The sequence below is a fragment of the Barbatula barbatula genome, assembly GCF_947034865.1.
Source record: "Barbatula barbatula genome assembly, chromosome: 1".
NCBI lineage: Eukaryota > Metazoa > Chordata > Actinopteri > Cypriniformes > Nemacheilidae > Barbatula > Barbatula barbatula.
Window position 1 is genome coordinate 24,306,321 of NC_136766.1, and position 142,819 is coordinate 24,449,139.

Here is a 142,819-nt window from a genome sequence, read left to right on the forward strand (position 1 = left end):
TCATCTTTAAGTTGTTCAAGACCTGTATTAATTTCTTAGATGTTAAACGCAATGAAAAATATTTGGATGAATGTTAGCAAATGAGATGTCTGGGGCACCATTGTCTACTAAAGTAGAAAAAATATTGTATGTTTTGTTCTGTTAAACACGAAAGAAGATATTTTTAAGAATTTAGGAAAGTAAACAGTTCCCCGCAGTCAGTCTCTAGACGTTGAGTTGACAGACAAACTGGTGTTTGATCTTGAGAACCTATCATCTCCGAGAGGAATTTAAAACGGCAATGTGCTTTAAACTTCATCCCTGAGTCATGTTGAACATTTCTTCAATGTTCTGCGTGTTCAGAATTGGAGAGAGGCCAGTCAAAGTAAAATCTTGAAGTTTATTGATCAGAAGATTCAAAAATACAACAGCTGCTGGGTGGGTTGCCTCAGACGCACACGTCTCACACAAAGAACCGACGTCTTACAAAGGACCCACACAGAAGAACAATTTTACATGGTATTTATAATCCTTCTGGTGTCTTTTATTAGCTGGGGGTTGGGGAAGCCTGGGCACACGTCCAATCCGCTTTCTCTCCTTAGTTCTGCTCAGCCAACTAGCTCACACTGCTTTTCCTGACCATTTGTGGAGCATCACACGAAACCCCACACCTTCACCAAATTCCGACGAGCTCTGCGTAATCTGATCTTCACACACACACACACATATTATTCTGGTACAGAAAGTTCACTCAAAATCAGCCCTTAACTCAACTCACACACTGGTTATATTTTCAACATATTATGCACAGTTAGTGATCAATAATGAAATCATAAAGCATATTAAATGTAAAAGCACGTTTAAACCACAATAAAAATCACAATAAAAATCCTTCAGTCACACGGGCACGACACCTGTATCACATGCTTAGGGCTCCGAGGATACACTGTTTGGCGACACAGAGGAGGACGTGTCACAACAGTTCTCTGCGGTGCAGAAGCAGGCCGAGGTGATCAAACAGATCCTGCCGCGCCACGACCTGGCCACCTTGGCACGGTGAAGCAGATCGTCGCTCTAGTCCCGCTGTCAAGGTTCTTGTGTGCTAGGCACGAGCGCACCAGCCAGTCATGTGTGCTGGAGAGGATGATCCGTAAGATTGGTTCTTGGCAATCGACCTGAACCACACCAGCCGTTCCTAAGGTTCACGTTCGAGGGACGAGCGTACCAGTACAAGGTCCTGCCCTTCGGTCTGGCCCTGTCTCCCCAGGTTTTTACCAAACTCGTGGAGGCTGCCTTAGCTCCCCTCAGGGAGCAAGGCGTGTGGATACTCAACTATCTCAATGACTGGCTTATCTTGGCTCATTCGCGAGATGTGTTGTGTAGCACAGGGACCTCGTGCTCCAGCACCTAGACCGACTGGGCCTTCACAGCAACCAAGAAAAGAGCAAGCTCTCCCGAGCGTATCTCGGTATGGAACTCGACTCTGTCCGGATGTCAATGCGTCTCACCAGTGAGCATGCACAGTCGGCGCTGAACTGTCTGATACACTTCCTGAAACACTTTCAGAGGTTCCTGAAGCACATTGCGTACTCGACAGGGGTCATCCCTCTCAGGTTGATGCACATGCGACTGCTTCAGCACTAGCTTCAGAGTCGTTTTCCTTGGAGGGGGTGGCAGACTGGCACCAGGCGCATTATGGTGACGTCTCAGTGCCCTCTCTCCCTCACCCCGTGGTCAGACCTGGCCTTTCTCAGAGTGGGAGGTTCCAAGCCCTCGTGCAGGACAAACACGTGCTGGTCCGGTCAGAGACATGTTGGTGTCTCCACATGTATCCTCCCCTTGTGGCAGGATGTGGCCTCCGTAGCACAGTACTGATCCCACTGGAAGGTTACCTCTCGCGGTAGCGCTCACTTGTGACTCGCTAATCTAGTTAGTGTCGCTCCGCTTGAGGTTGTAATGCGGTTCAGCGCCGTGGCATATTAGGATAGGTCCCCAGTCTGTCTGTCAGCACAACGTTGAGATACTGACTGAAGGGGAACTTCTGTGTCTTCATGACACAACGCTGCGCCCATGTCACTCAGGATCCTCAGCCCAAAAGATGAGTGAATGGCCGCCGCCATCTCCCTTTTATACCCATATGTACGGGTCAGGGACTGGCATGCCGTTTGCTGGCATTTAAATTAATCTCTGAGATGATAGGTTCTCAAGATCAAACCCCAGTCTGTCTCTCAACACAACGTCTCGTTCCCTCCATGAGGTAACGGCGGTTACAATGGTAACCGAGACATTCTAGTGCTTTGACTACCATTTTTTACAACCACAGGAAATGTCCGTTACTAACATTCTTCTAAATATCTTTCTTTTTATGTTCAACAGTACAAATACATTTATACAGGTTTGGAACTACTTGAGGGTGAGTATTTTATGACAGAATTTTTGGGTTGAGTTTCCAGATGCACATTTCACGAGTTCACCTGCGCAGATAACAGTGATGTTAATAAGGATAATAAAGCAAGAGCTTGGTTATGTAGGTTATGCGTATTTGGCTTGCTGTCCAGGAAGCGGGCTCCGGTTTGAGCCCAGAGCACACCCCCCGGGGCTCTTGCAAGAAAATGAGTTTGGGAGAGGAGCCAGGGGGGAGGAGGGATGCTTAATCTTAGGAGATCGAGCAGGTAAAATGGTTTCATATTTATGAGGAATTATATTCCTGATTATATGCTACGAACTTTGTTAATTAAACATCATTTAGGTGGACATGTCTTACAAGCACTGCATCAAGACCTAAAGACTCTAAATTCATTCAGATCCAACAAACAAAAACATCCTAAAGACACACTCATCTCACAAATGCCAACAGGAGTTTCAGGCTGATATACCAAACATGTTGGTTGGAGTTCATTGGATAACTACGGATTAACTTTAAAGATTAATGCTAATCCCCCTTTTGTTGTGAACTTGATCAGAGAGACATTTCTACCAAATCACCTCTCTAGTGACCCAGTTGGGCTTTACATTCTTTCCCTCACCTTATTGGTCCTGAACATCTGAACAGAAATAAAACACCTCTCTGATTTCTCTTCTCACTCTCTGCCTCGAAAGGCTATAAAAATTGACAGGATACTAAGAGCAGCTCAAGGCTAAGAACCGTCGTGACTATTTCATCACCAATTTGACAGCCCTCCATTGTTTTCTCTGTACCTGATATGAAATCATTTATTTTATTGGCAAAAGCCGCCAATAAAAGTGTTCTCCTCTTTAGCTTAAAAGTCTAAACTAGATCCAACCATAATGTTGCAGTAGGAGACAGAACACAGATGGAGCAGTGGAAAATATTGTGCAAAGATATTACAGTATGCTTGCTGGAATAGTTCAACCATAGAGAAAAAAATTCTTAACTCTGATCTGTTAATACGTTGCTTGTTTGGCCTCAAAAAGCTTGAAGCACAAGACATGTGGACTATCTTTTGAATATTTTGGTCATTTTGGAAATTACCCTTTAGAAAATATTTCTAAAAGAATTTGTTCTGTTGAAAAGTAATGATTTTTAAATTTCACTGTGGTACGTAATAATCACATATTTTCATGTTTCCTTATTTGTTAGCTCAAAAATAGCTATTAGAAATTATAATAGGCTTCTATTGAACAAATTATCTCTGACCCATTAATTGTTGCTGTAGGAAGAACAGGGAGGTAAAAGTTTCTCAAAGCTTATTAGAGTGACAATATTTAACAGGGGAGCTTATGCGCATCCATCAGTGCCCCAAAAGTAAATCCATACTGGAGATTATGGAGAATTCCATAATCAAGTAAAGGCCACTGTTCATTTTATGACTGTTTAGGTTTATCTGAAATTCATCTTAGTATAAAAGTCTAAAGTTCAATTATGTTCTCAATAATGCATACTTTTGAATCATTTGCTAGTTTCTTGTGTTATTCACCTTTTTTTACTTCTCGTACTGCCAATTCACCAGTACCATGTGTGTCTCTCTCTTGCTCGGATGCAGAATAAATGGCTATAATAAGGAGAAACACTTCACAGTCACATAGTAAAATTTAACTAACCACAGGGAGGAAGGGGATGTCAGAAATCATGGAATATGTTATGGAGGTCAAACATTTTAGTGATCAGGAATACATTGGAAATGAAAAGAAGAAAGAAAGAGTGAGGAAAAGAGGACTGTGGGATACAGTAAGAGACATCAGCCTGAAAAGATTCTTCAAGGCAACATCAGAGATTTCATCACCAGGAGTGACAGCAAGCTAAAACAGACTTCGACAAGATTCCCCTGACTCCTGCTCTAACAGTGTCGATAGACATCACCCTCTTCCAAATTTCTGAGATGTCTCAAGTCTTATATTATATTAAATAAATTATTTTGAAATGAACAGCCAGTCCCAGATCAGTTCAAATGAGTCACCTGTGGCGAGCAGGGCGGGACGAGAGCCGTGAGGGAAAGGCGCAAGGCCGGCTCAGCTGTGCGTGCACCGGTCTTGCTTCTCTCACGGAGGAGCTCTGGAAGCATAAGAGATGAGCGACAACAGTGAAGTGTGAGAGAGGACCAGGCCTGGACTTTATGTTTTGTTTTATAATGTTTGTATGGCCGGCAGTCGACCGTGAGGGACATTTTATGGTTTGTTTGTTTAATTAAATGTTGTGTTACGTTCGCCAGTTCCGGCTTCCTTCCTTTTACTGAATCTTGTTACATTGGTGCCGAAACCCGGGAGGAAGGAGAGACATGCTGTCGGAGAGCCCTCGCTGCCGAGGGTGATCGCGGTGCTGAGGAGTACAAGTCTGCGAGTGGCTGCCCGTAGCGGTGGTGCTGGATCCAGTATTCGGATGGGACGGAGACCTCATTGCCGTGCTCCTGGGGGGACGAGAGCCGCGAGGGAAAGGTCACGTGAGTGATTATGAGCGTCAGCTGTGGATGCACTGGTTTCGCATCTCTCACGGAGGAGCTCCGGAAGCATAAGAGACGAGCGATAGCAGTGAAGTGAGAGAGAGGACAAAGGCCTGGACTTTATGTTGTGGTGAGGGAGCTGCCGGCATATTAAGTTTGTTTTATTGTTTGTTTGTTTAACTAAATGTTGTGTTATGTACGCCGGTTCCCGCCTCCTTCCTTCCTTCCTTTTATTGAACCTTGTTACACCACCCAAACTCGGTGCTACAAGGTGACAACATCTCTTTTTTCCTTATAAAAGTTAATACCTAAATGCGTTAAATGAAATGAATGTTTCAAGAAACCATGAAATCCATCAATGGCCATAGTTTTATTTCCTGTGTTAATGACTTTCCCATTAAAAGAAGAATCTGAGGCGGAACACGTCAAAAAGCTTGTGCACTTGCTGTTATTGATGTTCTGATCAAAAAGAGAAATTTATTTGATACAATTTTGAAATGCCTTGAAAAGCAAGGCCAATTTTCCTAGAAGAGAAAGACCACTTAAATGGTGAATACTTCTATAAACAATATGGTTGCAAAACCGAGACTTAAAGTAACATTTGTTTTTTTAGGGAGACGTACAAATGAGAAATTGATTGTTCAAAGAAATACAAACTATAATTAATAGATTTTTTTTAACCATAAGTGTATTAACAGGATTTAGTCATGTTTTCTCAGAAGAGCTACGTCTTTAGATGCTATTTGAAAGTTGTGAGTTGTCTTCTGTTCAGGTAGGGTTAGAAAGGGTTTTTGTGCCAGTCTATGATGGTATAAGACATCTCTCTCTTACATACAAAAAGGCAGAGATGTCTAATTTCATTTTGTGAAGTCTTTGAAACACATTTTTAGCATCTACGTCCTCAATTGGTGCTTTTAAAAACAGACCATAGACCGTCATGCTAGCAGCTCTGCACCTTCCAGCAGACACAATAACAGATGGCATCCATGCGCGTATGACAAGCCTTAAGGATCTCTAAGCATTTACGTGTGGGGAAACAAATGAGCAGTGATGCAATCGTGAGACAAGCACATGGTGTGTGATGTGAAAAGAGAATATGATTGACGGATTAAGAGAAGAAACTTACATCATGATCTGGAAAGAAAGCCAGAGAAGGATCAGACTCTACAAGTCTAACAGAAAATACGTAAGAATCAGGAAAGTTTTTGTTTCATTTGTCGCTGCTTACTGTCATTACAAATAATGTTCGATTTCTTTAGTAGTTTTATCCTCCCATTTCAGAGTGGCGATGGGGGACGAAATACATACAGGGGAAAACATTTATTATTCCTTATCTCAATGATGTTTTAGGGAAATAAACAACATACTGCTAGAAGACATTGTGTACCTTCTGCCGTATTGAAAAAGGCTGTATTGAGCAGGTGCCTCATTGTTTAGTTTCCATAAAGTAGAATGTGATATACAACTAAAACTTTAGTGGCTGGACTTCCTCCACCTTGTAAAATAAAACATTTTCGTAGTTCAATTTACATTTGGCTCCCTTCACATCAGAGAGAGAAAGAAAGAGAGGTGTACTGATTACTAGTCACCCTGAATGCGCCACTCGCAGTCTGCCAAGTAATCAGTTTTAGACGAATCCAGTATGACACCTGCAGCAAGCAAACATCGCCCTAAGGTTAAACCCAATTTAAACACTAATGCATGCATTATAAACATGTAATAACACAGCTAACTGTAAAACTCATGTTATTGTTCTGTAATCCGAACAGTCTAATGTTATTGTTCATTTTAATACAAAAAAGCAGAAAGATAGATCAGCTTTCAATATGACCTTTGTTTTGTTTTTTCCAGATGAACTGTGTATGTCCAGTGTTCACTGAAGCAGAGCTCCTGTCACAGATGAATGCAGAGGTTAATCTCAGCTCTCATCTCAATCCTCTTAATCTCTAAAGCCTGCGGCAGAGCAGAAACACTCTCCTCTCACATATCACACACAGTTAAGGAAATTCTGAAAATCAGAGAAAGGAAGAAAATGCTACTCGAACAGATATGCACCACATACACACTCAAAAAGAATACAATAACTTGACATTTTATGGTGGCCTTGTTACACGCTACATGCATATACGCATATACGTATTACAATAATAAAAACCACACCTTAACCCTGTGACCCTATAGCAAGTACATGTAGTTAATTATTATTAGTCAGTATTTAAATGTAACATTACATTCTATAAAAGAAAAGAAAATCACACTATTCTTTGCTGAATAAAACATAACTACTGTGTACATATATATTGTAACATTGTACTAATATTTAATATATCTGTGTGTAATTACACTTTTGACCTTATGACTTCAACGTACCCAGGAGAAAGATAACAGACAAATGAGATATTTCAAATGCCGGAAATTATACATCATTGAGATATTGAAGATTTCAATATGCTAACATTTCTCATCAAATGAACCCAAATTAGTTTAACTATAATTTAAATACATTTTAGAGTTTCATACTGTAAATTGGTCTATTCAGATAGTGGGGTTCTAAGAAAAAAAAAAAGGAGAACTTTATTCAACCAAAAACACCGTCAACTACAAAATCAGGAATTCCGTCTTCAATACTGTGAGGCATTGAGACAATATAATGCCACTCTCTGACATAAAAATGTTCAATGTATGCAGGACCAGATTGAAGAAATTGAAAAATCATTAAACTCAAACTAATTCTTGAATACATGGAAATTATTACACAAACCAAACCAAGAAGATCTGGCAATCTAAGACGGAGAGATATGGAAAAATAATTTCCAAGAATTATATAGCTCAATTGAGATTGAAAATAACAATCAAAACAAAATCATAAAAATATTTGACTATTTGGAAAGATCCATTAAAGCAAATCAAAACCCTTAAGGATTCCCCATAACAATGAAGGAATTACAAGAACGATTGAGAGCACCCTCTTTAACATCTACATCAATGAATTGGCCAATATATTCGAGCAATCTCCCCATCCTGGTCTCAATCTATATGACACAGAAATAAAGTGTCTCCTTTATGCAGATGATCGCCCACTAAAGAAGGCCTTCAGGAGAGGCTGAATCTGCTGGAGGATTACTGTCATTCCTGTGCATTGAAAATAAACCTCCAAAAATCTAAAATAATGACTTATCAAAAACAATCTCAAAGACAAACACACACATTCACACAGAACCATCCAAACCACTAAAGCATACACTTACCTCGGCCTAAAAATCCCGATGACATCTAACTTTACAATGGCTGTGAATGAACTCAAAGAGAAAGCACTTAGGGCCTTCTATGCCATAAAAAGATATATTAAAATGGACATCCCAATCCAAATTTGGCTAAAAGAAATATAACCAATAATTTAACCAATTATTTTATATGGCAGTTAAGTGTGGAGTCCATCTATAAAATGTGATTTTAAAGTGGGATTGAATCTTTAAGATAATACTTAAAGACCAACACCCAACAACGGATGCAGGGCTGAATTAAGCCAATACCCTCTCCTGGCTTCTCTCAGTGCTATGGGTGTCTCTGGAATGGCGTTGCAATGGTTTGAGTCCTACCTCTCGGGTAGGTCATTCAGAGTATCCTGGAGAGATGAGGTCTCCGCGTCCCAGCAGCTCAACACGGGGGTGCCACAGGGCTCAGTGCTTGGACCGCTACTCTTCTCCATTTACATGACATCCCTCGGCTCAGTCATTCAGAAGCATGGCTTCTCCTATCACTGCTATGCCGACGACACACAACTCTACTTGTCATTTCAACCGGACAATCCGACGGTCGCTGCTCGCAATGCGGCATGCCTGAGTGACATCTCGCTTTGGATGAAGGATCATCACCTGCAGCTAAACCTTGCAAAAACGGAACTGCTTGTGATCCCGGCCAACCCAAAGATTCACCACAACCTTGCCATTCAACTAGGCTCATCAACGATTACTCCGTCCAGCACAGCCAGAAACCTGGGAGTGGTAATCGATGATCGGCTTAACCTCACAAGTCATGTTGCCAGCACCGCCCGGTCCTGTAGATTCATCCTCTACAACATTAGGAAAATTAGACCTTTCCTATCGGAGCACTCTACGCAAGTCCTAGTCCAGGCTCTTGTCCTGTCCAAACTGGATTATTGCAATGCGCTTCTGGCTGGACTTCCTGCTTGCACAATCAAACCTCTCCAGATGATCCAGAATGCGGCGGCAAGAGTGGTCTTCAATGAACCGAAGAGAGCGCATGTAACTCCGCTCTTCATCAGGTTACACTGGCTCCCTGTTGCTGCTCGCATTAAAGTTCAAAGCTATGCTCCTGGCCTACAAGACCAACACCGGGTCTGCACCATCGTATCTCCACTCGCTAATGCAGATCTATGTTCCTGCCAGATCACTGCGGTCTGCAAAGGAACAACGACTAGTGGTACCATCCCAAAAAGGAAAAAAGTCACTCTCCCGTACCTTCTCTGGATCTGTTCCACATTGGTGGAATGATCTACCAGCTGCTACAAGATCAGCAGACTCGGTTGCCATCTTTAAAAAATGCCTAAAAACGCATCTCTTCCGTCAACACGTCGCTGATTGATTTTTTCCTAATTCTCTTCCCTTTCCTTCTTTTAAAAAAAAAACAAAATAAAAAAAATAATTACCTCACTATTCTTAGCTTTTTATACTGTGCTAGGCTTTATTGGACTAGTTTGATGCACTTATGTATTTTGTTGCCTATGTTGTTATAATTTCTTCCAATGTTTCCTCATCTGTAAGTCGCTTTGGATAAAAGCGTCTGCTAAATGACTAAATGTAAATGTAAATGTGAGGAAGAAGGGACGAGAGCCTTGAGATATGCCGGACCGGTGCGCGCACACCTGATTCCAACTATCTCTCACGCCACCGGCCCCGCCTCACGGATCTCATCACCCCTTCCTCACCACATTAAACTTCTAAACATTCAAAAAATATCCATTAAGTTCTGGAAACACGTGAAGTCAAGTGAGCCAAACACATACCATTGTAAAGCCCTAAAAAAGCCCTAGAGCTACGATAAGCAAAGAGTCCTCTGTGTCAGCTGATACTGAGACTGACTGACCTCACAGAAACAGACAACACACAACAACACACACACACCCACTCACAAACATACGACCCAACCAGATTATAAACACACAAAAAGACAATTTCATCACACACTGGAAAAACACCATTCAAAACCAACACAAACTTGAATGTTATCCATAACTAAATCGAGATTTTATCTTTGCAAACTACCTGATAACAGTGACCGATGTGACGCTGAGAAAATCGCTGACAAAGTACAGACTCTGTGATCATAGTTTTGCAATCGAGACGGGCCGGAGGAGACAAATATGGATCGCTTGTGAGGAGAGATTCTGTTCTTACTGCAGTCTGAGATTGATAGTAACAGACCTGCACTTCCTCACTGAATGCCCAACATATCAAAACATCAGAAATCAATACTATCCCAAAATTAACAACATATTTCCCCATTTTACAAACTGCACCCCAAATGAAAAACTTCCCTTTATTCTTGGAGAGAAAACTGAGTGCAAATATAGCTGTTACAAATCTATATTACATTTACACAAGATTCCCTTATTGAATGTAGATATTGTTAAATAGTAATTATTTAGTTTTTTGGTTAAAAGTAAAAGTGATTTCTGTATTACTTGTGTTTCTCTTTACTTAATGTTATTATTTTTTATATATTGTTTGTTTGATCAGGTATAGATAATTTGTGTCACATTTTTATGCTTTGGCAATGCAAAAATGTACTTTTGTCATGTCAATAAATCTATTTTTAATATGAGGAATTTGAGAGAGAAAGTGAGAGAGGATACACATGTAAATCTATTATGGGCTGATGCATTGCTGTAACGTTTTCCACTTGCTCTGGTAATTATCGTCATGGAGACAGATGTGCAGGGCAGATGATGTTGGATACACATCAATGACCTTCTTTCATATTTACAAGTGAGTCCATTAGACAGATGCATGCACAAATAATACATCCATTGGTAAGCAGTACAGCAAGTCACATTGCGATCATGCTCTCAATGTGATCCTTTTCCCCTCTTGCTAACACGTCTGCTGTTATACAGTTGCCATGTTTATGTGTCCCATAAGAGCGGCATGTTCACGCCTACATCCTGCTATCATAACTTGACTGTAATGAATTTCCAAATGCAGTAGCTAGCTAAGGTAAACGTGTGTCTCTTTGAGGCAATTTGCTATCCGAAGCGTTTGTTTCCCGGGATCTGCTTCTGCGCTTTATGCGCTCCTGCATTTGTTTTGGCCGTAACGATTGTGGATATGAGTCAACTGGCTTGGGAGCGCCATAGAAATTTACTGAAAATGTTATTAGGAAAATGATATTTAAATATCGCAGCCCTGCTTTTGCAGAGATAAAGCTGAGGTTTGGTACAGAATGCGTATGAGAGTACAACTAATGCCCCATACAAGAGTCATCGGTTCAAAACAATACACTAATGAGCTCAAGGTCATGTATCATTTCACAATTATTTGATATAGCACTGCTTTAGCAACCGGCATCGCACAGAATACATTTGATTCTCTCAAAATGGAATTCATTTTTAAACGGCCATAACACTGGTAGGATTAGATCAATTATTTAACAAACATCTCCGTACTCCCTCAGCTTGATGTGTTGGCCTTTTTATCTCAATTAATGGTGTAACCACAGACATTTATCCACACATGTTCAAAAACACAAGATGCTTTGCTGATTATAAATGCATTTAGCAGTAAACAAAAGCAATGCCACTTCTGATAAGATTTGCATGTGGATTTCACAGTCAGACTGACCAAATGATCAGTTTGGGTTTCAAAAGCATGGACAACGCCCAGGAACCAATCCACCAGTGATCAAAGGATCTGTCTGCTCACAGCATTGTGCATGGAAAGCACGCTTAATGGAAACCACGGACAAACATGAATGAGCGGAATGTAATAATGAGGATTAAAAACAACAGCCTTTAAAGTCATTCCGCCTTCTCAATATGCACCACGATCACTGTTATTTCACAGGAGACAGAGCCGTTACACTGTTTTAGGCTCGTCCAAAACTGTGCCTGCCATTTCACACCTTAATCTTAACTGGAGAAATAGAGATAATATTGAATGCTCTCGGATCACATGAAAAAGCAAATCCCAGCGGAGGCTCGGAGATGTTTGTTGTTCGCTGTTGGCCGTGATGGATTGGACCAGCTCGAAGCTGCATCCAAAACGACCAACGTCAGTCAGACGTTTAAATCTAGTTAAATAAAGAGTGGCTTTCCTACGTTCAGAGATCACTGAGATTGTGGTAGTTGTTTATTTATTTTCTGTATATTCAAAGATTGAGGGTGGTTGAAGAGACATCCAAAGAATGTGGTTAAATGCAGTCTCACATTATTGATACTGTGAAAGTCGACTTGGGAGCATGTTGCCTCCTACTGGTCGATCTGCAAAACTGTATTATTACACTTATGTAATATTTCATCAATAAAAATGTGTTTACTTTAAAAGGGATGAAACAAATCTTCAACACAAGTTTTTTTATGGTCCACACTGTCAAAGTGATTTTATGACAAACAAAACCATCTCACCAACTACAATGATGTAGAACACCAATGAAATGAACCACAACAATTAAATGAACCAATATTTGTACATAGTGAAAAATTAACATTGCGGTTGAAGTAACAGCACTTACAATGAACATATATATGTTTTATACTTCATCTCTTTTCGGGACCTTTAAAGGTCACTAGTTCCTGTTCTGGTCAAATGATTTTTTACATTTACAGGCAGAATAGCATGGTTTGTATTAAAAGACATGAAAAAGTGTATATACATTGTGGTCATGTACACACATAACAATATTTGAAAAGCTTAAAATACAACATTAAATATAATTATTTACACTATTTGAAACATTATATATAAACTCCTCAGGTTACAACAAAAACCCTTCCAGCTTCTCCAGACTCACTGTTGGGATTAACGCAACTTCAAAGAAAACCCTGAAACAAAGATCATTAAGATTAAGAAAGATGTAAATAACTAAAACATGTAAATATAAACAAACTTCTTCATTAGTTAAACACTTATGAACCCTGGACATCTGCTGTAGGAAGCAGGAACTTTAGATATGTACAGAATAGATGCCAGTATGGCATCAGGTTTGACAAAAAAATTACATTATCAAGTAACCAAACTAAGTCCTAAGTGTGTACAAAAATAACATTAAAGTTAATTATCGTAAACCACAAAAATGTTAAATTTGCTGTAAGATTGACGAAATTGTTTGTGAAATAGCCCTCTCTCTAAATACATTTGTTTCAATAAACAGACCAGAAATGCACAAAGCATAAGCAATCCTTCAAAAAACATGGTAAAAGACTATTCAAGTTTAATGTCTTTATAGAGAAGTCTACAGGCTTAAGGGATTTGTGTTTGTGAGGGGTTTAGCAGTGGCTCAGTTCCACATTAATGGTTTACTGACCACTTCTAGTATTAAAATGCATTGATACTTGAATTGAAAATGAATTAAGAGTCTAAAACTTGGGACTTACTTGTGTGCATACTTGCTTCTGATGATGGCCAGTTTACTGTCCGGTGGACTGGTGAGCATTTGATGGAGGTTCCTGACCACAGGTGCGATATCCTCCACATTGTATCCTGAGTGAAACTGTAGACATGGTGTCTACAAACAAGGTGGGACATGAGTCAAAATCTTCACAAGCAATTAAGCATCTATCCGAGAAATCAGTGAAGCTCTGTGTTATGCGTGTTAAGTATGTAATTTTACTACGCCTGCCAAATATTTCACGGAGCGAGAAGAAAATACCCTTAAGCTGTGAATTTGGAAACTTAGAAAAATGTGCAAATAGAATGCTTTAAAACCTTGACTTCACTATTGAGAAAGTTGCACTTGCAACCAACCAAGAAAATGACGGTTAATGGCTGTGTGTAGCTACAGCCCAATATAATTTTTCTGAAGGGAGTGATTCCAAGAAGTCTGGTTAAATGCTAACACGTGAAAAAAACCTTAGGTAACATGCAGTATTGCCAGGGTCGCGTCTCGGTTTTCACGCACAATTGGGCAATTTCGAAAAATGATGGAGCCGCAGGTTGCAGGTTTTTTGGGCTACTTTCATAATGTACTGTGGCCGCCAAAATGTGTATTCATACTCAGAATGAATACCTGCCAACTCAAGGACCGATCCCCTTCTCAAAAGTGTTGGGAACGAGCGTACAGGGAGGGACGTAGGAGCATAGCTCAACCAAAGTGGGAACATATAGCGGTGGAATGAGACAATGCATCTGAATTATGTTTGAACAAATGTTTCGTTCTAAGGTGCATGTCACGTTGCACAATGAAAGAAATCTCGAGTGACTGTCCAATAGTTAATGATTCTGGCTGTCAAATATCACCTAACAACTAAATCATTGAGGTGCATTGTACAATTTCTCAAATACACATTGAGAAAACATGATCAGAGTTCAGCCCTTAAGATCTTTTTTAAAGGGACACTCCACCCAAACATTCTGGGGCATTATTGACTACCATAGTAAAACATTTTACTTTTTTTTTCTTAATCCTTCAAAACATCTTTTGTGTTCAACATAAAAAATACAATACCTAGGGAACCTCATAAGTAAAATATTACTTCACGTAAGTATATATAGGGGTCTTACACCTTTTTAAAAGTCTAATTCCAGCACTTTTCCAGTAATTTCGATGTTTGTTTTCATGCTTTTCGAGTATTCATACGTAATCACAAAAAGTGAAGATATTGTGCTAAAAAGATCCTAATATTACATTCCCAACTTAAATTGTTAACTGTCAGACAAATTTAATAGGCCTACATGTTACATGCTTCCCAAAAATAGACTATAATTTGCAAGAGGCCTGAATGTTATGTTTTTTGCCAGTTTTAGTCCAACGCAGGTATCATTTTCACTAGTTTAAAGAAGGTTGTCCCTATTCACTTGATGAGTCGTGGGTGCGTTTTGGGCAAAACGTGGAGTAAACCAATCAGAGCCTCATCTCCCATTCCCTTATTTAATAAAAAGACATTCTCCCTTACGAATATTCACCATGGTAAAATGACAAAACTTAAATTCAATGAAAAACAATACGTTAATAACGAAAATATTTAATATAAAAACAACTCGCTGGGAGTTGGCTATTTAGCACAGTGGGTGAGCGTGCCCTTCGGGTACATCCTACTGGGCTGCGATTTTCAACTACAGGGTTCCATAGCTGTAAATGTTTGCAAAGAATACGGAATGCCTTTGACTCACAGAAGGTGTTAAAACATTTGAAAGCATACTTCAATATAAATGTAATCAATTTTAATAATGGCAATTACAATATCACGGGAAATATATAAACAATAATGATTGCCATAATTGTGCAGCCCTACAAGGTATATTATTATTGCAATAAAACGTGGGGAACGAATGTGTCGTGATTATGCCTCATCATGTCATGTCTTTCTTTGTCTTGTGGCAGAGTCATGGCAGGGCCTCATGGTTTGTGTGGAGAGAGGCATGTTATTGTTGGTTCTGATATAACATGCGCTCTCTCCGGTCTGGTCTTTGGCACCGCCCCTCTCGTTTCCCCACTAGCTTCCCACCTGTGTCTCATTACCCACACCTGCCTATAGTTATCCCTCTTGTTAGTCTCCCTTAGATGCCCTCGTGTCTATTGTCCTGTGAGAGTTCGTTTTGTGATGTTTGCTAGTGTCCTTGCCATGTGCCTTGCTCTGTTTGATGTACATTGCCCCATGTCTTTTAATTGCGTGTAGATTATCCTTGTCGCGTTTGTCTATTAAGTGAGTTTAGTTATCCTGTTTCTTTTACTTTTGCCCCCTTGTGGGAAGTCTTTTGTTTCCGTTTAGTTTTCCGTTCTGGATTTGTTTCGGTTATATTCGGTTTTATATTGAATAAAGGTTGTGTTTTCTGTACCACCGCTGCCTGCACTTGGGTTCTTCTCCTGCCAAATCCTGACAGAATGTGTTTGTTTTCAAGTATGTGTGTTTTTCCCTGTGTAAAAAATGTGTGTGTGTGTGTTTGTGTGTGTGTTTGTGTGTGTGTGTCCTGGTAAACCCCACAGCGTGAGGACCAACTATATTAATACCAGTAATGTTTTACCCTGAGAAGACATCTATAAGAAAACAGCTGATAAATTTAACTAAACATTGTTTATTTGCCACTGCTGAATACACTGGAAAGTTTGTGTAGGTAAAAAATAATCAAGACACAGCTGAATATTGGGCAAATAAACTGGATAATTCATGTGATCATGATTGTGTAAACATAAAGGTGTACACATACCCATCCTCCTAAGTCCTTGGTAACCAGAGCGATGAGTAGACAGGCAGAGGCGAGCAGAGATGCTCTCACAGGAACAAACTGCATCTCCATCAAACTCAGCTCACAGATAAACCGCGCCAGGGTCAGTGTATCCATACCTGCATTCACACACTGCAGGGAGGAGAGAGAAGGTCAATCATGTCACTCACAAACACCATGAGCCAAAATCAGTATCCATACACCCAGGAAGAAAGATCAAACTTTACTCAGACACACAAAAAACCCACTGGTTAGTATCAAAGGCTGTGTGTTTAGTAGTGTACGGGGGCCATAGCAGCAGAATATAACCGATATAAAATAAATATACATTTGAAGTTCTATTCTTCAATTAGAATACCCTACTGCCTTATGGGATACTTCTCGAAGGCATGGGTCTTCAACCGGGGGTCCACGGCCTCTACTGGGCCCACGGTGGAACTGCAAGGGGTCCGCTTATTACTGTTTACTCACAGGCAACTTTTTGTAAAAAAATTGTAAACCATGGGACTCAGAGCCATCAAAATTTAGTAAAAATGTTAGAAAACGCTGGCTCTGGCTGGCAACTTTTTTTTAAAGGCTGAAAATAGTACTCATGTATAACATAATGGTTTCTTAAGTTTCTATTTAAATAGCTGTTTACACATTTAGTATAAAGGTGTCCCTGCATCATGCCTCTATCTTGTAAGGGGTCTATACCCCGAGAAACATTGAAGACCCCTGCTCTAAGGTTTTAATTCATTTTGTGTTGAAAAAAACTTTTGTTTTAATTCAATCTGAACAATTTAAAAGTCAAGACACACAACCTAGAATGTTTAATTGGTAACCCAGGTTCAGAGGTTGTGTTGAAATGTTTTTCTTTATTTATTGCCATTATGAGTTGTAGCAAAATGTCCATTATGGTCTATTTATATCAATCATGTTCCTTTTAGCATATACACACACATTCCAAGTACAGTCATTATTTTGCAAAAAAAACTGAACATTGAACATTTGAATGAATGGTTTTTGCCCAATCCACTGCTGTCCCCTTACTACACCCTGCAACTAACTAGCCAGCAGCCAATCACAATTCATGGCCTTGACACACAAACAAGAATAAATTAAGAATAAATCTGTACTCATCAAGTGATTTAATTGAGTCCTTAACATACTTGTAATTAACTGTAATGCTATTGCTTGTTAATGCACATTATAAACTGTTTTCTTTCAAAAAATAACTACTTGTAAAACCAGCCATTTAGTTGGGAAAAGTTCATTCAAGGAGCCTTGATTAAAGCTTGATTAATTCAGCTGCAAACAAGTAGAATCATTCTCACAGCAACCAGTTTCAGTGTGTGTGTGTGTGCGTGTGTGTTCATTGCTACCTTGGCGTAACGCCTGAGGAAACGGTATGGAACTGGAATATTGATGTCAAAGTTCAGCGCCTGCAGGATGCAGATCTCCATGGCGTTGAGCTGGGAGCGCTTGTAGGCATCGTCGCAAATATAAAGGAAATCATCTAGGCAAGGTGGAGCCCGCTCCTGTCAGGACACACCAGAGATGATGGGTTTTCCATATGCAGGGAATATATAAATATATAAATCCTGAGCAAATTGCATGAGATACTAAATGCCATAATTCAATGGAAGATCTTTAATGCTGCAGTATGCAATACGGTAGTAATGAATTTTGAGCACACGTCGAATACAAATGAATATATTTCATTTAAAAATGTAAAACAAAGTATGTGTAGATTTGTTAACAAATGAATGTTTCTGCGATATTTTAGGAGTGAGTTAAAGGCGGGGTGTCCCATTTCTCTTAGCCGTTGTTGATGTTCAAATTACCAAAACAAACGTCAGCGCTCGGCTCGACTAATGTCCGTCCTGCACACTGTCCACCTTACTTCTGATTCGTTACAAGGTTGTTTTGGTACTCGGCCCGACTTTGTCTAAACAAGCGTAATTCAGAAATCAGACACCCCGCCTTTAACACGAGTATGATAACTGCAATTACATGCGAGCCTATAAAAGCAACTTAAGGGAAAGACACTATCACAAGAGAGCATGTGCCTTACCTCAAATTTAGAGGCAATGAGCATGGCAGTCGAACCAATGAGCTGTAAAGCCTCCCGTTTGGTCTGACTCACGGCCAGATAATGATCGGTGATTTTCACAGCCAGATACAGAGTCTCATGATTCAACTCAAAATTCTCCTACGGAAATCAGAACAGGAACAGTCACATCGGTGGCCACCACCGAACCATGACACCAGAACATTTCACCTGAGTCACTAACATTTAAGAATATAACTTGTACAAGGTCAAACCGGCAAATCACTCACCTGAACTTCAACCAGCCAGTCAACTAGAATGGCTCTCATATTGCTGTTCAGATTTGGTTGATCAGCCATAAAGTCAAGCAAGATAAACTTGTCCTAAAATTTAAGAAATGAACAGCAGTAGCTTTATATCTTGGTTTCATTTACCTGTAAGATACCAAATACTACACCAACCTCTCTACTCTTGAGGTAGTCAAAGATCTCTTTGGCATACTCTGGTGCGTGATTGGCATCGCTGATGTGCTCAGAATCGATGTCAAACTCTGGAGGGATCTGAGAGACAGAGGATAACATTTTATTAGAATGCAAATAAAGATGCTTGGGTGTTGTGTAAACAAGAATAAAATGTATTCTACCTAAAAACTCAAAATTCCTCAAGAATGAGCCCTGGCAGGAAGGATTTGAAGAGCGATCCCTAATTAAATAAGCATTTTATATTGAAATTCAGATTTAAGATTTTCGGTGGGGTGTAATGAGCCTGTGGGACTTTTTCAAAGCCCTGCAGACAACCTCAATTTGTTTTTCAAAGAACAGTGCAGGACTCTGGAACAACTGAATATTTACTGATGGATGGTTCTGCCACTAACGACTATTTTTATAAATGAAAGAAAAAAACTGACGTTAAAATTACAAAGATAGCAGTTTAAAAGAAAAATATACTTTTTATTTGCAATGTATTGATAAATGCAGAACGACAAGCAGCAATGGTATGCAATAGCCATTTTAAGCCAAATATAATTTGTCAAAAGAAAATAAGTAAAAGATGACTGTTTGAGCTGTCTAATAAATGAAGCCTCAATACAAATAACAACGGACCACAGCGGCGTCTAAATGAAATATAATTCACAAGTATATTTGTATGCAACAAATGCAACATAAACCACTGGATATTAGGCTAAGATATGGCATTTTCAAAACCCGTCGGATGTCGCACAGGGCGGTTTTCAGGAATATTCAAAAACAAAAATTAGGTAAAAATTTGGTTTTTCGTTAAATTATGATTTTGTCTGTTATCTCTGAAAACCCCTTGGCAAAATGTACTTATTTAAAGTTGAAAAATAGAGATTTATAGTGCCAAGTTGATGTTTAGGAAATGCCGGCGGAGGTGAAATCCATAGTCCACATCTTTCCCGCCACAAAATACACTACAACGACAGTTCACATTAAAGTAAGCAAATAATCTGTAGAATGAAGGTGTATCACTGCACACTTCCCACTTGTCCTGTGTAAACTACAGCAAAAGTTTGTTTACGCGTGATATGGCAGAGCTTGCCGCCTGAAGCTGTGGGAGTTTACCACGGTGGGCTACTGCTCATATAAGCCTTCTCTGGATATTCAAAAGTTCAGAGATACGCACATCATAAACAATGGAAACTTACTAGTTTTTAACTAAGTTGCCGTTTTCTTCAGTATAATGTTAACTAGTCTCCTTGTGTAGTGATGACAGAGCTCTCATTCGTTCAAGTGTGCCTGTCTAGCACCATTTTCATATTAACACTGCATGACTTTCACTTTATTACAGGCTTCTTTTTTATCGAGTTAAATTAACCGCTTTATATTTCTGTGATGAATATTTTATTTAAGTATTTTTTTTACATTAAAACAGCATTTAGAGGCAGCCATACGACGCTGTTTCTATGTGGGTACTCTTGGAATTATGCATTAAAATAAAGATAAATAGTTTCATCTGGAATAATTTACAAATAACAATAACTTCTTTACCTCTCAACTCTTATTTTCATTACCTAAATATTTTAAATATTTATATGCCTGCCCATCCATATCAGTAAACAGATCACCAGACTTGAAGGTTCAGCAGAATATTCAGTCATGACTGTAAATGTGTGATATAGTGGTCTGGCGCAGTGATTATGTGCATGTGCTCCTTTCTGACGGAGAAAAACAGGAATTGGCTCAGAAATTTAGAAGGTAAAATAATATAAAACAACCAGACGATCAAAAATATTGATGTTGAGTGATTATCAGCATTATATCGACCAATCGCTACAGCCCTACTGATGGATATTAGCTTTAACATTATTCATGGAAATCTGTCAGAAGTGCAGCACACCAGAGACTTACCTGTGGTGGCAGAAGGTGTTTGGGAAGTGAAGGTTCAGAACAAGGTTCTTCCTGTTTCTCAACGGGTGACTCCACATTCTTCAGTTCCTCAGACTGCTGCTCTGAACTGACTTCGGCTTGTCTGAGGGTGAGAATTTGGTGAGGAATCTGCGAACTGTGCTCAAAATACTGACCACGTCCCATATTATCAAGATTCTTGATCAATCGATGAACTGAAAAAATGAGCAATTTGTCAATTACTTTTTTAAATTGGCAAAATTCTTTGCAAGCACTGAAGTCTTCTTCTGAATCTTCTTGATGGGATCTTTCATCTTGAGAGGGTTGCTTATCTCAATCTTGTGCGCCTTAAAAAGAAGTGCATTTTTTAATAAGCATAATTGATCTTAAAGGATCAAATCAATGTTTTAACGTTAAACGTGTTTTGCTACTACAATCTTTTGCAAGAACCTTTTTTTTTAAACCAAAGGATTAGATCCTACAGTCAAGATGTCTTCACTCAAAAATCAATATTCTGTAATCATTTACTCACCCGCAAGTAGTTCCAAAGTAAAAATTACTTTGTTTTGCTGAACACAAAGGAAGATGTTTCGAAGAATGTTATCAATTTGTTTGTGTTCAGCAAAACAAAGTAATATATTGCGGTTTGGAACAACTTGCGGGTCAGTAAGTGATTACAGAATTTTCATTTTTGGGTGAACTATCACTTTAAGGTAAAAACAATCTAGTGAAACACTCAATCTGATAGGTTTGATCTGGTGCAAAGGTTATCGGTGTTAAACAACTGTTAAAGGAGCTATCATTACAATTTACATATGAGAGCACCTCACCTGGAAACCCAGACCCACCAAGGGAGTGCCTGTCTGAGTTAATCTCCTGCTATTGTGTATACTTTATATCTAGACCTGCATTTTACACATGCAAAATATGCGCCCATTCGCAGAAGATCTGCATTATTTAAGTAAACCAATTTGTGTTAGTGGGTTATGACACAAATACATTTCAGACGTATGACTGAAACACACTACAATCCGAACTGATTTTTTAAAACTAGACATCATACACTTGCAGACTTTTTGAAAGCGCAGATAGAAGCACGCAAACTCAAATCTGCAGACTGGCACAGACGTAAGACTGAAGATCTGGGCAAAAGTCTTGTAGTGTGTTTTAGCCTTTACTGGATTAACATCAGTAACAAACTGAGGGGTCAAAAAACACTGACAACCAGGCTTATACATCAAAATGAAAACATTGAAGCGAATGCGGGACACACAAATATGTAAAAAAACCTGAATGGCAGCCTCACATTGGTAATATCCACAAAAGCTGTCCTTTTCTTAGGAGCCCCGTTAGGAGAAGAGGAAGAGCGCTTGGTCTGGTGGCCATCCAGCTAAAAACATCAACAGTAACACATTTGCGTTTTAATTTCAGATCGCCAAAGCTGTCATTCATTCACATCACTGATATACTCCGGTGGCATATACCTGGTTCTCCAATCCTTGGGTGTTCAGTTTGGGGATCTTGCTGGCGGTGGGCTTCTTTCCTCTTGAGAATGGCATTTTATAGCTGGTACAAAACATATAACGATGATCTGTTACATGTAACGACACATACAGACACACAGCTCGTAATAATGTAACAAGAACACAAGAACCCCAAAAGCGCGCGATTTTTGACAAGGCTGCGTAAAGTCACGCTCATGATCTGCAAAAGCTTTCTATAACAACAGGTATCGCTACGATTCGTGTAAATACTTCAAAATGGTCACGGAACTTGCAGAAGCCTGACTGTAGTGGTTCTTAGGAAGCAAATACGAAAGTACAGAACTGTATTATATCGATCTTACCTTGTTCCAATAATGCGTTTAACAACTTCGATCAAAACAGCGGCGTTTTAATATTTCGGTACATTCACAAACACACCTCCTGTTATCCCGATACAAAGTGTGAAACACACCGCGTTACTGACAGTCCGCGACTCTGCGTCCGAAAACTGCACGCAAAGACGCTATTGGCTAACTGCGCTGTCGTCTGGGCCAATGGGCATCGAGGTATGATGCCGTTGTTAAGGGGCGTAACAATAGAATTTTCAAACCCACTCTGGCAACCAATAGGATGCGGGTTGGCGTTGTTTTGTCTGAGCGAGTGAACGCGGGTGGGAAGCGTGGTGGAGATGACGTTTGGGATATCATCATCGACCCATCAGCTCTCTTGCCTTTATAAAATAACACGTTTCTAACAGTTTAACACACATTTAATGGGAATTCCCTTAATTCCTCCATACTGCTGTTATTGTCATGGACATTAAGCCACGCCCACCGCCCACACAAGCGCACGTATGTCTGCCTACACAGGAAGTCAGTAAAGTCTGCAGACTGACTGCAGCTCGGCGTACTTCGGTTAAACGAGCTGAACTTGTCAGAGCGATTTTCCTGAGCAAGGTATGAAGATATGTGTGAACTATTTATTCTTAAGCAGACTTTTCTTTTAACAATGATTTTGAAATATATATATGTGGATAATTTTTCTTCTCTTAAATTAGCCTACTGTAAAAGCTTACATCTTGCCTAGATCCTTTTTAACAGATGATTATATCATTTATTATGTTCATATTATATTTTGGGATTATGATTGTGAAACCACACTGTAAGTCATTTAGAAGCCATGCTTAATGAATACATGACCGCTCAAAACAAAATGAGGTTTTAAGTAAAGGACTCAGAATGTCAGTGCAGAATTTCTCCAGATGTAGGCCTGTTTGAAAACCAAAAAGCATTTCAAGAGTTTCACGAGCCATGTGCTTTTACTTTCCAAGATCTTTAATCTAGATCGCGACACGGAAGGGCAAATTTGATTTAAATCTGAGATGTTTGATGTGAAAAAAGAGAAATAACATAATTTCCTCTGGCAGGCAAACAGCATTGCATTACCCTGAATCAGTATGATCACATATTTCATTACTGCGCATAACGTCTCAATCATCTTTGGTTTATTAAATACAGAACCATAATCATACATCAATAATAGATTACAAATCCAAATATTCTTCAAGGTGATGTCCTCCCCTGCTCTGCCCAGTAGGCATTATATTTTAAATTCTCTGTTATGTGTAATCTTGAACCCACTTCCTGTGTGATTTAGAATTAAAAGCCAAACTGAAAAAATATGTAGATTTGGCATTATGTTGATCAGAGCTTAAACCAATTCCCTCACAAGCCTCTTATTGTGACGTTTCTCTTAATATTTAGGGTAAATGCTGCAGCATGTCACTGATCTAAAACCTACCTTTGCTCAAGGAAATGTTTTTTAGTCTATCAACACCCACCATCATTTCCTGTCTGTCACATGACTAAGTTCCTGGAACCACGAGAGCAACTCATATGGTGATCACTTGTGGTTTTCCGAGTTCGAAGTTTCTGCTGAAATCAGTTTTACTTTCATTGTTTATTATTGAGATGGCCCTGAATCTGTGGGGTTTAGTCATATTTTTCACTGCTCATTTTCATTCCTGATCTCTAAAAGCATCAAATCTTTAAGAGACAATTTACCTAAAAAGGGTCTGTTCATCTGTCATCGTTTACTCACTTTCAGACTCCAGATCTGTTATACATTTCTTTATATTGCTGAACAGAGAAAGATATTTGAAAGAATGTCAGTAACCGAACAGATCGCATCCCCCATTGGCTCCCATGGTATTTGTTTTCCTACTATGGCAGTAAATGGGATGAGATCTGCAGAACAAAGAAATGTATACAGATTGTGAACAACCTGAGCTGAGGTTGAGTAAATGATGACAGAACTTTAATTTTGGGGTGAACTATCCCTTCAAATGTTCTGGGGCCACCAATCCAACACATAGCTAAAACAAGCTGATTGACCAAACCTGTGGATAAAATATACAGAGAAGACTGGATGTCACTTTATTTCAGAGGATAATTCTGACTGTTTCTTCTGTACTGAACAATAATTGAACAATATCCTTTACTCAAGAAGAGGATTGCACAATCCTCCTCCTGGAGATCTACAGTACCTCAACAAAGTACCTCAACAAAGAATCATGGCAAGGGTGTTTTACCTCAATTATTTGAGACGTTGGTTCTCCAGTGGGAGGATTGAACGAATCTCCTTCAGAATATCAATGTGCCGCCTGTTATTTTTGCATGGCTAAATAAGAACGAAACATTCTATCTTTTTCAGATGATTGATGAGGAGTGGTTGTGTAGCTCATTTAAATTGTGTGATCTAGTCTCTGTTTCAGAGTCTGTTCACAATAATGTGAGTACAGACCTTCGAAAGTATACAAACAGCATATTACACATAAAACAGCCACAGTAATAAACTCTTGAAATAAAATAATACATTTTCTTTCTCAGGACTCCAAACAGCTAGAAATCAATAGAAATTCAGTTCCACAACCTTCTTATAACCCATCATCTATTAAAATCACTCTGGAAGCTTACAGCCTTTTATTGGATTCAACGTTTGAACAGAACGTGAAACATACCAATCAAAAAATAATAGAAGATTTCAATGCACAGAGAGAGTCCATTCATCACTTTGCGCAAATGACAGCCAAAATTATTTTAGATTCGGCTGTGATGGGAGGACCAACCCCTTTAACTGAACATGGTGTGAACTACCATCCTGACAACTATCTAACCCACCCAGGAGAAACTGTCACAATGAGAAGGAATCATGTGGAGATGTTGGCTGAGGAGCTAACATTAAAAGCCTGTTACAGAGCTTTGGAAGAAATCGGTGAACATTGTGTTTTTAAGTCTGATCCAACTAAGGATGATAGAACTATGGTAGGGGTTTTTGTGCCCTTCCCCTCAGGGTACAGCTGTAATGAAGACACATCTGAAATGGAAACGGACACCAATATGGAGGAATATGAACACAAATATGGCACCTCGGCATATGCCACTTCTTTAAAGAGAATGGTTACTCTGGGTTCTATTGAATACCCTGACGCCCCTCCAAGTACCCCTTTACTTCCAGAAATGTTAAAGAGTCGAGACAGTTTCACAAGGAAGCTAAAAGGGGGGCTGGCTAAAGAATTCCTTCCTTCACCCCCTCCTTCAACTCCCAAAGATCAGTTGCATCCCTTATTGGAGAACCAGAGGACTGACACCCTTACAGACAAATCAGACTTCATGATGAGACTTATGCGCTCACTGTCATTGGAGTGCGGTAGGCAAGGAGGGCAAGAAGAACAAAATGCTGGAGAAGTTAATGATGGAGGACTTCAAAATGAGATTCCCAGGCTGTTTGACTATGCATTGCAACTGTCCGCAGATATTCTTAATATTATTACCACTGATGGCATAAAACGAAATAAACAAGTATGTGCTATAGCTGAGCAACTAGTGGATGAGACTGTCAAAATGTCTTTGGCAGAGTTCATGGAGAGAGAGAAAGAAAAAAGAAGAGACCAAAATGGTCACAAGTCTGTCAAGGTAGATGCCATCGCGCTGTCAGCTTCTCAACAAAAACCTAGCATGGCAGCTAAAGAGATACAAGCTTTAGCTAGCGAGCTAATCATAAATGCTGTGATTCATGCTTTTGCTAAGCTAAAGCAGGGTGGGCTTAAACATGGAACCCATCCACATCTTTTGGGCCAAGCAACAGAACAGCAGCCATGGGAAAAAGAGACATATTCCAACACATATTTGGGTAAAGACTCAATACGGTCCAATAAAGCCACAACAGTTAGCTGCTGTAATGATACATTGGAATTCGACAGCATTAGATCTGATGCGGTGAAGATGACAACATCGTTACGCAACCATGCTAACAACTTCGCAGAAGACGTACTCGAAAATGCTTTGCATGATGCTTCCAGCTTACTGGTAAATGTTAGGGAAACGCTGGGAACACATGTGAACAATGGCTCACTAACTGTAATAAAGATGCACGCTGAGGAAAGCCATGAGGTTCAGGAACTGCAGTGTGCTCTACTGTGGGCTGCAGCATCTCAGAAAGGAGCTTCAGCACTTTGTATAGACCTACCAGACACAAGCCTTGAAGAAAAGGTACATGGTTCATGCTTTTACATACTGACTAGATACGTCTATTAATGTATAAAAGATCTAGATCTTTAGTTTTATGGACTGAATCATTTCAAATGGATATAGAAGAAGTATAATTATACAGTGGCATCCATTGTTCTTTTTAATAGTCCATTACTTTTTATAATTACATTCAATCCTGTTAGTTAGAAATGCTCATATTGCAATAATAAATTCCATCAGTTTTATTATGAACAAAAGTAATGCTTTAATTTTAAATGTGACTAACCCTTTTCTTCAGCTTTGTAGACTCTCTCGCAGTGCCCATGTGAATGGCTGGACAGTGGGAAATTTATTAGCATCACTGTGCTGGTTTTGTGATATCCAGCAAGAGGCCACCAGAGGGCACTATGAGAGCTCTGAATCTCTATTGGAGCATCTGCAACAGCTTGACAAAGCACCTTTAAACTGATCGTGAACCAGCTTCACCCACTGGACTGCTGTTTTTTAAGCTGTAGAACTGGTCATTGATAAAGCTGTTAAAGCCTATAATCTCCGCCAACCAAAAAAAACAAGAAGACTTTTATGAAGTGAGCCAAACTGCTGACATTTTCAGCTACACAATATATCACCATCCTACCATCCCAAATGTAACATTTATAAAAGGAGACAAGCCATAACAAAGAATGTCATACAGAACAATATTAAGTTATAATTGATCTCATTTTGACCTATTGCAAATGAGCCCTCAAAGATGAAACAGCTGTGTGCACGCGCTCAACGTTTTTATACTGATTTGGAACCGGCTCACCCAATCCGCACGCCAAACCACAGCCGTTGTTAGGGAGGAAGAAATCTGACCACAAATCAGTTTTCAAAGGGATACCGTCCACACATAACAGATTGACGCATTCTTGAATGAAGTTCTTGTATTCTGTATTTGTATTTTCTTCAAAATGTCAGTTACAATAAAAAACGTTTCTGCAAATGATAAACAGTGAACGCTGTATTGTTGGAGTTGTTTTATGATTGAGCCGATTGCTCGGTGGGTTGCGCAGAGCTTTGCAGGGTGTGTTAAAAGCAAGACTATTTTACTGCATCCCATAATACTCCCCAAGCAGTGATACCTAACATGGCAGGAATGCGTTCTGGTGGACTCCTGCCTCCCAATTACTCCCACACTTGGCGACCACAGCTTGAATTCATGGACACACACAAACTCACACATATTCTTTGACCCTCTGCCTCTCTCTATCATTCTCCTAGACACACACACTCTTTCACTCTCTCTCTCCAGCACACACACACACTCATACACAAGGGAGACTGACTTTACAGCTGCAGCGTCAGTGAAGACACAATGGCTTTCGGTCCAGCACTGTTTTACCCATCTGGACATGTGTTTGTTCCAATGTCTGAGGAAGCTTCTTTGCCAAAAGAGAGAGACAGTGAAAAAACATAAGGAGAAAAGATAGCAGGAAAAGGGAGGGAAAGATATAAAGAGGTAGTTTAAACAGAGCTGAGACATATAGTCGAATGGATCAGAAGGGTTCTGGAAAATCTCCCAACTCCGATCCCCCCTGTTCCCCGAGCTATGACGCATCGATTTATTCCCTACAATGAGCGCCAGACACATGTAAGGGATTCCTTACACTAAACAGGCCTCATAGACTTAAATGTACTCTTATATTTTCTATTCAGATCATTCAAGTGTAGCAAAGCGTTGAAGCATAGTGTTCAACAGCGATGATGAGAGATTCTTTGTGTTCATGCGATCAAACAGGCCACAGAAGTAGGGAAACTGCGTAAACGCCAAATAAATGACAATACAACGAGTTTAAATACATTCAACATGTTTGCTCTGGAGGATAGGGTTGTGTATTCAGGATAATTATTCAGTTTTTTGTCAGGCTCTTTGTATACCAAGAAGATAAGTTCAACATACTTAAGACCTCGTCTCTATGATCATGTGTGGAGAAAAGGAGATTCTTAAAAAAGTGAATCGTGACCCATTGAATCGTCATCCTACATTAAAGTTCACAGATCGTTTACTCACCTTCATGTTGTTCCAAACCCATTACGTTCTGCTGTGGAACACCAAAGAAGAAGTTTAGCATAATGAAAATAATTGAGTACACGAGGACCAGGGGTTCTCAAGCTCCAAACAAAATATGATCCGAGAATCATAAGTAGTCCATATGGTAATACGTATAGCTTATATGATAACATAGCTATATGATAACTTTGTGTGAGGAACAGCCTGAAGTTATTCACTTCCTTGAAAATCTTGTTAGTTAGCAGATTAGTCCCATCTCTTATCTGTCCACAGCCTTAAATTCCATTGCTTGTCATGGTATAAGACAGACAGAAGCACATGAGAGATCCAAACCCGAGGGGTTGTCTCAAATGTCCTAAATTGCTCACCTCTTACGTTGCTCAGCCACAACTGACAATCTGTGATGAAGTTGTGAGTATCCATCTGGTCGGTTGCTCTGGCTATCTAGGGGCAGCAACCAACCAAGCTCCATCAGACATCTGTCTTCCATCTCCACTGGACCCAATTGTAAAGACAAACATCTCACACACTACGCTCATCTCCTGCTGGGTATGCCTGAGACAGGCAGAAAGGCTGTAGATATATTTAGTCAATGGAGCAATGAAGGTTCTTGTCCAATTTACTGGTTGACCATTTATCTGAAGAAGACTGAAATGTTCCGGACCGCAAATGATAGATGTATCAGTCTTTCATCTCTGATTCTTTGTTTAGGCTAATGCAATATTGACTTAACGGGTTTTAGTATATGTTCGTTAAATCAGTCAGCTACCCTTTTTCAAAGCTTTACGGAAGTCTCAAAGCTTTTTGGATTACTAAATGATTGTATTCACTGTATTGCATTTTGTTGTCTGATCAAATGTAAGATTTAAGTCAGCCTCGTTGTCACAAGGTGAAATATTAAAATCGTTTAATCTAATCTATCATTCCTCAAAAATAATTCCTTTTTATTCTAGGTAAAGAAATAAACACGTTAAATCACGATGGCGTCGATTTGAGCAAGAACAAAGTAGCTTAAAGTAAAGTTTGTGCATTTGTACGCTTTATAAGAACAAAATCATCTTCATCAATGTTGTTTCAACCGCATGAAAAACTGTGATCTAAAAAAGAGATTCATTTCAAGCAGAATTTATTGTTAAAGTCCACATTTTTACATTTTGTACAAATTGTTTGTGGTTTGTACAAATTTGTATAAAACTTATTTATGTGATTCATAATTGTTTCACGGTTTATAACTAGCTCAAAACACGATAATAGGCAGGTTAAAAAGTTCATAAAATACCAAAAAATCATTAAACACCAGAAAAAAGGAATGTCTCGGTCTAATAGGCCTACAGGATGAAAGGTAAAGGAAGTCTTTAGCAGTTGTAGGTACATTGAGAAAGTCTTGAGACTCAACCCCTCAGTGTCTAACACACTTCACGCACTCTAGTTCTGCAGCATTACTCAGCACGTATGCGAGTGTCGAACAGCCTCTCCCACGGTCACTTTCCACCAGCGTCCCGTTTTCTGTAACTAACTCGTATTAAACTCACGTCTTAGGAATGCCATGGCTACTCAGAATAACCAGGATTACTTTCGGTCGGTCAGCAGCGAGTCCACCACATACATGATGGTTCCTGCGAACAGCCGTGTTCGGGAATCGCCGTCGAAGTTATGGATCGCTATGGTCGTGATCGTGGTGGTCGTGCTGCAAATCGCATCGACCACCGGACTTTTTGTCTACTTAAACATGTCTTTATCACACGTAAGTTTTCCTCGTGTTGTACTTATTTTCCCCTTCGTGTTGCTACCACAAAAAAATAAAGCATAAAATGTGCGTCAAAACCCAGCGATCTGTCACGAAACTTGGAGCATCGAAGGAACTTTCGACAGGCTAGTCGCATTTGTTTAAAGCTTTCCACGTGTGTATGATACCTCAAAAGATCTGCACGGGTAAGGCATGGGTTCACTGATATTCTGTTGCAGATTGGAGGCGTTTCATTTCTACAATCATTTATTTTAAAAGATCAGGATGAAAACTTTTGTTAATGATGGATATTTCCTTTAGTTTCATTTGATATGCATAAAATATACAGTAATTATAGGCTATCTATAAACGTACAGCAGTTCTTATTCGTGTTATATGTCGTCACATTATTAACTCTGTATCTGTTATATACAACTGCTTTAATTCTGAAAAAAAGTCGTGTGTTTGGTTAAATGCAAACATCAATGACTTTATATTATTTGAAAGACTGCATAGATTTAAGTTTAAAATGATGTCACATCACAGTAGTAAAGGCTCTAGACACAATACAAATGAGTTATGTGTCTGTTACCTATTTGTATTATTACATGTTATATTAGTTTTACTTTTATCTAAATAATATGTGATACTACTGTAGTTTCTGTGCATGTTTCACTTTCCAGTTTGGCAACATGTCATGATCCAACATGTTAACAGCAGGTACCTGTAAAGTGCACAAGTAGCCGGTTGGATACGGTCACTGACTGTTTCACCCGTTTTAAGTGCAGACCATTTATAGATATTAAGTATAATACTTATACTAAGGTCATACTTGGTTTTGTAACCTTAATACAGTTTTTCACATTAAATGAATTTTTGTTCAGATTTTGAAGAGTAAGTCATAATCATCACTAAACAGTGGATTTGATTAGGGAGGCAAGCACACAGTATGCGCCAGACAAAGCTGGGCTTACAACACTCGACAACGTATAATGTGTCCCTGTTGTCTTCTGTCTCTTTGTCATGAAGTAATGCTGTTTAGTTTTACGCTGACCCATAAAGTTGAAGGTTATTTTATTGCTCAGTCATGTCATAAACTATTGTAGGTCGGTTATTGGAGGCTCCCTGGATTTTAATAAATAACAAAGACAAATACAAAAGCAAAACTCTGAGGTTACTAACACATCTGTAACACTCTGTTAACATATAAATGCCCTTCGAGCAGCATGAACGGTAAAGTAATAGTACTCGGTGAGATAAGACTGATCGTTTCAAATAAGCGCTCTACCTCTGTGAGGAAAAAGAAAGGTTATTTCACAGCCACACTGCGACATAGTAAACACAACAAGGAGGATAAACAGAAAAGCTCCCACGCAAGTCGGCATCGCTGAAATGACATGGAGTTTCGGCTGACCTATTTATAAATAACTACAATTGACAAAATCCATTTAGAATGGGTGATGATTCAGCTGGAAGGTGGTGCTGGGTCATGCCACTCTCTGAGGGCTAAGTGCGGTGCCTGGTCTCCATCTCTGTCATTCAGCATGGTATGTGTGTAGTTTTGGGTAGGCCCCTCATAGACACTATAAGAGAAAAACATTGTAAAGTAAAACCCTGCGAGAACATGTTTGCCTACTCTCTTTGGGTCCCCTTGGTAAACCTCCTGTAACATTTTTCTTTGCCAAGATCCACAAGCCTTCACTCTCTCACCTCCTTTGTTTTCCTCACTTCTTCAGTCTCTGTCTTTATTCTTATCCAGTCGGTTCTCCTGTGCCTATGTTTTTTACCCAGAACGTACAATTACAGCTAATTTTGGCTGCCTTTCCTCTGATAATTCTTAAAAGTTTCAAGTTACACTGTGTTTGCCAGGTCCAGTGAAGGCATGGATAGATTCCAGTGTTACACAAAGTTTTTATTCCACATGGTTCAGCCATGGATGCAAAATTGGGGATTCATTTTACAGATATTGAGTGACTGAACAATTTAAGACATTTTTATAATTAGTAGACTTCTGAAGTAATTGGGAAACTATGATGTGTTTTTTGCATCCTAAATAAGTTAACCTGAGCCTATCCACTTTTCCATCACAGAACACTGATTCATTATAAAATCTTAAAGATCATACATTTTGTTTAAGGCACAAGACATGGGATTTTATGATAAATGTGAGGGAGGTTTGAAATATTGTCTAGCCTATTTTAAGGCCCTTTTTTAGTTCCAAACCTGTATACATTTCTTTGTTCCGTGACACACAAAGAAAGATGTTTGGGAAAATGTTGGCAACTTACATTTCTGGGACATCACTGACTAGTACCATAGTAGGAAACATTTTAATGGTAGTCAAAAGTGTCCTAGAACTGTTTGTTTTCATAAATTCTTTGAAATATCTCATTTGGTGTTCTTAGAACAAAACTAAAATTATACAATCAGTTTTCCTACTATGGTAGTCAATGCTTTTCCAGAAATTACAGTAGCTAACATTTTTCCAAATATCTTTCTTTGTGTTCAGAACAAAGACACTTTTGATCAAAGGGTGATCCCTTTGAACCCTTTAACATTAGTGATTTAACTAACATAACAAAAAATTAGCAATCCTACGGCATTTTTCAAAGTCACCATGAAACCGAACTTGCGATTGTCTTCTTTTCTGTATCGTCATCCGAGGGAAATTTGAAAGAAAAGTCAGGCAGTACTTCATGTCTCCCTCTCCTTATAGATTGGATCGTTGTAAGTTGGCCTGACACAACACCGGTAACCATTGGACAGTCAGTATAGTCCTACCTCTTTTTTAGGCATTACGTCATGAAGAAATGAGTTGTTGTTTAGAGGGGGGAGGAGCTTTATTTTTTTATTAAAGATTAAATCTGCTAATTAATTTTACAGAAATAATGATGTGCATGGATAAAGCATTTACAATAATCATTGCAACACCGTGTAAGAAAATGAGTAGTATCAATTTTAATTGCATGGTAATCTTAGTTCTTGTTAATATTAGCATTTATAAATATTTTTTTAATAAAAGTTTTAGACTGTTACCGTTAGTCAGGCTAATTCACAGTGAACCAACATGAAGTTCTGTATTGACATTTACATATATTCAAAAAGATTAATACATCCTGAAAAAAACAATATGCTCATTGTTAGTTCATGTAAGCTAATGCCTTTACTAATAATAACAAATACAACCTTATTTTAAAGACTTAACAAAATATTTTTAAGGATTAAACAGCACTGTTGTATTTGTAGAAGGATTAATAGTCATTTGTGCAGAGGGCCAGTTATCAAAATGACGGGAAATAAACAAAAAGAATTGAGAGAGTCATATTGAGTGAGAATGTGCAGAAAATAAAGACACACAAGCCTACTCCTGCTCTCACACACACATACACACAGCTGTTGCCTAATGAACATTTTTCAGCACTAACATAAATATCCTGTGCTGCCTTTCAGTGGTCTGGTCAGATGGGACGCTCGCTGTATTGTCCTAAAACACAAGTAAACACCTCAGATTTACTCCATTATCAGAGCCTGCAAGTACAAACAAAGACCCCAGTTTACACCAACAGTCCTGCTAATACAATGGTATTCCCTCATTTAGATCCATTAGTACAGGAATGACCGCAGCTGTGGGGCACGACTTCATATGACCCTTAAGGACAAGAGGCGTTGTGTTTCTCTTTATTTTACAATGATTTTAATAAATGTACATCTTCCTAACATGATTAGACCCCCAAAAAGCATTACGATCCTTAATTCATACTATCCAATAAGAAATCTTGAGTTCATAATTAGTACAGGCTGTGTATGTCAAGTTTGATTTCTCTGTTAATCAAAAGTGGATTTTTCTTCTCCGAAACGCTAAGACACTTTAGCAGGGCTCCATGGCTATTGGGGCCCCATTTAGGTTGAGAAAAGAAGTCTGAGCTCACTGACAGGCAAGTAGTTAGTATTCTGGAAGTGTAGCCTTCAGTCAAACAGAGCAGAACTCAGGCGGAACAGGATGGACATGGCCCGACACTTCTTAGAACACCCGGACGGCTTTCAAAATGCATCACAGTGGCTTCTTAATACCTGCCTTCATTGGCCGTTTACCAGAGATTTATGAAGCAATGAGAAGAGCCAAGACAAAGAGGATTAGGAAAGAAAGGATAGTTACCGTTGGCAACAGGGGGTTTGCCCTCACACAATGGTACAGGTCATTGTAAAGTAGAATGTTTGTGTGCACAGGTGGATACTAGTGGGATTGGCATGCTGATTATGCATTTCACCAAAAGCATTAACTCATCAGAGAAGCATTGTTGGCATCAAACGCCTGCGTCAAGGTTCAAATGCAGTCCTGCACTCATTTTAGAGAAACTCACCACGGAAAGGAAAACACCTAACCAAGCTGCTTACGTACATAATGCCTTTCATTGAACATGCCTTTCATTGTATGTCTAAATAAAACACAACAAGAAAACTTACTCAAAAGGTGCTTACCTTTAATGAGACATGATTTATTATTTTAAGTGACTTTACTTTTAAAGAAACCCAATGCCACATTTGTTGTTTTAGACAGGTTTTGACTTCTGTGTGGTCTTCCACAAAAAAAGAGAAACAGAGAGAGCCACCTCATCAACATTCTTTGTTTGCCAAATGAACAAATTGAAAATTTGGCTGGAAATTCCTTTGAAGATCTGTTTAGACAACCTGTTGCCCTTGGGGCTCTGTCTCTCTATCTCTTTCTCTAGATCTCTCTTTCTCTGGGGCTATCACGGATGATTTGTATCATGACCAACTTTTGGTCTGCTGTCTTTGAGACCACAGGGGGGGAATAGAAAAAATATACACATGGATCCGGCATGGACACGAGGTGGGAGAGAGAGTAAGACATTCTAGAGAGAGAGAGATGCAGACACAGAGTGCCCCTGGCATGGATTTAAGTTACACGCCTGGTTTCTCTTATTTAATCCTTTCCAAAAAAGAAATGGATGTGGAGTGAAGCAGAAAGTTCATTGGTGGCGTCTTTTCCCCAGCTAGAGAAATCAGGGCTAACACTGAAGCATTGTTCCCCACTTCCTGCTGCCCTGTCTGGGATCAGAAACTCTCAGCCCCTCCGGAGCGCCACTAGTGACTTAATACCACCATCGATGGCGATTTTACTTAAGAAATTTTACTGCATGTTGGTCTACGGCAGCCCATCTGCGAAAGATTATGTGTATTACGTAATACAAGGATTTTGTTTACTGGTACAAGTATTGGGTTAGAGGCATTGTAACAGATTTAGTGGAATGCCTCTGACCTTAATTAGTTAATTCTGAATTCTTTAATGTTTAATATAAATCATGATGACAAGCTGATGAATTGCTGGCATGATGTTAAACACACCCTGGACACAGGACAGTATGTCAAATTCCAGGCCATGTGTAACTGACCAATTTCCGAGTAAGAGCGAGCAGGACGAAAATGCTTTAAATAGATGTTGTTTACAATACTCGAAGCTTTGAGCATGTGCTTACAAGCATAAGCTATGACAAGTCAGATAAACTTTTCTGATCTGTCAAAGGGCGTCTGGGTTTCGGGTAAAAGTAGATCAAATGGTAAGTAACCTTAGCTCAATACAAATAGCCATTATAAAGGCATTGATTGCAGCAGACAAAGCCTTAATAACAAACTAGCGTTCATGTTCTTCACTCTTCTTGGGGAACTACTGTGGCTTTAATGTGTTGATCCAGGACAAGCCCCCTGTAACCCATCTCTAATCTGCACTACCATGAGACTAAAAACCCAAACTGGTTGTCGATCAACAAATTGGAAGGATTCAGGTCTCAGTCCTGTAAGTGCTTAAAAGACAATTTATTAGGACTTGATAAAAAAAGTCCTCATTGCTCTTATACAAGAAATTATTAAACTTGTCTTAGATTAGTCACTGGCTCTTTGTGCAAGTTCGCACCCTCAACATGGGTGACCCCCATTACTTGCCAACAGTTTGCGCTAACGGCACACATGCGTTTTCTTCCACACCTTTGACTGCCACGCTCCACCGGCAACTGGAGAGTCGTTAGGCACTTTTTGCGGACCGTGACTGAAGACTTGTGCCATTTAAATCCTTAACTGCTGAGATATATTTCTTGGAGAGACTTTTAGGTTGCAGAACAGGGACCTGCATGGGCAGAAAGAGAGACAGAACAATTTAGAGAAAGTTGGTCTGGTTTCAGAGAAAGGTCATTTGAAAGTCCCTCATTATGTTGGACAAACCTCTCCAGCTGGCTTGAGGTCTGTAAGCTGAATCTGTACCCCACCGGCTTTCCATTGCGAGACCCATTGCAGATGTCCTCATCTGTTTTCCTGGAAAGGGTCAAAAGGGAAGCGTGCCCTCATTTTGATCTTCAGCCTACCTTCAGCCTTGAGTAGATTGCTTCCTTATTGAGCCTCCTTCCAGTCATCTTAAACAGAAATGCTTTTCCTCACTGTTCTAAGAGCTGATGATTCTTTCAAACTGCTTTATTATTTACTGATTACGAAGAGATGGCTCGGTTCCCCATGACTGGTTCAGAGCCTCACAGTAAAGCAACACTTTGAGATTCGGCCTTGTGTTCTAACTTTCATTTTATTGACAGGTTAAGAATCAGGGGGTTACAGAAGAGCTGCGGTGCCTGGGTTTGCTCAATGCACTGGATAAGGATAGGGACATTCCTGAAGACCTGGCACAACTGTTCGGAGAACCTTGCATCAAACTAGCCGAGGGTATCAAGGCTTATATCTCTAAGGTGAGTTCACATTATGACTTGATTTTCTGTATTGTTACAGCTAGTACAAAACATTCTGCCTCTTCTTTTCATTTGTTGCGGTGCCTGTTGAGGCAAGAGTCTTTATAACAGCTATTGAAACCTCTTCTGGCTCATCAGCACATATGCAGAGTTGTTGACAACATTTCCTAGTGACGTTCCTCATGAGCATGAAGCAACTTGCTATTACCATAAATGTGTCCAGGCAAGTGATTACAATCTCCAAAGTGAAGAAACGTGGATGGTTGAGTCATGGGAGTGTTTTCAGGCATTTATGTTTGTATATACGCAGCATTTTAGAGAGTGAGTCACCACTCGTCCTGATTATGAAGCAGTCCAACAGTCAGAGCTCAGATTTGAAGGAAATAGTCTGGTTTTCCCCTGGCTTGGCTGGTTATCCCTTCAGCATCCAGCTTTTCCTCTCACAACCTCAAGTGGGTCTTACATGAAGAAAACTGACTTTGGAAGCCTGTGGTCTTGATTCAAGTGTTGTTTTAAAGGTGTAATTTAAGTTGCAGAGTATCAAGTAAAGTCGAACACTTGAGGAAGCCTTTGTTTTTTACTTGTTTGTGCGTTAAGCATTGCACTGGCATTTCTTTTTAATAATTTTCCATGCAAGCACTTTGTTTACTCAAGTCCCTCAGCTCCGGGAATATCTGTTATCAGATTTTATGGAGCGTGTCTCCCCGTCCCAGTTTCCTCCGTCCCCCAATGTTTCACGCAACAGCCCGTGCTTACCGTCAAATCTTTCACTACTAATTGAGTGAGGCTGCAAACAATTTATTGGCACTTGGAGACAGAGGCATTTGCTTCTTAATTTAAAACACATGCGCCACTTCTGAGAGATGCAGTTATTGCACGCTAAAGAATTCCCTGATCATGTTAGGGTTCGGTCCCTGGAAAAATAAACAAATAAAGCTTTAGGACATGGAGAGCCTTTGTAAAATAAAGCGAGAATGTATAGGACAGACTGCATAATGTGCAATATGTGATTACAAGTGTGAGTTTTGCTCTAAGACAGAGAGAAGTTAAAAATACAGATTGAACAAGCACATGCAGAGGCTTTGGGCTCCTTTCCAGCTTCATGTCAGCGCAAAGGTAAAGCACAGAAAAAGAAGTATCGAAGGAGTGTTTCTAAGGAAATTCTGAGAATGAGTGAGTGAGAAGCGATGGAGGAATAGCATGTTTCTGAAGCAGTGGACCTTAGAATCTAGAGAATGCCAGAGCACCTGGTAGTTATTAGAGAGGGCTTGAAAAAAGGAAAGCAAAGAACTGCTCTTACGTCGACTTTAGCTGGAACCAGTACATACAGGCGAGCAGCTTACACAAACCGCTGACCATTGGTGCTTCTTGGCTTGCTGTGGCCCTCATTGGGCTTTAATATGAAGTTAATCGTGGACTGACTACTCAGCTAACAATAGTCAAACCCTGAAGAGTTTGGTAAATTCATCGAACAGATGCTTGCTTCCACTGAGAATCAAACAAGCATGCCTGCGGACACCCCAACACCAGTCAACAAATCAAAAGTTGACACTACAATCTCGGGCCAAAATGGACACGATCCAGCCTGGAAATAATGTCACCATTCCAAGGAATATTTTATGCTCAACAGTCACCTGAGTATGGCCCAGGGAGTATCCTCTCAATATCCCCAAATCCCTGCTGAGCATGTTTTTTACCCTTCCCCCAACCCAACAGGTTTGGTTCTTTGCTTGTCTCGGATTCTCAGAATGACTCATTAGATGAGGAAGCATCTCGTCGTCAGGTTCACATTTGCCTCGCTGCATCACCACCAGCACACCAGAGTCAGAAACAGATTTATGATGAAAGCCATCATCACACACGGGGCATTCCGCCAGCCACAGACTCTTTAGCCTCAGAACAAACACAAAGACCATCTCTGTCTGCCCTCTAACCTTTATCTTCTGTATAATCATAGCTCAAAGACTGTGATTTTGGTGATGCGGTGGGTTTTATGACATGGGGTTTGTTTGGATAAATGTATTTTTCGATTACGAGAAAGCAAAGAAAGGAATACAAAGGTCTGGTAACACAAATAAACACACGTTTTTAGGGGGAAAACCATAAAAGATCTTGGAAAATTGAGAGATGTAATGAAAAGTAATACAGCCCGGTCCGGTTGGCGTTCTCTTGTTGTGACTGTGTGGAGTACAAGACGGTTCCTCTCCTGCCAAAAAAGTGCTGAGCTCTCAAAGCTGGTATTACTTAGCGTCGAATTTCAGCGAGCGCTCTGTAGCGACCTTTCTTTTTAACCGAGAGAGAGAGAGAGGGGGGGAAAAGAAGAGAAATAGAGAGATTAAGTAAGGTTTAAAGCCTCGGAAGTCATCAAGCCCATTCTCCACACCGAAGTGTCATGGTGTCAAAAGCCGGATGAAGGAGGAAGACACTATTACAAATACATTAACCCCAACTGCTGTTTTGAAAGTTTAGGTGAACAGATAATGATCAGGTTAAAAACCTGCAGACTTTTACAGAGGAGGGAAACAGATAAGTTAATATCCAGGGCTCTAGTCTCTAAAATAGGGGTCCGGAGGAATGGGGCTTACCCCTGACAGCAGTCTAAAAATGGCAGGAAACAACTTGTAAGCACACACATCCCATTCATTCAAAGGCCCATAACAGAAATACACTGATTTGATCCACTGTCTGTGTGGAGTGTACAGTATATAAAAAACAAACAATGAAGATCAATCTCACTTATGCTATTTTATATTATAAATACTAATAATATAAAATGATATATATCAACATTTCTTTCTACAAATATACAGTTTATTGTACAGTTTATTAGTCAACTACCCTTAAACAGTGTGTTGAATTCATATCAGTTTACACTGTATAAATTAAGATGTTACCTACATTTTATAAATAGTGTCTTTAAATAAAAACATGTTTCAACAAGTTCAGCTATGTGCAGTTCTCAAAAGGAAATTTCTGCCAATTAAGTAAGATGAACTGGTTCCTTAAGTACACTTCACAGACCAAGTAACTTTGTGATTCAAATCTTGTTTATACTTATTAATTTCTATTTAACTGGATACAACTTGAAACAGAGGAAGGAAATGAAGTGTCATGTCAATTAAGTTGGATAAAAGTCTCTCCTCAGAAGTGCATATTACAAGAAGTGAAATGGTCCAATTTTACCATAGGGAAAACTAATCACCCCAAGTATTTACAATGACACGGCAAAGAAAACTATTAAGAAAACAATCTGTATTTTTTATAACAATGTAATAATATTTAAATGCTCCGATAGATGTGTGATCTTTAATCCAACGATCAAATAACCTTATTAATAAGTATAGGTTCTAGGAATAATTTTGTATTATAAACGTTTTAGTTTAAAATCCAGTGTATTTTGTAACTCTAGCATTGATGTAGCGAATTACAACCACCTCCCTTCTGAAGCACTACGGTGGCTGACAGAGAGCTAAGATGACGTCACGTTTTCGCTTCTTTTTTATTTGATTTGATTTATTTGCCAAATAAAAGTTAAAACAAGTACAATCAAGCCCAGCAGGCCAATTCATACACATTATAAAATACTGTCGAGGATAGAATACACAAAAAAGCCAATGCGTTGCCGAAGCAGTAGAGCAGTTTGTCCATTTAGAGCTACTGTAAAAACAACATGGTGTATTCCATGTAAGGGGAACTATGACGTGTGAAGATATCAAGAAGCAGTATGTAGAAATAGCTCATTGTAAGGTAATAAAACATAACGCTTCATTAAGATCTTTTTACACCTCTGAAGACATTTCTGTGAATAGATCATCCAGAAGAGCACCTTTAACACCTTTCTTTTTGTTTTGCACAAAATAAAAGTTTAAAACCTGATATTGTAAGTGTGGTTTAATAAAACAAGGATTGTTTTCATTATTGACAAACGTCGGGTTGTTGTACCTGAGCGAGGCTGAGTCACACAGGGCAAAGTCTATTGCTCTGAGATTTATTGTTTGCTGTGTTCTGCGCCTCAAGGAAAGCAACCGTTTTTATTAATAATAAATCTCCTGGAGGAAGGGAGGCCACAGTGCTTTGTTTCTGCATGGCACAAGCACACACAGCCATATTATAGTATTGTCTTGCTGCCTTGGCTAAGCTGAGCTGAAGAGGAGTCTGATGGCTTTCTCTGCATGCTGTGCGTATGTACTTACCCACTTCCGGCCCCCTTAATGGAGGAAAAATGTTCCTCGGCTACACGCCTTTTCTGGTTCATGTGTGTGGAAGGGCAAAGGTTTAACTCTGGGTGTGTTTATTGTTATTGTTGAGGTCTCTGCATGGCTATGTTCTTTGCCCGCACCTTTAAACTCTGTTATGTTTTTAGGAAAACAGATTTTGTGGTTGCTTTAACTAGACCTCACTCAATGCCTAGCAGCTAAAGAATACTAAAGGAATGTGTACAGGATTCTTACTGGAATTCATATCACAAATGGGAACCAATCCTAAAGGATCCTTATGGGATTAAGTAATAATCCTCTGGAATAAAGTAGGATTGTTACTGGTTAAAGTGAAATTCCTATGAGACTTTCGTTCTTATTTAATTCCCGCCAACCAAAAAGACTTAGCTTTACAAACGTTTCCATATCATCTATTCAATAATGATTGAAAAAGAAGTTTAGATTTTGCAGAATTTTGGGGATATGTCTCATGGTTTACATTTAGATGGCTTGGTTATGGTCAGATTTTACCCAAACAATTGCTTCTCCCTCTTGCTTTCTTTCTTTCTTTCTTTCATTCTTTCTTTCCGCTACAAGAACCATTGGCTTTTATCTGCTCCATGTGTCAAATGTGGAATTGATTTTAGGCTCATTTACCAGAAATTATATAGCGAAAAGGAAAAAGCCCTGGTCAAAAATCCATCTCTGCTGTGGCTTGTATGAGATTATGTCATGTTGTAAAGCCTGCAGCTCTGCACTCGGCTGTCTGATGAATGGAGAGGAGAGAGAGAGAGCCAAGAACAACAGAGACTCCATCACACACACTCACTCCTGAATGATGGCTAGACAGAGAGACTCAGGAGAGAGAGAGAGAGAGAGAGAGAGAGAGAAGGCAGGAAAGGGAATAATCCATTATGATTTAAAAAGAACAAAATCATGTTCGTTTGTTGTTATATTAAACACAGTCATGTCATGTACCCTAAATTAAAAAGCTTGCATTGAAACCCAGTCACAATTAAGTCAGTCTGAGATAGACACAGCTTTAAAATATACTTTTAAACACAACATGGCAAAACGCCATACTTTTCAGAGACATGAAATATAGAATTAAACTTTTAACACTGCCAACATATAATTTGTTGTAGCTCTGTTTAAGTCGAGTTCGACCTATATTTAAGAGAGTTCTCAAGGATTAAAGCCGGAGGGAGTTTGGATGAACTTTGACTTGTTACTTAGTACATTTTTGAAATCTGAATGGCTTCATGGAATTTCTTTCCTCACTGACACTCTTTGTTGCTCCTCATCGAGCTGTCTGCTGTTGTCTGGTTTGAGCAGAATGACTAATGTCTTGACTGCATTTGTAACAAATCATACGGTTTTTATGAATTTCACATGGCTAAACCACTTGGGGGTTGGAACATACAAGAAGCAATGGAAATATGCCATTGAGAAGAGCGTTGTTGATTCAAGGCCCGACCGCAGGGACTAATAGGCTGAATGAGGGGGAGGTGACTTGTTAAAATATGGCTGTCACAGATTACTGAAAAAATGTCCCTTGAGCAAGGTGACCCTACAACTATTCTTAGCAGTTTCACAGTATGGCCGACCCTCCAGCTCTAGTGAAAGTGTCTGTTAGAGTCAATTGTCTTTATGTTTATCAAAGTGATAGTTCACCAAAAAAATGTAATTCCGTCATCATTTACTCACCCCCTTGTCATTTCAAACCTGTGTGACCTTCTTTCTTCTGCTGAACACAAAAGAAGATACAGTATTGTGAACAATGTTGTTAACTGCCCCCCGTTTACTAGCATTGGTTGTGCGTCCATCCAACAGAAGTGAATGTGGGCCAGTGCTGTTCGGTTACCAACATTCTTTAAACTATCTTCTTCATTAGGGTCTAAATTGAGGTTGAATAAATGATGACCGAATATTTATTTTGGGTGAACCATCACTTGAGTCGCATTGTAGTTATAAAATGGTCAATTAACTTCTATCGTGTTGTTTCGTTACTTGAGGTAAACTTTCAAACCACCATCAGCAATGCCTATGAGACAGTAAACAAAAGCCAAAGGAGGAAGATACACTTATACAACTGAATCATCCAGTTTCACATTCCTGTTTTGAATTTAAAACCTGAAGACTCATCAGATGTCACAGTGTCATGTGTTGACAGGACTTTTTGTGTTTTCCGCAGGTTACAGACAGTATCATCTCCAAACAAGCCTTTCATGGTGAGTGTATGAATAGTCATTTACTTTATAAGAATCACAGTTTTCCAGAATCACAATGAGAGTGCAAAGCACACACTCATGGTTGACTTATATTCTGAAACAATGAGACAAAAATAGACATTACAAATACACCATGCATCTAGCGCCAACATACTGAACCGTCTGAAGAACGGGAAACTGGTTATAATTCATGTTATAATTCATATTTTTATCGTATATTTATGGTGTTGTTGACTGTCTCTACTTTCTGTTTTATCATCAGAGGCAAGAGCCATGCCTCATCCATATAATACATCAGGGTCAAAGTTAATGACCACAGTGACACAACGACCATCAGCCCACCTGACTCTTAGCAGCATCCCAAGTGAGTCTGCGTGTGTGTTTGCGTGTGTGTGTGTGTATAAAGTATAAATCAAATGTTTCTTTTTTCAACACTTATACTGGTGAAGTCTTATATAACACAAAATGAAGAATGGGCTGTACAGGAAATTAATGGTGACCAAGAGAAATGTTTCAATCAAAAGAAATTCTGGGATGTTTTTCAAACATTATCTTGGGACTACTAGGTCATTTTACACACACATGTTTGCTTATCTATCAAATGAGGACATTCCATAGACTTCTATTGTCGTTATAGCGACAATATTATAGCTTGTTATAAACACCATAACCAAACCCTGAACGAAAACCTTCTGCATTCTTACATTACAAATTTGAACTTTTTATAAGGTTTTTACAAATGAGATGTCCCCAAAGGGAGGTTCTGTTTGGATTGGTTTTGCTCACATTGGGTACACATTTTTACAAAGTGGGAACACACACTCAAACTGGTGTTTTTTATACACTTAATATTATGTCTATTGTGTTAGGATTAAAGTCATATTTACTTTCAGTCAGGCATTCTACAAGGAAATTAAAGCAAGTCAAACCGGCTTTGTTTTAAATCTGATCGCTTAACAGTGAGGGAGTGTACAGATCTCTTTCTTTCTTGAAACGTGAACCATTTCTCTACACAGCATTGAGTTATTATTCATAAACCTGTCCACACAATGCATGATGACATCATGTTGGATCACACATGCAGCCGACTTCAAACAGCCAGAACTGTTTAATGTTCAGGAACATCTACATTAGACACCATGATAACAGTGAACATCACATCTGCAGTTCATGTGTTTTTTCATTGTATCTGTTTTGTCCGAAGTATAGCCCCCTTAAAACATTTTGAACAATAAATCACAGTTTTTCCGTGATATTGGTCTTCATTGTGTTCAAGGAGCCTGTTCTCTCCATATTTTCTACTACACCTCCCTTCCTCCCTCTCTCCGTCCATCGATTTTTCACTGCCTGTGACTTCCTCTCCTACACAGCTCTGCCTTCCTGTTTCAATCTCTGCTGTTTTTTTAAGTCAATCCACCATCTTTCATTCCTCCCCTTGTGAATTATGCTTTTTTTATTCTGCAACTGCTCCTCGCCTCTGATCCTTTTTCTCTTTACAAGCTGATTTGTTTCTGTTTCTGGAATCATTCACTTTTCCACATTCTTAAAGTCAACATGAAATGAAAACTGAAACTATTTATGTTCTTAATTCACGTTCCTGGTTTTATTGTGCACGATTCATAAGTTATTCCAAAGACATAAGCATCTGTAATATTAAACATTGTAATATGTCCTCAAAATTTAATAACTTGCTCCACCTCTAAAATGACTTGGCAGACATCATGTAGGTCTTATGGAGTATTTTTTAAGTATTGATTTAGGCTACTTTGGTACTAAAGCAGTAATTTTAGTCAGAATAATATTTATAAAGATTTCAGCAATATTACAGAATAATGTTACTATACAAAAAGGTAATTTTTGCAATACAGTCAATTCCTGATGGATAAAACCTATGCCGCCCCCCTTTTGATGTTAAATATTCTTTCTCTCGTTCACTTTGCTTCAGGTGGTGCTCAGTATTCCAACCCTCAACCAGACCTGCACCAGTCATGCCGCCACCCAGTACATTCCTGGGCCAACCAGAGCTTTGGTGCCCATCTGCACAACATGACGCTGACTAACGGTCGCCTTCGTGTACCCCAGCATGGCCGCTACTACCTGTACTCCCAGGTGTACTTCCGCTACCCCTCCCCCAGCGAGGGCGATCAACACAGCGTGAGCCACCAGCTAGTCCAGTGCATCTACAAGAAAACGTCCTACCTGAGGCCCATTCAGCTTCTGAAGGGAGTAGGGACCAAATGTTGGGCGCCTGAGGCAGAATACGCCCTTCATTCGGTGTACCAGGGTGGCCTGTTTGAGCTGCAAGCGGGCGATGAGGTTTTCGTGTCCGTCTCTTCTCCCACAATGGTGTACGGCGAGGACTCTTCTAGCTACTTTGGAGCTTTCCGTCTGGATCTGTAAGAGAGGAACTACACCAGGACCACATTACCCAGAATGCACTGGGTTGATCACTTTGGGGGCTGCCGCCCAAAGAAAAAAACGAATCATTTCATTGTTTCATTTTCCTTTTTATAAAACAGACATGTGAAGGATGCGTGACCGTGGGACGTTTGTACATGGTTATTTTTTTAAGACAGACGAATGTATGTATATTACTATAAGATCATCATAGATGTGACTCTCCGAAACAAACGGGAGAGAAACACGCGAGGTGAATCTGTGCCAAAGGTGTATATGTTTAGCGTGAGAACAACAAGCTGTTGTCTGCTGGAGGGGAATATTTTTGTGTACAGCTGATCAACAACAGATTTTAAAAATAGAGATTTGAAAAGAGAGCAATGACAGCGGGAATGTGGAGGAAAGAAAGAGGAGAGTGGAAGTATGTGGCTCTACCAGCCTCAAAAGAGGCATCCTTTCGGCTTGCAGAACTGCAGAATGTTTTTGTCCAGTCGAACCAGTGGAGCAGCATGCCCTCAAAAAGACCTAAAAATATATCACACGCACACACAAACACAGGAGAATTCCCCCTCGTGCACAGATTACACACACACTCACGTGAACATTTTTGCCTTATGGAAGATAAAGCCGACTTTAAATAAATGACGAACACACGTATGTTTAGTCTCCAATTAGAACACAAATCACACAAGAGACATCTTTCCGTTTTACACACCTGTGCACAAACACACACAGTCTCCCTCTGCTGACTCCTCGGGATGCAGGACGAAGTATTTTTAGGGAGGAACGCAAGAATAAAACATGCTCCCTAACTCACGTGGTAAAAGGTTAAATAAACACAACACCACGGCCACAGTCATACAATGCCTTGTTTTTGCCTTGTTGCACAAACACACACATCCAAGTGCCTTGTTCATACATCTTATCTTTTCTGTGTATATATTTTATTTAATTCAGAGTCGTGAGGTCTGGAATTGAATGTATAAGCGTGGTAATGCTGGCTTTTGCTCTCGTACAAATCAAACACTCCCACTGTAAATGTACATGGCCAAACGAAGCAAATTTTCTCAGAAAGCGTGTTTGTTTAGAGGAGAAGAGGGTGGAGAAATAACTTTCTAGCGTAAATGATCAAGTGCTTTCACAATAGCGTTTCTGAGAGCGAGTAAAACGCGTAGTAGAACCACAATCTGGTTTTCTTTGCGTACTCTGCCCCAGTTTTTCTCGATAAAGGCAGCGAGCTAAAGGCCCCACTGCCAATGGTTGTCTTACATCACATTGCAGGGAGCTGTGTGGAGTCAAGGTGTTTTGTGGCATTTAGCTGTGGACATAATGATACTTCATTCTCTTCTCTATACAGCTATTTGTCTGGTACTTGGAACTAGAATTATCCAAAGGGGAAAGATGTGAAACAGCTTCTTTTAGTGTCACATTTTACACTTGTCAAAACGCCAACAAATTTCTTTACACAGGGTGCAATGTTTTCAATGTTTTTATAAGGGAATGTGACATCAGATACCACTAGGTTTTTCTTCTTAAAGAGGTAGCTTACCCAAGAACAAAAATGCTCTGTCATCATTTTCTAATCCCCTCATGGCATGTCAAACCTGTATGATTGTCTTTCTTACACAAAAGATCATTTAAAAAATGTTTGGAACAGAAAACCAACCTTTGGTCCCTATTCACTTCTACTGTATGAACAAAAAACCAATGGGGACCAATTTAAATATCTTCTTTGGTGTTCTGTAAAAAACGAAACTTATACTGGTTTGACATGACATGAGGGGGGGGAAATGATGAAAGAATATTTGTTTTTGGGTGAACTATCCCTTTAATGTTGGTTGATATGTATGTAAATATCTTTGTACATTTGTTATGAATGCATTCGAAATGTCTTTACATTAGTCCGAGATTGCTCTCATCAGCCCATTAGGTTTTACTTTTTAAAGGGAGCTGTTCAGACCTGAACCCAGATCAGTGTTAAAGCCATACACAGCACCATCACTGCATCATGTGGCAGCCCGATCAGGTTTTGGACTCAAACACAAGCATAAACATCAGATCACAAGTCGTGATGCTGCAGAGATCCCGAGAGTACAGACCCCAGTTGCTCAAAGGACCACCTTGAGATGTGAACTTTTGTGAAAACATGAGAAGTAAAGGGCACGCGTGCACACACGTTGAAATTTGTACCGATCCGCACAACATGGAGACCGTGGCGGGTCAGGAAAGAGAAATATGACTAAATTCCTGTGGATCTAAATAGATTACAGGCGGACTTACCCTCTGAACCGCAGAGGAACACAATGTGAACAGGGAAGATAAATGTTTTAGGTGCTTGTGCGTGAGAGTGTGTTTTCTCAATTAAACGGCTGACTGGTTTAAAAAGCATTGGATGTGATGGTTTGCATGCCCACTTTAAACAAAAATCTCACTGAGCTCTGCTGAGACTTTACATGACTGCTGTGAAAAACTTTAGGGGGGTTGAACATATTGAGCTTCAGTGAGCAACATGAACTGTCAGGCCAAACAAAAAGACTATTGTTTTTCCTTTTCCAGCGAGAGCCATTAGACGTTTTTTTTCTTGGGATTGTTAAATTCTCGGACCGCCAATCCTCGGGTAAAATTTTCCAATATAAAGTAAGATACACTGTTTACAAACTTTGCGCCTCCCTTTTGATAGGAATGTAATGATGACTCACTCTTTATAGTAGAATTTTACATTGTGTTCTTAAAATAAGTTTGCAAAAATTAAAGTGCCTTTTCTAAATCATGAATCATGTTTTGTTTGTTGTTTCGTGATCTCTCTGCAATTGTGTTTTCTCATTTTTGCACAAACAACACCGCAACTTCTCCCGTCACACACGCACTCATTCATGCCTTCTCCTATTTAAAAAACAATTTTTGTTTTCATATACGTGCCACAGACTAACCCTAACCCTGTCCGAAACTGAAAATGTTCTGCATTCAAAATGACTCTATCCAGGAATACTTTTTATCTTTAAGGACGCCTCAAATGGCGGTTTGCGGAAAAAAATCTTAAACTTAAGTCTTCCAGACATCCATGAGTCACCATCATTCTCACTTCTGCTCGGCCTTTTAACATCCTACATTCACAAATACAAAACAGCCCACACACACATTTGACTATCGGTTTTGACCACACACAAATCCATTCAGTTCTCTTGATATGACCACACACAAACTCAGCTCTTTCACATAACATGCACATTAAAACAACCTGCCTAGAGATCCCAAGTGCCCTTGTCTCCTGCCCGTAAAAACAAACCCTCACTCAAAAGCATTCAAACACTTCATCTGACATTCCACTGGCCATTTCTCTCTTGCAATCCATCAGTCATATGTGTCATCATTAAACCTTTTCTACCATTCATTAAGACCACCAGGCATTCCTATTCACAAACCCATCCTTGTCCTCCTGAATTCTCATGATCCGCCAGCATCTGGAATGTTATCCAGTCCCGACCCTGTCTAAAACATTTAACATCTCTACCCAGACCTCGCTTATCTCATTTGTTTGTATAGGGCCAAGAGAGTAAATACAAACAATCAAATGGGACAGCTGGCACGGGAAGAGCAATGAACGGAGATATTTCTGGTCATCTTCCGAGACGTTTCTCGGTTCACAAGTGTCTCTTCTCCTATCTTAAGCTCATACGCCGGTTTGTGACCATTAAGTTTGACATTTTCTCAACAAAGTAATTTGTGTCTATGCAAAATAACTTACTATCACAAGACATCGGTGTTGATATTGCTATGATGTTACGAGTGGGCTTTTTTGTGCTACGGTGTCACGGTTGATTTCTAGGTGGATTAATCAAAATAAGGCTCATTCATAAATCTCCCGACTCACATCCTTCCTTTAAGTGTATAGAATTTCAGCTGTTCTCATAGCCCTCAGGCACAAAACCTAACAAAGTGTAACTTTGTTAACCTCTGCCACCCCCACAGACCCACGCGGGTGGGTCCAGTATTTCTTCATCATATCTAAAAGTTCTGGACCACAAAACTAGACTAAAATTTGATCTTTTGAAAGCCTCGAATCTAAGCTTTCTTACAGCCACATTCATTTTGCATTCATGTTACATAAAAGAACATAATATGGTTTGATTTTGTATACAAAATTACCCACCTTGTAAAATAGTTACGTTTTTGCCTTGAGATTGTGTAGGAATATCATGGTATATTTCACATAGTCATAGTCTAACTGCTACAAATTTTAAAGTACACCATTTTTAACCATTCAGGTTTGTGGGTAAAAAGTTCAGGTAGAAAATGCAAAATATGCACCGGAGCTGAAGATGTTAAAAATAAAATCACATAATTTGAGGTATCATGCATGTCCATAACACAAATGGTGCAGGACGAGTCATGTGCCAAAGTTAAATACTTAAGATTAGTGGTTTGTTTTATGGGCAACAGAAATTTTTATGCTTGCTTTTGAAAACACCACCAATACAGCAGAATCAACCTGTGCCAAAAACAGAATTATAAAGGATTAATAAAAAGATTTAAATATTGTTATAAACCAGGGAAGTTAATAGTGCTTAGCAAATTGTTATTATTAAGTCTGAATGTTCCTGCATCTGTATCATTAGCAAAACATTGTTGCAAGCAACCGTTTTAACAAAAGAAAATAATCCATGTAATAAAGTTTCCTTCAAAAGGTAAAAGCGTGCCTGAACAAATATAAAAAATACTAAGATGAGACTCCTACAATCCTCGGATGTTTCGGAAGCCCCTCAGCAATGTCCTCTAAATCTCTAAATGAACGGAAGTCTGTACGGGCAAACTATGGAACTATGGGCAATAAATGTTTGAATTTCATATTTTTGCAATGTATTTCTCCTCAAGTCTTACATATTTTATTATGTGATTTTCCGCACAATTTAATGTGTGACATAAATATTTATTATTTTACAGTTGAGTTAAAGAGGCCCTCACATGGAATGCAAAACTCCCATTTATTCAAATTGACACAGGTGTGAAAAAGTTCATTTGACAATATGTTACAGACATGTACAAACACTGCAATAGAATACATTCTTTGTGCAAAATAAATGCATATTAAAGTTAACACGTCTCAGTTGTGTTAAAAATGGACTGCTTTGGAATATATTATTATGCATATTTATATTTCTTGTTATGCAATGCGGTAAATCTGTATCACTTTTGGGCGAGAAAAAAAACATTCACGTTTCTTCAGATCAACATCGTAAACGTGCTCGACACCCTTAAAAAAGTTTAGCATTTGTCCTTCCTAAACTGTGTATTTGCATAGGCATGGCAGGCACATTCTCAAGTAAACGACACCAGTTTACTTTTCTGAGTTTAAACAGCCTGTTGTTGACCAGCAGTTACTTCTAACAGGTGAAGTTTTGCCAGCGATTTAAAGACAAAGTATTAAAGCCCAAATTCACACAGAAGGTGGAAGCAAATGTTCTGTAGATAAGAACGTAGCAGTCTATGGCATGTCCTGTTTTACATTACTGCATTTCATTCGGTCCTGGCTCGGATCCTTATACACCAATCAAGTGTTGGGTTACAGCGCAGATCGGCTCAGCACCCACCCGGACTGCAGGAATGAGCGCAAGCCCTTCCTGCCAAGTCTCTCCAATAACCTCCGTGTGACACAGAGGGGACCCTTTGTGAAAGGACCCTTCCAGCGACCACTGAACACTGTTTAATTAACCTTTCCTCCTTTGCTTCCATATTCCCATGTTTTCCTAGGAGGCCGAAATGAAAGGTGTAATCCCCCCGTCCCCATACAAATACACACATATACTGTACACACACACCTTTTCTTTGAGTAATCAGAGCTCAAGATTTTTTCCAACTGCTCTATTATAACAGCGTAGAATTGGCCGTTGTTTAAACACCGGAAATTGCCTTTCTAAGAGTGGAAGGCGGTCTGGGCTGCGTGGCTGTGCTCCGATGGAAGCGGTCGGGGGACATCCTGGCGACCGGGAGCCCAGACAACCAGGAGCGAAGGGGAACAATAGCCCTCTACGACCTCCCTGCCCCGAATCCAGCTCTCGGGAATTACGGCGAGCAGGCGAAGAGAAAGCTGGAGGGTGATTAGAACAGGCACGAAAAGACGTTCAATAGGCCATAATCAAGGTCAGAAACGAAAGGGCGGAGAGGGTCGAGCAAGAATGCCAAGGAAGGGGACTGCGGTACATAAAAATCAAGGGTTCGGCCCTTTGTGTACAGGGAGAATCTTGTGTCACGATCTGATCCTCATGAATGAGCAAGGGAGGTGTGATGAGATGCTTCACAGAGGTCGCTTGAGGACACCATCACGGTCATCATGAGAAATGCAGTGGACGTAACAGAATCTCAGTGTGAACAGGTGCGGAGTCATCATCATCACATCATCAGAGAGAGCACCGAGGGGTCCGGACGCTCAGACATCAGTACAGAGACGTCAAGGGATTGTCAAGAGTCCCCAAAGCGTGCAAGCATGCTGTAGTCCACCCTATATACACACCCGGCCAAGAGTCAATGACGCATGTAAAGAACAGTAACACTGTTACATACTGACCCCTGGTGTTTACAATTAAAAACTGCAGCTGGTTAGAAATTGGAAAATATTGTAGTCATTGCATAGTTACATTTTGGACAAAGTGTGCCACAGCTCAAGACCAATAGGCTCAGTGTTGTGAGAGAAAACAATGCGAAGGACAAAAAAGGCAAGCAGGTTACTTCAATATAATGCATGACGTTAAGGCACCTTTAAAATCAACACTGGCTGATGTCCACTGACATAAACACTAGATCTTCAAAACACCCTTTTTGACATCTTCAGGGTGAGTAACCGGTCTACCGAGAGCATTTTGTTAGTGTGTATGAGAGCAATGTGCAATTTTCTAATATGATACACTAACTTCGCCATTCAATCAAATGCATTTCAATACAAAAGGATGTATTCCCACAGGGATCGCTTAACACACACAGGTTCGGGCACGACATCATCAGATCATCTCAGGAATGTTCTCACCCTACTGAAGTTCCTCTTCAGGTCAGACACCCCTCCAGGGATGACAAGTGCACCATAAATAAATAAACAGTTTAAAAAAGACCCGTCGACTCCACGTGCGAGTACAAAAAAACATTTGTTGTTCACAGGAAGTTAGGTGAGGTACACGAGTCCTGATGGTTCGTTTTAGGGTTAATATGAGAGGACAACACTTTTACATCAACTGTGTCAGGATAAACTAATGTTCCATCGAACCTCGAGCTCCTGTTGAAACACGTCCATGTTGTACTGCAGCAAAACGCCGCTCCAGGCCACTCTCGCACCTTTTCGTAATAAACACACACACAGATGTAGCATCATCCTCATCCCCAAATAATTCAGCCCTCTTGGCGTGCGTGCGTATTATGTGGGGGGTGTGTTATTTCTAATGCATACTGGCAGTCTTTAGTTGAAAAGGATAGAATCTGGGTCTCTGTTGGCCATCTGCGCCATGTGTTTCAGAATGTCCTTTTTAGTAATGATTCCCAGCAAACGCCTAATAACAGAGAGAGAGAGAGAGAGAGAGAGAGAGAGAGAGACAGGAGAAAAAAATGACAGTTTAAGTTTATACAAATTCACTGATCTCTCAACTGACACAAATACTGTATAATACGAAACTAAATTAAACAGATGGGCTACTTGTGTGCATGGGAGAGAATATGAATATGATGTGTGTACAACATTGTGTGTCTTAGGTTTAGCTACGCTAGTAACAGTGAAACTCTAGAGAATACTTTCACACAAAAAAACCTTAACATTTAAAGCAGTCCTCAATAACAGTACACACCTTATATATCAGCCAAATTATGTTTTACTTCAAATCTAATATTTTATTGTGTGAGGATTTGGGGGACAGAAAACATCATTAGTCTGGTATGCGACTATACATCTATGAGATGCTCTTAAACACTAAAACAAACCTGTGCGTGTATGTTCTCTATTCTGTGCAATTCACTTTTATTGTGCTAGATAGAATAAGGGTGGATAACAAAGTCCATTTGATCTGCTCAACATAAGGAGTCGATTAACGCACACATGCACTTGAAAAGAAAAACAACTGTAGGGAGAATCAGTTTCAGCTGTTTTTGAACAAATATGGCAGGAATGGTTTTTGTAACCTTTGTGAAAACAAAAGACAAGAAAACCAGTATGGACTTTCAACATACTGAGGGAAAAAATCCCCATTATAAGGCTGTTGAGACAGTTTTATTCAATTAATTCTACACACGATCCAGTTGGTTCTATTTGTATAGTACTTCTTATATTGTACTTATTTGTGAAGATGCTTTGAAACAATAAAGTACAATATGAAGCTGGTTTTAAAACAATAAATGCTCCAATGATCATGGCAGATAATGATTCCTATGACTGACAGAGAGATCACAGGGGGTCTAAGGGATGTTGTCAGAGGTATAATATGCAAGGCCCTATGATTTTCACGATGCTGAAAACGCACACAGAATCACGAAATCCAGGCATAAAAACAAAATGTACTGTTTTGCATGGAATGTGACAGAATGTGACAGAATCCTTTTGCAAATACCGGGTTTTACTACCTGGCAGATAAAATGTTCCTGTTTGTGTAAAGTGTTTATGTATGTGTGAGCAAGGTACATAGAGAGAAACATATTGCTGCTGTCCTTCTAAAGCCTCATATCTCCATATTTCGGGTTTTTGTGCCATAAATCATTATTATTAGGTCACCCTTCATTTCTTTTCAAAATGTCTAACAAATAAAAAGCATCAACTTTGACAACACATTATTTAAGCATTTAAATATAACCAACAGTTTTGCCATTTCCTGAAAAACAGCACATTTGGACATTCGGAAAGGACTTTTAATAGACTGGTATTCGATTGTATAGTTTTATGATATCAGTTCTTTTTATAAAGTTAATGATTTTTATTTAATGTAACCTTTAAAACACAAACATTAAATTGGGAGATTGTATAGAATCCTAATTATGCCACAAACAGACTGGTCTCATGAATGGCATGTACAGATAAATGCAGTCAAATATAAATCTTTTGTTTATTTGATTCTGGATGCAACAACATTACGCAAATTACAACCTCCTGCCTATGATGTGTGCAGAGAAAGCAGAAAAATCTGCCCTGATCACATATCTCACGTATCCACCGCCTTGTACAAACCACACACAGATCCACACACTCACCCATTCTGTCTGACCAGACACTGCCGCAGGCCGAGCTTACGGAAGATGTCCACCACGGTTTCCATGGGCGTGTGCACAGTTACAGTAAAGGGGCTGAGGTCTAGAATGCTGTGCAGTTTTACTGCAGGGGGAGCGTTTGGCGATGAGTCCGGATCACATTCAGTGAACAGTACTGCAGACACACTGACAACACCGTTTTGATATCTCTGAGCATTTTCTGATCAGAAAAGTGAAGAAAGAAAATGAAGTTAGTTGCATAAACAAGACTCTTAAAACAAGAACAAAAAAATTCATTACTGAGGGAAATGAAACACTAATATGACAAGAACAGACTGAACTTACGGTTCCAATCTGATTAGCCGGCTGCTTTTAAACATTCTGGAAGTTTATATCAGCGAGCCAGACAACAAAGTTGCATTTAAAAGGCGCCAGACGGACAAAGTTTACAAGATCTTTTGATAGAGTTTAGCTTGAGATATTTAGTAGCGAGTAACCAAGATATCCTGTGAGAATTCTTTGAAAATATCACAACTGCACAACTTTAGTTGATGATTTGTTTTAAATGAACGTGGAGCCGGGCATGCAAATACATACCTAAAGATATAACCAGATCCTTCCTCAATACAAAGCCCACCAGTCTCTGCGACTCCTGGGTGATCACCACAGGAAAGCCACTGTAGGTGGTGTCTGAGATCAGCCTCTCCACGTCTTCCACCGTCATTCCGCTTTCTCTTAACACAGAGAGAGGCGGGTCGCTCCGCTGTGGCCTCATCACATCTACGGCAAGAGTCTTGTGGTGGAATTCCTCTTTTGGCTCCAGGAAGGGATAACCGTTGAGACGGATGTGAGCTTCGTAGATGCCCTCACGACCCAGAGCGTCCGCAACCCATTTGCTGGTCATAGCGGCAGCCATGAGGGGCACGATGTATTCTAAACCGCCCGTCAGCTCGAACATGATGACCACCAGAGAGACGGTCATCCGGGTCACACCACCTGGAGCGGGAAATGAGAAAAACAGTTTCCTGTTAGTCGGATTTACGCTGCAGCAGTATAATAGCTTCTACCACAAAGTAAAGTGTGTAAAAGTGTATCAAATATATATTTCATATTTGTATATTAATTCAGATATACAGTTTTGCCTTTAATAAGCATTTCTGAATCTATTTAGGATATTCCAGTCCAGAAACAAACCTCAGGAATGACAAAGTCACGCAACAGCGATGTCAAAGACTAAGAAAAAAAGACTTGTTTCATCACATATTAGATTTTGAACTGATCCTAAAGTACATGTTCAACATTAGATTTGTTATTAAAATATGAATATGAACGTGTTTTCTTTCTTTGCAGTACACAAGACCTGCAAACACTGCATCTGTTTTGTTATTTTGAACATTTATTTTCCTATATGGTTGGTAGTCAATAGTGCCGCAGAACTGTTTGGACAACTCGAGGGGGAGAGCATTATGATAGAATAAAAAATGTTGTGTGAACTATCCGTGGCTGTAAATGGATTGGGTTCTCTTTTACTAAAATAGCTTTTTTTTGGCGTGTTTTACTGCAGTTTTCATTTTTGCAGGTCTGACTAGGGGGAAACTACAGCATGAGTCACTCACCAACACTCATTACTTTCTTCTGTGTTTCCTGAGCGATAGTGTGACAAGCCTTACCAACCATCACATAATTAGGATGTATAAAAGAAAATAACTAATTAAAAGTGTGATACAGCCAAGCACACAGGAAGGTCATTCAACGCTCCAGAAAATCCCCTTTAAATACTTCTACTGCACGGAAGACGGCACAAGGCAATTTGGTTCAATTGAGAACTGAAAAATAAACCATCTGGAAAATGAATCAGTCAATTACACACATAATGCGGCTGAATCACCCCTCACCCAGACAGGCTGCCGCGCCCACCATGGCGTACAGGCCTGGAGTGATGCAGTCTGCTCCGGGAGAGCACCAGCCTCTGAAAACCGGCCAGTCATGGTGGGAGATGGCCAGCTGCTCCATGGCCACACCAAGAAGTCTTCCAGCTATTGCACCCACCGCCATACTGGGTATGAACAGTCCCGATGGCACCTGAAGAGAGATGGGGGAACAAAAGGAAAGGATGAACATTAACCTTTAATGGATATTTCAGCATTTGGTAGACACTTTAAACTGAAAAGATTTTCAAGCTATACATTTTATGAGCACATGAATTTCCTTGAAATTCAACCCACACGAGAGCTCCAAAAAGTTTTATTTATCGTCTGTTTAGCATTTATAGCATATTTATTATATCCCTCTACTTCGTACATCTACAGCAAAAGGTTCCTTACCTTCATGCCAAATGTAACCACAGTGATGAACATCTTGAAGAGCAGAGCAAGCACTAGCTGCCACACAGCCGTATAGAGCCCTGATCCCGCTGGTCGGTCTCCCAACCCATTAGAGCCATTGACAGCGGTAACATTTCCAAGAACCTTTCCGCTTTTGCCGGTGTATTCGCAAAGCTTAGAAGAGTCCATCAGACCACAGTCATTGAAGAGTTCAGAGATGAGTTCACTGCTGCTCATCCGCGTGTATTCGTTTGGAAACGCTAGCAGCGCTGTGGCCAGCGTCACCACCAGAACCTCCAGCACAGGGTAGTGGCCAAGCCGAGTGGTCTTCCGTTTACGACACCAGGCAATGTTAGCTCGAATGAAGAAAGCCCCCCAGAGACCACCGAAGATGCCCAGAAGAATGAAAGGTAAGAGCTCTAAAAGATGCCAGGGTGTGTGGAACTCCACGTAGAAGAGGACTAAGCGACTGTTGCCGAAGGGATTGATGGAGCGAAGCGTGAACGCAGCAACTAGAGCGGCGAAGAACGAACGCCAGAGAGTCTTCAGAGGGAAGTAGTAGCTGACCTGAAAGAATGAATAAATGTAAGAGAGGGAAAGATCTGTAAATCTTAAAAAAAAGTTAATGTTACATGCTGATTCAGACAGTACATTACATAAGCATTATTGATGCAGCATTAAAGCATTAAAGAGATTTTGAAGGCATGATTTTGAAAGAGAATTTAAAATGTTTAATGCAAAAACACAGTAAAAACGTTGATCTAGTGACTACTAACTACTTAAATTAAAGTGATAGTTCACCCAAAGATGAAAATTCTGTCATCATTTACTTACTCTCTTGTCATTTCAAACCTGTATGACTTTCTGGTCACACTTCAATAAAGGGGGCAATTCTCGCTATTAACAATCCAACAACTATGACTTTTCCCCCAATAAACTCTTAATTTGTTGCTTATTAATAGCAAGTAAGGTAGTTGTTAGGTTTAGGTATTGGGTAGGATTAGGGATGTAGAACATGGTCATGCAGAATATGTGCTTTATAAGTACTAATAAACAGCCAATATGCCAATAATAGGCATTCTACTAATAACTAGTTAATAGTGAGAATTTCCCCCTATACTGAAGTGTTACCGACTTTCTTCTGCAGAACACAAAGGAAGATATTTTGAAGAATGTTCAAAATATGTTAACAGAACAAGGGCGATACCCATTGAGTTACATTGGTTTTGTGTCCATACAATAGAAGCGAATGGGAACCACGGTTGTTCAGCTGCCAACATTCTTGATGATGGAATTTTCATTTATGGATGAACTTCACTTTAACAAATGTAAAAATTCAGCTTGAGATGCTGAAAAAGATTGTTGTATTTTGTTCAGGCTCCTATTTGTTTTTTGCAAACAAAACCATCCCCATATTACGGATGCCTTCTATTGGCACTAATTCATCATCCATTTGCTATTGCCATTTTGATAATGACAAGCTATGTTTTGTGCTTTCTATGGGATCAAAAAAAGAAGAGTGAAATGAATCTCTTCGGCACATTAATATTAATTTTGAACAATATGTGATATTCACAGTATTCTGTAATTATATAATATCTTCAGGACATCGATCATATCTAAGATCACCCAGCTCCTAATACAAATTAAGTATTCATCGTCTCGAGGCCCTCACATTTAGTTTGATTCTATTCAAGGTGCACATACATATAAAGGGTTGGGAATTGAAAGTCAATTCAAATTTGGAATCGGATTTGAAAGGTTGGGATTCGGATATTTGAAAATAAAAATGTCTATTCTCATATCAATTCCTGTGTGCATATTTTCAGAAATATGCTTGTGTTAAATTTTGATAAAGCACAGGAACCAGAATTTGACCAAAGTTTCATTCGAGTAAATACAGTTTAACCATGATGTAGTTAAACTATGTTCAGAGAAAGGAATACCTTTAAAATGTTCTGCGGTAAAGACAAGTTGCGAAAATGACTTTTTTGCTAATATTGCAGCTAATTGGCAGCTCGTAAGGTTTACTAGAGTAGTTTTGACTCATAGCATCTTAATATACACACTTATACAGTAATATACAATTATTTTTAAAATGACACGCAAAGTACAGAATTACTAAGCTGTAGGGTATGGACACACAATAAATACTTACATAGAAAAGATGATATTTACCTAGGTGGCCTAATCTGTCAGCAATGTGATCATGTGGTGATTTCTGTTTCCATAGAAACTGGACTTGTTTGTCTTTGATAAAACTTCATTATAAAAGCCTTTTTTCATTGTTGCGGTAAGGACTCGAAAGTGTGGGACAGGCACATTTATTTCATAAAATTTACAGCAAAATAAACAAAAACATTTACGATGCTGTAAATTAATATGTATATTAAACAATTATATTTGAAATAATGTCAAATTGTTATTAAATTAGCTTATTTTACATATCTTTATATTCTTGTGGGATATGAACAAAAACAGTGTTTGGACCTAAATATGCTATATCATTTTATATTAAAATAACATTAATCATCAATTATATATTTGTTCAAGGTGTGTGATGACACTGTGAATATATTTATAAAGTTTTGACATAAATCTAAAATTTCACTGCTGGGACTTAAGTGCTCGCAGTTGCAGAAACACCCATATATACACAAAACATTGCTCATAAATATATAGGCTAAATGACTATACAGGTTAATATCTAAAAGTTGTACTTAAACTGTGGAATTGAAACTGGGAAGCAGAATCTGATTCGGAATCAATCAAATTCAAACGATACCCAAACCTCGATATATTCTATATAATATACTTTTCAAGTTCATGGACACATTTATTTGTCATTGACCTGTAGCATTAAATAAAAATCATAAAATGCTATGGACACAATCAGAATAGGTAGTGAAGCAGAAAATAAACAATTGTGTAATAAATACATACGAATCTATGGAATTGATCAAAAAGAGCTAGAACATGAAATGAAAAGTGTTTACCTCCTCCAGACTGAACAACACCCCTCCAATAGGAGCACCAAATGCAACTGACACACCCACTGCAGACGCTGCAGACAAAACCTGATACGCACATATTTACATCTGTTACAATCCATGTCAAATTGTCAACTGAAATGCATAATAAAAGCACGTCCATCCTCACTGACTCATGAACACAATAAATAATACAGACATGTTGTGTCAGGCGAACAGCCGAGAAAAATTCTGGCCCGACCAAATTGGCAACTGGTAACTTTCAGCACTTCAACTAACAGAGGCCAAGAAGCAATGTATTACATTACAAGTTTTGATCCAAGACACAAAATACCCTCTGCATCACTTGTAATTTTTCCTCATTCTATCCCACACTCCATTTTCCTTATCTCCACATCACTCCATTCCTCCTCTCCTTATCTATTTCCCAGTTCCTCTCACCTCTCGTCTCTTGGCCTCGTTTCGACTGTATTTGGTGAAGAAATGGCAGAGGATATTTGCGCAGCAGCAGGCGACATGGACCAGCGGTCCCTCTTTTCCCAGACTGAGGCCAGAAGAGACGGCCAACACCAGTGTGATGGTCTTTATGATCAGAGTCCACTTTCCCAGGTACCCTCGGATTATAAAACCACTCAGGATGGTCTTGATCTGCAAGAATATAGAGAGATAACTGGTCATTTCCCTGAAATAGACTTGTGGAACTGTTTTTATTCATTGAAGCAGACATTCTTGGCATGTCTTGGAGGAAAAGGATCATTTTTAGAACAACCATTAAAGCCAGCCATAAATCTGACCTGACATCTCATGCACGCTGTAATAATCTAGGTCAGTAATATCAATACGATACTAGACTGTCGTCCCTGCCAAGTTGGGAGTGCAGAAGGCACTTTGGCTGAAAACATTATAAACAACTGAAAACATGAAATAAAACTGTAAAAGTGAGGGAAAGTGTAATGCGCTGATATGAATCATTCCAACTGTCTGTCTGTTCTCGCTTCACTCGGAAGAAAATGTCTACTAATGTCTGGCTCACAGCTGTTATTGTGTTTTGGATGTTTGCAGGACTGTTGCTAGGTGGTGATTATTTGGTTAAAAAAGTAGATTTGAGTTTTCACGGATGTTCATAGCACACAGGGCAGTAACAGAATTTCAATACTTAAAACTTCGCGGTTGATGAGCAAGCACGACTCAGAACTAATGTCTTGAAGCATATTTCATATTGCCCACAGAAGCTATAAAACAAGTTCAAGTGTTCTCTTGAGAAAACAAAACAGAAAAATAATAACAGTGATGCACAGCCTGTGGGCTTTGGTGTGTTAGAAAAGCACCATTATTCAGTTCAAATAATGGTGATCAATTTGATGCTTGTGGTATAATACAACACACTTCACCTTTAAAAGCACAGCAGAGAACAAGACATCTGGCTGTGTCTGCTTTTACTCTATTGAACTTCCAGCTTCCCATCAACAACAGAAGTTGTCTGTTTCTGTCTCTGTTCTGTTATATTCAGACCAGAGAGAGGGAGAGATTTACACGGTAAAGAGCTTCAGGCGGGATGTTGAGACAGCCTGGCCACACATGCTCATGCAACTTCAGATCTTTACAAACCTTTAACACAGCACTGTATCTGTCTACAAAATATACTTTTTTTAGACAACAGTGGATTCTGACTACCCATAGACAAGTGTATGAATGTTCATTTCAGTACTACATACAGTACCTCCCCCTATGGGGGGTGTCAGTGACTGTTCTATGTCACTGACACCCCACAGACACCCCACAGGAAACTATTAAAAGGACCTCATGTCATATTTCATTTAAAGTACGGTGAAAGTATAAGAAAAAATGGGGCAACATCTCCAAGACGCTCAGAACAACCACCCTTGACACTAAGATGTTTTAGGCACTACTTAGATGTTCTCAAAATAATGCCATGAATAGATTTTATTTAAAAAGAAACAAATAGTAAATCGATAAACTAAATCAAAGCAATATTTCCTGTGGCTTTAAAACAGCTTTTCTGTTTCACACACAGTTTATACAATAGATTTGAAAAGCTTTGTTGTGACAACAAATGTGATTCGATTTTTGCTTGTATAATAAATGTCAATAATTGTAAATAATGTCATTCTACATGTGTTTAGCTGTGCATTTTGTGTACAGTGTGCTGCCAGTACATTGTGTTTTCTGTAAACCTTGTAAATACTGTTACTACATGACTGCAATGTCAGTGGACCGTAAAGAATGTTCATTTGCAGTAAACTCACGTGTATAGTGGCAATAATGTAATTTGATCTATGTTTCTTTGATCTATTATCAAAGTTTATTGATAACATTCAAAACTTCATAAAGAGAATCCTTAACGTAAATATACTATGGCTGGTGGAAAGTTGCATGATGGGAAAATCAAAACAAAGCATATGATACAGGTGTGAGAGTGATTGTGTCTCACCTCTGGTATTCCTGAACCGCAGGCGTACGGGGCAAAAGCTCTGACAAGACTCACTGCCAGGAAGGCAAAGAAAAGAGCCCAGCACACATACATCAGATAATTCACCACGTATGCACTGGCCCCCTGCAGGACACACACAGAATAAAGCGGATGGGTAAAGGCCTTATACACTGTCACCACCTACAGGACTTATTCAAACACAAGCCCTTTTTTCTGAGCCGATAGCTGTGAATAAGATTAAAACATTTAAAACATCAAAACATTCAATCTTTTAACCAGGGTGTTGAAAATAAATATGGGGGTTATAAAAGAACCTTTGAAAGCTTTACAATAGACTGTTTCAGCAGCAACAACATAAACAAATGTTATGTGGCCCAAACTTAACTTCCGGTTGTCCTCTGCAAAGAATGAATAACTGTAGTTTTAATTTAATTTAATACAAATAGTCTACGATAGAATATGCATATAAATAAATTGTTATATTTGAACCAAACACTGACTGCAAGTTAACTTCAGGCCAGGTTTGTGTATCCGATTAAACCGTCTCTAGGTAATACAATATAAAATATAAGCAATGGCCATTACTGCTTATAGATTTACATATAGATTATAGATTACTTCGTCACTGCTAGTAAAGCTATATTTACAAACAGATCATAAGAATTGCGGAAGATTAATATTGACAAATGATACTATTGAACAATAACTATAGAAACACCTTCAAAGGGATAGTTCACCCAAAAAGGACAATTCTGTCATCATTTACTCACTCTCTTGTCATTTCATACATTTATGACTTTCTTTCTTCCGCAGAACACAAAAGAAGATATTTTGAAAAAACTTGGGATAACCAAACAGCACCGGCCCCCATTCACTTCTATTGTATGAACAGGAGGACACAGAACCAATGCAAGTGAATGGGGTCCAGTTAACAACATTTTTCAAAATATATATTTTTGGTGTTTTGCAGAAGAAAGAAAGTCATACAGGTTTGAAATGACAAAAGGGCGAGTAAATGAAGACAGAATGTTACGTTTTGGGTGAACTACTTCTTTAAAGGGGATGTGCAATGGTGTTTCATGCATTCTGTCTTCTTTACAATGCTTGACAAACTACCCACGCGGTAAGTGAAACTTAGTCCTATGCCTGTTTTGTTGGCAATGGGTTTGCACATGCTTTAGACGTGGTTTATAAAATAATGATTATGCTAAGAATTTCCTGTGCTGTGCCATTTCTTCAAATTGGTATTGCAGCTTCTTTGTCAAACCAGAAGGTGGCGATAGTCCTGCTGAAGAATGAAAAGGTTACACAAGCACACATGGCTGTAATCCACAGGAAGGGAGGCAGCTGGATTCCATTTCATTCAGGCTTCTCAGAACCCTAACTCATAAAATTCATCAGAAAATCCTGGAAATTACTGTAAACTGGGATTCGGCTGATTTGGGATAATTATTACCATAGTCAGACCACAAAGACAAAAAGACACAACAAATACATCGGCACATCATCCATCAACTTGATGATGAATGATCAATAATAAAATAAACTCCTTTTCCCACGCAAATGAAATAAGAACAAGTGTTGGAATCTCAAATAAGATATTTAAAGCAACAAACCACCAAATGACGATGTGGAATGATTTACTTCACATGTCAAATTTTCACCCAGGGTCCGCATGTACCGTGGATTATAAAACTCACCTCATTGACTCCAAACATGAGCTCCGCCCAGCTTCTCCACTGAGGGCACTTGTCTCTTTCCTGAAAAGTGGTTTCATTGGATGTCCAGCAACAGTGTTCATGATTAAACCAGAACCCGTTAAGGCACACGCCATCCTTCAGGTCTGTCATCCAATGGGCAGCAATGTCTATACCTCCAGCCAAAGCCCCTGAGGGGGGAGAGAGGGACACAGAACACCTTCAAATCACAACGTGATGCGCAGTGATCCATCAAACTTCTCATAATAAAACTACATTTTTACATTTTCTGAAGAAGTGTGAGTAGTGATGGCCTCTGCTAAACAATAGTGGGGTGTCAGGTCGGTCCTATGTGGTTGCTAAAGTGTTCCGAGAAGTATACTTAGATAAAGATGGCTGTGGACCCTTCTTTAATGCAAGTCAGACGATTGTTTAGAAACCTAATAGCATTTGATACTTTAATCTAATACTTGTTTTGTTTATGTTTGTTTAAATACCTAGTCACTTATTATTCTTCATGAATACTGCTACTGTAGACTAATGTAGTAGGTCAAATGAAAGGCAAACAACACTATTCCAGAAGCACTTCCTGTTTCATTTCTTAACAGTACACACACAGTATAAAATATACAACCAACAGAACATAAAAAAATAAAATCAAACTGTTTAAATGTGAAATTTAAAAATGTTTAAAGCTGAAACAGGAAGTGATTTTGATCCAGTGTTGTTTATGTCTTGCAAAATCCAAAGTATAATCATAATTTAGCTGATAATGTTGTTCATCAGAAAACCTACTCTGTCAGACTGCAATTAAAAAGTGAGAAATGTAAGAAGGAAGTGAGGAACAGGAAGAGGGCATGAGTTGGGCAGACCTGACATGAGTCCAATGAGGAGCATTAAAAGCCAACCGGAGAAAGCATCAGTGACCCTGAGCAGCAGGGCTAGTGTGGACTGTTTGCTCTTGTTGGTAATCTGAAGGAAAATCCAAATGTTGAAGTGGTAAGATCCAAAGAACATGGCTGCACATGTACATCAATTGTTCGCTCACCTCTCTGTGCCGGTCTCTGTCTTTGGACTTCTCTCTAACCCAGTCGATGGTGTTGAAGTCCTCATAGGTACCAATTCCAGGAACATTCTCATCCAGTAGATCCATCAGTTTAGGACTACCGCTCTGTACCCACTCCACTTTACAGCGGCCTGCAAAGAAGACAACAGAAAAACTCACTGGTCACTCGCGTAAACTCTTGCAAATGCAAGAATGCAAATAAAATTACATTTGACCATCATTTCATTGACATTCAAAGCTGTTAGCATGTACTGGGGTTAGAATAAGGTTTTGTTTCTCAGTGGTAAGTACAAGAAATGGTGAAATGGATGATTTGTCAGATTTCCAAAGGGGACAAATTGTGGAAGCACATATAGCAGAAGCTTTGTACTCTAAGCTTAAATGTTACAGTTTAGTGGTAAGTAGTAAAAGTAGTCTAGTATTTTAAAGTTAATATAATAATACATGCGTTCATGAAATGCATACTGTACATGGTTTCCTTATCAAACAATAATAGGAGAAACAGTTGTTAAAGCTACGATGCCCTATTTGCTAACTCCACTATGCAAATTCTTCATGTCAGATCAAATGAATACACATGACTTTAAGCTCTGTCAAATGCATCTAATCAAACGAGTACAGCAGGTAAGACAGATGTAGAAGCAGAAACACCAGTCCTTCAAAATGGTTTCAAGATTCAGATTCAACAAAAAACAATGCGCCCTCACAGTACAGGGTACTATGCTACAAACGGGCATTTTGATATTGTTAACATAAAAACTGCTATTTATGACAGGTATGTTCCTAGCTAATAATATGTTTTATGCAAAAATCGGAATCCGCTTTATTAGCCAAGTGTGTGCAGACAAACAAGGAATTTGTTGTGGGTTACATATATACATACATATATATATATACGTGACATGAGAACACATTTTTAGGTAATACTACTACTACTACTACTAATGTTGAATAAAATTTGAAACAGTTGTTCAAATTAAATATGCACATGTATTTACATAATACTTAAGAGAGAGAGAGAGGTGGTTATTAGGAGTGGAGCAATAAAATACAGGAAAAATAGACAGGAAATAAAATAAAACAATATTTGACCCTAAATTATTTGTTTGTTAACTTATATTGTCCCCTTACATAGTTTCAAAAGTTCCTTCGTGTCACATGGAACAAAGAAAATCGTACAGGTTTGGAACTACCTTAAATTGAGTAAATTCAGACAGGATTTTCATATTTGTGTGAACAGTTTTTGTAAGAGGAAAATAATGACAATATGGACAATGCTATTTATAAATAACTAGATGCTCTCTGAAGCATCTGAAGTTATTATTTGCAATGAAAGGCAATGTTGGCTGTTGTCTTTAAAGAGACAAAAAGTTATTTGAGGTGTAAATATGTCCTTTTTCTTGAAGGAAAGTCAACAAGTTATACTGAAAATACTGGACCGTTTAGTACTTCAAATAGCCGAAGGACAATAAGGCCTTAAGACTTGAACCCATAAACTGCTATTTGAATCTGAACTGAACTTTGGATTCAGAGGAGAAAAGATGCTTAAAGTGTGGTGGTGTTTTTAAATCAACCAGCAGGCCTATTAAATGATTGCTTTGTATGTCTGTGCACGTCTGTGACGGGGTAAGGATGTTCTGCCAAACATATATAGCATTTTATTAACCAAAAGAGGCATTACAGTTAGAATATGATAAAAAATGGCCTCAGCGTAAGTTATTCGAATGGGCTGGTTGCAAGCCATATTAGACTTCAGTTCAGCAGGTGTGGGCAGGATTATTTTTGCTCGTATAATACTATATGAGAAAAGTGGGATTTTTGGCCGGCAAATATGGCCATTTTTAGATAGAAATACGAAACTGACATACAGTGGATACGGAAAGTATTCAGACCCCCTTAAATTTTTCACTCTTTTGTTATATTGCAACCATTTGCTAAAATCATTTAAGTTCATTTTTTTCTCATTAATGTACACACAGCACCCCATCATTTGTGCAGATTTATTAAAAAAGAAAAACTGAAATATCAAATGGTCCTAAGTAGTCAGACCCTTTGCTGTGACACTCATATGTAAATCAGGTGCTGTCCATTTCTTCTGATCATCCTTTAGATGGTTCTACACCTTCATTTGAGTCCAGCTGTGTTTGATTATACTGATTGGACTTGAGTAGGAAAGCCACACACCTGTCTATATAAGACCTTACAGCTCACAGGGCATGTCAGAGCAAATGAGAATCATGAGGTCAAAGGAACTGCCTGAAGAGCTCAGCGGCAGAATTGTGGCAAGGCACAGATCTGGCCAAGGCTACAAAAACATTTCTGCTGCACTTAAGGTTCCTAAGAGCACAGTGGCCTCCATAATCCTTAAATGGAAGACATTTGGTACGACCAGAACCCTTTCTAGAGCTGGCCGTCCAGCCAAACTGAGCTATCGGGGGAGAAGAGCCTTGGTGAGAGAGGTTAAGAAGACCCCAAAGATCACTGTGGCTGAGCTCCAGAGATGCAGTAGGGAGATGGGAGAAAGTTGTAGAAAGTCAACCATTACTGCGGCCCTCCACCAGTCGGGGCTTTATGGCAGAGTGGCCCGACACAAGTGCAAGACACATGAAAGCCTGCATGGAGTTTGCTAAAATAAACCTGAAGGACTCCAAGATGGTAATTATTTATTATTATTTCCAAGAAATAAGATTCTCTGGTCTGATGAGACCAAGACATAACTTTTTGGTCTTCATTCTAATTGGTGTGTGTGGAGAAAACCAGGCACTGCTCATCACCTGTCCAATACAGTCCCAACAGTGAAGCATGGGGGTGGCAGCATCATGCTGTGGGGATGTTTTTCAGCTGAACGGCCCAGTCAGAGCCCTGACTTAAACCCAATTGAGCATCTCAAAAAAGGGGTAGAGCTATACTGACCTTCCAATGGCCAGGCATTTTTATCCCTCCACAACAGACTGTAAACTGCCATTCAAACCAGAGCCGTTGCAACAACAGAAATTCAAATAAATCACGTCAAGTGATTCATGGAGCCTTCAGATCTTAAAACAGGTCTTGAAACATATTCTAGTATACATATACAGTTGCATCTCTCAATCAATTAGAATATTGTGAAAAAGGTCAATATTTTTCAGAAAGAAAAATATTTTTTCTCATTTCAGAAAGTAAAACCAATATATTATATGGATTACTTACACATAGAGTGAAATATTTCAAGCCTTTAATTCTGAATCTTATTATGGCTTACAGATAATGAAAACCCAAAATGCAGTGTCTCAGAAAATTTGAATATTCTATTAGATCCATAAGAAATATCAGGCTTCTGAATATGTTCATTTTTATGCACTCAATACTCTGTTGGGCCACCTTTTGCATGAAATACTGCATCAATGCGGCATGGCATGGAGGCAATCATTCTGTGGCACTGCTCCGGTGTAATGGAAGCCCAGGTTGCTTTGATAGCGGCCTTCAGGTCATCAGCATTGTTGGGTCTGGTGTCTCATCTTCCTCTTGACTATAGATTCTCTATGGGCTTCAGTTCAGGGGGGCACAGTAACACCATGGTCATTGAACCAGCTTTTGGTACATTTGGCACTGTGGGCAGGTGCCAAGTCCTGCTGGAAAATGAAATCAGCATCTCCATAAAGCTTGTCAGCAGAAGGAAGCATGAAGTGCTCCAAAATGTCCTGGTAGTTGGCTGCGTTGACTGTGGACTTCAGAAAACACAGTGGACCAAAGTCCTCTTTTCAGATTAAAATAAATTTTGCATTTCATTTGGAAATCAAGGTCCCAGAGTCTGGAGGAAGAGTTGAGAGGAACAGAATCCATGTCGCTTGAAGTCCAGTGTGAAGTTTCCACAGTCAGTGATGATTTGGGCTGCCATGTCATCTGCTAGTGTTGGTCCACTGTGTTTTCTGAAGTCCACTTTGTCCTACTTTCTGAAATGAGTGACAAAGGATATTGACCATTTCCACAATATTCTAACTAATTGAGATGCACCTGTACATCCATATACAGTACATTAACAAGGTACTCAGAAATGTACAGAGGATTGTCTGTCATATCGCTCCTATATCTTCTTTTTATCTAAAAAGCACTCGTATCTGCAGGCCAAAAATCCTTATTTTCACATTCAGTGTTATATGACCGGAAGTTAACATGCCCACACTCGCTGATCGGATATCTAATATGGTGGCTTCGTGCAACTGACCAAACTAGCCCACTGGTACCAACCAACTCATATGACATTTACATTAAGGCATTTAGCAGAAGCTTTTATCCAAAGCAACGAACAATTAAATATTCCTCACAACAAACAATAAAGAGATTTAAGGCAATAATATGTAAAGTGCTCTAGCACATGTTATATTGCTGTATTGCTCATTTCAATACTGATGTTTGACTGAACACAGTTAGCTGGAGATTAGGCCCAACAGTTACAGTCCACAAACAATCTAAACCTGAAATCGCCTACATTATGAAGACCTGCCAATGGTTTCCACATGGAAAGGTTCAGCAAACATGATCATAAAGATTGATTCAATCAGCTTTCTCTCTGTTTCCTCAATCATTCAACAACTATACCCCTAGCTCCCTATTATAAACTAAGGTGAATGCACCATTCTAAACAATGCCACACACATTTGAACGTAAGGCCACAAAGACACCAGCTTGCAAGACAACACTGGGAAACAGCTAAAGACTTTTTTTATTTGTATTGTGTTGGCATAGTCATAAACCAGTCATAAAAATCATTATGTCTGGCTATTACTGCCTGACCTTCAGAAACTCTGCTTTTTAGATGTGTGGGAGATCAAGCAGAAAAGTCAAACAGTGACAAGACGTTTCCTGTGCTGATACATATCAGCAAGCATACTGACTAACAGGTCATGTGACATGCTGTTTTCTATTCACATGTATTTATCTGGCAGACACATTCAGCTAACATTTACCATTTTATCAGTCTGATACGAATGCAGGAGCTACCTGGTACAGTGACAACCCAGTATAATGCTGTTAACCTTAGAATTGACCCTGTTTACATCTCTGCAAAATATTTTTATAGTCCATGCCCACTGTATTATATTCTCTCATATTGTATTCTGTATTTATTCAAACTGTATATCCTGCACTTGCTAACTGCACTTCTGGTTAGACCTAAACTACATTTCGTTACACTGTACTTGTATATGTGTTATGACAATAAAGTTGAATCTAATCTAATCTAATCTCCCTGCATCAACCAGACCATCCAGAACACTTCATCAATATCATTGATCTGACCCCCTTTATTTTCTCTTTGCGCAACACTGAAAACAAACAGAAACATACGCAATGGATAATGTTGCCGCAGGCACATGATCAACTGCTTTTATGATTGTTTGGTCATTATCTGGAAGCACAAAATAGTCTGGTAGAGATGTGCTGGGCAGGTAGTGTTATTACACAAATGAATAAATAAATAATGCTTAGTAAATAAAGAAAAACAACGAACATTAAAAACATTCTTGTTTTTAACATATCGAGAGCTTTTTAAAGAAACAGGGACATGATGCTGCATCACCATCTGATACCATCGCTGAACCATGGTGCTACCCAAGAACATTTTGGGCAGATCTTGGGATTCTTTGCTTTAAAGTTAATGTTATGTCGACACTAGGAATACTTTTCTCAGTTACTGAAGCACAGCAATGGTGAAGTGGGGAACAGAGAACAAGTTGTGCAATACAATTCGGGGAACTTCCCTGAATAACGACTTGTTTGTGACATCACATCAACATCATCTGTATCTACGCAGATGTCCACACGGACAAGATCAACATCACTACATGCACTACAATGATGAGCTGTATGTTTAAAAAGTACCATCTAAAAAACCGGCACGCAAACATGTTTATAATAATAAGCGCACAGTGATCAGTGATATCAACGCCACTCGTGCAGTCCCTACCGGCGCTGAAGTCCAGAGGCGGCACATCTTCACTGAAGTCAACCGAGACATCCGAGATATCCACCAACTCATCATCGCTGCTAACACCGTTATAATGATCGCCGTAAAATCCCTCGTTGTCCATCGTTTGACCTGTCGGAGCACAGAAAACACAAATGACTAGTATATCATTGAATAAGTGACGCTGTTATTATGAGGATGTGTTGTGATGTCAGACTGACTGACTGACTGACAGGTCTAAGACAACTTCAGATGTGATCAGACTGAAACAAAGTATCTCTTCCTCTGTGCGAGACAGCTGCTTACAAACAAACTCGTGCAAACTTGCATGAACGACTCGCTTTTACAAACGATGAACATTTTTGCGTTGACAGATGCATCGCGGTCTCCATTCAGTCTGTTTCTATAGTCGTCACGGGACACGTAACTTTCACTTAACATAACTTCGCAGCAAACTAGATTCGTTTGTGCACTATGATGAAGCCTACGAAGATCACTTAAATGACGATATAGGAACACGTACCTCTTCGGAGTTTTGGCAAGCGGTCACCAGTACTTGACTTGAGCCTCCGCAGGTCTTGTGATCGGGATTTTAAAGTCTCGGTTTTAGGAAATGTCTACGTAACACGTTCACCGGCTTCCAGTAAGGTCCGCGCGTCACTGTTCACCCGGTACATCCATCTCAAAGTCTCTTCAAAACGGACGTTTAAAATCCCATCGCACGGGACCTCACGGTCTGATGTGGTCCGGAGGGGACGCTGATCTGATGTTTTTAGCTTAACGTCTCTTTACTTCTTAAACGTTCAGTTTAACCCAAACTCTTGGTTTATAGCGCCACCCAACGTCCTGGGAGTTTGAGAGGAGGCATTTCCTTTAAATTTACATATGTTTTATAACTATAAAACATGACGTTTTTTTCCCTTCATAATAATTTTCACTCAACTCATGATTTATGATTCACATCCGACACTTTCATAACTCGTATTGAAAGACCACAAAATGAACACAAATTGAATTCAATGCAAGAATTATGACCCTCAGTCAAGATTAGTTATGTGTTTGTATTGATGGGCAAAAAAGACTCAAGAATTGAACCCAACTGTGAAATGGCTTATTGTAGCGAACTTGTTGCTCACGTTCCCATATTGTCAAACAACGTCTTTTTACCTCTCACTTTTCTGCCTTACAGCTCTTTTAGGTTCACACTTTGACCTGTGGCCCTGTTTACTTTGCCTTTTTTGTTCAAGCCCTAAATTACCATCAGATGTGAGCTTTGAGTCAATTGTATTAAATGGCGCTTATTCTTTTTAAAGAAAATATGGTTACATGCTGCATGAGTATCTTTTGTGTAACATTATCTGTCAAAATGAGAACACTGTAAATATGTAACCCATTTCAACTGAAAAACTTTGATTCAAAGACTAACATTTTAGTTAAATCAAATTGGCAAATCGACACTTGAATTTTAAAAGAGTTAAACTGACTTAATAACAAATTGCATTTCATTTGAGGCAGCCAAGTTTTTTAAAGTTCAATAGATTTAGTGTCATTAGACAATCAATTAAAACCATTCCTGGAGAAAGCAACAACAGGCAAACAGTTCTTTCATTGTTTATTATCTTATTTTGTCCCACCTGGGTTTCGACAAGACTTTTTAAGGTGCGTTGTCATCCACAACACAGGAAAAACATTCAGATAAAACAAAGACCGCCATCAGATTGTTATGCTGAAGGGATGGTGGCAGCCTGGCGTATTGCACTTACATTCTTGTCAAACCTTAGTTTCCTATTCTAAGAATATAGAACTATCAGACTGTCAGAGCAAATACCTTCAAGTGTCAAACCACGCAACTAAGGAAAATCACACTTCAGTGTTATATTAGTTCTGCTATATCAGTTATCTCAGCAGTCATAATATCTCAAACACAGCCTCACAGTAGTATAAGTACACCGAGCGACGCTTTACGGGGGCAGAGGTGACAGATCATTCCTAAAGTGCTAATAGAAAGAGCTCTGCAGGTGGATGTATATGACATAATCATCAAGCAAACTAGAGACAAACAGACCTAAACATACACAGTATTAACCAGTACCTGTTTAAGGCAGATTTTTGTAGTTTTGAAAGGTCAGAAGGCCTAAAAGAGAGCTGATATTCTTAACAGAAACAGTAAAACTGTGATACTTTTATACCAAATCTGAAATCCTCGATGTGCAGACTGCTTATTTGATGGATAGACTGCCTGTCAGCTAAATGTATTCTTTATAAATCAGTCTCTGTTTCTAAAACCCAATTCAAACATTGTTTTGATAAAAATATTCAACATACATCACTTCGAAATGAGTCCGCAATAGTGCTCAAATGTTTCAGTTTTTGCTCTGGCCTTTGACCTCAAAGTGTGAACTGACAGACAACTTTTAAAGACAAATACATAATTCCTCTTCATAATACAACACAGAAAAAGCAGCATTCTTACACCAACATTTTCATAAACATGCCACAAAGCTAGATGCACAGGGAGGGAAAGAGAGAAGCTGTGTGAGGTATTCTGGCTGTCTGATGGTAAGAGAGACTAACCTCTTACAGCATTTACTTGTATACATCTTCACAAGGGTTAATAAATTGAATGCGAGAACAGCTACAACGCTAAACTTTTTGCTTTGCAAAACGACTTAATGGGTGTCATCGGGTGCTGCAATTTTCTCCCGGCTGGGCTCCATGCCCCAGATCTCACGGGCATACTGGCTGATGGTGCGGTCACTGGAGAATTTGCCACAACCAGCAATGTTGTGGATTACCTTCTTGGTCCACTCCTTAGTGTTCTGTTTGGGAATAATGCATAGACAATTTTCTGAAAATGCAGTCAGTTCCTAGATTGTTGTGTTTCTGTATTGTGTAAAGCCATTGGAGAACAAAGCAGGTAAAGTAATATTTTCATATTTAAAGTAGCTCTGTAACTGATATAAAAGCCATAATAAAAGCATTAAATAAACTAAGGAAATGCATAATGTATTCATTGCTAAATGTATTCTTTCCTCTCTAAAAAATACAAATCTCTTTAGAAGGAATGTGGCTTTTTTTTGCAAGTAGTTGTTAGGTTAGTCCCACCCATGGACCGTTAGCTGAACGTTTGATGCATAAGGCACACTTTCATGGAAACACTTCACCAAGTTTAAAGTTGTCATCTGATTGGTTCAATTTAACAAGATCTTTTCTGTGTTGAGTATTTTAACGGTCCGCCTGGAAACAACAGGAAGCCCTCTGATCGAAGAATCTAAAGCCCAAAGTATAGTCCGGCACCACGAGCATGCCGTAATTTTCATCATCAGGAGGGTCCACGGAAGAAGCTGTGCGGACGCGTTTGTGCGCGAGACGGACACAGAAAGGCAAGTATACACGGCCCTTAAGCTTCCGTGTTTGCATCGGTTGCAATAAGAATTCACATTATTTTCCATTTCCACGCCACTAAACATGATGACGCGGCACAAAATCAAACGTGATTGGTTGCTTTACCTGTCAGTCATATGACCTCCTGGGCAGGCCTTGACCAATGAAAGTGGCTATGGGACACTATTGTTAGGTAAACTAAAATATATTTGGTTATTTTTTTACAAGTACAAGGACTCCAATATGTCCTGCCCCAGTTTTCCGTTTCCACAGAACATTAGTCATCATTTGAAAGAAAACTGTGTATTTAATGAGGTATTTCGTACACACCTTATAAAGAGCACTGACTTTGTCCTGACATTTAATGTAGTCCTCATAGTCAGCAAACACCTTGAACCTGAAACCACACAACATTTATAAAGCATATGATCAGTATTAAAACTATGATTGTGTAAGAAATGAAAACAAAAAGACGGAAGAAAACAAACATTTTCAGTTTTTCCTACCTGTCATGATACAGCAGCATGTTGACAATGTCTTTAAACTGGTCAGGCTCTCCAGGACTGAAGAATCCTGAAGAGATCTGATCCATTGCTTGCTTCAGCTCTGGCATTCGGTTATAATACTCCATGGCATCATATCTAGAAACGAGCCAATATTAACTAAGTTAAGCAGCACTTGATCCAATTTCCTTTTACTTCAGTATAAAAACACAATGACAATTTACCATTGTAAATAGTTTTTTCTACTTAACCTTAAATACGCCTTAAATGCAACTATTATATAAACTTACGATGAATCTTAAAATATATTACAAAAAATGTAACAGTATTTTTGCAAAATCTATAATTCACCCTTTCTTATCAAGAGCTTCAACATCCTCCACTCTCATGCCAAAGATGAAGAGGTTGTCTTCTCCTGCCTCTTCTGCCATCTCCACATTAGCCCCATCCATGGTTCCGATGGTCAGAGCTCCATTTAGCATGAACTTCATGTTACCAGTTCCAGATGCTTCTGTTCCTGCAGTGGAGATCTGCTCGGACAGGTCAGACGCAGGGATGACTGTAAAAGATGAAAGAGAGAGAGACGCAAAAATAAATGAATTGAATGAATGAGCAGAAAGACAAGTTGAACAGATAATAACATTTCATACCTTTCTCAGCCAGCGTGACCTTGTAGTTTTCAAGGAAGATGACTTTCAGACGATCTCCCACCAGACTATCATTATTGACCACTTCTCCAATTGCTGTGATCAGTTTGATGATCATTTTAGCTGTGTGATATCCGGGGGCAGCCTTGAATACATCATTTAACCATGTTTACGTATATTCATTTGGAAGACACTTGATTTAAAAGCAATTTATGGAACGATCGACAGATTAATCTGAATATATCTTATGTGATCTTGTCATTGTTAGAAATATGGTATAGTCTATAGAGGAGTTACTGGAATGTTGTACCATGTCATGTTCAGTATCAATGTGATCTGATTGGTCAGTAATCCACCTCACCTTTCCTCCAATCATAATTGTCCTTGGAGTCCAGGCCTTGTTTGGCTCCTTTTTGATGCCTGATCCAAAAAAAAGATGATTTTATAGAAGATATAAATTCTTGTCCTACCTTTGTATGGAACACTTCTGAGATTAGGAATAAAGCTATCTGGTTCACAGGAAACAAAAGGATATCTTTACTCACGGTTGTAGAGAGTGATGATGTGTAGACAGTTCATCAGTTGTCTTTTGTATTCATGGATCCTTTTCACTTGTACGTCAAACATTGAGTTTGGGTTTATCTTCACTTTATATTGTTCTTCCAGGTGCACAGCAAATTTCATTTTATTCTCCTGAAAACACCAAAGCCATATAAAATGAGATTCTCAGTTTGCCGGAATAAAATGAAACATGGATTATATTCATTTCATATTTCACCTGTTTGACTTTTGCGATGTCTCGAATTAACGCGTCATCATCTAAAAACTTCAGGAGGTTCTTCAGCTGACTCAGGTCACGGATGTAGTCATCACCAATTCTCTAACAGAAACAGCAATGGACCACAACACAAAATAAAAACACTTAAGTTATCACTTATTGCTCCCGGAATTCTTTGTAAGTCGCTTTGGATAAAAGCGTCTGCTAAATGACTAAATGTAAATGTAAGTTATGGTCTGCTTTTTTTGAATACCTGTTTAAAGAAAATAACAAAAATAATATTCGGCATTATCTTGTATACATTGATATGTTTATTAAAAATAATAAACACACTAATATGTTTGTTTTATAAATAGGTTTATATTTATATTTAAGTACTAGCCTAAGTGGTATGTTATCATATTTCTTTTGTAGGAATCGGAATGTCACGACAAATCAGAAAGTCATAAAATATAATGTTATATGTCCTCTAACTGTAGATGTAACAACTTTAATCCAATGTTCTTTACCTCAGCGATGACTTCAGCCAGTCCAGGGTTACACATGACAAGCCAGCGTCGGGGTGTGATGCCATTAGTCTTGTTCTGGAACTTCTGCGGGTCCACCTCATAGAAGTCCTTAAAACTGTTTTAAAAAATAAACACCACCATATTAGTCTTGATCTTTGATTCCTCACTAGGGCTATGAACTGTTAGATGGTGATATCTGTGATGTTAACTTTTGTTATTATGTCTTATTTGGATTATGATAACAATTCCACAGGCAGGAGACATACACAGTGTCTTTGATGATGTTGGAGTGGATTTGAGCCACTCCATTAACTGCGTGAGAGCCAACGATGCAGAGATGAGCCATGTTGATCTTCTTCTGACCTTCCTCTTCAATCAAAGACATGCGTCTCAAACGGTCAAAATCCCCAGGGTAGAGTGCAGCGATACGCTAAGAAAGTTGTGACAAGATGTAAGGGTAAGAAGTTTTCAAGTTTTCACATTGGGGTTGTGAGTGTACATTTTAATGTACAGGTACAAATACACAAATTCAAATCGACATGCTCTCAAGTTTTGCTACTGATTTACCTTCATAAAAAAACGTGTTAGAAACATGAGTTTCTAATATGGAATAAAGGAATTTTTTCTAATATGGAGGCACACAATTTGCTAAATAAGAAAAAACGTAATCATCTCCCTTACAAACTTAATGTTTCACATCAGAAGACATTTACAAAGAAGTAATCTCACTGGAGACATTTAGATACTTTTATGATGGCTGTACGGGCTTTTGGAGCTTCACCATTTTGAGTCCCATATAAAGATACCACGATTGCATTTTATTTAACAACAAAAAATGTGTTTAGATACGTAAGTCACATACATCTGTGATGGCATGACGCTTAGTAAACTATGAGAGCATTTTCCTTTTTGGTGCGTTTAAGATTCACAGAAGGTTAAGTCATGCAGAGCAGAGCTGTTTTCATAACCTCACTCATAAATTATTCTCTATTCGGACAGGACATGAATTACATTTTCTTTAAAGGTGGGATGTCAGATTTCTCTTAGCGGTTGTTGATGTTCAAATCACCAACAACAAACACCCCTACCCCCATCTTTCGCTTTGTTAGCGCTCGGCTCAACTAATGTCCGTCCTGTGCACTGTGCTCCTTACTGCTTATTGGCTACAAGGTTGTTTTTTGGTACTCGGCCCGACTTTGTCTAAACAAGCGTAATTCGGAAGTCAGACATCCCGCCTTTAACCTCCAACCCCTCAAAAAAGAAATCCTCAAATGAAGATCAAGTGAAATGTATCATGGAGAGAATGATTGTTCCCAGACCTCCATATGACGCCGGTTAATCTCATAAATGATATCCAGGTGGCGGGGCAGAAGGTGTTGGAACAGGTCGACGGGCCAGCGCTCCAGAGCTTCTGGCAGGACAGTGTGGTTTGTGTACGCACAGGTACGCACGGTGATGTCCCATGCCTAAGAAAAAGGGAAGAATAAAGAAGAGAATACAAGATAGAGAGAGCCGTACAATGTCATGTTTTAAAAAACAGAAGACAATGCATATAAACCTTTTGAACTTCTGTTTTACAGCCATTGTAATAATATCACAGTTTCAGAGCATAGTATTAAAATATTTTTAGGTTTTAAGGGATTAAATGACAGGAATTTTCACTCACCGTCTCCCAGGACAATTTCTCATCATCCAAAAGGATTCTCATCAGCTCAGGGATCGCCATTGCAGGATGGGTGTCATTCAACTGAATAGCCACCTGATAAATAAAAAGATGGCTGTAACTGCTTTATCTTGCACACTGTGAACATTTTCAATGTAGTTATGCAGCTAGTTACTAGTAACTTACTGTAAAATTATATTTATCTAATTTATTGCAGAAAAAAACAATAAAATAACAGCCTCATGCAAGGCATTCTAGGAAACAAAAATCCAAATTTGTTCCGTTTTTTTGTTTAATTTTGGTTCCCAGAATGCTTTGCATGAGGCTGTTGTTTCTGCTGTCAGCAGACATTTTTTACATTGCAGGAATTATACACACCCTTACATACAATTTCTGGGGGGGGGGGTTGGCCACACACGCTCCGATGGGTTGATGCCATATTCTTCATAGTAATTCAGCGGTGTCCTACCTTATCTGGAAGTTTGGTCAGATCCATCCGTACCACCTCAGTGGAGCCAAACTTTGAGGCTTTAAATCTACGGATGATGTCCTGAAGAGTGGCAGCCACCACAAAATATTCCTGCTTAAGACGTAACTCTTTGCCTTCAAAGAACTGACACACACAGGAGGATTTTTAAGTGCTTTGCTTTTGTTTAATATTCTGTTTAGACAGAAGAGAAGTGGGCTCACATTGTCATTAGGGTAAAGCACACGGGAGATGTTCTCAGCCAGATTCTTGTCCAGTACAGCCTGAATGTAACCACCAACGTTAACTGTTTATGGGGACAAAAGGTCTGTAATGATCATCTTGTATAAGACCCTTTTTAGCCTTTCGTCATAAGGGGATGGTTCACCCAAAAATGAATGAATCATGAATTACGCACTCTCGAGTTGTTCATAACTGTATACATTTCTTTGGAAGAATGCTTGTAACCAAACTGCTCTTTTAGCCCATTGACTACCATAGTAGGAAAAATTACAATGTTAATCAAAAGTGCCCCAAATTTGTTTGCTGTCCTACATTCTTCAAAATATCTGCTTTTGTGTTCAACAGAACAAGTAGTAATACTAAAGTTATTTTTCTGGTGACTACTCTGGTAGTCAATAGGGTCAAATAATTGTTTTGTGATAAGCATTCTTCTGAATATCTTTATATAAGTGTTCATCAGAACAAAGACATTAATACAGATTTCATCAAAGATGAGTAAATGATGACATAATTTTATATTTAAATATAATAAACATAGAGATAGTTTGAATACTTTAATTGAACTTTTTAAGTATAACCGATGATTACTAATAGGCAAAAAGACCTTTGAATGAACTCACAATCTTTGAGGTGAAATTCACACGGAGCTTTGGCAGACCAGAGCCTCATTGTGTTAACAATGTTGTTTCTGTATCCCGGGATGGGTGTATCATAAGGCAGGGCAAGAACAACCTGTCAAGCCAAGGAATGAGAGATTTAACAGGGTAAAATTTCAAATGTAGCTGTAAAAATACATTGTGATTATGTGAATCTGTTTTTTTTATACAACTGTTTTTGTCTGTTGAGCATATTTATATCTCCTGTGCAAATATCTCACTAAATAATGTTATTTATAATATGAAAAATAGATTTTTTCTTCTCAGTGTAGTAGATACATTGTTTACTTTGCTCATACCTGTGTGTCCACCCATTTGACTCCATCAGGGTGTTGCTCCACTCGACCATAGAATTGTACAGGACGCATGTACTCAGGGCGAGCCTTTTCCCAAGGGTTGCCATAGCGCAGCCAATCATCTGCCTCTTCCACCTGTCATGTTATGTCAATAATTTATAACATAAATCAGCATTTGCTGCAAACACGTATAAGAATCTAAGATATTTTAGTGACATACTGTTTATGTGTTTGATGCAGGTTGTTAAACACAGACACTGTAACTGTTTCCTACCTGCCAGCCATTAACAATTTTCTGATTAAAGATTCCAAACTCGTAGCGGATTCCATAACCATAAGCTGCAAGGCCCAAGGTTGCCATAGAGTCAAGGAAGCAAGCTGCAGAGGAGCAATTAAAATGGATTAAAATGCAGATCTAATGTATCTGTACTGGCCATTCATTCAAAAGACCAGTTAGAACTCACCTGCCAATCGACCAAGGCCTCCATTTCCCAGGCCAGCATCCTCCTCCATGTCCTGAAGCTCCTCCATATCCAGACCCAACTGAGAGAAAACAGAGAGTAGATTCAGGAGGGCGGGACTAAATGAGGTATGTAACCTTAAAAAGTATTTTTAAATTACCTGAAATATAAATGTATTTATCTACAATACTAATAATGTATTGTCCTTCTGGAATTTCCATTAGCATCAACAGAAACACAAAAATAAAGACTTCTGTCTTTTTATAGCCCAGAACCACACTTAAAGTCCCCTTGTGGTGAAAATCTAGTTTTAAAGTGAATGTTGTTAATATGTCTAAGTGGTGTTTTCAATATGCTTAGGGACAAACTGTCTCACTGTCCATCATTTTGACGGACAGACTCTGTCTGAAAAATCTGTCATAATCTGTTATTACCTGTCACTATGGCACAAGGTGATTAGCATAAAGACACATGGTCACGAGACACACGGGACAAGCAATGATATTCAAAAAAATGGCATTTGGCCATTTTGAGCGAGAACAGTGACAATCTTGTTTGCATGCAAACGTGACTAAATAAGCTCTAAATATGAAAAGAAAATTCTCAAAAGTGTTTTGCTTAGTATCATGAGACATGTATTAACCTTAGACATGCAACCCTGGAGCTAGTGGATTACTTTTATGATGGATATATGTGCTTTTCGGAGATGGTCACTCCATCCACTTGCAAAATAAAGCCAGGAACAGGCAGGATTTGGATTATTATTACTTTCAAATGTGTTCACCAGAAGACAGGAGGACATGTAGACCTAGGATGGCATGAGGGTTGTCAAAACACAAAAATGTCATTGTGTAGGGCGAACGCCATTTGTTGACCCAGTGCTGCCATGTTTAGGCCGGTCATCCCAGTCAAGCAAATAGATTGCATTTCCGTTTGGTGCCACTAGTCGGACAGATTTTTAATGCATTCACTTCTGTCATTCATCTCACCTGATAGATGGCTTCATCACAGGCATTCTCCAAAGCTAAGTTAACCATGGTGTTTTGAAGGGTCCGTCCCATGTAGAATTCCAGAGAGAGATAGTACACACGCTTTGGAGACAAACACAGAGAGAGAGAGAGAGAGAGAGACAGAGAGAGAGTGAGAGAGAGTGAGAGAGAGAGTGAGAGAGAGAGAGAGTGAGAGAGGTGTGAGAGACAGAGAGAGAGAGTGAGAGAGAGTGAGAGAGAGAAGAGTGAGAGAGGAGTGTTAGAGAGAGAGAGAGATGAGAGAGAGAGAGAGAGAGAGAGAGAGAGAGAGAGGAGAGAGAGAGAGAGAGAGAGAGAGAGAGAGAGAGAGAGAGAGAGAGAGAGTGAGAGAGAGAGAGAGAGAGAGAGAGAGAGAGCGAGAGAGAGAGAAAGAGAGAGAGATAAAGGGGTGAGATAAAGGTGAAGATAAATGTTAGAGCACTAAGATCCATAAAAGCCCTCTAGTGACAAATACAAACTGATCTGTATTCTGTGAGCTCTCACTCGGCACCCCTGCAAACCTATAATCATTGAATGGAGGCTGCAGTCAAACAATATCACAGCTATCACTGAATCCTTAGTTCCCAGTCTGCAACATTTAAGTATTTAAAAGATAACAAAGGCTAAGACAGAAGAAAGTGCAAGTATGTATGTGTGCTGTGTCCCAGCCATGCTCTGCATGTATAAATAGCTGCATTAGGAGTCAGTGTTAAAGGTTACATGCTCTGACAAGATTCCAACCATCTGGAAAGCGCAAACTCTATACACATCAGAAACATAATGTAGTTTCCTGTGCATTTATTACTGTTAACGTTTATTTTTATTTAACTTTTTGTGTAAATGCTTAGGAAGAGATTAAGACATGCTGCATGCTATTGTTCATTGTTAGTTCATGTTGGCAAATGCATTTACTAATGTTAACAAATAAAACCTTATTGTAAAGCGTTGATAAATCATCTGTGTACTCATGAAAAGCACGTGATTATTTTTAGATCAAACCAATCACAAAACAGGGTGCAAATGCTACTGTGACGTCATTTTAGACGCAAAGCATTCTATTTCTGGTGCAAATGTCACATTTTATAAAGGCAATTTATCAACTCAAAAAACAACGGCGTAATAAAACAAATAATACACTAACTGAGCTATTTGTTATTATTTATTGTGACCACCAAGATGTTTTAAATTATGCATAAAACGAATTCCACTACATTGTAAAGCTGCGTTCATTCTTATTTTGGACAGTTGTGTCAGCGAAACAAGAGATAGACCAAAGGTAACCATTTGACCTGTTGATACCCTTGTCAAGGTCAGATAACGAAATCCCTTCCGTTAATTCATTCGTCGGATCTTGAATTTAAAGGGGATGAAAGAAGATTCTGACATCAGACATGGCGATTATGTCATTCTTGGGGGAGAAAAAGATTAGCCATTATCAACCGAACCTCAACCGCGACATTTCTTTCTGCGTAGCACACATCACAAAGCTTACACTCGCAACAAGGATTGAGATGTTTTCATATAAATATATTATAATGTCGTGTCTCTAAATGCGCAACATTGTATCCCTGGTGGTTGAAGTCCGGCCCCTCCTCCCGTTACCCATCTGTCAGTGGTGTACGTGCGGCCGCCGACTGTCAGATGAAACTGCGGAATTTGGAACTTACTTTCGGGTCTTTCTCGTAGTAATGTTGCTGCGTCCGGATCCATCTTCCCACCAAATGGTCACGGACCGTCTGCGCCAGGGCGAAGTAATAATCGCGCTTGGTTGCAACATTACGGTCCTTCACCAAAGTAAAGTGTAGATGACGATTAAAATTGGTCTTGAGGTCTGCGACGTTTTCAACCCCGGCTAGTCCTCGCACGGAAATTTGCTTCCTCTTTTCTTGGTCCGTCAGTGGCTTCGACATCTTGTAGACCGTTTAATATAAGGTCCCACTGGCGATATGAGTATACGTGATGTCCGCTGCGTGTGTTTGCGACGCGCGTCACCGTAGTTTGCAGATGCTCAGGGTCGAGCGCGCTCAACGGCGGCGCGCACAACCCCCCCCCCCCCCAAACACATATATAAACAAATGCGCACACACACACACACACACACACACACACACACACACACACACACACACACGTAACACGACCACTGTATACAACAACTGTGCAGGTCATAATATATTTAGAACAGTTGTGTAATAATGTTATGATAGCAGCCACAAAGTTAATACAACAGGACCCAGTGGTGTGAGTGAATTATCTTGATAGGTTTAAGGGAACCATTTATCATATATCTTGTGATCATGCAAACCTGTCGATTCTAGCAAGGGCACAACCTAGTATGGAAAAGAATGTGAGATTTAAATAAAAAAACAGATTTCTGTTATCTCTGCTGTCAACTAATGTGATGACAGTACACCAGAAGAACTAGAAAGATTTGTAGCAATGTACATGAACACTAAAAACAGAAAAACTCCAGCACAATCTGACGCCATGCCAACTTTTATTTAGTTGAACGCTTCATTACAAAAATATTGAAATACATTTGGTGGAAGGCAATGGAAAGCAAACTTACATTTGTTAAATAAAAACCGATGGGGCGGTGTGACATAAGCGCAAAAGGCTAATCTTCGTAACAAATTTGTCTTTGTGACAATTGTCTCTTTTAAACTTTGCAGCAATTAATGCGATTAAGAATTTTGGTTACAAGTATTTAAATGGTTGCGTCGATCTGTTGGAATGTCGCTAATGCAAAACTTTACTTACTGGGACCATAAGAAAATAAAAAGTCAGGCTGGCTGAAACAAAGAAAATGAACACACATTCCCTGCACATCAACATTTTAACAGCGTGGACAAATATTCTACCAAACAAGACTACAGTTCAAAATCATCAACAATTGAAATGAATTTACAAATTCTAACCGCACCATCTCTCATACTCTCTGGCTCAATGTCTATCGTCCAAACAGGGAAAGGAGCAAAAAAATCAAGCATGGAAAAAACCCTTTAGTAACTAATCACATCAAGCTGTTGAATGAACAGAACTAAGTATAGTCCTGTAGTGAATGTATACACGTATGGCATTGCTGCATGATCACAGGGCCTTAAACACTACACAGAGCCTTTAACTTTGAGGCGGAGGTGGTGGAGGTGCTGGGGGCATCCCGTAAGGGGGCATTCCAGGAATTCCCATCATGGTCACAAAGTTAGGGTCCATGGGTGGGGGTGGGGGAGGAGGTGCGTACATCATGCCTGCTGAGCCAGGTGGAGGGGGTGGTGGCGGAGGTGGGGCACCAGGTGGAAGTGGAGGTTGGACCCCCGGTGGAGGAGGCACCATAGAAGGGGTGCCCATGGGTGGAGGGGGCTGTGTGGCTGAGACAGCTGTCTGCTGAGGCTGTTGCCAGGGTGGCAGGTTTCCAGTGGCAGGGGAGGATGTGGTGGTTGTATCTGTAAAAGAATAAAATCAATTTGACATCACTGTTGCACAACCACTAAGTGACAAGAAAATGGTGCACAGTCAAACAAGCTTTGTAATGTTTTTACAACACTAAAATATATTTTTGTATGACGCTATGCAACTTACTCTGTTGCCAAGGCATTGGAGCACTTGTTACCATGCTGCTGTTGGGTGGTGGGGGTGGTGCCTGCTGTTGCCATGGTGGCAGAGGTCCTGAAGGTGGAGGTGGTGGTTGGTTGTTGGGAGGTGGAGGAGGCGGCGGCATCATACCCATGGGTGGGGGCATCATACCTACACGCCCAGAGAATATACAAGCAATTTTAGCATGCACTTAATTCATCACTAAAATAGACGTTAACCTTGTCATCTGAAGAAACTTAGCAAAATGAGCTCAGGGATTCTTCAAAAAAAGATCTGAAAAAAGCTTTAGCTAACACAACTAACATGACAACACAAGTTACACTCACCCACCAGGCGGTGCTGGAACTTGGCTCATAGGAGGAGGGGGCGGCTGCATCCAGGGTGGAGGCATTCCATTGGGATTTGGCGGCATAGGAGGGCCACCCATGTTTGGCATTGGTGGTGGAAAGTTATGAGGGGCACCGGGAACCCCAGGACCACCATGCATGCTATGGTAGTTCCTGTTATCGGTATGGCCTGAATTCATCCAAGGAGGCCGATTCTGAAATGCAAGTTTAAGAGAGATCTTTTAAAATGACCTAATACATTTTGACAAGATAAAAAAAATGCAGCAGCAGCAATTTCTATCTGGGCAGAAAAATGCAAACCAAATGAAATGGGAGCAAAAACTATGGTAAGAAATCTCTTTGAGAAGCAATTCCATATTATACTGGATTTTTGGTTATACCTGTTGTGCCTGGTTGTTGGAAGGTCCTGTTTGACGAGGTCCACTGTGGGAAGGGTTGCTGTGGCCCCCACTGGAGGCAGGAACTGGAGCCTCTCCTAGCTCTGCCATAAGAGACAGGTACTCTTTATCCATGCGTGCCTTATCCTGAGCCGACTGAGGTGGTTCACCAGGCCGTGGACCGAAAGAACTGAAAAGAAGAGGTAAAAAATTATCCCCTATTTCTGATCATTTTATTAAATGACAATGTAAAAAGCAGATTGAGAGTGGATGGGATTACCTGGTAAACTTGCAGTCTGAAGCAATGTGACCAGCTCCACCACACTTTGTGCAGAGAGTTGTGTTTGTGATGCTACGAGGCTCTGTGTTCTGCCACGGACGCAAGATTCTGAAGCAGACAGAGGGACGTGAATTTTGAACACATTCAATCATCCATTCCATTCCACTTTGAAAGGAGGGTCCAAAGATAACGCATAGACTCTCACCTGTTGTCATCCTCTCTCAGAGTACCGTTGAGCCGTGCCAATTCCCTCAGCTGCATTTTTCTTAGGTCATTCTGGTCCTCCGGGGTCTCGATGCCCTGCTTGAGGATGTTACGGATCTGTGGACAGACACAGAAAGCAGACAATGAGTCATACTGTGACAATATTAAATCAAATATGTTTTGAGCATGTCTAAAAGAGTCTCACCTGCTCTACAGCCTTTTTAACGTTCTCCATGGTGTTGGCAGTGACTAGTGCATGAAGAGGTTCATCTTCCCCTGGGAGCATCTGTCCATCCTTGCGGCCAACCTTCCCTTCCTTCACAGAGCCTTTCCCACGAATCATGATCTTCGCACAGCACTCTTTCTCAATGTTCTTCAGGGTGTTGCCACTGAAATCCAGCAATCCAGTAATAATGTAGCAACCAAAGGATCGGAGGAAAAATCAAGTTAATATAAAAAACTTACCGTGGCCCAATCAGAAGTCCGACAAAGTTGATTTCTGGATATTCATCCTGAGGAATCATTACCTTATCACTAACCCGTGTAGCTGGGGGTCTGAAAAAGGAAAACACATAAAACAAATCATTGCTACAAGAGCAGAAAGAAGGTCAAAACAGGACTAAAACACTATTTTGAAACATACTTGTAGTCAGCAGGTGGTTTGAATTCAGGGTTGAGTGCCACCATCTCGGTAATAAGAGAATGTCTCTCTTCCTCCAGTTTCTTGCGTGTGCGGTATTCTCGTGTGTTTAGTCTCTTCCCCTCACTGTTGTAGATGGGCTCTGGAGACGGAGACCTGTGAAAAGGAAGGGAAGAAGAGAGAGGTACAAACGGTCAAAACCTTACAGCAGCATTTACAGCCATGGCAAGGTGTTTAACATTAACATGCTTTCCTACTCTTCATATAACTTGGCTTCTAACCTGTGGTTATTTTAAAAAGTGCATGGGATGCCCCAGAGACAAAAATAAGTCCACTACTCAGTAGCCCAATAAAAAAACCTCAAACATAAGGAGCTCCGGAAAGGGGGGAAAACTTGTCAAAATTATTTTTAAATGTTGGAAAATAGTGTTCACACTATCCAGGACTTATAGTAAACGAATATCAAAGGCAAATGGGGCAACCAACACACTTGAAGGGTTACTGTTCTTAAACACTCATCTAAATCTTCATCCAAGTGTTACCTTTCCCTCAGATGGTGCTGAAAACCTGTTAGACGGCACAATGAGGCTCTGTGCGTGAAAAAAAGTTACGTGGGGAATTTGGGTTAGAGAGATAAATCTTTAATTGTTAACTTTCACCAGCTCTCAAACAAGAGAGCCACACAAGTGTGACAGGTTAATCGAAGAGAAAGTGGGGGAAAAAGATGGAAGAACTTTCTGCTGGTTTTCTTTTGGTTTGATACCTCCAGCGCAGACAACCTGAAACCCCCACAGCTTATGGAGGCTTTTTCAAGATGGGAGTTGATGAGCGATCGTTCCTAAATCCTGGATAGACCTTTAAGAAGAACCTTTTTAGAGTTGGCTCTGTAAAAATTTTAATTAAGATTCTGTCGAGGAACCTACGGCTGTTCCGAGATCAAGGGCTGTGGCTACTACAAAGACACTCATGTCATAAACACGACATTTCCTGATATCAAATGCCTATGAAGTCTATGAGCGGCCAAGGTAATCAGTGTTAAGGTTATGGTTATATCAGAAAGAAATGTTTCAGAGGAGTCTCCTCCGAGCGGTCTTCCAGTGCGGATATCTGGAATACTGTGGAATTTCCTGGACAAAATGGTGGTAGCCCCATTATAGAAAATCATTATTGACCATCCAATCAACCAACAATGCAGATCTGAGGATTAGGGACTTGTGAGTGTTTGTCCACACTGAATTTTGGAGGTTAGCAAAGGGGATTCAATTGAAAATATAAATCCAATGAAAAACAAAATACCTTTAAAATGCCCAACAATTTAACACTAGCATCTCAGACTACAGTACCTACACTAGTAAAAATACAATTTTACAACTACACATGACTTTAGAATGTTATAAATTCTTGGATACATTAAGATCTAAAAGAACAGTTGAAAAATTCACATCTAGTAAGACATTTTTTATTTAAAGACTATCAACAGTGTATGATATTCGATCAATGTTGCTAACTTTGACAGTTAGCAAAAGTTAAAAGACAATGACTAGCTAACTTTCACAGAATCAAAATAACTGATTTACCTCATGTCGTTCAAAAACAGAATTGCTTTCCTTGTTCTTCTGATATTTAAAAAAAGTGTCCCGTTTGTCCAACAGTTCAATGCCCTTACAATACCAATGTATGATGCCTGTATCTTCATAAGCTTCCAAGTCTCAACTATCATTGACTACTTCATGTGTGAATTTGACTTCAAAGACAACTTGATATTTTCACCATGCACCATGTCAGCTTTCCTTGTGCGCGCTTTGGATCTTATCACAGCGCGCAAGCGAGTTTTCTTAAATGTTTAAAATCGCAATGCTTGAATGAGTTTAGTTTAAACATTGTGTCCTTTTCAGGTCTTACCTTCACTCGCGGGTGACACCACCCGGGTGATGAAAGCATAAACGACTGGTCATATTAACGTCAATCCTATTGAAACTTGTCTACGTTATTAGATTTTTTGTAGGTATTAAATGTGTATCCATCATCAAACATACATTAGCAGAACTTTGTCAGTCTGTTTTACGCATTATACTTTTTAACGAACCATATTATAAATGCGTTGTCAGATTTAAGATGAGTCGTGGTATAAGCACACGCTGAACCGTTGGTGGAGAACGTTGAGGTTAAATTTTTTCCGAGAACTGTTACACTCGCTAGTTAACATACACCCTCATAATGAGATTACAATAGGATTTTGGTAATACTGCAATTACATTTACCTCACGTAAACGCAATCATTCGATTGAAATAATGGGTAACACTTAAAAAATGTGATTAGCCTCTTCAAAGCATAATCGAAGAACGCCGGTTTTAATCGTAACAAGGCAAGTAAACACCTTAATCGCATTTATGCTGCTCTGATCAAGGTGCGCATGTGCTTGTCACACACCTTAAGCGCGAATTCATGGTAAACATAACAACAAGTTTAACAGTCAACACAATTTGCTGTCAGCAGTCTCTGCTCCTTAGAAACAGCGCAAACGCTATGAACATTCACCACCATTGCGAAGACATTTTCCATCATATTGCTATATTCACCATGGTGCCGATATCCATTAAATACATCCACACAAGGGTGTAATTTTGGTTTCGGAAGTGGGAGACACAAAATGGGGGGAAATGTTTTTCATTTTATTCCCATTATCTTGCATTTACATACGTATAGACACTATGGTTATACAAAATCGATAAAGGATTTTCTGCATGAAGTGAGCAAGGTGCAGATGGAGGTCAGCAAGTGAATTTCTCTGCCAGGCTCTGTTATAAGAAAACTGCTTAATATAGCCTACCAAAACAACTACGCAAAACCAGACTTTATTAAACCTAAATTGTAATAAACACTAACTACTGTTAAAAAACCAAGCACTTATTATGGATAACGACTGTCTCACGTTAAGCTTGTTTATTTTAAAGAAACCACATAATGTGGCTTAAGGCAGTGACTTAAACATGATAACAGATACGTTTTATGTTCTCAGTTAATGTTTGATTTCAGCGTCGAACAAAATGGATTTAATTTGAATAACGATGTTTAGCAAAGAGATACGTCCATCTAAACACTTTTCAGACATATGAAGAACACAATACTACTCTACAGGTACCCAAGATTAACATAAGATTTACAGAACCAGTTTATTTAACCCCTCCTTTAATTCGTGATACAGGCCACTGGTCGTTAAACATAAGTTTTTTTTATAGTGAATTCCTATGGAGAAAATCACTTGCTGCTGCACGTGATGCCCGCATCAAGACAGGCAGACTGCTCAGTCCTACTTCTACGTGGCGATGCCGGCGTGCGGTTAAATCATAAATAAATTTGAAAGAGGGGGGGAGCCAGTACAGCTTGTCCGCAGGGGAAATTATGCCTGTGTCCACATAACAGTGTTTTGCATTTGACGCGATTCACATGAATACATTAAAAAGATAGCCAGTAACACACACCTACTGTACCCGAGAGCATAATTTGTGCTCTGTATTATAGCAAATAATGAAACTAATAAAACTTCCATGTAAATGGGGGCAAAGAGATGTTCTAGTGTAAGATATTACTACGATCAATACCTTACTCTTGATGCGCATGCAAACATGGTCACTGAGTGCACGTTAAGAAATGTCACAGGTATAGACTTCATAAAATAATGGATTGTGTTTATTACAAACCATATATATTAATTCAAAACACAAACATACAATGTGGAATTAGTTTATGAATAATCTGTGTACATTTTTCAGCTTGAGAACATATAGGTGCTATTCACTGTTATTGTAAGGGAAAAAACAGGACATGTTTTAGAAATAATACACTGTTTCTGAGCCATACTGGGTTTGAATGACACTAGGATAAGTATTTAAATTTTTGGGTAAACTATTCTTTCAGGCCTGTTTACACAGAATGCCAGACAAATTATATCTGAAAGGCTATGCTCACACTTATTTATTGGCTTGAGCAAAATTTCACTTGTACACAGATGGCACAATGAACATCTCTATTGTCATCCAGCTCACACATAAGAGACTCAAGATACAGCATACTGATAAACCAACCTTTGGGTGTTCGTGCTGTGAGCGCATAGATTAAGTACTTAGGGCAAAAATACTGTCTTCTAATAATTTACAATGACTAGTATTTCAGTTTAAAACAAGTTATTGTTTAACCATGTGAAATACAAGCAGCTCCACCCTTATGCTCCGTAACTTGCTTGTTTTGCTTTACTATGGCTGTAAAATAGCTTTAGAAGCAAGTTGGTTTGTTGGTATGCAACTATTTGCAGTCGTTGCAGACAGTACTTTAGTTCTCTCAAACTGAACACTTGCATTCTGTGGGAACATGCCTTGAAAATGTATTTAAAAGTACGTAAAATTTGCTTAAGTACCAGACCAAAGGAAAGTCTGATGTTGAATGACCTTAAATAGCTGTGCTCATATCTTTGCTTCTCTATACATTATCTAGATCCAAACATAAAACCCTACCAAGTTATTGAGACAAATTATGCAAGATAAGTATTAAAACCAATTATATTTTAGTCAAAAATGGCTTTAAGAATTAATTTTGCTACAGAGATGCAAAGATACGAAGTTATTTAGGAGTAAGGTATTAGACTTACCCCTTTCTTAGACAATTACTTGTAAGGCTACTTGTTTCACAAGCTGGCCTCAATTTACGCATTGGAAAGGTAAAGAAAATGTTACTGTTGGTGGGTTTAAATCGTTATTCCGACCTTTCCTCAGGGTTAACAGGGATTCCCAGGTCTCCTGTACGCAGTTTACGTGTCAGGTCTTCAATCTGGAGTTGGACTGGAAGAAATCAGGTTAGGAAAGAAAAAAACAAGGATGGAGAGAAATGTGGTTAACAGCTAAATATTACAAGCAGTACACTGTAAAATTTACGTTACTAAGGTTACACAAGGAAAAACAATTACCATGGTAATTGTTAGGTCACTAAGAATCAAGGTCAATTTAAGACATTTGATCCTTTGAAATGTTTGGATTTACTAAAACCCCACTCAGTTTGAAAAAAGGCGCACTTAAGTACCCATGAGCCCATACAGATATTCAAAAATAAATCAAATTTAGCATCCTAGAAGGATTCAAGTAAATCATCATTTCACAGAAAAGGATCATTGCAACAGGCTTTCAATTTTTGCCACCTACGCGAGGAAGGAAACTACCGTGTGAAAATTTTATGCAAAAATGGGAGTTTGAAAACAAACATAACATAAATACGCTTGCAAATCAGGAAGGCCTGTTGGGGGGGATGAAAAACTTATATTGGCTAAATCTGAGTGGCTTGAGCAAGAAGTTATTCAGAGGATTACACTCATGTAATTATTGACAATTTGGGTGGTAAAGGTGAATTTAAAATAAGCATTACTATATTTCAGATTTTTCTTTCTTTGGTTAATGAGCCAGGCAAAAAGAGGTGTTAAGTAATTTAAATAGCAAACATTTACATACTTTGTATAAGCACCTATAGGAAACTTTAACACACATCAAAAATAATGAGTTATTGTCAGGTCACAACTTTCACCTAAAAACTAATACTAAAATCAAAAAGTTTAAAATGACCCAATTATTATTGTTTTCATGCAGTGAGTCATGAGACTACATTTACTTGGGCTTCAAGCCACATCAACAAAGTCAGCCCAAAAGTGTGACCTGTAATCAACCAAGGTTTGGCATCACTCATGAAGCATTTAATGGGTTTACACATGCATTTCTCTATGGCATGCTGAAAAGAAATTCAACCCCTAAATTAATTTCGTCTAAATGGTGAAGGTTGATGGTAGGTAGGGGACACGTAATAGAAACTTAGTAAAGGTGACGTTGATATAAACTTCCAGTCACATTAGCTTTAAACACACTACACCACATGCTGTCGCAAAACAAATGCCTAACAGCAATGAAGCAATTTACTATATAATGCTTTTAGACACCAGGGATGTAGATGACTGTCGCATTTCAATGTTGATCCTGCAACGCTTTGCGGTCAGATTTTACACTGTAAACACGAGCATTGATGAAGTCCTGCAGCTGGAGACAGTTCACAGCATGCAGCAACATCAGAAAAACACTGTGGCTTATTGCTTATGGACACCAAATGAAATGCAAACATTGACAGCGCCACTGACACCTTTGGAGTCCTCACATTGCACATCAATTGAGTTAGTACATTCAGTGAATTCAGGCAAAATGCTGAATTTCGATGGAATGACGATCTACATATGGAAACACAATCTCTATTAGGTGACTACAAACATGGCAACAATGCAGTGTGGTTCTTTCTTAGCAAACGTCTGAAATGTAACCCTTTAGGCACACTCAGCAACTCCATCACTTTTCAGTAGTTCATGCCCAAAACGTAAGTAGAGTTGATGATGTCAACGAGAGTCCATTTAAATGGTCTCGACTAGATCAAACTACTGAAATTCAGCAATTACATCCTGCGTGATGTGCAAACTGTGAGGAAAAATAGGTTCGTGGTCTCAAAGACAAAAGGCCAGTGGCTTGGGTGCAGAAAATGATCCCCCTAAAAAGCAGTTTTCTGCAACTTCATAGCAAATAGACTCAACGGTATAAAAGTAAATATAGATAATCACCTATATAAGCGCGCTCTTGGTCGCGAGTCAGCCCGGGTGGGATAACGGTAGGCATGCCCGGGATAACGGTCTTCTGATCGGGGGTCTCGCTGCTCCAACGGCTCTTTTTCCGCTTCTTCCCGAAATCTATCAGGGGTGAGTTAACGTTACGTTACATGCTATCACATCGCTCTTTGTGTTCGGTTCACATAACGTTAGTAAGAAACAGTTCAACATTTACTCTACAATCATATTTTACGTCTTAAACTTGTAATACTATGAAGGATAAACAAACGGCACGTGGAAATCTAAACGCTTACACGAAGTCACACAAAACGCAAGGCCTTTGGTCCTACGACTAACGTTACACTTAGGCCGCATCCATGTTCTTTACCTCCGCTTCCCGCCTGCGACTGCATCCCTACTCCGATTGGATTTGAGAGCGCAGAACTCACGACTCCTGGGAACTCGGGGAACTCGGCGAACTGGGGAAAGGTTGGGTTCGATAACTGAGGTGGCTGGAAGTTCTGCAGAGGGAAAGATACTGCAGGCCCGGGAGGAGCCATTAAGCCCGCACCGGGCCCGGACTCGAAGCCTCTCTTAGCGCCGATACTCGGGTGTAGCTTCCCCAGAGGGGTTGCGTTGGCTCCCGTTGCCATTTCTGGGCGTCAGAAGCTTCACAATGGTTAAACGCCTATGCACAAAGCGTCTGTAGCCTTTAAAGATAACTGAACGTTTGTCGCCTAAGTGTGCAATCTTCTGTCATCAGATGGCGTCCGCTAAACTCGACAAAGGTGAATTGACGTCACTTTGCGAGTGTGTGGTTGGCTAACTGTACTGTCAATCCACGTGTGGCTTTTGTCATTGGATCATTTAGGGAGTAACGTGTTTCCGCCAAGGACATTTTGGTCCCCTCTTATTGGTTGCCTCGTTGCTCACTAGGCAAGGCAGGCAATCCTCCAAGAAAAGTGGACTGTTAAAAACGTTTTGGAAAAACCGACTGGGATAAAGGCTCCATGTGCGCAGAAACGAAATATTAATACTTTTATTGATGATAGTTACTAAATTGCTATTAAACACGTTCTTTTAAAATACTATGAATCTCATTCTACGATAACAATATTATTCTTTGCAAATTTAATATGCATAAAAGTTTTCCAACAACAAACCGATGTTTATGGTCTTTCTAAAACAACTGAAGTATCTGGATATTCACTAAATAAAGTAAAACGATTTCAATTTGTGATATTTAGGCTATATACTGTAACTGATACAGCCGCAGAACAAATTAAGAGACCATTTCAAAGACTGTTTTTCTGATTTTATGTTCTATATAAATTCGATGTAAAATTATCATTTTTGTTTCGTTATTTTGTTAACAATATATTTGTACAAATTTCAATTTAAGTTTCTATTTGCATTTCTTTGCAGAAAATGAAAACTGGAGAAACGGGTAAAAATAACAGAAACATGAAAAATACCTCAAATACTTCAAATACAATGTTCATAAGAAAAGTTCATATTCACTTTTAAGCAATATAACAGTATTATTTTTACATATATTGAGGAAAAATTCAAAAATCATTTTGTGATAGCCTACTACAGTTTTCATGTGGCATGTTGTGCTGTTAGTCTTTCATATTTCTGTTGGACGACTTTATTACTCCTTTGGAGTAAGGTTTGATTTAAATAAAATGAATCAAACAAAATTCAACAGACACTGGACTGACCACAAAACATCTAGAAATGCTGATTTTAAAAGAAAATTTAGAATGATGTCTTAATTTTTTTCCACAACTGTAATAGAATCTCTTAGCTTTGTGTTCTTTTTTCTATTTAAATTGTTCTTGTGTAGCTCTTTGGTATTCCAATTATATTTAACATATTGACACATTCTATGCAAGTTTTGTAATGTAAATATATCTCTGTATTTTGTATTGATGCTACAGCATATTGGACAACACACGTTAGAATTGTTGTCCGAGGACAAAATGTCTCTACAATAGTGTAGTGTAAATAGTCAAAATATTTGATCTGCAAATGATTGAACAGTATAATATTCACTTAGAAGCAAACAATTTAAGAAAAGTTGCTTTATTACAGAATGAGCAGATTTGATATTCACTCACTTGTACAACTAGAAAATTACTGGAAAATCATCTTTTCACAAAACATTTCAAAGTTACAGAATTACTGGTTAATTAAAATGCATTATGATTTATTGAGATTGTAAATATTTAGTGAAGACCACATGAGATTCTTAAAATTAAATATATTTTAGTGTCATCCTCTAAATGAAATATTTGTGAAGTTTGAAATTCAAAGTTTTTGAGGGCTTGAGGTCTTCTCTCCTTAGGAGAGAAGTTGAATTCAAGTTAAAAAAAATCAATAAAAACGTGTCAGTGACAACACCGTCCAAAACAACTGCTGGCAATGATTTCTACAAAACAAAGAAAATATTTAATTTAACCCTTTTTGACCAACAATGATGAAATATTTACAGTTATTTGTACTAAAATCACAGGGCTACATCACATTAGCTAAGATAAAAGTAGTTCAGTGAAGAGGTGGGCCATCTGTACTGTCCATGATCCAGCCAAGATTGAATGTATCATTCTTCTAAAATAATAGGCGAGCAACCAAGAAGCACCTGCAAACAGAAAAATATATTATTAAATTGTCAATGAGTCACTTACCAATTCTGTGGACTTATGTATTCAAAACACCAAACTGCCGACGTGAATTGTATAGAAACCTTTTATAGGTAATAGAAAGTGGTTTCATTTAACCAATCTAAAAATGTAAATCAAAATATCTATAGCACTTATCTGCTACTGTTTTTAACAAATAAGACCGGAAACATAAATATAAACTTAGGTTCACACTGAGAAGGACCGTAATGTCAAGTCCATGATGTCACAATAGACTGAATGAAAGTACTCTAACAGCAATTTCCCTCAACTGCTCTAGTTGTAATCAAATTTTGCTCTCACCTTTTGTAATCCTAAAATGATCTCACCTGAATGTGTACAGGTTATAGGTTAGTAAGCATAGCGAGCCTGCTCGGCATATGGATCCCGCGGTACATCGTACACAGAACTGCTGGGATGCGAAGGGGAGATGTGCGTTCGCTCGTACGCGTATCCCTCCGCCTCTAGGGGAACTCGTCGGATCGGGCTTCGGTCGCGGACATAGTATGAAGAGGTGGGAGCTGGAGGAGGGGGAAGGGGACGCCTCTCGTATGGGTCAAGGTTAGAAGAGGGCCTCGCGATCGCAGAGGAAGACGGGGGAGGAGGGACAGGAGGTTGAACCGCGTGTCTATCTTCAAAATAACTGATTCCGTACGGACGTGCCCGATACTTCTCGTAGAAGTCCACCACCCCATACGGATCTCTTTCCTCAAAGGGCGGTCGCCGTATTGGGTACGCAGGCAACGCACCACCGTAGCCCATACCACTGCTCCCATACGCCGCCTCGCTGCCGTACGCCGGGGCCATGCTATTATCCGCGCCAATGCCGTAACCCGCTGGCAAACCGTAATTCATTGCGCTCTCAAAACCCGCGCCCCGTCCATACCCAGGGACACCATACCCTGCTCCCCTGGTGAAGCCATGTGAAGGTACAAAGCTGCCACTGTAGCCTTGCTCGCCACTGAAGCCGCGATGAAAACCCCGGCCGCCACGATCGCCACCCCCACCAAACCGTTGGGGCGCATATCCTTCCGAGCCTGAGGCCTCTCGGTAGGAGCCGTTCTGGTCTATTGGGCATTCTTTGGACCAGTGGCCTTCTTGCCCGCACCGATAACAACCCGTTCTCTCTCCCATTCCCGGCGCGGTACGCAGGCGGCTAGTCGAAAGCTTCACGCTCATCAGTTTGCCTTAAGGAAAAGAAAGACGTAAAAAATTGCCATGATGTTTCTATTTTACTACTTTGGTTTATAAAAAACGGAGCAAACGTTCATAGATTCAGATTTCATGGTAAACGTTCATATAACTATCAGCATTAACACGCCCACACTTTTGCTACGCCAAATTCCAGCCATTGAGTTTTAAAGTCAACGTGAAACGACGTTCGCAAGACATTTTGCTTTCATAAGATGACGTACTTCGATAAATAAATTGCTGGGTAATAATAATTATTAAAATGAAGGATGCGTGACATCAAACTTTGGAATAATGGCACAGATATATGTTAAACTAAATAAACGTGCATTAAAAAATGTACGGGAAATTTTGATTTCATGTTGACTTTAAGTGTGGCTATAACATTGCCTGGTTTTCAAATGAAATAATCTTAAACTTGAGACATTTTATGAACCATGGAAAAAACACAAAACTATACCACTTCAAGATTACAATTATTAGATTAAACCAATGATAATGGCTGCGGCGCACTTTTACACAAAACATACTCTATTAAAGAACTAAATAAGCATCCTCTAGTGACTTCCATATAGAACACTTCAGAAATTGTAAATATTGCTGGCTTCACACTGCACAAACATTTGAAAAAATGAACAGAATCAAAGTGTGTATCGAATATCTTAGATTTAATATATATATATGACAATGAGAAATGAATACGTAAAGGATTCTGGATCAGTGCTTAGATTTTGCGAAGTGGTCTATAGCAAAACGACACCGCAGACATCCAAGTGAAAGCAAAACCTTCACTGCTCACTTACCACGTGTTCTACTTACCAACCTGTCATGGGGCTCACTTTTTGGTTCAACATGACATGAAAACTTAATTTTGGCTCTACACTGGTCAAAATACTGGTTTACAGTTCATTGGTTCACCTTGGAAGCCTGTGTTGTCCAAGCCACTGATGGCCTCCATAGCGTCTTCAACTCGTTCCATGTGAACAAAAGCATAGTCTTTGACTATGTCACACTCCACCACTGGGCCATACTCTTCAAACTTGGCCCTGAGTTCTTGATTGGTGCAGCTAGTGCTGATGTTCCCCACGTGAAGCTTTGTGGACGTCTTGTGTTTCCCTTTGCTCAGCTCCACGTTCATTGCCAAACCGTTAAGCACATAATGGTGAAGGTTTCGGATAGCTTCATCTGCCTCCGCTTTGTCATCCATGTGCACAAAGCCAAAGTTTTTCACTATGACACACTCGCAGATCTTACCATACTGAGAAAAGATAGAGCGAACATCATCCGCTGTAGTGTTCGGCGAGAGGTTCCCAACGAAGATTTTCACCATTGTAACAATGCAACTTCAACTTCTAGGCCCTGTGGATAGAAATATACAATAGAGTCGAGTTGCTCAATGTTAGATGCAAGTATATGATGGCAGAACAAAAGTGGGACATTTATATGCACACAACATGCGTCTAACAGTTGTTATATTAGGGTATTCCATACATGCATGCTTCAAGACAGTGTGGTGCATGCAGGGTAATCGAAAGGAAGACAATGGGTAGATATCGCGTTGCCTGTGCACAGATTTATTAGCGGCGTGCTTCAGGAGCCTCTAAAGCTGCAATACTATACAACACATAAAACTAAGAGTTTTAATAATGCTGCGCAAAGCACTCGTATTGCATGCACGGTTTAATCACGTAAGCAAACGTATAGCCTTTCAACAACAGCTAGCTAATACGCGACACGCTAACATATTTAAGAATAAAACATAAGCGTTTACACTACATCGCATGAAACGCATACTACGCGAAAAGAGAACATACGGTTCCGTGGACTTTTATTTGAATGTTAAAGTAAGATCATTGGTACCTTTTTCACGGTGCTTGCAGCGGCGAGAGGAAATGGCGCCACTCTTGCGTCAAAGCAATTCTGGTTGGAAAATAAAAATGAATGGCACTAATAGTGCCCACCCCCTTTCTCTTTGTATTGAAAGCCTCGTGCGAAGTCTCTTAGCTGGCGATTTAAGATATTTGGAATCAGCATGTAATCATACGGAAGGTTATAATAATGTAAAAAACATCCATGCACCAAATAAAACGGTGTAGTGTTAACTCTTAAACATTTCTTTAGTATGAGGACTCAAATAAAGCAGACAGTGTCACCAAAATATTGGTTTATTACAAAAGATAATTCATAAAACACACTCCTGACTTCTGTAGGAAATATACAAACTACAGAAAATCTAATTTATAAACATTTTCACAGAGCTTCTCAAGGCACCCATAAAGAAGAAACGCTTGTAAATGCCACCAGTCTCAAAAGGTGAATAAAGCCCTGAGTGAGAGTTGGTTAATACGGTCCAATATGAATTTACACTTCACTTTCATGTACACACCACACTTCCAACCTTTATACTTTAGAGGGATACTTCCCCAAAATATGAGAATTGTGTCATCATTTACTCACCTTCGAGTTGTTCCAAATCTCTATAAATGTATTTGTTCTGATGAACACGGAGAAAGATATTTGGATGATTACTTACCCAGACAGATTTTGCCCCCATTGACCCCCATAGAGAGAAAAAAAACACTTTCATTTTTTGTTTTTGAAAAAGAAAGATATTTTTAAGAATTTAGGACAGCAAATAGTTCTGGGGCACTTTTGACTACCGTTGTATTTTTTCCTACTATAGTAGTCAATGGTGGGCAAAATCTGTCTGTTTATAATCATTCAACCAAATATCTTTCTCCGTTTTCATCAGAACAAAGACATTTCTATAGATTTGGAACAACTCGAAGGCGAGTAAACGATCACAGAATTTTCATTTTTGAGTGATTTAAGGTGCCTCTTACAATTGAAAAAGCCCCACCCATAGTCATAAATACAGTTTGCATCCAAAAGCAGTACACAATATTAACCCATATCACATTAACTGCCCAGCCCGGCCCTTTTACATTCTATATTAAATCACATCTCCTGGGGTTAAAAAACAAAGACAAATTTATTTTGCCAAACTTCCAAATCTCTAATCTACACAAAACGAAAACTCACAGAATAACTTCAATTGAATGTACCCCATACACAAACATAAGCAATTTGACAAGCATCTCTGAGCAGATGCAAAGGTTTGCTCTGAAGAGTTTATAAATACCCTAAAACCAATCACCTGTAGCAGATATGAAATAAATTGGAATGTTGGATTTGAATTTATTTCTCAGTATGCATTTTGCAACTTCAGGATTAATCACCAAAAGAAACATAACCAGATTGTCCTCACAAAACTCAATTGTAATTACAGCTGAAGAAAAAGTCTTATTAAAAAGTTAAATTAAGAAGTAAATAATAGTACGTCACAACTCCCATGGAAAACAAACTCACTTATGTATGGTAAAGCTTACAAATGATGCTGACATCAGATACCACACCTTACGTCTGAAGGCAAAACAAAATTTTTATACCACAACTACGTTTTTAACTTAAACAAAGATGGCTGAATAGGGAACGGGGCAATTAAACAGTAGTTTGTGTAACACGGGTAAAATATTTATGAGCAGAGCTGATAAGCCTTGTGATCAATGTATCTTTTCAATCCTGCATCTTTCAAATCCAGCGCAGCATCTTGAGCCATTTTTGATCGAGCCAAAGTCATATAGGTGGAAGGAAACATGCCTCTTGATAACACCTAAAAAGAACAACAGGTATTTTGAAAATTTTCACACAAGACTAATGGCATTTTTCTACTGCACTTTCTAACCCGAGTCAAGTGGCTGTTCTTACTATCTGTACTCGAAGCGGCTTACTGCATTGTTCTGATCCACTCACTCAAATGCTTTCGTCAGAACACATCGCTACGCATAGAACAGATCACGCAGACATCTCATCTCGGTTATCAATGTTAACTACCCGCATTCGCTCACCTTAGCATGTGTGCGGCTTAGTATGTGTATCGAACCCGCTCGGTGTAGCCGTCTCTGGCTCGCGGCGCGTCGTAAGATGCGGAGCTCCTTGAAACCGGGGAAAGTCGCGAGCACTCGTACAAGTAGCCTTCCGAACTGGCGCCCACACGTCTGATAGGGCTACGGTCCCGCGGGAAGTACGCTGATGCCGCGGGAGACGGGGGCACCATAGGATGTCGATCGTAGGGATTGAGGCTGGGTGGAGCCAACCGCATCCTTGAGAAAGAAGAGGGAGGGGGAGGAGGGGGGATAGAGACAGGCTTTTCCTCATAATAGCTAGAGGCAACCGGCCGAGCCCGATACTTCTCATAGTAATCGATGCTTCCATAGCGTTCTCGGTCATACGCGGGTACCCTCTCTGGATAAGTACTCGGGGGCCTGCTGGGGAACCGATCTCGAGTTTCTGCGGCATACTCCCCATAGCTGGGACGCCGGCTCATAGGCTGGGGAGGGGGAGGTGGCCCTGCCGGGTAACCTCTACTAGGAGGACCTCCAGGGCCACTCATGCCATAACTCGGCCCACCTCGTGGGGGGCCTCTGTTGCCAGGGAATCCCCCCATGTTCCCACCATAGCTACCGTTCTGACCACGTCTGCAATCTTTGGACCAGTGGCCCTGCTCCCCACAGACATAACAGCCAGTTTGTTCTCCCATGCCCGGCACAGTGCGGAGACGACTCGTGGATAGTTGTGCTTTGATCAGCTTGCCTTGTGGAAGGAAGAGAACACACGCAAGACAATGTCAAATTTTCTTCCGCTCACGACACGTATTAAAAGAGTATAATCCACAGTGCACTTACATGCTGATCACTTAATGCCTACTATCAATTCTGGTGGTGAAAGCACACTTAAACCCTTATGCAAAATCCTTAATGAAAGTTTTGGCGTTTTCTTTTAACAGTTAAGAACTGAAATTCTAGAAAAACATATATTGGAAGACTACATATGTAAACCCGGGCAACCACGGATTTCGCCATTTCCCATTAATGTTCACCTTGGAAGTTTGTGTTATTCAGCCCACTGATGGCCTCCATGGCATCCTCCATTCGCTCCATGTGTACAAAGGCATAGTCCTTCACTATGTCACACTCAACTACAGGACCATACTCTTCAAACTTTTCGCGAAGCTCCTGATTGGTGCAGCCGCTGCTGATGTTGCTCACATGCAGCTTCGTAGAGCCCCTGGGTTTGCCTTTGCTCATCTCCACATTTATAGCTTGACCCTTCAGTTCGTGATGGTGGAGTTTGCGAATAGCCTCTTCCGCCTCCTGCTTACTTTCCATGTGTACAAACCCATAATTTTTCAGGACGTCGCACTCTTTTACTTTGCCGTATTCGGAAAAAAGCGAGCGCAGATCTTCCGTGGTCGTGCTCGAGGATAGGTTGCCAACAAAGATCTTAACCATCTTTATTGCCGTTTAATTCCTGGACAGAGGGAGCATAGTTTCGAAATGCACGTTATTCTCAAACACGTTTCTTTACATCACTGCTGTGCTGGCCAACAAAACCACATCCCAACAGAAAGTATAGTACCAAGTGTTTGGCTTTATGTCACATTGATTCATGTACAACTAAACGTAGTTTTAAAAGTGTATAAAATCTGGCACGCAGCGCAGTTTCTGCGAACCGAATCTTTGCTAGGCCACCTCTAGCCGCCTCTTCAGAGCACCGTCATATTCAAATAGTTCCCCATTGCATGTTTTGTTCGTTCATTACTTAAATACTTTATATTTGTTACCCGGTTTAAAAATAAAGTAGGCCCGTCAGCGTCAAACCATACATGTTTGTGTTGTATTAGCGGTCGGTAGACGACGTATTAGCAAGCACAAGCAAGCACGATAATGTGACGTTTTCCGTATTGAACGCCGACGTATTTCAAAACATAGTACATCGGATTACCTCTTATACCGTATTCCATTCATATAATGCACTCGATTGAACAACGTCACGTTAAAAGTTGTTGTAAAGGAATAGCTTTACCTTACCGTAAAAAGCCTGAAGTATCACTGCCTTCGAAGACCAGTGAATGCTAAAATGGAGTCCCGCATAGAAGCACTTCCGGTCCACGAGCGGAAAGCACGATTGGATCCAGAGCCGTGTAGCAATTGCGTAAACTAAATGTTATTTCTAGACCCGAAGCAACAACATGTAAGGTTAAACCTCAGCAAACCTTAAATGTCTTGAATAAAATATTTTTGCTTAATGGGATTATAACGAGTCTGCCAAACGTGCAATATCCTGATCTACCTCCATTTTAGACAATTCATAAAACACCATCCAGTTACTGGAAAAAGGCACTCACATTATATCCCCCACAAGAAAACGAAGAGTCACAAATACCAAATAAAGAAACTTTATTGTCAATTTTACACAATATGGGTTGAAGAGTACTCAATTAAAAAGGTGCACAAAGTAATTACCCATAAAAAAACAAGGAACAGAACAATGAAAAAAAACCATGCAGTTTCTAGTAGTCCAATATAATCAGGCATGTCTGAAGAGCCCTGTACTATTCCATTCGTTACTTGTCTAACAGAAAACTTCCAGCTTTATTAGCTGAAAGCATTTGCATAAATTTAAAATCATTGGCACAATAGCCAGAAATAAAATAAGTATTACTGTGTGCACCTTTAGCATACAACTTACCCCGAGTTTCATCAGGAAACCATGAACGCCACTTGCTTTGAACTTTCCTGGTCTAAATATAAACTATAAAAACATGCAACCTGCATCATGATATTGCAGGAACTGTATATAGGAAAAGATATATAGCTATACTCTGAAACCCTAAAGCAAATGCATGCTGAATGGTTAAGATACTTGTCAACTTACCTGGCTTTAAGTGAACAAAATTAAAGGACCAAGATTGTTCTATAAGGAAATATTGTGTCAATCCACTTGGCAGGTCAAAATGGCAACTCAAACAGGATGATTTGGAAACAAACGAGTGTCGAGATGTCAGCGGTTACAGTACAGCGTCAAAGACGAAGTAATTTCGCTCATTTTGTCATGCAAATAGCTCCAGATCGTAATAACGATACATTTCTAAACAGAGTGACCACATGTTAAACGGCTTAGGCTTCTAATAAAGGTTTTTAATTTTGGTTTGATGATCTGTACGTTTAAAAGGTTGGAAAGAAAACCAAAATGATGCACCAAGTTCCAGTCTTTATTAAAATCAGCGTTTTAGAAAAGAGACAAAAGGGTACAGTTCTTGAATTGCTAGGCTCTAAAATTAAAATGGCAATTTCAACAAAGCCAGTCTCCGAACAGGTTTTTATTGCTGCGGATATTATATTCGTAATTGCATGCCGCACGAGAGTATCTGCTTATTTCAAGCTTTATCAAAGGCCAACAGAAACAAATTGAACTTCACACAAATGTATCGTGGGCTTTGTTTTAAATCAAAGTTATTTACTATAGCGCTTGTTACAGTTGTTCAACAACAAAACGATAAGACCAGTCCAGAATTAAAAAGGAGACAGTGTAAATACATTGTAACGTTACATGTAAAGTTAAATCGCTAGATGTGTTTTTAAAAAAAGTAACTTTTGCTGGTTTAGTGCTTCACTCACCAATCAAAAACTATAAAATAATAAAAGAAAAACAAACAGGGAGGAAAAAGCAAGTTAACAATTTAAGCATGAGAACGAATTTTATGCGTGTAAAAGCGTTTTTGTTTTATAGAATGTGCAGCCAGCAACAGTATTCTTCCACTATGATGCGCAGGCGAACGAAACGCGCTCTGGCAGACAAAGACGTATCGCGTCACGTGCATCTGGAGACAACGACGACGGTCTTGAATAATTTACACCTGAAAAGAGAGCAAACCACATGAGTCAAACGGCTGCAGTATCACCTTTAACTACTGAATCGAAAAGCCTAGTTAGAAAACGTGTATGCGTAGTAAATTTACAGGATCATAGTCAATAACTTATTTATAATCCAAACACTTCGATACGAAGCATAGCTCAAGTTGTTTAAAAGACCATATGGTCGTCTGTATTACGATCTTTGATACGAAGTTCACGCTATTGCTTCTTGCGCATCTTACACTACGCGCAGTATAAAACTTTTAATAAATTTTAAAATTATCCTATAGAGCTCATATTGGGGATGGGTTGCGAGACACGGTATCCTATTCTCACCTTGGGTTACAAAAGCGCAGGGATTCGCTTTAATAAGAGTAGCGCGCAGGAGGTGGAGGAGGCACCCTGTCATTATAGGGCTCTCTGGCTCGAGGCATGCTGTACATCGGGGGACGAGACATGGAGAGAGGGGAGAGACGTGAACGCTCGTATGAATAACCATTTCCTGCGGGTGCCGGAGGAGCTGGAGGTGCACGTCTGATTGGACTGCGATCCCTGCCGTAGAATGAGGTTGGGGGGGGAGGCAAGGGCCGTCGCTCATAGGGGTCAAGGCCGTTACCAGCCAGTCGCTCTCTCATTATGGCAGCAGAGGGAGGCGGTGGGGGAGGGGGTATGGCACGCCGCTCGTCGTAAGAGGCTCCGCCATAAGGGCGGGCACGGTATTTCTCATAATAGTCAACCACACCTCGATCGGACCCAGGTGCGCGCTCTGGGAATGGGGGACGCCTGGGGGGGGGTGGAGGTGGTGGAGGAGGGGGACCAGGAGGGTACCCAAAGCGACCTCTAGGATAACCAGGGGGCTCAGGTCGTTCACCAGGGAAACGGGGCTGCCAATATCCTCTGTCTGGGGGACCATAGTTATCTTCTTCATCTCCTCTTGGTCGGCTCTTCGAAACCTGCACGTGAATTCTTTTTCCTGCAAGAACAAAACATTTGGAAATGTGATAAGCCCACAAAACTACAAAGGGGCAACATAAACAATTTATGGCATATGTAAAGCCTGTCCCCAACCTTTAAACTCAGAGTTGTCCAAGCCCCTGAGGGCATCCATTGCCTCATCGGAGTTGCTCATGTGTACAAATGCAAAATTCTTAACAATGGCACATTCAGTAACGCTTCCGTACTCTTCAAACAGCGCACTGAGTTCCTCATCTGATCCCTTCTCCACATTGGCCACGTGCAGCTTTACAGGACCCTGGTTCTTGCCCCTACTTGCTTCAACATTGATTGGTGTTCCATGCAGCTTGTACAAATGAAGGTTTTTGATTGCCTTTGTTGCACTTTTGCGATCATCCATGTGAACGAAAGCAAAGTTTTTGATAATAGCACACTCCGTGACTGCCCCATATTGAGTAAATAGGGACTTCAATTCTTCTACTTCTGTCTGCTGGGGCAGGTTTCCAATGAAAATCTTCACCATGTTGGTTGAGGGGTTACTGGTTTGAAACACTGCAAAATATAAACCACAAATAAGTTAATCATTGCAAACGTTTAATGGTTGAGCAATACATGTTGGTCAATGCAGTGCTCGCTGGAATGAGAGAACATGAAACTGGTGTCTGAAGCGAAATCGAAATCGTTTTTGTGACGTTCATTACACAGGGTGGGATTTCTAAAACAGCCAATGCAGTCAAACCGGTTTCTTATGCAAATACAAAGTTTTAAAGTCCTTGAAGTACCATTTTTATACACAGACATACGGTTCTCTATTTGTTAGTAACATTTAAACCAGTTTTGTACCAACAAACGACCATTGTGCGTCATCTCAAACCGTATCGGGTTCGTGTGTGTATTTATGGTTGCATTTATATTTTTCCGCCACAAGCTGAGAGGATCATTTCTTGTAAAAACACGTTTTCATCAAAACAACATTACAACGAAACATCGTTTACGTTTTTTTTTGTTCGAGGGCCGCACGTTTCTGTCGCTAGGTTTGAATACGCTAACAGCATTAGCATCCTAGCAAAACGGGCGCTGTGCGTCGTGAACAGCACGATGTGTGAGACTTCAACGTATTTAACAAAACTATTTCTTTGTAGGCATACCTAGAATTGTTAATTTTGCTCATATTTAAAGCATTACAAGACCAAACATATACTCGAAACATAAAGGTTATAAAGGTCAAAAACAGCAGACATTACTTACCGCCAGCTTTTCGCCACAATGAGGAAGAGGGGTGGGTCTTTTACTAAATATACTTCCTGTGTTCCACCCACATGGCGGGTTGAACCAATCAACGTCACAACGTAACGTTTGAGCTTTCTTACGTACAACTTCAGGGTTACCGATTGGATAAAACGACGATCAATCAACTATATTTCGTGGAAAAGGTTTTACAATGTGTTACCTGTAGGTGTCGTTACAGTCTAGATTCAAAGTGTTTATTGTCATATACCTGCAGTGAGGAAACAAGCTTCCCTGAGCAATGAAATTCTTACTTTTCGGTCCACAATGAATGCCAAGACACATACATACATACATACATACATACATACATACATACATACATACATACATACATACATACATACATACATACATACATACATACATACATACATACATACATACATACATACATACATACATACATAATAAGAAACATAATAATAAAAACTATTTTAGGACTGAGAGTCACCTAACTTGATTTGCCCTTGCATAAGAAAGCAACAAAACAATTTAACTTAACTTGTTATTTTTACTATTCTCTATACAAAGGATAGTACATACATACATACATACATACATACATACATACAATATAAGAATAAACATAACATAATAATAAAAACTATGCTGAAACAAAATAATACAAACTAAACAAAAACCATGTTTATTATATTATATTATATTAGATTCAACTTTATTGTCATTACACATATACAAGTACAGTGTAACGAAATGTAGTTTAGGTCTAACCAGAAGTGCAATTAGCAAATGCAGGATATACTAATAGAAGAATACATTTCTTAATCTGGAAGTCCTGCAATTTAAAGTCCTGTACCTCCGTCCTGACGGTAGGAGTATGTGAACATTCTGTGTTGGGGTGGGTGTGGTCTTTAATGGTGGATGCAGCTCTTCTGTGGACTCCGCGATGGTAAATGGACTGCAGAGAGGGCAGTGGAGTCCTGGTGATCTAGGGCATTTTCCAAACGGCAATTTATGCACATTTGAAGGGCCCTTCGAGAAGGGGATGCCATTTGTAGGGGCGTTCCAAACGAAAGTGAACACCTGAATCAATTCGCGAAGGGACCTTTCAGAAGTCCGTTAGCAAAGGGTCACCGTGGTCACTTAAAAGAAGTGAGTTCCGTTTGTGACCACATAATCTTGGATTACGAGTTTTCGCGACGTCTTTTAAAGCAAATATGGTGCGGGATTTTAACATTACTTAAATCTTAGTACAATCATTTAGTTTGTGTTTGTTTTACACTATTTTAGTCAGTGATAGATATGATTTTAGATGGTTGAAATATAAGATCATTTAGTTTATAGGAAGTATGTTTAATAATAGCTACATGTTTATAAGGTTCCTTTATCGAATATTTCCTTTATTAATGCAAAGTTGAGTGACAAAACAAGGTGAAATAAGATAATTACACAATATTCAACAAGACGTATTAAAATTGTTGTTTATTTTCAACAAACGAGCGCTGGATTCAGATTGCACGTGTGGCGTTGTCAAGGTAACATTTGGCCAGTCATTCTCTTGTGTTCCAGACGCATATGCCTACCCAAGAGACAGTAATGCACTATACCCTTCAAAGAGTTCACTTCAAGGGCTCAGCCCTTCAAAGGGAGTAGGGCATAGGGATGCTCACTAATCATCCACATTTCACTTCTTTTTAACATACTGTATTTACCTAAACTATTTCTAATGATTAACTACTTATATAGGCTACTATATGACGTTATAAATTAAACGAAAATAAAGCAAGTTCATTCCAATTCAATCAGTCGCGTGAATGCATATTCCAATCAAATATCCTCCCCTAAATTTAATCTGGAGTAACATTTTCCGTCCACTAGTTTACAGCATTATTTTACCGATGGGAAATTACCAATACAACGAATTATGACCATAAACTGTTTCTCAGTAATGTTTAAACACCTCCACCCGCTTGCGGTTTTACTGAATCAGCAAGTGTGATCGTGGAAAGTCTTTTAGTTCATGTTAACAAATATCTTCAAATACACAAGAATGCGTTTATGCCGCCACTGCGCGTGTTTGGGTTAAATCATCGGCAAGATGGTATGATTTGAAACATGAAATGAATAGTGAATGACTATAAGGCTGCGTCAAATACACCCACTTGCTGTCTTTGCACTTGACCACTTGACTACCTTTATGACATTTACATTCACATTTATTCATTTGGCAGACGCTTTTATCCAAAGCGATTTACAAGTAGTTTTATACAGTGGCAATCAGGGGTAAGGTGTCTTGCTCAAGGGCACTTCAGTCATGACCTGCTGGCACTGAGATTAGAACCGGCAACCTTCTGATCACAAGCCCAACACTCTAACCATTAAGCCACAGCTATGACCCTATGACGTATTTCCTGTCAGTTCCTGTTTTCTAGTGGGCGTGAAGATCCAAAGGGAACATGTAGGATTTCAAACCCGATGGGACACACTTAGCAAGTGCAAACATATAACGTTAATTAATATGGTGTTATTATTATGTGATAAAAGCAGTTTTACTAAATACACTATTACGAAATTATACGTAACGTCTAATTATATAGTAAAGTCAAGTCTTTATAGTGCTTTATTTGTATTGTGAAGCAGCTGTAACCCAAAAGCAAAAGTAAAACACATGTTAGCCAAACATAAGAATAAATAGATATAACCTTAAAAACTAATTGTATAACTAACACTGGAAAGCTTTCCGCAACATCTCGAAGCGGTATTCAATATAAGCGTGGGGATGTGGAAGAGGGGATTCTGGTAGTAGAAGAGATATATAATTATCACAAGACTTCGTATTGGTCACGCTCAACTTAATAGCTCCTTATTTAGAATGGGTAAACATGATTCTGGGAATTGTAGTCATTGTGGTTTGTTATAAACAGAAACATGTTCTATTAAATTGCTTAGCTTATGAAAATGATAGAGAAACATTACTGGAAAAGGTCAAAAGGATTGGGAATTTAAAGAATTTCAATGAAAACGCTGCTGAATAATGGATCAAATACATTTAAGAAATATTGTGTTCTAATGAGATTCCTTCAGAAGGTTAATATGTTTAAAAGAATTTAGAAGATGCTGTGATTGAATTATGAGATTACTTAAATGTATCTACAATTAATTTCTATATTTGTTTTTGTTACTGTTTTATATATTTAACTCTCCGTCAGCGTTACACACTCCAGTCCAATAGGTGGCGGAATTTCACCAAATGTTTGTTTTGCCACCCGCCAGAAAACAGCCTGTCGCGTGCACCCCCTCTCAAGTGCCCAAGACCTCAAGTGGGGTTATTTGGACGCAGCCTAAGTTTCTTGCGCAATTCTGGAATTTTTGAGTGTCACATTTCAGGGCGGGATCAGCGCGTATGATGCAATCATGTCTATTTGTGAAAGCGACCTTCAGTAAAAAGCAACCGCCCGTTAGTTGACATTCGAGGCGAAAACTTCTTATGGGTAAGCTTTGGTTTTCTTTTGTTTAATCTGTACGTAGACACTTCATTGGTGTAATAAAATATATCAACTATTTTATGTTTAATAATAATAAAATTAGGTCTGTTTTACATATCTCTATTTACAGACATTTACTTTTGTTTTCACTAGCCTATCGTAGATGACGTCATACCGCAACATGTAATATGTACTGACAATATGACGAGTTGTTTGTTTACATTTTCCTGAAGTGCTAACAATACCTAAATTACCTTCCACAGAAGTTTTTCCACCATCATTTGATAAAATGAATAGCATAGAAACCGAAGAACTGCTCACATGTCTCCATGTGCACCTCTTCCACCCTGATCAAGCCTCCCATCCTCTGTTTCACAGCCTGCCCCTAAACAACCCACACACTATGGATGCTGAAGATCCCCTAAGACTTGGTCGTGACGGACAGGCCTGTACTTTTGTCCTTAATGACACATGTGTTTCTAGAAAACAGTTCTCCATACAGGCATATAGGAGAACTGGCAGCCCCTGTTTGAGCTTTATGATCCAGAACATGAGCCAAAAGGGAAAACTTTGGGTTGGTGGGTCTGAACTGAGATACCTTGAAAGAGCTGAACTTGATGACAAGGTTTTTCTACGGTTTGGAAGATATGAACTGTTGATTTTCCAGGAGCCAGGAGAGTCACAGACTAAATTTGAAGTGCTGTTTAAAACATGCAATACACCCCCCTCACAGGAAATGGGTGTAGATGTGCCTTGCAGGCAACCCATAATGGATAGTGGTGGACTATGGAGAAATTTTCAAAATGGAGAACTTACAAGCCAAGCTCCACTGGAGTCAGATGAGACAATACTAGTATAGTTGGTTTCTCTTGCTGCACTGGTTGATAAAGATCAAGGCTGGAATTAGAGCATGAACAATGGGTAGCCCTTTATCTGTCTAAAACAAATTTAAAAAAGACATTCTAGAAATTGTTTGTTTATTAATAATAACACAAATATTATTAAAACAATAGTAATAGAAGTAATAAAACTGTTATATAAGAATCTTTAACTTTAGATTATGCTTTTGGTGTACATTGCATGTATTGTTGTTTTCTTTTGTTATGTCACTATACCTTTTTTCTTGAATATTAGACACGTGTTGATCACATCAGTGTGTTTGGTTTGATGTTTTGTATAATGTAGACTGTTACATGATGAAATATGAATCACAAGCTTTAAAAAAATGTGAAACTAATTATGTTATTAAACAATTATTTGTATTTTATTTAAATAAACTTTTTAACATTATTGTTGTAATGTAACACACTTTAACCTCATAACAATCTATGATAAATAAAAATGGAAGATATGTTATCTCTTTTAGTAGTTGTGTTGTTTATTGATTTAATCTTCAATTCGACGTATAGATGGTTTCATCGTGCGCATATGCCCCGAACTTAACTTCCGGTCTGTGATTGGTTATAATATAACAAATTACTTAATATTTAATTTATATTGATGTTCATTTATTAGTATTTAATTGTATATTAATGTTATTGAATTCTTTGCACCACAATTTTCGTTTATGTTGTTGTTGCTCACACCATCTATTAGAAACAATTTTTTACATCGAATTTCTTGATTAGTTATTAGTTTCCAGTGGTTTTAGATGAAGAAAAGCAGTATTGTATAGTAGTTAAGAATCCTGGTTATAAGTATCACCTTGGTCATAATACGACCAGTTCCTGTTTTTCCATTTAGAAAAGTAGTACTGATAACCATCAGTGTAACTATCTATTATAGATGACTCATAGTAAATTATTTTTATAGTTAATTAATATACCAAACCAAAGATGCACATTATTAATGAAATGCCATATTAAAGATTACAGTAACAGAAAGGCTAACCAGTAAAAGTGAAGTCATTGCGGATAAATAAAATAATCGTCAAACTGCTCTGCTAAGGTTTGTGCTGTAATGATCGATGTGTAGCTTGAGGACAGCCTTGGTATAAAACTCAAGATGCGGAACAAACTTTTGCACAACATGGAAATTACAGGAAATGAGAGAATGAGAATTTGAAAAATGTGAATTTAAAAAAGAACATGGTATCAGTGAAAAAGTAAAAAGAGTACAGTGTACGTAAATACTTTTACTGGCATACAGTCTGCATTCTTGAGATAATATGCAAATGAGCTAATAAAAAATGTCAAATCAGCATTTCATGTCCAATAATTTACACACAAGCTGTGTAATAAATGGAACAGTGTACAAAAACCCATGCATTTAATGTGATACAAGACCCACCCTGATACTGTAAAATATGATATGTTGATCATCCCTTGTGGTCTCTTGTTGTAATTTTTTCAAGCTTCCTCAAATTCTTAAATCTGAGCTTCAGTTTACACTCCAAACACACAATTGGAACATGCATACCGGCCACTACTTAATATGAGCTAAGAGTAAACTAGCTAAAAGACATTTAATAAGATTTATTTGTTTAGCTCTGCAGAGTTGAATTTTTTTTCTCAGAATTGGTTATAGTTATACATTTCTTTGTATTATTTAAAGGTTGCGAATTGCAACCAACCGCTCACTCCACCCCTATCTTTCAAAACACTATGACGACTCAGAGAACAGGGTGAATTACAAGCAAGGGGACCTGTGTAGTATGTAGATAGAAATAACTAATTCTAAGGTAATAAAAACATAACGATTAATTGTGTAAGCTCTTCATACACCTCTGAAGACATGGCTATGTATATTCCATTGCATTTCTATCAATAGATCATCCAAAAAATATTATTTAAAATGGTACTTATACAGAATACTTATACAAGTATTGTTCATTATTTTGTTCTGGTGCACGATGTATGTTTTTAGGATGCTCATAAAAATTACTCTTTAGTCTAGGTCTAAAAAAGAGAGTTTGTGTTATATTTTAGGACTGAGAGTCACCTAACTTGATTTGCCCTTGCATAAGAAAGCAACAAAAAAATTTCACTTAACTTGTTTTTTTTACTATTCTCTATACAAAGGATAGTTCACCCAACATAAAAAACGGATTAAAGGTGCAGTTTGCGTGACGTACAGAATCATAATAAAGGTATGAAGCGTTGTTATGAATGTGTACATGTTCCGATTTTCACTCCTCGTGCAAACTATTGACGTTATATAAGCCACTATCGGCCGATAATATCTGCATGCCGATAATATCGTGTTTTTCTTATTTCTATACATTTGCTATTCTGCTATTCTGCAATTCTATTCTATTCTATTCTATTCTGTAGGTTGGGCAGCCCAACATGGTTGCTTAAAAGCTTTCAGTGACTTCACCTCCTGCCAGTGGATTAGCCTTCAATGCCCTACAAAAGTTACTACAAAATATATCGCCTTCCGTCTTCGTCAAGCAACTACAAAAGACTGACGCCCAACGTGGGGCTCGAACCCACGACCCTGAGATTAAGAGTCTCATGCTCTACCGACTGAGCTAGCCGGGCATTATGCGCATGACATACATTCATACATACAGCATACGTACCACCATGCTTAACACGGTGAACTTGTTAAAACTCCCAAGCACTCCCAACTTTTTTCGGAAAGTTTTTTTAATTCTGGATACCTGTTTCATAACATGGATCCTATTTCTTTTATTGCGGAATTCTCCCGGAAAGCATGCCCACGGCAAGGTGAGAGAAAGAGACATGTGCCAACCTACAAGCGAGACAGGCTTACCATCAAGACTGTCTGTGCTGCCTCTAGATGGGCTGCGCTGTGGGCCAGCAGTTGCAGCCAGGGATGGGCATAAATATGTAACAGGTTTTTAATTTTTGCAACCTTTAATTTTCTATTTTTTTTGTGAATTTATTTCACCAAAATGTTGCATAATTCATGGGAGCTTATATATATTGGGAGAGGTATTGCAAGTGCGCCCCCTGGTGTGATCGATATATATACAAAATTTCTGCATCCTTTTTCAGCCTGCGTTCTACTTGACTGAGTGAGGTATGTGTTTGTATCAGCGCAATATGGATTTGAGATATACCTGTTAAAAAACCTTTAGTTTCAGTGCACATGGTAACTTGTTTGTATTGTATAATGAGTGCGTGTAGATTTAATGGAGATGTGTCGAGAACTTGCTGGTTTTGAGAGTTTGAGAAATTGTTAACTTAGCTAACCTCGTGCATGCTAGCGATCGTCATTTTATTCTCTAGTGTTGCAGCCTACATGTTTTAGTCTTTATTTTTCTTATATTAGTGAGTTCTGAACATTCTCTCTGTCTTTGAATTTTAACAGGTATGTATTCCCAATATTGGCATAAGAATGTAATGTGTTCATTTGAAAAGTTTTTGTGTATCGAATAATGTTTAATGGCACTGGAAAAAAAACTTAAATGTAAAGTATTTATGTTGCGTTGTGCATTTTACTGTATGTGTTACTTATTGAAAGGATTGTTTATATTATGTTGCATAATATAAAAGTGAGAGCTAAAAGCTCAGAGTTTATAGTGGAGGTAATATGCAATATGACACCTGTATGATACATTTTTTTTTTGTTGATTTGTTTCGTGATGCAGCAACTGTCTCTGTGGCGCTACCTCGATCAGGATCGGCGGTCTCGCTCTCCAATGTGAGAATGGACGGGAGCCAATCGGGGCTCTCGCTGTCCATTGTGAGAATGGACGGGAGCCAATCGGGGCTCTCGCTGTCCATTGTGAGAATGGACGGGAGCCAATCGGGGCTCTCGCTGTCCATTGTGAGATTGGACGGGAGCCAATCGCGTCGCGGGATGAGAATGGACCACGAACACGCCCATTGTCAGACTGGATTACAAGCCCACAGGTAGCGGATTCATGAGCAAAGTAAGTAATACAAGTTATGTTTTAATCTTAACACTCTGTTCTTAATTAGTTATTAAGTCGATCCTTTTTCAGTCACAAATGTCGTTTCGTCGAGTGTTGCTCCGCGATTGCGTGCTTTTGCGAAATGACGAGCGCAGGTAACGGACAATGAAGCATCAAAGTAAATTTTAAAAACCTGTTTTCCTCTTCTGTTAACCATATTCTTATTATTAAAACATTCGTTGCGTTTTCATCTGTAATAAATAACAAACAAGGTTTGTCGAGTGCCTCCCTGAAGCAACCGGTAATGTTAACTTCGGCTAACGTCACTTTGTTTACAACACATTGTAAGGGAAACATTACATGAACTTTATGTCAAACTTTGGTTTCGTGATCAATTATTAGGAATCTGTGTTATGTTGCCTTCATTTCGTTCTTCCGCCGTAATTTCGATATTCTGTGTATTAACTGTGGTCGGGTTATAACGATTTGCCAGTAATCATAGATATTATACCTAATTTATTCATCTCAAAGTTCGTTTTGACAAAACATAAACTATATTCGTAAACGTAGTCATCCCTTTCGAAAATGTATCATGGTTTTACTAGAGTAAATGTTTATTAGCCATGTTTTTTGCATATTGATAAAACAGTGGTTAAACAAATGGTAATTGTTTAAAAGGTTAAGTAGATGTTATGTTTAAACTATGGTTAGATTAGCAAAACCTTCTATTTGTGGGTGCAAACTACTCTTTCCTTTTTTGTTATGAAATCAGCGGTACCATAATTAAGTCAGCTTCAGGTTGTAATTGAAATGCATGTTTTTATGGTTTAAACCTTACATTTGAATGAAATAATAATACTAGTAATCAGTGTATTTATCCAGTACCTGCAAAAATGAACCCTTTTGCTTTTATTCCCATGTTATGCTTAGACAAAGAGTCACAAGGGTATGGGAGATGGCGAGTGGATGGCCAGGCTGAGGACTTTTGCCAGCTCTGGGGTCTGGCCTTCTGGAGGAGGCAATAGACCAGCTCACCAATACCACTTGCTCAGTAGCACCGTTGGTCAGGCTCCGTTGAGAAGGAAGAAGATGCCATCAGCACCAGGAGTTTTTTCACCGACTGCTGAAAAACCACCAACACCGCGGCAACTCTTTCCTGCTCCACCCCAGGTGCTCAAATGGTGATGCTGATGCCGATGCCAGTGGCCTCACAGAGGCCTGTGCTGTTTCCTGCTTCACAGGCTCCTATTGTCAGCCTCTCTTCTGCTCCTTCTCCTGCTGCTTCTGCTGGTCCAGTTCGAAAACTCACACGAAAAGTGCTGCACAACACGTGCAAGAAATGTGGGAAGTTCAGGACAGCAGAGACTGGGCACAGCCAATACAAGGGGGTTGTATACTGTCCCTCTGTAGAGGCTGTACCAAAGGAACAGTGGTTGGAGAATATAAAAAAAAGTAACTCCAAGTAAAAATGCAAAGATCATTTAATTACCTTCTTGTCATTTCAAACCTGTTTGACTGTCTTTCTTCTGCGAAACACAAAATATATTTAAAAGTTTGTGAACAAAAACCATTGGTCCCCATTCACTATTTTGTTTGGGCACATAATATCAACGGCAAACAATGGTTTTCTGTTACCAACGTTCTTCAATGTATATTTTGTCTTCTGTAGAAAAAAGAAAGTCTTACATGTTTAAAATTACCTGAGGGTGAGTGAATGAACACATAAGTTTTATGTTGGGGTGTATTTTTCCTTTATTGATAATCTTTCTTTTAGTTATTATTAATGTATAATAGTTTTAATTGTTTGTTTTCTGTTCTGTTGCACTTTTAAAAAACTAAACGGTTTAAATAATGTATAAGAGTATTCTTCTTATTATGGTCATCTTTCTTTTAGGTATTATTAATGTATAATACTTTTAATGTTTGTTTTCTGTTCTGTTGCACTTTAAAACAACCAAACGATTTAAATAATGTACAATAGTTTTATCCAGGTACGTGTTCGGTACCGTTGCACTATAGTAAACAAAGTTTTGTGAATGTATAACCGTTTTATTCATGTATATTTAATCTTTAAATAAGTAATATAATGAAAATAGTTTAAAATAAAAGTTTTGACATAAATGCTTCTCTCCCTTTCTTTTTGTTTTGATATGCCACAGTGCATATGCTATTTTACAGTCACAATGTTATAGGCAAGGCTTGATCATTTATATTGCCCATTTCATACATGAAGGTAATTCAAAGTGCTTCACATAAAAAATGATTGGCAAAGGCAAAATAGAATAGAATACATCATGCAAAAGACATCTTTAAAAAGCAAATTAAAAAATCACAAATACAACTTAAGAATTGAAATGATAATAAAAAGGTAATAAAATTGATTAAAAAAAGAAATAAAAGTGCAGTTGGTGTGAACTAGCACAGTGCTCAGGTTGTAAATGCACATCTAAATAAATGTTTTTAATCTGGATTTAAAAGTGGCTACTGTTGTGTTATGGAAGCAGATTCAGTACATTTGCTTTTGTATAGTCAACAATTATAGGTAATAAATAATAGAATTGATTAGTTATCACTATAGAAATATACTCAAAAGTGCTTATACTCTGTGAAAAGACCTGTTTAAATGTATATATTCTGTAAAATATTAATACAATGCAATTTTTTATTGTAATAAGGAAAAACACAAATAATGTTAGCATATGTCCTATGATTTTAAACGATGAAGCATAATTCACAACAAAAAGTAAACATCTTCTTTTCTGCCAATCGTGGGATTCGAACCAGTAACCTTGTGATCATCTTTACTCCCATACAAATGCATTGTGAAATTGAAAATAGTGTTTTAACGATAGTTTACGATGAACAATATAAAAACGTTATTGCCAATGGGGAAAAAAATCACTTTCTACTCTCTCCTTTCTTTTTTTCTTTCTTTTTTCTCCCTTTTTCCTCTTTTTCCCTCTTTTTCCTTCTTCCCCTTTCTTCCCCTTCTTCCCCCTCCTTAACAGACTATTGTTCCCCAGCTTTGGCGCAATCGGTTAGCGCGTTCGGCTGTTAACCGAAAGGTTGGTGGTTCAAGCCCACCCAGGGACGAAGACATTTTCTTACACATTGAACGTGTTGGCATGTGCCTATATTTTCAAAATTGAGTTTTCATTACATTAAAATGTGTAACGCTTTAGTTTGTTGCTAGGATACTACACAAATCATACAAAAAACAAGGACACACAATAAAATAGCGTTGAAACAGAAAAGCTGTTTTGATTTGCTGTAAGAAAAACTACTGAAACATATTTACAGAAAACATTTCCTTGAATCATTAGAGCCAGTCAACCAAGAGACACTCCAATCTATGTCTACTTTGTCAGGAGGAATTTACCTCTAAAAATCTCAGTGTTTTTCATATCTGTACTACCAGAAGCCTGACATTCAACTGAATCCAGAAGTCATTATGTAGTGATGTCCAGTCTACTTTCACTGGCTGTAACGTAACTGACCCCTACTGGTAGATATTAAATATTAATCTTGAATTTCAATGTAGCCTGTCTTCTTCTTGGATTAAAAATACACAACCCACCGTTTTAATGTTTCCATAAAATATTAGAGTAAAATCTGCTGGATAAAAGCGCTTGATGCACAAAGATTATATTTCTGTTTGCAGTGTCAACCGATAAACACATGAGTGTTGATTTTGTTTGGATCATTCCGTGTCAACTGAACCAGAGGTCCCTGGCAATTTTTTTTCTATTTTACAGAAGCAAGACCAACATCAATAGTGATGTAAGCCAAAAGAATAAATGCCACCGATCAATAGTAATTAAGTAATCAACTAATTTGTAAAAATGAAAAATTTCAGTTGAAATTTGGAGCCTTATTAGAAAGGATACAAATGACATGAGATATATGTCAGCATCAAAATGTTATTTTTACACAGAGACTAGGAGTAAACCTGTTAATTTTAGCAATCCTTGATTTTATGTCAAGTGACACCATCAAATTGAAGAAAGAGCATTTTCTGTCAAAATTTGCATATCTGTAACTCCAGAACCATTTGAGAATACCTTATTGTCCTTTTAGATTTTAGTACTTGAAACAATCTTTCTTTTGGGAGCTACATTTTTAAAGCCCTATATGGTTCAGTCCTAGAAATATGAGCATATAAATATGGCTTCAGGAGAAATCTACACATTTTCAGTAATCAAAAACCAAATGTGGGTAATTTTTCAAAAACCTGGTACTTTTAAAGCGTAATGTCTGAAAAAAAATACTGTAGGAACTAGAAATGTATCGTTTTTTCTTCTATCAAAACAACTGCATTGAACAAACTATATTTCAGTGTTTCCCCATATTTAAGTGCTTAACTGGGAATTCATTTGATTTAACCCTGCCGTACATGAACTGCACACTAGGTGTTTTCATCTGCGTCACATGAGGCTTCTCCCGCTTACATTGTGATCTGTAAACCCTCTCTTCCAAATTATAATTTTTATCCAACATTAAAATATATATTTTTATATCTCTCCATTGCATATTTAAGTCCCGCTTGAATTCTCCTTGACGACAGTGTGTCCCCAAAATGTAACATGCTTTAAAACTCAAGAAAGTCAGAGAAATTTAAGTCAGGTGAAAATTTACATCTGATATGGCTTTCAGAATGAAGTGTGGCAAAATGGGTCTATAGCGCCACCTGCAAAATTTCAATAAAGCAGCTCTTGTGCTATGATTCATGTAAATGTGTGTTTTGGTAGGCTCATGAAATTTGGTAGGCTTGTGAAACATTACAGCTACAAAAAGTCTATTACAACAGTATTCTAAAACCAACAGGACGTCTGCTAGTTTGATCTGAATTTAATTTGAATAGCTTCTGAAGCTACAATGAGTCTAAATATGCAGTATCATTGCTAAGTTTCATGGCAGTGTGGTAGGTCTCTGTACACAAGCGTATTTGATAAACCAATATTTGCCTGTGTAATGGGACGCACCGATATGTACATTTTGTCTGATAACGATAATCAATAATTCTTTAACATTGGAAGCTGATAACCCATATATTGGCCCATATACAGTGTTTTTATATTACTATAATATTCCCTAAGACTGAATTGAACGGCAAAAAACGTGGAAAAAAGTGGACAACTGCTTTTAATTTATAAACATTCCCTGCAGAAAACTGGTAACTATTAGTTCTCCTTTTCCCCCTAAAAATCATGTACAAAGCCTACTTTACATTAGTTACCGATTCATTAACCTTTAAACATTTCTAGTATATTTTTAATTGAATAAACAATTTATAGATGTTCTTCCAGAGCAACCTAGAAAAATGCACATGTCTAACAGGTCTCAAGACAGAAAGCATTCAGACAGCAGTCTGATTCAAATAATATGCATTTGTTCTGGGGATGCATGATAACTTTTCCCCCATATCGATATCGGGCAATAAATGGTGATTTTTTTAATGTTTTCAGTATGGGCCAATAGTAAAATAATTCAGGGCCGATATATTAGCAGATAAATTATGAATGCCTCCAGCAGCTCGTGTTTTCTCTGGAAATAATCGTACAACTCTATCTTTTATAAATTTGATCAAGCTAAATACTCTTCAAAGATACGAGGTATAATACTACTGTGTAGGCACTCAAGATTAATATGAGTTAAATGATTAAACTGAGTGTGTTACCCCATCTTTAAAGCTGACTGCTGTATGATTGCTTTCTTGTTTTAAAACCTGTTAGACTTGTAGCTATTGAGAACACCTTTCTGGGTTGCTCTGGGAGAACATCTACAATTTTTTACAAAATAAACATTATACCAGAAATGTTTAGAAGAATCTTGAATTAGGGTAAAGTACTCTTGATACATGATTTTAGAAAATATTATATTATTATTTAGACACTGTATATCGGCCAATATATCCAGCGTTAAAAATGATCGGTTATCGTTATCGGCCAATTTACATACCATTGCATCCTTTTTTTGATCCTGCAATTTACATATTTATACTGTATCTACATACTGTACCTACATTAACAATGTTTTGCTAATAGCAGTTAGGGATTGATCACGACTGAAAGACAGTTCTGTACAGTTTTTTTAACTGTGAGCAGCGTGCAGCTGAAGAAGTTTAACCAGAGGAAATTATTTATGATTTATTGGCTATAATATATTAACCTAAATTTTATCAGCGGCCGATACCTATAACATAAAAAAATCACAGTTTATCGACCGATGTCAACATGGCCGAAATTTATCGTGCATCCCTACTGTGTAATTATTAGATCTTTCCCTGCTTTGAATATAATGAAGCACAGCCAGACATACTAGATTAGAGCATGCCGCTAGCAATGCGAAGGTCGTGGGTTTGGTCCCAGGGATTACACATACACACATGTATAATGTAATGCAGTGTACATCGCTTTGAATTAAAGCGTCTGCTAAATGCATACATTTACATTTTCACCACCTCTGACAAGTATGCAAACTTTCATGAGGTTTCGAGCATGTTTAGGCTCTCAAAAAGGGGATTCATTTAGAAGATTATAACAAATGGAGCAATTCCTCATATCATCGATGCTATAAATCAAAGAAATATATAATCTTATAAATAAACTAGAGCAAGTTAATGTGCATCAATTCTTCTTCAGACATTCCTCTATAAAAGAAATGAAGTACCAGATTTTTTTAAATGACCCACATTTGGTTTTTGATGAGTGAAAATGTGTACATTTTAACGGTTTACTCACGAAACCACATTTAGAGCCTCTTATCTCTAGGAATGAACCTTGTAGGGCCTACAAAAAGGGACTTTAAGGTATCTCTAACGGTCCTGGAGTTACTAAATGCCCATTCTCCATTTTTGAGCTGTCACTATTTGCATAAAATGCATCAAGGTTTGCTGAAATTAACAGCTTTACCAAGAGATATACCGATCTCTGTGTAAAAATAAAATGTTGATGCTGACATGTTTCTCATGTAATTTTTTCCCCTGTAATATGGCTCCAAATGAAAAAAAGTTGTGATTGTTAAAGGATCTGAGCATGTTAATGTGGGTGGTTCGCGTGTGATTTAGTTTCCCATTTGTAATTGTGTTGTGTAATATATAAAACTCAAAAGTTGAAGAAAAATATTCTGGATTTATTAAAATCAAATGTTTTTTTTCAGTCATTGTTTAATATGAATTGTATAAAGAACTCTATTTGGCAATATATCTCTACAAGAAAGTGCTAAAATGTTGTCATTAAATATTGTTGTTCAATACATATTCAGAAAAAGGCACTTTTACATGCATTAGTTTAAATATAAAAATCTGGATTTATTGATTGCTACAAAATGTCAGTTGAACGGCATTAAGGTTAACATGGAAAGACAGATGTTCACATGTGCCTGTAGGGATTAATAGGGAGAATGCATGGGGATTTGGGAGTGATAGATGGGTTGGTTTGCCTGGTTGAAAGCTTGTGGCTGCTGCTGTGCCAGATTAATGCCAGGGTTAATGACCATAATGGAGCGGCGTCGAGTCTTCAGCTCTCTCGCCATTTGACACCAGACACACCACGTGCAACAGGTCACCACACAGCAGTCATCTTGTATTGAACCCTTAATGAGATAAAATATTTTCAACAGAATGACTTAATGTGATAATAGTGGAACCCGAAATGGATAACCAAATGAAGGCACAGTATGTACCTTAATGTTGTACCGCTCTCTCATAGTACTCCTCATAGCAAGGGTGATGGGATGTAACATGCCTCCAAAGCAAATCTCCAGCAGAGGTAGACAGAGACACTCTCCAAAATTTTCACTGGTCCTACACATCAGGCAGTAAGGACACCAGAAACCAAAGCAACCTGCCAGATACACCGTACAAAAGATGTCAGATGTTTGAGACATGGCATTATGATAGTTGGAAATACTGGTATTTATTTGAAATAGTCAGTGAAAAATGGAAATTTATATCTTCACATGATACAGAAATAATTTTTGTAATCGTAATGAGCATTTTTGTTGTGATTTCACATACTAGTAGGGTTGAAAGTCCACAATGATTGAAAACATTTTAGGAGTTGGCAGTTAGGGGTGTGACAAGATCCGATGTGTCTCGCGCAGGGATGGATTATGACTTCAAAGAGAATATTTCTAAAAGAGCAAATTCTCCAGCGTCACAGTGCCTAGTGAGGCTCAAGGTCACCACCCTTCTGGAGAAGAGGGCAACCGAGCCCGGTCCTCAGGCCGAGATGTCTTAGGGGTGACAACCCCTACTTCATCGCCCCCGAGTAAGGTGGTGGGCTGCGCCCAAGTGACCTGTCCCCCGCCTTTGTGAGCACGGTCACTCGGGCAAGAGCACCACCACTAGGTGACTGTTGGTATAAGTGGCGCCTCTTCTTGCCCTGCTGCGCTTCCTGCAGCACAGAGTGCTCCGACCTGTGTCGTGCTGGGCAGCACGACCCGATCAGCAGATTCCTAAGGGGCGCCCCTTCCACTATCCGTACCCTCCTGGGACCTTAACATGGTCTCCTGGTGGGCCTGCGTAAGGCCCCGTTTGAGCCCCTTAGAACCCGATCTTTCTCTAATGATGAAGACGCTTCTCCTGTCGACGCTCCATCAGGAGGGTATGGGTTCAACATGCACTCTCCGTGTCCAGCAGGTGCCTAGAGTTGGGGTACCCCACGTGGGCTGGACCCCAACCTGGCCACATGCCCAGAGTCCCCACCAGGGAAGCCTGCAGGAGCTCCCCCTGGAAGGAAGTCCCAACCCTTTCGTGTCCAGTACGCGCCCTGTTCATTGGCCTTTTCAAAGTAGAATCGGAGATGATAGGTTCTCAAGTCAAACCCCATTCTGTCAGTCTTGACACAATTTCATTACTATATAGAACATGCTAGTAATTCCACAAAGTATGGGTGGTCTGTGAGCCACCATGACCAGCCTGGCCATTCATAAAGACAATGTGATTTTCCATCCCAGTGCACTACTTTACCACCGTTTCTTTTTAAACATGCCCTAGATGGACGGTTTCAACAATCGCATGCTTTTTTCTCACAAGCTTTTTTCTCACAAGCAGCACCTTGGGCAAAGCACAAGTGTTTACCGTGGCTCTTCAAAATGGATCATCTGTCTCTTACATACGCGCAATGTTAAAACCTGATGTGTTTATTTAGTTTTAACTTTTTCTCTGAATGAGGGTTCAGTCAGGGGGGAAGGAAAATTGATAGAGTGATTTAATCCGCCAACTCTGCTAACACGAGCACTATGCAAAATGCATACAGAGAAAACAACCACAGCGCTTTACTTAAAGCTGCACCTGTTGAGAAAACAAAGAAAACCTGTTGTGACATTTAGCAGTGTTTACAAGTACAAGTTGGTTTTATAATGCCTTCATTTTTGTATTTTGTGTTTTTAAGGTGAAGAGACCATTTTCCCTATATTTAATTTAACCATCGAGGATTTCTTTAAAAAAAGTCTAAAAGTCTCGTTCCTGTAAACTCAGTCATGTATCTCGTCGGATAAGTATCTCGTCACACCCCTATTGGCAGCATTTCCTGTTCACTAATCAAATGCATTCACCTTGGTTACATTAAAGGTCCAATGTGATATTTTTTGGAAGATCCATTGCCAGAAATGCTATATTATATACATAACTATGTGTTAAGATGTGTATAAAGAACTACATAATGCATGTTATCTTTTTATTACCTTAGAATGAGCAATTTCTATGTACATACACTGCGGGTACCCTGCACAATTAATCGAAAAACTAATTGGGACTACAAGGTGAAACAATGACATCAAAGTAACTTTAAAGTAAAATCTATTAATCGACAGTAATAATCACAATTACAATATTGAGGTGAATAATCGTCAAATTATGATTTTGTCATAATTGTGCAGTATTAACTCCACCTCCTGCCAACCACAAACACTTACAGACGCTCATATCTTCACAACAGTCACACACTCCACTGCTCCACTGGCCAATCCTTGCACTGTCAGTGGTCACCACCATTGCTGGCTGCACGCTAACAGCTGAATGTGCCATCATGATCATCGGTGACCTGAAAATCCACAGCACAAGAGTCACCCAGCAAGCTTTTATAAAATTATACAATGTATACTATTATATAGACCAGGGGGCGTTTCCCAAAAGCAAAGTTAGCCAACTATGGTTGCAAGTTCCATCGTTTCCGCATAGTTCAGAAGTGTTTCCCGAAACCCTTGTTCCAACGATTAATCGCTAGCAGCATCTCAAAGTTGCATGGTTCGAACTACAGGTCCAGAGCTGTGGTTAGAAACATAGTTCCTTATTATTATGACATAGACTGCATTCTATATCCATCATTCTAAATATATAAATTCTATTTGACATCTTTTAGTTTGTCAAGAAAATAGAAGCGTTGTTTTTTTTAAAGTGCGCATGTGCCGGGAATCCCTGAGTAACGTATGAGGAAACTTCTGAATGAGTTAAATACTGTGATAAAGCAATAAAGAGCAAAAATACGATAACAGTTTTTAGATGCAGATTTAAAACAATAATATGACATTAAATCGATCTAAACTGATTAATTAAAAGACGGTGCTAAAACGTCTATATTAAAACCATTATAATGAAACGATTTCTCCACCACCTATGTGACGTCATCAACAGTGTTGTTGAACCAACGTGGTTCATACGACAGATGTGCGAAAAAGTCACTATGTTTTTGGGAAAAAATCGTGAGTTGTTCGTTAGTTTCTCAAATGACGCATCGTACTATGGTGGTTAACCTAGTTAAGTCGTTGTTCGGGAATGCACCCCAGGTCTATGAGTATTTTAACGTCAGTGCCTCTATACATTACATCACATTTAAAGGACACAGAGAAGACATGCAGGATAATTATTGCCATAGCTTTTATATTTCAGCCTGACATAATCTAAAATTTCCTCTATAAACAGCTAGCTCAAAAGAAAACTCCCTGCCCCACGTGCAGGGCTAGTGGATATACAATGCAGAATCCACACCACTTACTCTGTTGAAGAGTGACAAAATATAGAGAACAGAAAAGACAGAGAAAATAGACAAGATGGAAGAGAATAGGAAAGTTTTACCCTGTTTGGTTGCAGGACCACAGAAAAACATTTGACAAAGCCAGATGATTGGTGTCAGAAAACTGGTTTTCATACCTCCCCCTTCATTTTACTTGTAAATGTGGAATTCAGCCTCTCATATTACACATGTAGAAAACATTAACCACAATGTATTTGACTATGTGGTTAATCTTCAGAAAAAAAGGAAAGTCATTTTCCAAGGTCGGATTTACAGCATAGTGAATAGCGAAATAGCGAAAAAAAAAAAGAACTTGGATATCTCAGCTACAGTATAAATGTTGTTCTTTCTCCATGGACATGCTATAAAAATACTACAAGTTGTATCATTGCATCCCAATTCGCATACTATCCGCCCTAATATTCAAAATAGAGTTAGTACGTATTCATCGTAGTATGATGTAATTAGTATTCTCAAAGTACCCGGATGGTCTAATGTTTACGGCGTTGATCCATGGACACTCAAAAAGCTGATATTAAGCAGAAAACAACGCAAAGGGGCATAGTTTAGAAAGTGTATTGATTTAATGATTGCATTAATATGTTTATATAAAAGATACTTCGCTTAATTAATAAATGTAAGTATACAGTAAACATCACTTAAGAAATAAAAAGAACAACGCATAGGAAAGCTATATTTTGATGTTTGTGACAGTTAATGGTCACAGGACCATAAACTGTCTAATTGTTGTCTAGGCAACAGTGACCTCTTTTAAATTGCATTTGCGCAGTGCGTGCATATTGTTACCATGCAAAAATGTTAATACTTTTTCATAGCCAAAACAGTACATACTTTTAGTGCATAATATAAGTAGGCGAATTGGGAGGCAGAATATATCAGCTTCAGACTTTTAAGAGACCAGTCCAAATACTGGAATTAAAGCGCAGTCATTGCTCATCGAATTCATTGTGCCTTCCTAAGCACAAGAACCACATTTCTGAACAATGACTCAAAAATTAAATGTAAACTGTAGAATTTATCTCAAAGACAAATGAAATTAAACACAGAAATCTGTGTTTTTACTGAAAAAATAAACTCTCCAAATGCTGTCCCAAGCAAAGCATGCTAGTGTAGGACATCTAGTCCTAAAACAAAATAGTTAAGTTAACTTTTAAGTTTACTCAAACAGGATTATTAGAATAAAAAATAGTGGATTTTATTCATTTCATTAAACAATTTTGCAGAAAACAACTGATACAAACTAACACCAACCTGCCTGAAGCCTGGTCTTGAGTGCGTCTGGTGTTTACTGGGGCATGGAACAAAAGGGACCTAGGTGGAGCATTAGTCCGCATGACAACAGGGAAGAGTGCAAGAAAGACGTCACAGCGTATGTTTGCTAGGAAACGAAACTTCCCATCACCATTGTGCACTACAATAAGCAGGTGCACTTTAATCATGATAATAGACTTGAAGCTAATTGTCATACTGTATATCTTTATTCCCTGGACAACAAGAAAGGACACAAACAGAGAAATTCTAAAGTCATATGAATATCCACATACATGAAAAAATTGATTTGTGGATCTTTAGTTTCTTGAGTGCTTGTTAGTTTAGTCTGAATCATGTAGAACAGAGTGACATGTTGAGATGATTGTGGTGTGAGGTTATTGAGTTGTGAGGGGATAACCACACCAGGAGTAATACTGTACAATATACATTCAAGTTTTATTACTATATATCTACTGGAATTTTTAAAGCCAGAATGCATGATTCTGTTCAGAAACATTTTTTGTCATGCTGGTTGGAAATCTCTTCACATCCTGATAATAATCAAGAAGTATAATGGTCAAATATTTTTTTTGTATATCTATGTCGTCTGTGAAAGGCGTAAGACTAAAAAATATTCTGGCCGAACGTTTTGACGATAGCCATTGGTTGAGACTGGTCCTGTTTACATATTCATCAAACGTAATTGGCATCACTGCGCACCCAGTTCACGCAGACATCATATGTCATCAGCGTGCTCACGTCCGCTGTTTCAATATAGGGGGAATGGCGGAGAAGCAGCAAAAACTCGACTTGCCGGAGGAACCCTCAACTAGTGAATATAAAAAATGAAAGACATTATTTGAAAAAGCAGTGAAGAAAAGACGTCTCTACTATGAAAGAGGTAAAACTTGAATTAACATCGGTGCAGCTTTTATGTGATGGAGACAGCTCTGGGAGGAAAAGGGTATGAACGAAGATACCGTGGTTGCTCTGTTTATTTTGGACAGGTATGTACATGCTTCGATAAGAAAGTATTGGTGTTTAGGAGGAGCCGTGGCTTTGGAAGGCGATTTGCATGGAGGGTTGGATCATGATGTCAGTGCATGCATGCTTAATTTAGAGATCATGCATTCTGCCATTAACTTGCAAAGTGTAAATATTGTCTTTTGCAGCTACCTCATCTAAATCCATGACGTTGCACTTTTTCATTACAAAGTCATTGTCAAAAACACTGGGCACACAACACCATTGTTTGGACACAGAAACAGAGTTCTCTGGTAGCATATCAGACACTGTAAAGCTAATAAAGGTCTGTGGGTAGAGTTTTGTGTGCTTAGTTCCTGCATTGTTAAAATTCAAAGATTCATGTTTTCATACTGAGAGGGAGAAAGGGGGGGGGATCACTATTCTAGTCACTAATGACAATCATTATTACCAAGGCTTGCTTCGACGCCGAATTTGATTCTGTTTTTTTGAAAAACTGCTGCATCTGTCTTTTATAATTGTGATCAAATTAAATACCCCTTGAAGATATGAAGTATGCAATACTACTCTAAAGCAGTGGTGTGCGGTGGACTTAAAAAATGAGGAGGCAGATTTCTACCCATGTCATTTTTGTTCATCTCTGCACTATTAACAAGTGCGATTGTCAGAAAACCAGTGTCATTTCAGTGTTTATGTGTGAAAAATTCCTTTTAATTACTACAAGTTCATTACAGTATGTTCTTCTGATTTTTTTAGTTTTTTATTTTCCCTGCTTTGGGAAAAGGTACATCAACACCACTTTCATCTTCTTCTGGAACATTTGGGATTTCCTATATAAGAATAACATCATTACCAATACCATCAATTTAATTATTAGCAGTCCCAGAAATACTCAAAGCATTTAAGAGATCAAATCAAATAGATGTGACTTTCTTTAGCCTTGCTGCTATCCTGAGCAAGCCTGATCACAAGCAAAAGTCTTTGAACAAATCTGAACCACGTAGTATTCTGTCAACAATCGATAACTCCTCTGCCTCCGCCATCTCCGACACGAATCCTAAACTCCTAAACTTTAATACAACTAATAAAACAATTGAATTAACGTTCAATCTAATTTAGCGCCCGCAGTTTAAAATGTATGACGAAGACGAGCAGGATGGCGGGATCTCGCTGATGAGTTAATCCAATCATAGCCCGTTTGAGGCATTGCCTCCTCTCACGTGACTTTTCTCCATTATTTTCAATTACCCCCACTCAAACTCACGGCACGCTTTAGCGGGTATGTGTAAAGTCAATGAGCTTAGAGGATGCAAGAGAAACGCTGGCTCCCTTTGGAATTCTTTCGAGCGGGGTCGCTGATTTATCTCATATTTAGCTAAATACGTTATATCCGCTGCCCTATTTTATTTCTGAAATATTCTCATTCGATTATTTTCGAGGGGGAGGGGAGGCACTGCCTCCCTTGCCTCCTCGGAGGAAACACCCCTGCTCTATAGGTAGTCAAGATTAATATGAGATTGGCAGAAACTGTGCGTGTTACCTCCCCTTTAACATTAACTGCACGTTATAAAAATCAACCATGGTTTCACTAAAAACAAGGTTTTTGTAGTAAAATAGTGTAGATTCTGAGGGTTTTTTATTAATGTGTTTCACATATATTATTACCTTTTGATGTGTTTTACTATTTCATTGCTTGCTTACAATAACCATTAACTTTTAACCATTAACTTTGAATGTTATGATAAAATATAACCAGTGTGTGAGTTGAGTTAACGAAGAAACTAAGGGCTGATATTAAATGTGTTTTCTAGAGGAAATGGTATGTGTGTGTGAGTATGAAGGTGCGAAGAATAGAGAATGTGCATTCAGAGAAGAGATAAATGTCATGCAACGAGAGGAGAAAGAATGCAAACACACACACACATATTTAATTGCCGGACTTCTTAAAATATGTTGTTGTTGGGCAGAATTGGGGTGTGTGGGTTGTCATGTAATGTTTTGCAGAAACTCTGAGAGCAAAGGAGTGAGAGCTGATTGGACGAATACCAGGCAACAACGCACCCAAACAGAGAGAAGAGATACCGTCAACAAATACTATAAATATGTTGTGAAACTGTTTTCCGGGGTTGTTGATTCTTTGTGAGACGTTGTGTCTGAAACAACCCAGCGCTGTATTTTTTAAATCTTCTGATCAATAAACTTAAATTTACTTTGACTGGCCTCTCTTCAATTTTGACCACGCTGGACATCTCTTAAATGTCCGTCATATCCATGTTTTTAATTTAGGCAAAACCATTTTTTTTACATGAGCAGTAGGTGTTTTGTGTTTGACTAAATACCAAATCCACTAGATGGAAAGCTTACAACCTTTAGCCAAAAAAGCATAACGGCTAATGCCCCATTCACATTACAAGCCACAAAGTGACACTGTGACATGATCTCATTTACTTCATTGGAGAGCTGGCGACTTCAGGCGACATACAAGCAATTAGTAATCGGGTATGGCTTACTTGTCCTGAAAAGTGACGCTACGGCCTCTTTATTTGCCTCCTGGTGGCCGGCTGCAGTATAGGTCATAAACCCACTCTCTTCATGTAAACAAATGGGACAGAAAATCCAATTACACTTCAAATACGTTTTTCCCAAAGACGTTTTCTGATATTTTAGTCAGTTTTTATCACCTTGATGTATGTCCAATTGTTCTTTTTTCAAACAAGTTTGGTTTTAGTTATTAAATGTTGAAAATGGGGTGCGGTTACACGATTTCTTCGTTTACGATTGAGTCATCAGGAAATATGGGCGGGACCTCCACTTCGTGCTCACTACTAACGCAGACTCTGGGTCCAAATGATACCAATGGCATCGGCCGTTACTCTGACGATTTGGATTAATTATACCATTTTTGGCCATATTTTATGGCAACCAGATGGGGGTTGTCTAGCGATGCGACAAAGTTGGGAAATGTTTACTTGTGCGTTCGCACCGCTAGCGACACCTAGCGACAACGCGATTTGGTGTCATTCATTTCAATGGAGAGCTGGCAATGTCCGGCGACAGTGACATTTGGCGACAGGCAGTAGGCGTGTCTAGTGACTAAATAACGTTTATTATTATTCATATATATATATTGCAGTTGAAAGAATAACAATAGATTTGAAGTAACAGGGCGCAAATGAACATCATCACATGAAGTTAGATAAGATACACACATTTCACAACAACGTTTAGAGTTGCGAATACCAGGGCTGGTCTGGTAATCTGGCATACCGGGCAAATGCCCGGTGGGCCGACGCACTTGGGGGCCGGTTGATATAAAATTTGAATTTTTTATTTGCCAACGACCGGCCCATAAAGCAGGGACAGCGGCCCATTGGTTCATTATCCATACTGACACTGGGCTGGCCCAATCATCTCTTAGGGTTAGGGCTCCACCCCTCCCCCTCGGTTTCTTGTGTCAAATGCAGTCAGTGGGTCAGAGCCAGAAATCTGTGGATTTAGGATGGAGAAACAAAAGCGCAAGGGCAAGGGGGGTGCGGAGAAGTTGCGGGCCAAACAAATACAAATTCTAGAGGTTGATGCCTCAACATGTGCAAAAATAACCGACGTGTTAAGTGCTGTAGCTTCAGTTTCCAAGCCTATAGTAGCTTACCTGACGACATTTTGCAAAAACAGGTGAACATAGCACATGGAGGAGAGGTGACTAGCCATGGCGGCACCCAGGAAGAGGAGTAGGTGTCTGATAGTGAAGTCAAGGAGAGACAGAGTGAGCAGGAGAGTGTACTTGAAACGGTAAGAAGTGTTGGGCGCTACAAGCAGTGACGCTACTAGCTTAACTACATTTTTCAGTAGCGTGGTGGTAACGTCGCTGTTTTCTGAATCAAATAGCTTTTCCGTAGCGAAGCTCTTTTGTTGATCAAGTAGTGCGGTAGCGTCCACACAAGCTAACGTTACATATTCCCAAACATTTCTGAAGAACAAGTTCATATCGGAAACACAACTGCTAAGGATCACCGATCCTGGTCCAGTAAGTGACCACCATACAGGGACCGGCCGGTGACTTCTTCGTGTTTTGGTGCATTACTGCCACCTTCTGCTCCGGACGGTGACTTCACAGTGTGTGGGCCTGGTTGGGCCACGACGAAGATGATGATTTACCTAAATTAATGAATATTATAGTAAGACAACGTAATCGTTGTCGCTATTATAATGTCTGTCAGATTGTCACCTACTGCACTAGCCACTCAGTCAGCTAAAGTCAAATAACACATCATAAGCTATTTTGCACTGTTTGTAGCTAGGTTAGCAGAGTTAACTTATTAAATTGCAACTGCGGCTGATTATTCTAATGTTAACATGGAGCACATTGTAATTGACAGAGTTGCAGAGAAGAGCAAGCTACTGAGGAAACTGCTGTTATTGTAAGGTGAGTTGAGATTATTGATATTATTATAAAAATATTCATAATATTGTAGACTGAAATGTGACTCGTTATTCTCTCTCTCTCTCTCTCTCTCTCTCTCTCTCTCTATCTCTATCTCAGGATGCCCTCACGTTTGTAGTTCGTTGTCTTTGATGTTCAGAGCACCATGGAGCCATTTCCACTAAGTAAGTATAAAATATGTGCAACCATCTCTCTACATTGTTATATATTAAAGATACTTGTATGGGGATCATTTTTCTCATTCAGTTCTCATTCTTGTCTCTCTCTTTCTCTCTCTCTCAGGCTGCCCTCACTTTGCGTAGGCCCTACTCCACTGCCAACTTTGGTCACCACGGAGTCAGTCAAGAGAGAGTGGGTACACTGGTCCATGGCACTTAGTTCTCAGCTTTGTAGGGGTTTTTGGGAATGGAAAAGTAGATATGCATATCTACAGGGACCGCAAGGATGGTGTACTGGTTGGTTGTGTCCGTCCGATTGTGGTGGGCCGGTCTGAGCAAAAATGCCAGGGCCCTTTTTTTATCCCAGTCCAGCCCTGGCGAATACCAATATGAATAAAGCAGCGGAGCTCACGTCATCGGTTTCCCGGGGTCAGATATTTTTATTAGAGAAAGATTATAATGACAAATTGATTAAATTCATGCAATGGATATGGTAAATTTGGTGAATTAGTTATTTACAAAGTTTGTTTATGGGCTAGTTGTCATATCTCTACATTTTAAACGCCCTGCCGCACATCTAAAGACTGGTAAGCGCAGGACATAGTTGACACGACTGCTTGAACTTCAGCTAAAACATTTTGAATAATAAACCTCCAGTCGCAGTCCAGAAGAGAAAGCTTCTACTTTTTAGAGGGGTCATTTTCTGTTTCTCTATATCTTTCCACTATATTTATGAAATCCATGTCGGGGCTTTTGTATTTCTTGCATAAATTATTATTAGGCCTGGTTCTGGGGCGCTAGAAATCTCGATGAAGATGAGTGACAGCTTTATAGTAAATATAAAGGTAGTGCTCGTTGTGCGGTTTCTGTGCTATATTTAATCCATCCAGAATATGATCAAACTTGTTTTTCATGCTGCAAAGACCAACTGCCACATACAAGTAAATAGCTATTATTGACCTAGTGGATGTTACTATGTAAACCCAGACAGCAAGCCAACATTGAATAAACATTGTTTTTCCATCTGAATCATCATTATGGTTGATGTTGAAATTTCAATGCAAAATAAATGTTGAATCACCATTACCATATTGATGAAAACCTGACGTTATTAATGTTGATGCCAACAACATTGGAACAACATTGATCTATAGTTATCTGATTAAGCATTGATATTTGGTTTACCGGGCGATCGCTGAATGTGTTGAAAAGTCATTGATTTATAGTTGACCGGGAAACAACGCTGTTGTTGAAGAGTCATCAACATATAGTTGACCGGGAAATATGATTGAAAATCCATCAATTTTTGGTTGACCAGGAGATCAACAACAACGCACCGGACAGCTCATTTCTGGACCTTGGCACAAGCGTACAGGTAAGCTTGCTTAATGGTCGATATGAATGAATTGTACCAAATCAAAAACATGATGGTTAATGAAGTAACCGACGTAATGCTGCAGTCACTGAAATAGATTTTTGTTTTACCAATGTGTCAAAATCTGCCAAAAGTACTTGATCTCTTCTTATAAAGTTAGCAAAACCTCATTAGTCCAGTCTATTTTTGTGACAGCTAGCTCAAAATACATGTCCGTACCCATTACTAGTGTCGCGAAATCTATATTAACACAGCACCGCTATTTCTTCTGACCGCCGGAGAGCACCGGCGGAACCAGCGCTAGCTAGCGTGCGCTACCCACAGCAGTGGGCCAGAATTAATCAAAGGATCATGTGTGTCATGATTCTGCCTTCTCTTGTCTTGATTTTCTGGTCTGGGGCAGAATCATGACAGGTCCACGTGTTTTATGTGGAAAGAAACATATTATTGTCAATCAGGACATAATATGCGTTCTCTCCTGTCTCGTCATTTGGCCCCGTCCACTCGTTTCTAGTATAGCTTTCCTCCTGTGTCTCATTACCCACACCTGCCCATCATTATCTCCTTTGTTAGTCGCCCTATATAATACCCTCTTGTCTATTGTCTTGTGCTTGTTTGTTCTCGTACCTCTCAGTAACTGTATGCGATGTGTAACTGCTCTGAGGATTTGTCCCTAAGCTGTGTCCCAGCGTTAGCGGCCTTTTTTTGTTACAGCTGGTTACCCGCCATGAGTTTTCGTCCTGTTTTTTCTGTCTTTGTTATCCCCTGTATTTTACCCCATTGTGGGGTGTTTGTTTTGTTTTATTAAAAGTCTTGTTAACCCCTTCACCAACGCTGCCTGTAATTGGGTTCTTCCACCACGTTCCGTGACAAACTGGAAATGCCGATTAGACCATCTCGTAGCTTTGGAAGCCCGTGTCCGCCAGGGTTGGGAATATTTTTTGAATTAGTATCTCATAATAATGACTTAGTATCTCATAATAATGACTTAGTATCTCATAATAATGACTTAGTATCTCATAATAATGAGAAAATAAGTCGAAATTTCACCTTAGTAAGTCAAAATAATGACTTAGTATCGCATAATAATGACTTAGTATCTCAAAATAATGACTTAGTATCTCATAATAATGACTTAGTAAGTCATAATAAATCCAAAATATGAATTATCCTCGAGCAGGGCTGCGATGTTTTACACAACTCCATGTGTTTGTTTTCAGAAATGATAAGTCGTTTTATACTAGTGCTTATGCGATATCACGATTTTTGATGATCTTCTGCACCTTTTCTGAGCGCGGGGAAGTGCGCGCACAGCGCCTGACAACCAGGCCTGGCGTCAAGGGGGAGCATAATGCTGCGTTCCAGGCAACCTTTAACCTGTGTTTTTCCAACCTTATATCCGTGAAGGTGCACTGGAACGGCAGTCAAACCCTTGACTTCCCACCCGTGAACACGTACTATCGATGTTCTCCCAGTTACGAGTTGTAAAAACAAGAATCACAGGTTGCCTGGAACGCAGCATTAGCCCCACATACTTAATTTAGAAACAATTAAAATGCCTCGTTAAATTTTAAAGACATAGACAAATGACTTTATGTGTAGGCTACTGTGTTCGTGCCATGTTCCCAATCCTTGACGACAGCTTGAACAAATCATTGACGAAATCATAGCATACTTTTACTTGTATTCTAGATGCCTTGATTCAACGTCTTACAACGGCAAACACCTATGACTTCGCTCAAGCAGTACAGAAGTGGCTGCGCTATACGCCCCAGACCGAGCTGGAGGAGCTGGAAGACAGACGCAGCAGAAGTTATAGCACGTTAAAAAAAAGAAATAAGAAATAATACAATAAAATTATTGTTTAATTTTTAAAGAATGCGAGGGGTGTCATTTGTGCTAGTCTAGGTTACAGCCTAAAGGTATAGTTTCTCTTCTCTAAATCCTGGCTGTCGATAAAGCAGGATTATAGCCTAATAATAATGTTTTTAATATATTAAAATTACAGACCTTCAGATTAAACCTGTGGTATATTAAAACACCATTGAAGTTTGTTGATATGCTGGGATTTCAACATTGTTTCAATATCAATTGTAATCGAAATACCATTGAAATTCTGTTGATCTCTAGGTATGATTTAAACGTTGTTTCAATGATAATAGAGGGTGCAACATGATGAAGAATCAATTTCAGAGTTCGACGTTGATTCAATGAATTTATCGTTGACAGCGGGATGTTGATTTAACATAGTTTCAATTACTATTTGCTATCTTGGAACTGCACTGAAATTGTTGAAAAATTTCCTCAACACTAATACACTGACTGTCAGCCGGTCTTGTCACAATTGATATTTTTAATATCTAATGAACTAGTTTCTTGCATTTAAACAAGTATTTTGGAACAAACATTATTATCACAAAATTTCAATCATCTAGTTGTTTTTAGGGAAACATGCTATGCTAGAATGATTCTGTTGGACTTGCACTACTGTTCAAAATACATTTCTGTTCACAAAGCCTGCATTGATTTGATCCAAAATACAGGAAAAGAAGCCTGTTCTTTTATGCAGGCATGTTTTTAATAAATAGTATGGTGTAGTGCTATTATGATCAAATGTATTGTTTTTTTAATTGTATAATGCGAGACTAACCCCCACCAAAAAAGAAATGTGGTGGGACCCCCATAAGACTTGATTCAATTCGAGCACTGCCCGCCAGTTACAACAGGGGTAGTTTATAACTGTTACTAGAGCAACCAAATCTTTCAACGGCCTTGTACCAAGAGACTAGCGACAGAGTCGCTGCCGCTGTGTATTCACAATAACTTCTCAACAGCAGTGAAGATGGGAGATTATTATACTTCATATAATAAGAGGAACTCTGTTCATTCGGGATTGCACGGAACAATCAACATCAAAGTACCGCGAGATTGATTCGAGAGTGACTGCTCCGTGTACTTTCAAATCGCTTTTGTGGTACTCTGATGCCATGCCCCGACGCGGCTAACATGTGTCCTGAAATATGCACAAAATATCCTACCAAGCATGAGCACATCACGTTACGTCATTGTTGTGCTATAAAATGCATTAAGTATGCATTTCATTTGTTTGTTCTTGTCACCATTAGTAACTGATAAAGAATGCATTTCATTTGTTCATTTTGTGGAGTGGGGGTAAATATGTTTGTTAATTTGCTCTCTCTCTCTCGTACAGACAGACATGCACACACAAATGTACACATGTACATGCACAAAAACACACAATATGCTCATGCACTCCCCATATTTTATTGTTGCAGCCATTCATTTAAAATAAAACTGTTGTTTTGGCATATCATATGGAGTACCCTTAGTTTTTGTGCATTTTGTCTACCTGTTACAATTTACCCCAGTATGTGTTACAACCTACCCCACTACTGGGGTAGGTTGTAACAAAGGACCACCTTGTATTTGTCATCATCTCACAAAGTCTGTGATGTAGTTGAATACATTTAAAGTGTTGTCATTTGTAGTAGACAACTGTGGGTACTTTGCCTAAAAGTTTCAGATGTGTAGCCTAAACAAAAAGGTAGTTTTAGGTGCTGAAGAAAAAAGCGTTACAACCATACCCGGTCTCCCCTACTCATCCACCTTTGATCCAAGTTTAGTGTTATTTAGATTGGTTGAAGATCGGTACGCAAAATGTATTATTTATTTGACAAGCCTAATTTAAAATTATTATTTAAACTTAACATGTGACAAAACATTTATTTTAATTTGTTATGGGGAAAACGTTTGTTACCATAAGCCATTATTATCTGGTTTACAGTTTATAAGTGATAGAGTAGCGTGATAGAATGCATGCTGTTGATTTCTTGTAAATAATGTCTTCGGCAACATCCTGGAACAAAACCAGAATGGGTTGTATTGTCAACCACCAGTGTGGAATAAAGGGGTGGTTAAAAAATAGAGCCTTTTTGTAATATACCCATAGTGATGAATTAAAACACACACAGATTATAGGATTTAAGTTTCAGTTGACATCTGAACCAAAGATTAAATTGTATTGTTAGTTTAGCATGTAGACTGAAGGAAAACACATTTACATGTACGTACATTAGACACTACTACATATGCCCTGCTTGCTTGTTTTTGGGATAAATGTGTACATACAATGGTTACTAAAACTAAAACCAAATATCTTTGTTGGAAGGAATCGACAATTTAATGAAATCACCTTAATGAGGTAATAAGCTTTAAAAACTGAAATGGGAGAGGAATAATGACCACAAACAATGGTGTCATTCCAGAAATAATTTATTTCATTTCCATTTGAATCTGTTTTTTATGATGTGGAAAGAAAAAAAAACTAGGAACAAAGACAACAGTATTAAAGTAAGGGAGAGAGGTCCCTAACTTTTATCAACCATGACAACCAGGGACATGACCAACGCCTTCAACAGTTTCTCTGGTGCAACATTGAAGCTCCCTGGCAGAGACAGAAGAGGCCAAATCTCGAAGAAAACTGGAGTGTATTACAAAGACAAAGCTTTCGGATGTGTCTGTGTGTGTGTGAGAATGACTGTCTCAGTGCTTCTAGTTGTAGTCTTATGAGGTTGCACTGTTCCCAAATTGCCTTCTTGACCAAAGACCAACCACCCACACCAGAGGCGCCAGTGAGGAGCCAACCCCTCCCTCCAGTCAGATGTGACCAAAGGACTGGAAACTATTGTGTGCAGGCACGCAACCTTCTACATGTACACAACACACATCCAATCCGCCCCTCCACTTGAACCTTTGGCGGGTTGCTGCGAAAATACCCTCTGAACCTGTCAGTGTGTTGTCTATTGTTTACCTCTCTCTGGTTCTGTTTGGTAACGCTGCTTCCACTACAGCAGAAGCCTAGGAAAGACTGCTTTCCACCAATTCAACTGTAGAAACTGAATCCCTTCAGTCTGAATTCTACCGGGTCATCTACCGGATCATGTAATGCTCCTCCAAATCGAAATGCTGCTACTGCATCTCCCACAACTACACATGTACAATCAGACAAACGGTCATACACACACACACACACATACACTAGCGGCTTTCAAATAATGACTTGATGGTGGACAAATGTCCTAATTTCACGTTTGGCATTATTCTGTCTATTATTTTTATTCTTAACCCTACGCTCTTCTTCTGCATAATCCTTTCATTTGCTTGGACAAAATAAAAACACCAAAAAAAACACAGTAACCATTTAATTCATCCCGTGAACAACGTAAATATTAAGGAAAAAATACTCAAGTTTTTCAAATTCAAGGCACAATGTCTCTCCTTTACCCCTCTTTGCCCTTATTTTCAGAGTACCACAGACTCAACTGTCACTCACTTACGAGAGGCTCCGCCTTCATCCTATTGCTTCTCCGCTAGCTCCTCCTCCCTCATTTTGCTAACACTGTTTCAGAGATGCGTCTGTTTGGGAGTGTTTTCACATTCCCACACCAGTGAATACGGACAAACAAAAACAAATAATGACAGCAACAACGACAGCAAAACAAACAAAAATCAATTATTGAAAGTAAAATCTAACTAGTCACGTCCTGTTTTCTGTGTTGTGTCAGAATTTTGTGTCATATCCATCAGCTCCTTTTTGGCAAGCTTGTCTTAAATAAGCACTAAGTACTGATAGATAAGATAAACATACATTGTTATGTGTGGTTTAAAGTAGATGCATTTGTCATTTTTTGTATCTTTTTCTTCTCGTAAACTTGTATAAATTCAAGGGTTTTAGTCGTTTTCATTCGTCGGTTTAAAGGTTTACGTGAATGCAAGCAGGGACAGAGTTCGCCGTGGTGTCTTGCTCTAGACGTGGGTCTTGACGGGGCGAGATGGCTTCTTACGAAACGCCATTCACCAGGGTCAGAGCCTCCCCAGGCGAAGCCACGCCGTTGCTGGGGGAACGCTTGGAGTCCTCCTTACTCACGCTAGTCCCATTTTCCTGTCGAGAACATTTGAATATAATTGAAAATGCCTAATGTTCCAATAAGCTACATTAAAACGTCTTTATCAAAATAAATATTTTCTGTTGGCCCAAAGTTGATTCTGTTGCTTCACAGACATCAATTTGTTATTCAAATTAAATAAATACAAATTTTACACTTACTCTTAAGTTTGAGATAAGGGCTGTGTTTCTATTGCTCACCTTGGGATGTGTTGCATGCTGTGTCTCATCCTTTCCTGGGAGGTTCTGTCTGCTTTGGGATTCGGGACGAGAGATGAAGTCAGCAACGGTTACTATATCCACAAAAAGCACATGGAAACAGATTAAGAAAGTAGTAGTGACTAACCAGGGTTAATCTTACCACTAATATGAAGATAGCGGTATGATGCTTGCGGTATGAATTAAAGAAATATTGCTGGCAAATATATATATTTTTTAAAACTTTGGAACTTCATAAAGCCAAGTGAACCTTGAGATACCCTTAAGGGACAAAACACCAAAACAAACACTGCTAAAGCCATTGTGCTCATGTGGGGGACTGAGGGTGTACAATGTTGATATGTCTGCCTCCTTTTGACACTTTATGGTCACGGACGATTATGTGAATATCATGTTAAAAAGAAATTGAAGTCTCTTCTGACCCACTTGTTTTTCACTTACCCTCACCTGGCTGTCTGTCACGGCTGGCAGAGCCTCCCTCAGGGCGGTTGCCTCGGTTACGGCGGCGGCGACTTCGATTGCGGCGCTGTGGCCTGCCCTCTTCTTCTGAGAGTCAGAGAAAGAGGGGAGAGAGCATGAGATGTCAGGGGACTAATTTATATTCAGTTTATTTTTTGAGGCACTTCCACGAATTCCCATTAAACACGTTTTCTTTAATGACTTGTTTACCACCTAGTGGTTATCTTAAGTGAACGATAATTTCTGGTGATGCTCCTTCAAGCGTTCACGTATCCATATTTCAAAAACTGTTCCATGTCTTCTGATCAAAGAGTTTGTTGCACAAAATGTGGTTATGTGTGTTTGGATACAAAACTTTTATATGCTTATTATCCATAAAATAAT

General features: G+C 39.1%; 11 protein-coding genes across 31 annotated transcripts in view; 3 read left to right on the plus strand and 8 right to left on the minus strand.

Moving 5' to 3' along the window:
* Nucleotides 1–12,217: 12,217 nt before the first annotated feature.
* On the minus strand, nt 12,218–22,711 carry ccnb3 (cyclin B3). Of its 2 annotated transcripts, none has more exons than XM_079458191.1 (12): nt 22,521–22,711; nt 22,159–22,240; nt 21,981–22,064; nt 20,918–21,021; nt 20,678–20,798; nt 18,770–18,868; nt 18,599–18,691; nt 18,333–18,470; nt 17,641–17,796; nt 16,259–16,408; nt 13,489–13,619; nt 12,218–12,936 (listed from the first exon to the last, which is right to left on the minus strand). In XM_079458191.1, the coding sequence occupies exons 2-12, from the start codon at nt 22,231–22,233 to the stop codon at nt 12,870–12,872; spliced, it is 1,218 nt and encodes a 405-aa protein (XP_079314317.1). In that variant the 5' UTR covers nt 22,234–22,240; nt 22,521–22,711; the 3' UTR covers nt 12,218–12,869. The 2 variants fall into 2 exon arrangements, with proteins under 2 accessions (XP_079314317.1, XP_079314318.1); XM_079458192.1 differs by having other exon boundaries at nt 12,219–12,936; nt 22,631–22,693.
* Nucleotides 22,712–22,792: 81 nt separating this feature from the next.
* Nucleotides 22,793–27,685, plus strand: LOC306897804 (uncharacterized protein). Of its 2 annotated transcripts, XM_079462844.1 has the most exons (5): nt 23,046–23,114; nt 23,922–24,056; nt 24,871–24,948; nt 25,047–26,708; nt 26,986–27,685. In XM_079462844.1, the coding sequence occupies exons 2-5, from the start codon at nt 24,054–24,056 to the stop codon at nt 27,154–27,156; spliced, it is 1,914 nt and encodes a 637-aa protein (XP_079318970.1). In that variant the 5' UTR covers nt 23,046–23,114; nt 23,922–24,053; the 3' UTR covers nt 27,157–27,685. The 2 variants fall into 2 exon arrangements, with proteins under 2 accessions (XP_079318969.1, XP_079318970.1); XM_079462843.1 differs by lacking the exon at nt 23,922–24,056 and having other exon boundaries at nt 22,793–23,114.
* A 2,456-nt stretch (nt 27,686–30,141) lies between these two features.
* Nucleotides 30,142–48,427, plus strand: tnfsf10l (TNF superfamily member 10, like). The gene is made up of 5 exons (XM_079455006.1): nt 30,142–30,484; nt 37,066–37,215; nt 43,606–43,642; nt 43,905–44,006; nt 45,588–48,427. Exons 1-5 carry the CDS (start codon nt 30,287–30,289, stop codon nt 46,040–46,042), a joined length of 942 nt encoding a protein of 313 aa, XP_079311132.1. The 5' UTR covers nt 30,142–30,286; the 3' UTR covers nt 46,043–48,427.
* Nucleotides 48,428–51,007: 2,580 nt separating this feature from the next.
* On the minus strand, nt 51,008–72,532 carry clcn5b (chloride channel, voltage-sensitive 5b). 2 transcript variants are annotated; one of them, XM_079461974.1, is made up of 13 exons: nt 72,246–72,532; nt 71,723–71,854; nt 65,761–65,909; nt 65,585–65,684; nt 64,716–64,903; nt 63,016–63,138; nt 61,005–61,211; nt 60,570–60,650; nt 57,574–58,140; nt 57,145–57,331; nt 55,847–56,245; nt 55,253–55,469; nt 51,008–53,571 (listed from the first exon to the last, which is right to left on the minus strand). In XM_079461974.1, exons 2-13 carry the CDS (start codon nt 71,844–71,846, stop codon nt 53,481–53,483), a joined length of 2,433 nt encoding a protein of 810 aa, XP_079318100.1. In that variant the 5' UTR covers nt 71,847–71,854; nt 72,246–72,532; the 3' UTR covers nt 51,008–53,480. The 2 variants fall into 2 exon arrangements, with proteins under 2 accessions (XP_079318100.1, XP_079318101.1); XM_079461975.1 differs by lacking the exon at nt 72,246–72,532 and having other exon boundaries at nt 71,723–71,965.
* Nucleotides 72,533–73,294: 762 nt separating this feature from the next.
* Nucleotides 73,295–84,374, minus strand: pygmb (phosphorylase, glycogen, muscle b). The gene is made up of 20 exons (XM_079454397.1): nt 84,003–84,374; nt 82,318–82,419; nt 81,332–81,410; nt 81,142–81,245; nt 80,871–81,002; nt 80,536–80,647; nt 79,897–79,979; nt 79,676–79,819; nt 79,210–79,302; nt 78,863–79,009; nt 77,810–77,973; nt 77,544–77,658; nt 77,035–77,136; nt 76,802–76,949; nt 76,618–76,676; nt 76,260–76,401; nt 75,961–76,168; nt 75,613–75,747; nt 75,437–75,503; nt 73,295–74,541 (listed from the first exon to the last, which is right to left on the minus strand). Exons 1-20 carry the CDS (start codon nt 84,243–84,245, stop codon nt 74,392–74,394), a joined length of 2,529 nt encoding a protein of 842 aa, XP_079310523.1. The 5' UTR covers nt 84,246–84,374; the 3' UTR covers nt 73,295–74,391.
* Nucleotides 84,375–84,815: 441 nt separating this feature from the next.
* sf1 (splicing factor 1) lies at nt 84,816–104,499 on the minus strand. Of its 12 annotated transcripts, XM_079454024.1 has the most exons (13): nt 100,136–100,224; nt 99,194–99,634; nt 94,416–94,541; nt 92,538–92,613; nt 87,781–87,933; nt 87,603–87,692; nt 87,343–87,526; nt 87,139–87,254; nt 86,934–87,041; nt 86,657–86,843; nt 86,260–86,470; nt 85,915–86,118; nt 84,817–85,778 (listed from the first exon to the last, which is right to left on the minus strand). In XM_079454024.1, the coding sequence occupies exons 2-13, from the start codon at nt 99,603–99,605 to the stop codon at nt 85,456–85,458; spliced, it is 2,190 nt and encodes a 729-aa protein (XP_079310150.1). In that variant the 5' UTR covers nt 99,606–99,634; nt 100,136–100,224; the 3' UTR covers nt 84,817–85,455. The 12 variants fall into 12 exon arrangements, with proteins under 12 accessions (XP_079310152.1, XP_079310148.1, XP_079310150.1 ...); XM_079454026.1 differs by lacking the exons at nt 99,194–99,634; nt 100,136–100,224 and adding an exon at nt 94,789–95,243 and having other exon boundaries at nt 84,816–85,778; nt 85,915–86,001; nt 86,256–86,470; XM_079454022.1 differs by lacking the exons at nt 99,194–99,634; nt 100,136–100,224 and adding an exon at nt 94,789–95,243 and having other exon boundaries at nt 84,816–85,778; nt 85,915–86,079; nt 86,256–86,470.
* Nucleotides 100,412–104,311, minus strand: LOC306892816 (RNA-binding protein 4.1-like). 2 transcript variants are annotated; one of them, XM_079454125.1, is made up of 4 exons: nt 104,201–104,311; nt 103,215–103,645; nt 102,184–102,928; nt 100,412–101,948 (listed from the first exon to the last, which is right to left on the minus strand). In XM_079454125.1, exons 2-3 carry the CDS (start codon nt 103,624–103,626, stop codon nt 102,201–102,203), a joined length of 1,140 nt encoding a protein of 379 aa, XP_079310251.1. In that variant the 5' UTR covers nt 103,627–103,645; nt 104,201–104,311; the 3' UTR covers nt 100,412–101,948; nt 102,184–102,200. The 2 variants fall into 2 exon arrangements, with proteins under 2 accessions (XP_079310251.1, XP_079310250.1); XM_079454124.1 differs by having other exon boundaries at nt 104,120–104,208.
* A 58-nt stretch (nt 104,500–104,557) lies between the features above and the next one.
* Nucleotides 104,558–108,330, minus strand: rbm4.3 (RNA binding motif protein 4.3). 2 transcript variants are annotated; one of them, XM_079454145.1, is made up of 4 exons: nt 108,235–108,330; nt 107,101–107,538; nt 106,369–107,005; nt 104,558–106,034 (listed from the first exon to the last, which is right to left on the minus strand). In XM_079454145.1, exons 2-3 carry the CDS (start codon nt 107,507–107,509, stop codon nt 106,398–106,400), a joined length of 1,017 nt encoding a protein of 338 aa, XP_079310271.1. In that variant the 5' UTR covers nt 107,510–107,538; nt 108,235–108,330; the 3' UTR covers nt 104,558–106,034; nt 106,369–106,397. The 2 variants fall into 2 exon arrangements, with proteins under 2 accessions (XP_079310271.1, XP_079310272.1); XM_079454146.1 differs by having other exon boundaries at nt 104,558–107,005; nt 108,235–108,324.
* Nucleotides 108,331–111,665: 3,335 nt separating this feature from the next.
* On the plus strand, nt 111,666–113,078 carry tifa (TRAF interacting protein with forkhead associated domain). Its single transcript, XM_079469389.1, has 2 exons — nt 111,666–111,728; nt 111,986–113,078. Exons 1-2 carry the CDS (start codon nt 111,725–111,727, stop codon nt 112,579–112,581), a joined length of 600 nt encoding a protein of 199 aa, XP_079325515.1. The 5' UTR covers nt 111,666–111,724; the 3' UTR covers nt 112,582–113,078.
* Nucleotides 113,079–123,659: 10,581 nt separating this feature from the next.
* Nucleotides 123,660–128,851, minus strand: ponzr6 (plac8 onzin related protein 6). The gene is made up of 4 exons (XM_079467945.1): nt 128,835–128,851; nt 126,466–126,593; nt 124,231–124,391; nt 123,660–124,140 (listed from the first exon to the last, which is right to left on the minus strand). Exons 2-4 carry the CDS (start codon nt 126,584–126,586, stop codon nt 123,937–123,939), a joined length of 486 nt encoding a protein of 161 aa, XP_079324071.1. The 5' UTR covers nt 126,587–126,593; nt 128,835–128,851; the 3' UTR covers nt 123,660–123,936.
* An 11,182-nt stretch (nt 128,852–140,033) lies between these two features.
* Nucleotides 140,034–142,819, minus strand: part of fxr2 (FMR1 autosomal homolog 2) — a 15,485-nt gene continuing 12,699 nt past the window's right edge. For 2 of the 5 annotated variants that reach the window (XM_079454612.1, XM_079454616.1), the window contains 3 exons: nt 142,418–142,522; nt 141,959–142,050; nt 140,053–141,754 (listed from right to left, as the gene is read on the minus strand). In XM_079454612.1, the coding sequence (XP_079310738.1) occupies nt 141,653–141,754; nt 141,959–142,050; nt 142,418–142,522 (299 nt within the window). In that variant the 3' untranslated portion in view covers nt 140,053–141,652. Of the gene's footprint in view, nt 141,755–141,958; nt 142,051–142,417; nt 142,523–142,819 lie in introns of all 5 variants that reach the window. The other 3 variants (XM_079454615.1, XM_079454613.1, XM_079454614.1) reach the window with 2 other exon arrangements.

Bases quoted from the DNA above. Each gene is read 5' to 3' on its own strand.
- rbm4.3 (XM_079454145.1), bottom strand. From the start codon at position 107,509: ATGGTGAAGATTTTCATTGGAAACCTGCCCCAGCAGACAGAAGTAGAA. The intron at 107,006-107,100 runs GTTGGGGACAGG...TTGTTCTTGCAG, and splicing joins GGACAACTCTGAGTTTAAAG to GAAAAAGAATTCACGTGCAG.
- pygmb (XM_079454397.1), bottom strand. From the start codon at position 84,245: ATGTCGAAGCCACTGACGGACCAAGAAAAGAGGAAGCAAATTTCCGTG. The intron at 80,648-80,870 runs GTATGAGCAAAG...TTGGCTTGACAG, and splicing joins TCAAATGGGTGGACACACAG to GTTGTTCTTGCCCTGCCTTA. The intron at 75,504-75,612 runs GTAGGAAAAACT...GTGTGGTTTCAG, and splicing joins ATGCTGCTGTATCATGACAG to GTTCAAGGTGTTTGCTGACT.
- tnfsf10l (XM_079455006.1), top strand. From the start codon at position 30,287: ATGGCTACTCAGAATAACCAGGATTACTTTCGGTCGGTCAGCAGCGAG. The intron at 37,216-43,605 runs GTGAGTTCACAT...TGTTTTCCGCAG, and splicing joins TCAAGGCTTATATCTCTAAG to GTTACAGACAGTATCATCTC. The intron at 43,643-43,904 runs GTGAGTGTATGA...TTTTATCATCAG, and splicing joins CTCCAAACAAGCCTTTCATG to AGGCAAGAGCCATGCCTCAT.
- clcn5b (XM_079461974.1), bottom strand. From the start codon at position 71,846: ATGGACAACGAGGGATTTTACGGCGATCATTATAACGGTGTTAGCAGC. The intron at 65,910-71,722 runs GTAGGGACTGCA...TCTTCTTTGCAG, and splicing joins GCCTCTGGACTTCAGCGCCG to GCCGCTGTAAAGTGGAGTGG. The intron at 61,212-63,015 runs GTGAGACACAAT...ATATTCTTGCAG, and splicing joins GCGGTTCAGGAATACCAGAG to ATCAAGACCATCCTGAGTGG.
- LOC306892816 (XM_079454125.1), bottom strand. From the start codon at position 103,626: ATGGTTAAGATCTTTGTTGGCAACCTATCCTCGAGCACGACCACGGAA. The intron at 102,929-103,214 runs GTGAACATTAAT...TCCTTCCACAAG, and splicing joins GAATAACACAAACTTCCAAG to GCAAGCTGATCAAAGCACAA.
- ponzr6 (XM_079467945.1), bottom strand. From the start codon at position 126,586: ATGATCATGATGGCACATTCAGCTGTTAGCGTGCAGCCAGCAATGGTG. The intron at 124,392-126,465 runs GTAAGTGTTTGT...TGTATCTGGCAG, and splicing joins TTGTGAAGATATGAGCGTCT to GTTGCTTTGGTTTCTGGTGT. The intron at 124,141-124,230 runs GTACATACTGTG...TATCTCATTAAG, and splicing joins GAGAGCGGTACAACATTAAG to GGTTCAATACAAGATGACTG.
- sf1 (XM_079454024.1), bottom strand. From the start codon at position 99,605: ATGGTGAAAATCTTCGTTGGGAACCTCTCGCCGAACACTACAGCGGAT. The intron at 87,693-87,780 runs GTATGTTTCAAA...TTCCTTTTTCAG, and splicing joins AAACCACCTGCTGACTACAA to ACCCCCAGCTACACGGGTTA. The intron at 86,119-86,259 runs GTGGGTGAGTGT...TGATGAATTAAG, and splicing joins CCAAGTTCCAGCACCGCCTG to TGCATGCTAAAATTGCTTGT.
- LOC306897804 (XM_079462843.1), top strand. From the start codon at position 22,971: ATGGACATTAAGCCACGCCCACCGCCCACACAAGCGCACGTATGTCTG. The intron at 23,115-24,870 runs GTATGAAGATAT...TATCTTTTTCAG, and splicing joins GAGCGATTTTCCTGAGCAAG to ATGATTGATGAGGAGTGGTT. The intron at 26,709-26,985 runs GTACATGGTTCA...CCTTTTCTTCAG, and splicing joins ACACAAGCCTTGAAGAAAAG to CTTTGTAGACTCTCTCGCAG.
- ccnb3 (XM_079458191.1), bottom strand. From the start codon at position 22,233: ATGCCATTCTCAAGAGGAAAGAAGCCCACCGCCAGCAAGATCCCCAAA. The intron at 18,471-18,598 runs GTGAGTGATTTG...TGATTTCCGTAG, and splicing joins ACTGGCTGGTTGAAGTTCAG to GAGAATTTTGAGTTGAATCA. The intron at 12,937-13,488 runs GTAAGTCCCAAG...TCTTTGTTTCAG, and splicing joins AGAAGCAAGTATGCACACAA to GGTTTTCTTTGAAGTTGCGT.